This window comes from Vipera ursinii, assembly GCF_947247035.1.
Source record: "Vipera ursinii genome assembly, chromosome: 1".
NCBI classification, from domain to species: domain Eukaryota; kingdom Metazoa; phylum Chordata; class Lepidosauria; order Squamata; family Viperidae; genus Vipera; species Vipera ursinii.
In genome coordinates, this window is record NC_139512.1 from 161,928,183 (window position 1) to 162,056,006 (window position 127,824).

The 127,824-nt window shown below is 41.3% G+C and overlaps 1 protein-coding gene across 3 annotated transcripts; it reads left to right on the plus strand.

The window, feature by feature from the left end:
* The first annotated feature begins 37,524 nt into the window (after positions 1-37,524).
* On the plus strand, positions 37,525-110,527 carry AGPS (alkylglycerone phosphate synthase). Of its 3 annotated transcripts, XM_083357021.1 has the most exons (21): positions 37,525-37,743; positions 65,449-65,538; positions 67,668-67,758; positions 68,398-68,518; positions 68,612-68,686; positions 69,411-69,482; positions 69,853-69,932; positions 72,488-72,568; positions 74,879-75,004; positions 75,408-75,516; positions 77,188-77,315; positions 80,190-80,241; positions 82,834-82,910; positions 83,465-83,577; positions 88,593-88,662; positions 89,846-89,907; positions 91,098-91,187; positions 91,858-91,957; positions 92,915-92,972; positions 102,384-102,433; positions 106,523-106,647. In XM_083357021.1, the coding sequence occupies exons 1-20, from the start codon at positions 37,547-37,549 to the stop codon at positions 102,419-102,421; spliced, it is 1,830 nt and encodes a 609-aa protein (XP_083213147.1). In that variant the 5' UTR covers positions 37,525-37,546; the 3' UTR covers positions 102,422-102,433; positions 106,523-106,647. The 3 variants fall into 3 exon arrangements, with proteins under 3 accessions (XP_083213147.1, XP_083213146.1, XP_083213148.1); XM_083357020.1 differs by lacking the exon at positions 102,384-102,433 and having other exon boundaries at positions 106,523-110,527; XM_083357022.1 differs by lacking the exons at positions 102,384-102,433; positions 106,523-106,647 and adding an exon at positions 100,251-100,302.
* The last annotated feature ends 17,297 nt before the right edge of the window (positions 110,528-127,824 follow it).

The window sequence follows — 127,824 nt, forward strand, 5'->3', positions numbered from 1 at the left end:
CAAGGCAAGGCAAGGCAAGGCAAGGCAAGGCAAGGCAAGGCAAGGCAAGGCAAGGCAAGGCAAGGCAAGGCAAGGCAAGGCAAGGCAAGGCAAGGCAAGGCAAGGCAAGGCAAGGCAAGGCAAGGCAAGGCAAGGCAAGGCAAGGCAAGGCAAGGCAAGGCAAGGCAAGGCAAGGCAAGGCAAGGCAAGGCAAGGCAAGGCAAGGCAAGGCAAGGCAAGGCAAGGCAAGGCAAGGCAAGGCAAGGCAAGGCAAGGCAAGGCAAGGCAAGGCAAGGCAAGGCAAGGCAAGGCAAGGCAAGGCAAGGCAAGGCAAGGCAAGGCAAGGCAAGGCAAGGCAAGGCAAGGCAAGGCAAGGCAAGGCAAGGCAAGGCAAGGCAAGGCAAGGCAAGGCAAGGCAAGGCAAGGCAAGGCAAGGCAAGGCAAGGCAAGGCAAGGCAAGGCAAGGCAAGGCAAGGCAAGGCAAGGCAAGGCAAGGCAAGGCAAGGCAAGGCAAGGCAAGGCAAGGCAAGGCAAGGCAAGGCAAGGCAAGGCAAGGCAAGGCAAGGCAAGGCAAGGCAAGGCAAGGCAAGGCAAGGCAAGGCAAGGCAAGGCAAGGCAAGGCAAGGCAAGGCAAGGCAAGGCAAGGCAAGGCAAGGCAAGGCAAGGCAAGGCAAGGCAAGGCAAGGCAAGGCAAGGCAAGGCAAGGCAAGGCAAGGCAAGGCAAGGCAAGGCAAGGCAAGGCAAGGCAAGGCAAGGCAAGGCAAGGCAAGGCAAGGCAAGGCAAGGCAAGGCAAGGCAAGGCAAGGCAAGGCAAGGCAAGGCAAGGCAAGGCAAGGCAAGGCAAGGCAAGGCAAGGCAAGGCAAGGCAAGGCAAGGCAAGGCAAGGCAAGGCAAGGCAAGGCAAGGCAAGGCAAGGCAAGGCAAGGCAAGGCAAGGCAAGGCAAGGCAAGGCAAGGCAAGGCAAGGCAAGGCAAGGCAAGGCAAGGCAAGGCAAGGCAAGGCAAGGCAAGGCAAGGCAAGGCAAGGCAAGGCAAGGCAAGGCAAGGCAAGGCAAGGCAAGGCAAGGCAAGGCAAGGCAAGGCAAGGCAAGGCAAGGCAAGGCAAGGCAAGGCAAGGCAAGGCAAGGCAAGGCAAGGCAAGGCAAGGCAAGGCAAGGCAAGGCAAGGCAAGGCAAGGCAAGGCAAGGCAAGGCAAGGCAAGGCAAGGCAAGGCAAGGCAAGGCAAGGCAAGGCAAGGCAAGGCAAGGCAAGGCAAGGCAAGGCAAGGCAAGGCAAGGCAAGGCAAGGCAAGGCAAGGCAAGGCAAGGCAAGGCAAGGCAAGGCAAGGCAAGGCAAGGCAAGGCAAGGCAAGGCAAGGCAAGGCAAGGCAAGGCAAGGCAAGGCAAGGCAAGGCAAGGCAAGGCAAGGCAAGGCAAGGCAAGGCAAGGCAAGGCAAGGCAAGGCAAGGCAAGGCAAGGCAAGGCAAGGCAAGGCAAGGCAAGGCAAGGCAAGGCAAGGCAAGGCAAGGCAAGGCAAGGCAAGGCAAGGCAAGGCAAGGCAAGGCAAGGCAAGGCAAGGCAAGGCAAGGCAAGGCAAGGCAAGGCAAGGCAAGGCAAGGCAAGGCAAGGCAAGGCAAGGCAAGGCAAGGCAAGGCAAGGCAAGGCAAGGCAAGGCAAGGCAAGGCAAGGCAAGGCAAGGCAAGGCAAGGCAAGGCAAGGCAAGGCAAGGCAAGGCAAGGCAAGGCAAGGCAAGGCAAGGCAAGGCAAGGCAAGGCAAGGCAAGGCAAGGCAAGGCAAGGCAAGGCAAGGCAAGGCAAGGCAAGGCAAGGCAAGGCAAGGCAAGGCAAGGCAAGGCAAGGCAAGGCAAGGCAAGGCAAGGCAAGGCAAGGCAAGGCAAGGCAAGGCAAGGCAAGGCAAGGCAAGGCAAGGCAAGGCAAGGCAAGGCAAGGCAAGGCAAGGCAAGGCAAGGCAAGGCAAGGCAAGGCAAGGCAAGGCAAGGCAAGGCAAGGCAAGGCAAGGCAAGGCAAGGCAAGGCAAGGCAAGGCAAGGCAAGGCAAGGCAAGGCAAGGCAAGGCAAGGCAAGGCAAGGCAAGGCAAGGCAAGGCAAGGCAAGGCAAGGCAAGGCAAGGCAAGGCAAGGCAAGGCAAGGCAAGGCAAGGCAAGGCAAGGCAAGGCAAGGCAAGGCAAGGCAAGGCAAGGCAAGGCAAGGCAAGGCAAGGCAAGGCAAGGCAAGGCAAGGCAAGGCAAGGCAAGGCAAGGCAAGGCAAGGCAAGGCAAGGCAAGGCAAGGCAAGGCAAGGCAAGGCAAGGCAAGGCAAGGCAAGGCAAGGCAAGGCAAGGCAAGGCAAGGCAAGGCAAGGCAAGGCAAGGCAAGGCAAGGCAAGGCAAGGCAAGGCAAGGCAAGGCAAGGCAAGGCAAGGCAAGGCAAGGCAAGGCAAGGCAAGGCAAGGCAAGGCAAGGCAAGGCAAGGCAAGGCAAGGCAAGGCAAGGCAAGGCAAGGCAAGGCAAGGCAAGGCAAGGCAAGGCAAGGCAAGGCAAGGCAAGGCAAGGCAAGGCAAGGCAAGGCAAGGCAAGGCAAGGCAAGGCAAGGCAAGGCAAGGCAAGGCAAGGCAAGGCAAGGCAAGGCAAGGCAAGGCAAGGCAAGGCAAGGCAAGGCAAGGCAAGGCAAGGCAAGGCAAGGCAAGGCAAGGCAAGGCAAGGCAAGGCAAGGCAAGGCAAGGCAAGGCAAGGCAAGGCAAGGCAAGGCAAGGCAAGGCAAGGCAAGGCAAGGCAAGGCAAGGCAAGGCAAGGCAAGGCAAGGCAAGGCAAGGCAAGGCAAGGCAAGGCAAGGCAAGGCAAGGCAAGGCAAGGCAAGGCAAGGCAAGGCAAGGCAAGGCAAGGCAAGGCAAGGCAAGGCAAGGCAAGGCAAGGCAAGGCAAGGCAAGGCAAGGCAAGGCAAGGCAAGGCAAGGCAAGGCAAGGCAAGGCAAGGCAAGGCAAGGCAAGGCAAGGCAAGGCAAGGCAAGGCAAGGCAAGGCAAGGCAAGGCAAGGCAAGGCAAGGCAAGGCAAGGCAAGGCAAGGCAAGGCAAGGCAAGGCAAGGCAAGGCAAGGCAAGGCAAGGCAAGGCAAGGCAAGGCAAGGCAAGGCAAGGCAAGGCAAGGCAAGGCAAGGCAAGGCAAGGCAAGGCAAGGCAAGGCAAGGCAAGGCAAGGCAAGGCAAGGCAAGGCAAGGCAAGGCAAGGCAAGGCAAGGCAAGGCAAGGCAAGGCAAGGCAAGGCAAGGCAAGGCAAGGCAAGGCAAGGCAAGGCAAGGCAAGGCAAGGCAAGGCAAGGCAAGGCAAGGCAAGGCAAGGCAAGGCAAGGCAAGGCAAGGCAAGGCAAGGCAAGGCAAGGCAAGGCAAGGCAAGGCAAGGCAAGGCAAGGCAAGGCAAGGCAAGGCAAGGCAAGGCAAGGCAAGGCAAGGCAAGGCAAGGCAAGGCAAGGCAAGGCAAGGCAAGGCAAGGCAAGGCAAGGCAAGGCAAGGCAAGGCAAGGCAAGGCAAGGCAAGGCAAGGCAAGGCAAGGCAAGGCAAGGCAAGGCAAGGCAAGGCAAGGCAAGGCAAGGCAAGGCAAGGCAAGGCAAGGCAAGGCAAGGCAAGGCAAGGCAAGGCAAGGCAAGGCAAGGCAAGGCAAGGCAAGGCAAGGCAAGGCAAGGCAAGGCAAGGCAAGGCAAGGCAAGGCAAGGCAAGGCAAGGCAAGGCAAGGCAAGGCAAGGCAAGGCAAGGCAAGGCAAGGCAAGGCAAGGCAAGGCAAGGCAAGGCAAGGCAAGGCAAGGCAAGGCAAGGCAAGGCAAGGCAAGGCAAGGCAAGGCAAGGCAAGGCAAGGCAAGGCAAGGCAAGGCAAGGCAAGGCAAGGCAAGGCAAGGCAAGGCAAGGCAAGGCAAGGCAAGGCAAGGCAAGGCAAGGCAAGGCAAGGCAAGGCAAGGCAAGGCAAGGCAAGGCAAGGCAAGGCAAGGCAAGGCAAGGCAAGGCAAGGCAAGGCAAGGCAAGGCAAGGCAAGGCAAGGCAAGGCAAGGCAAGGCAAGGCAAGGCAAGGCAAGGCAAGGCAAGGCAAGGCAAGGCAAGGCAAGGCAAGGCAAGGCAAGGCAAGGCAAGGCAAGGCAAGGCAAGGCAAGGCAAGGCAAGGCAAGGCAAGGCAAGGCAAGGCAAGGCAAGGCAAGGCAAGGCAAGGCAAGGCAAGGCAAGGCAAGGCAAGGCAAGGCAAGGCAAGGCAAGGCAAGGCAAGGCAAGGCAAGGCAAGGCAAGGCAAGGCAAGGCAAGGCAAGGCAAGGCAAGGCAAGGCAAGGCAAGGCAAGGCAAGGCAAGGCAAGGCAAGGCAAGGCAAGGCAAGGCAAGGCAAGGCAAGGCAAGGCAAGGCAAGGCAAGGCAAGGCAAGGCAAGGCAAGGCAAGGCAAGGCAAGGCAAGGCAAGGCAAGGCAAGGCAAGGCAAGGCAAGGCAAGGCAAGGCAAGGCAAGGCAAGGCAAGGCAAGGCAAGGCAAGGCAAGGCAAGGCAAGGCAAGGCAAGGCAAGGCAAGGCAAGGCAAGGCAAGGCAAGGCAAGGCAAGGCAAGGCAAGGCAAGGCAAGGCAAGGCAAGGCAAGGCAAGGCAAGGCAAGGCAAGGCAAGGCAAGGCAAGGCAAGGCAAGGCAAGGCAAGGCAAGGCAAGGCAAGGCAAGGCAAGGCAAGGCAAGGCAAGGCAAGGCAAGGCAAGGCAAGGCAAGGCAAGGCAAGGCAAGGCAAGGCAAGGCAAGGCAAGGCAAGGCAAGGCAAGGCAAGGCAAGGCAAGGCAAGGCAAGGCAAGGCAAGGCAAGGCAAGGCAAGGCAAGGCAAGGCAAGGCAAGGCAAGGCAAGGCAAGGCAAGGCAAGGCAAGGCAAGGCAAGGCAAGGCAAGGCAAGGCAAGGCAAGGCAAGGCAAGGCAAGGCAAGGCAAGGCAAGGCAAGGCAAGGCAAGGCAAGGCAAGGCAAGGCAAGGCAAGGCAAGGCAAGGCAAGGCAAGGCAAGGCAAGGCAAGGCAAGGCAAGGCAAGGCAAGGCAAGGCAAGGCAAGGCAAGGCAAGGCAAGGCAAGGCAAGGCAAGGCAAGGCAAGGCAAGGCAAGGCAAGGCAAGGCAAGGCAAGGCAAGGCAAGGCAAGGCAAGGCAAGGCAAGGCAAGGCAAGGCAAGGCAAGGCAAGGCAAGGCAAGGCAAGGCAAGGCAAGGCAAGGCAAGGCAAGGCAAGGCAAGGCAAGGCAAGGCAAGGCAAGGCAAGGCAAGGCAAGGCAAGGCAAGGCAAGGCAAGGCAAGGCAAGGCAAGGCAAGGCAAGGCAAGGCAAGGCAAGGCAAGGCAAGGCAAGGCAAGGCAAGGCAAGGCAAGGCAAGGCAAGGCAAGGCAAGGCAAGGCAAGGCAAGGCAAGGCAAGGCAAGGCAAGGCAAGGCAAGGCAAGGCAAGGCAAGGCAAGGCAAGGCAAGGCAAGGCAAGGCAAGGCAAGGCAAGGCAAGGCAAGGCAAGGCAAGGCAAGGCAAGGCAAGGCAAGGCAAGGCAAGGCAAGGCAAGGCAAGGCAAGGCAAGGCAAGGCAAGGCAAGGCAAGGCAAGGCAAGGCAAGGCAAGGCAAGGCAAGGCAAGGCAAGGCAAGGCAAGGCAAGGCAAGGCAAGGCAAGGCAAGGCAAGGCAAGGCAAGGCAAGGCAAGGCAAGGCAAGGCAAGGCAAGGCAAGGCAAGGCAAGGCAAGGCAAGGCAAGGCAAGGCAAGGCAAGGCAAGGCAAGGCAAGGCAAGGCAAGGCAAGGCAAGGCAAGGCAAGGCAAGGCAAGGCAAGGCAAGGCAAGGCAAGGCAAGGCAAGGCAAGGCAAGGCAAGGCAAGGCAAGGCAAGGCAAGGCAAGGCAAGGCAAGGCAAGGCAAGGCAAGGCAAGGCAAGGCAAGGCAAGGCAAGGCAAGGCAAGGCAAGGCAAGGCAAGGCAAGGCAAGGCAAGGCAAGGCAAGGCAAGGCAAGGCAAGGCAAGGCAAGGCAAGGCAAGGCAAGGCAAGGCAAGGCAAGGCAAGGCAAGGCAAGGCAAGGCAAGGCAAGGCAAGGCAAGGCAAGGCAAGGCAAGGCAAGGCAAGGCAAGGCAAGGCAAGGCAAGGCAAGGCAAGGCAAGGCAAGGCAAGGCAAGGCAAGGCAAGGCAAGGCAAGGCAAGGCAAGGCAAGGCAAGGCAAGGCAAGGCAAGGCAAGGCAAGGCAAGGCAAGGCAAGGCAAGGCAAGGCAAGGCAAGGCAAGGCAAGGCAAGGCAAGGCAAGGCAAGGCAAGGCAAGGCAAGGCAAGGCAAGGCAAGGCAAGGCAAGGCAAGGCAAGGCAAGGCAAGGCAAGGCAAGGCAAGGCAAGGCAAGGCAAGGCAAGGCAAGGCAAGGCAAGGCAAGGCAAGGCAAGGCAAGGCAAGGCAAGGCAAGGCAAGGCAAGGCAAGGCAAGGCAAGGCAAGGCAAGGCAAGGCAAGGCAAGGCAAGGCAAGGCAAGGCAAGGCAAGGCAAGGCAAGGCAAGGCAAGGCAAGGCAAGGCAAGGCAAGGCAAGGCAAGGCAAGGCAAGGCAAGGCAAGGCAAGGCAAGGCAAGGCAAGGCAAGGCAAGGCAAGGCAAGGCAAGGCAAGGCAAGGCAAGGCAAGGCAAGGCAAGGCAAGGCAAGGCAAGGCAAGGCAAGGCAAGGCAAGGCAAGGCAAGGCAAGGCAAGGCAAGGCAAGGCAAGGCAAGGCAAGGCAAGGCAAGGCAAGGCAAGGCAAGGCAAGGCAAGGCAAGGCAAGGCAAGGCAAGGCAAGGCAAGGCAAGGCAAGGCAAGGCAAGGCAAGGCAAGGCAAGGCAAGGCAAGGCAAGGCAAGGCAAGGCAAGGCAAGGCAAGGCAAGGCAAGGCAAGGCAAGGCAAGGCAAGGCAAGGCAAGGCAAGGCAAGGCAAGGCAAGGCAAGGCAAGGCAAGGCAAGGCAAGGCAAGGCAAGGCAAGGCAAGGCAAGGCAAGGCAAGGCAAGGCAAGGCAAGGCAAGGCAAGGCAAGGCAAGGCAAGGCAAGGCAAGGCAAGGCAAGGCAAGGCAAGGCAAGGCAAGGCAAGGCAAGGCAAGGCAAGGCAAGGCAAGGCAAGGCAAGGCAAGGCAAGGCAAGGCAAGGCAAGGCAAGGCAAGGCAAGGCAAGGCAAGGCAAGGCAAGGCAAGGCAAGGCAAGGCAAGGCAAGGCAAGGCAAGGCAAGGCAAGGCAAGGCAAGGCAAGGCAAGGCAAGGCAAGGCAAGGCAAGGCAAGGCAAGGCAAGGCAAGGCAAGGCAAGGCAAGGCAAGGCAAGGCAAGGCAAGGCAAGGCAAGGCAAGGCAAGGCAAGGCAAGGCAAGGCAAGGCAAGGCAAGGCAAGGCAAGGCAAGGCAAGGCAAGGCAAGGCAAGGCAAGGCAAGGCAAGGCAAGGCAAGGCAAGGCAAGGCAAGGCAAGGCAAGGCAAGGCAAGGCAAGGCAAGGCAAGGCAAGGCAAGGCAAGGCAAGGCAAGGCAAGGCAAGGCAAGGCAAGGCAAGGCAAGGCAAGGCAAGGCAAGGCAAGGCAAGGCAAGGCAAGGCAAGGCAAGGCAAGGCAAGGCAAGGCAAGGCAAGGCAAGGCAAGGCAAGGCAAGGCAAGGCAAGGCAAGGCAAGGCAAGGCAAGGCAAGGCAAGGCAAGGCAAGGCAAGGCAAGGCAAGGCAAGGCAAGGCAAGGCAAGGCAAGGCAAGGCAAGGCAAGGCAAGGCAAGGCAAGGCAAGGCAAGGCAAGGCAAGGCAAGGCAAGGCAAGGCAAGGCAAGGCAAGGCAAGGCAAGGCAAGGCAAGGCAAGGCAAGGCAAGGCAAGGCAAGGCAAGGCAAGGCAAGGCAAGGCAAGGCAAGGCAAGGCAAGGCAAGGCAAGGCAAGGCAAGGCAAGGCAAGGCAAGGCAAGGCAAGGCAAGGCAAGGCAAGGCAAGGCAAGGCAAGGCAAGGCAAGGCAAGGCAAGGCAAGGCAAGGCAAGGCAAGGCAAGGCAAGGCAAGGCAAGGCAAGGCAAGGCAAGGCAAGGCAAGGCAAGGCAAGGCAAGGCAAGGCAAGGCAAGGCAAGGCAAGGCAAGGCAAGGCAAGGCAAGGCAAGGCAAGGCAAGGCAAGGCAAGGCAAGGCAAGGCAAGGCAAGGCAAGGCAAGGCAAGGCAAGGCAAGGCAAGGCAAGGCAAGGCAAGGCAAGGCAAGGCAAGGCAAGGCAAGGCAAGGCAAGGCAAGGCAAGGCAAGGCAAGGCAAGGCAAGGCAAGGCAAGGCAAGGCAAGGCAAGGCAAGGCAAGGCAAGGCAAGGCAAGGCAAGGCAAGGCAAGGCAAGGCAAGGCAAGGCAAGGCAAGGCAAGGCAAGGCAAGGCAAGGCAAGGCAAGGCAAGGCAAGGCAAGGCAAGGCAAGGCAAGGCAAGGCAAGGCAAGGCAAGGCAAGGCAAGGCAAGGCAAGGCAAGGCAAGGCAAGGCAAGGCAAGGCAAGGCAAGGCAAGGCAAGGCAAGGCAAGGCAAGGCAAGGCAAGGCAAGGCAAGGCAAGGCAAGGCAAGGCAAGGCAAGGCAAGGCAAGGCAAGGCAAGGCAAGGCAAGGCAAGGCAAGGCAAGGCAAGGCAAGGCAAGGCAAGGCAAGGCAAGGCAAGGCAAGGCAAGGCAAGGCAAGGCAAGGCAAGGCAAGGCAAGGCAAGGCAAGGCAAGGCAAGGCAAGGCAAGGCAAGGCAAGGCAAGGCAAGGCAAGGCAAGGCAAGGCAAGGCAAGGCAAGGCAAGGCAAGGCAAGGCAAGGCAAGGCAAGGCAAGGCAAGGCAAGGCAAGGCAAGGCAAGGCAAGGCAAGGCAAGGCAAGGCAAGGCAAGGCAAGGCAAGGCAAGGCAAGGCAAGGCAAGGCAAGGCAAGGCAAGGCAAGGCAAGGCAAGGCAAGGCAAGGCAAGGCAAGGCAAGGCAAGGCAAGGCAAGGCAAGGCAAGGCAAGGCAAGGCAAGGCAAGGCAAGGCAAGGCAAGGCAAGGCAAGGCAAGGCAAGGCAAGGCAAGGCAAGGCAAGGCAAGGCAAGGCAAGGCAAGGCAAGGCAAGGCAAGGCAAGGCAAGGCAAGGCAAGGCAAGGCAAGGCAAGGCAAGGCAAGGCAAGGCAAGGCAAGGCAAGGCAAGGCAAGGCAAGGCAAGGCAAGGCAAGGCAAGGCAAGGCAAGGCAAGGCAAGGCAAGGCAAGGCAAGGCAAGGCAAGGCAAGGCAAGGCAAGGCAAGGCAAGGCAAGGCAAGGCAAGGCAAGGCAAGGCAAGGCAAGGCAAGGCAAGGCAAGGCAAGGCAAGGCAAGGCAAGGCAAGGCAAGGCAAGGCAAGGCAAGGCAAGGCAAGGCAAGGCAAGGCAAGGCAAGGCAAGGCAAGGCAAGGCAAGGCAAGGCAAGGCAAGGCAAGGCAAGGCAAGGCAAGGCAAGGCAAGGCAAGGCAAGGCAAGGCAAGGCAAGGCAAGGCAAGGCAAGGCAAGGCAAGGCAAGGCAAGGCAAGGCAAGGCAAGGCAAGGCAAGGCAAGGCAAGGCAAGGCAAGGCAAGGCAAGGCAAGGCAAGGCAAGGCAAGGCAAGGCAAGGCAAGGCAAGGCAAGGCAAGGCAAGGCAAGGCAAGGCAAGGCAAGGCAAGGCAAGGCAAGGCAAGGCAAGGCAAGGCAAGGCAAGGCAAGGCAAGGCAAGGCAAGGCAAGGCAAGGCAAGGCAAGGCAAGGCAAGGCAAGGCAAGGCAAGGCAAGGCAAGGCAAGGCAAGGCAAGGCAAGGCAAGGCAAGGCAAGGCAAGGCAAGGCAAGGCAAGGCAAGGCAAGGCAAGGCAAGGCAAGGCAAGGCAAGGCAAGGCAAGGCAAGGCAAGGCAAGGCAAGGCAAGGCAAGGCAAGGCAAGGCAAGGCAAGGCAAGGCAAGGCAAGGCAAGGCAAGGCAAGGCAAGGCAAGGCAAGGCAAGGCAAGGCAAGGCAAGGCAAGGCAAGGCAAGGCAAGGCAAGGCAAGGCAAGGCAAGGCAAGGCAAGGCAAGGCAAGGCAAGGCAAGGCAAGGCAAGGCAAGGCAAGGCAAGGCAAGGCAAGGCAAGGCAAGGCAAGGCAAGGCAAGGCAAGGCAAGGCAAGGCAAGGCAAGGCAAGGCAAGGCAAGGCAAGGCAAGGCAAGGCAAGGCAAGGCAAGGCAAGGCAAGGCAAGGCAAGGCAAGGCAAGGCAAGGCAAGGCAAGGCAAGGCAAGGCAAGGCAAGGCAAGGCAAGGCAAGGCAAGGCAAGGCAAGGCAAGGCAAGGCAAGGCAAGGCAAGGCAAGGCAAGGCAAGGCAAGGCAAGGCAAGGCAAGGCAAGGCAAGGCAAGGCAAGGCAAGGCAAGGCAAGGCAAGGCAAGGCAAGGCAAGGCAAGGCAAGGCAAGGCAAGGCAAGGCAAGGCAAGGCAAGGCAAGGCAAGGCAAGGCAAGGCAAGGCAAGGCAAGGCAAGGCAAGGCAAGGCAAGGCAAGGCAAGGCAAGGCAAGGCAAGGCAAGGCAAGGCAAGGCAAGGCAAGGCAAGGCAAGGCAAGGCAAGGCAAGGCAAGGCAAGGCAAGGCAAGGCAAGGCAAGGCAAGGCAAGGCAAGGCAAGGCAAGGCAAGGCAAGGCAAGGCAAGGCAAGGCAAGGCAAGGCAAGGCAAGGCAAGGCAAGGCAAGGCAAGGCAAGGCAAGGCAAGGCAAGGCAAGGCAAGGCAAGGCAAGGCAAGGCAAGGCAAGGCAAGGCAAGGCAAGGCAAGGCAAGGCAAGGCAAGGCAAGGCAAGGCAAACCTGATTTTATAACAATTTTAATGGCATTAAGCAAATCAAGTGGTTGTTAAGCGAATCATGCAACCATTAAGCGAATCCAGCTTCCCCAATGGGTATCTTTGGCTGGAAGTCAGAAAAAAGGAAAGCAAATCACAAGTATGTAATCTCAGGGTGTTGCAACCAGTTGCCAAAACCCTTAACTGCAAATCATAATCATATTTGCATCCATAAAAGATAATTCTTATAAAGGCCACATAAAATTTCAGTCTATCTGCTGTGTGTGCATTATGTTGCAAAATATCAATTAGAATATGCAAAGACTGAGACATAGTGTGATGTTATAAATTGAACCAGCCTGTTCCACCTATGAGATTTCATAAAACTGCATACTATTCAGACAGGTTGTCTAGATAATCTAATAAGATTATTTGTTAGGTCTTTGTAGCTCTTAAAATTGATTCCTAAAAGACACTCTGGAATGTGATCCATAGAAAAACCACAGGTGATTTAAGAGGTGCGGACAAGCACACACCTTCACATATTCCAAAGCAGCTTAATTTTTATGGAATTAAATCTGAAGTAATACATGGCCCTATTACATATATAGTAGGGCTATGCACAGCAATTAAAACGATCACTGCAGGCTATCAAGATCAAAGTATAGCTGTGAAATTAAGTTCCTCAATGTTTTAATTAGCCTGTTGTTTCAAAGGAGGCAGAAGCTATATTAAACCATTTACTGTGAGGATACTATTGGTTCTTATACCTATAGCAGTTATACTGTTGTTGCTGCTCCCTGCTTTCTCACATTTCAAAAGATTCTTTGAACTGAACTTCATGTTTTTGAAGCTGAATATAGATTGTTGGCATGTTTATGACTGAGTTACAGAGCTTTGGTAGCACAATAGTTAGAATGCAGTATTGCAGGCTAACTCTGCTGACTGACAAGAGTTCGATTCTGATCAACTCAATATTGACTCAGCCTTCGATCCTTCTGAGGTCAGTAAAATGAAGACCCAGATTGTTGGGAGCAATATGCTGACATTGTAAACCTCTTAGAGCAGGGATCCCCAACCCCAGGTCCGTGGACGAGTATTGGGCCACAGCATGCCAGCAACCGATCCGCACAAACAAGCAAAGCCCCATCTGTGGGATGCAGGCAGCAGACAAAACCACTCACCCTCCAGTCCGTGGAAAAACCTCTCTCCACGGAACCGGTCCCTGGTGCCCAAAAGGTTGGGGACCTCTGTCTTAGAGAGCTGTAAAGCACAGTGAAGTGTTATATAAGTCAAAGTGCTATTGCTATTGCTATAGCATTAAGGCCTCCATTATCACTTTCTATGTGTTGGGAAAGACCAAAAATAATACCTTCTTCTCCTTGCCTCAAAGCAGTAGGAAGAGAAGTATTTCAACTCCTCCCTCCATCACCATGGATATTGAAGTCTCTTCTGACACTTCCCTATACTCATTGCCATTCATTTTTCTTCTGGAGCTAACAAAACCTGCACAATTTCAGAACCACCTCACCTATTCAGGCAGTGCCTCCTAGTGCAGGGGCGAAGGGACAAGATTATTTCCTTAGTGATGATGTCATCTTTTATTTCTTCACCTCTATCACAGTGATGCTATTTTTCATTCCTCCACTTCTATTGCCATGGTTCCAACAGATGAAACTCTTCAAAAGAACTTTGAGGCATCTTTTATTTATAGGATCTTTTATTCGAGTAGCATAATATCGGCACTTACTGTACATAATTGAAGCCAAAAACTGAAATCCCCTCCCCTGGGCACATAGTATCAAAGCACAATTCCCTCTTTCAATTAACAGTCATAAATCACATTCCCCAATTAACTTGAAGTGTGGGCTTTCTCTCCAGCTCTCCAGCCCGCCAATTCTTAATCAGCTCTGGCTTAATAACCTTGATTCCCACGCTAGGTTTAGTGTTGTTATGTCTGGCTGGACTCTCATTCACATCCCCCCTCCCAGCATCATCTAACTCTAGAAGTGAAATGGATAAATTGGCTATATTTCTATCTGTTGTCAATGCAAAAACATCCAACGTTAGCAGTGTTGACATCTATCACACTGCCGAATCTGTATTGTGTGGGAAAGCAGAAATATGCAATTAATCTGGATTGACTGGTTTTCTCAGAGTATGGCAAATGAAAACAGGAAAGGAAGTATTTGTGTATATGTATAAATCATCTGCTTCCTCTCAGGAGCATTCAATATCCATAGAGACTTTTCAGTGAACCACATATACTGAAATCTGCCCCTTTTGTGCCAGGAACACACTCCGCCAGTATTCCTCCTCCTCAGGATAAAAGTGTGTGTGGGGGGGTAAAACTAAGCGGCATCAAGGCAAGGAAGCTGTTATTTTACTAGTAGGAAACAGTGGAAAAGTTGTTAAATGAACAGGCAAAATATCTCAGTGTCAAAGGGAGGCATAATGAGGAATTAAATGAGTCATTGAAAAAAGATCAGCTACTGTCAAAATAGCAACAAGACCCTTAATACATGGTACATCCATTATAAAGTCCAAGGGATTGTATCACAGAGTTTTTGTGAGGGTGGGAGGTGATTGAGAAAGGACTACTGCACTTCCCGTTTTGAAACTGGGCATAGCAGCAGATGTACATAAAGAAATGCCATGACAGTATTGCAAAACCTTCCCCTTCAAGAAAGGAAGAATATATAACCAGCCATGCTGGTGCAATTCTCCATCTCTCAGGAAAAGGAGAAGGAAGGAGGTAAAGTGGTTCTGAGTGAGATCTATTCTGACTTCCATGTGGAGTCCTCCTCCTCCTCCTCCAAAGAAGGTATCAGAAGAAGGTCTTCAAAGTTTCTGGGCCCAGAACTGAAGCTGAGGAGTATTGTAAGGCAAGACATATGTAGGCTCATGTGATAAAGCATTGGCCAGGTTGTGAATAAAAGAGATTGAAATGTCAACATCGGGGAAAAATCTGCCCATTTTTGAGAAAATTTATGACAATTCTATAGTTGTCTATAGTTCTAGGGTTTTATGGTTCATTGTAATCCCTGCGATATAAGCAGTGGTGGGATTCAGCCAATTCGCACCACTTCGGCAGAACCAGTAGCTAATTTTTTGTTGCCCAAGCCCAGAATGGACTTCCGGAAGTGGCATCCACACAGAGAACCGGTTGTTCACATATTTGAATCCCACCAGTGGATATCAGGTATTTCTTCCAGAAGATGGCACCAGTTCTGGATGGCTTCTTTGATGGCCAAAACCATAATGTACAGGGAGAGGACACTGCTTGTAAATCTGTAGTGATATTAAAGGACATGAATGTGCACATAATTTTGATTACAAATTAGGCTTACAAATGCTTTTTGTATGTAAATTTGTTGGCCTAGCAACAGTATTTATAATAACAACAGATACTTTAAATTTTAAAATAACAACTATGGATCTGAAAAATGAGATATGAAGGATCAAGGGAAAATGGAGATGATTATTGCAAATTATACATAAATGGCAAAAAATAAAGTAAATGGTATATATTGTGATACTTCATACTAAAAAAGGGGAAGCACATATAGATATCTTAGGTCATAAAAATGCTGATAGAAACACAATTATATGATAAATGAATGATGAGTGAAGGAAGATTAAATGCAAGAAAAAGTAGGTTGAGGGTGTTTGTATATATATATATATATATATATATATATATATATATATATATATATATACCGTATATATATATATATATGTGTGTGTGTGTGTGTGTGTGTGTGTGTTAAGTATTTGTCAAGGCTTTTTGAATGCACCTTGCTAATTAACTCTTTCATTCCTGTTTTGGCCTGACTCAAGGCTTATCCACAGGATATAGTCAACTTATGACAGCTCATTATTTGTGTAAATTATTATTTGAATAATTTACATATATATATACATATACACACAAAATAAGGTTGCTACATATCTATTGTAGCAACCTTATTTTGTATTTTAAGAATGCCTCAGTGAGATTTAGAAGCTGAATTAAAAGGGAGAGGCATAGTGTTTAATAACCTAGGTGTGTAGAGTTGCACTTCTTAAGTCATCTAAGAGCAGCAGTAAAGTGTTATACATCTTTAATTTTCAACAGAATTTATTAAATAAGTTGTACCTTTCAACAAGCTGAGCAATGTACAGGTGAAACTCGAAAAATTAGAATATCGTGCAAAAGTTCATTTATTTCAGTAATGCAACTTAAAAGGGGAAACTAATATATGAGATAGACTCATTACATGCAAAGCAAGATAGTTCAAACCCTGATTTGTCATAATTGTGATAATTATGGCTTACAGCTCATGAAAACCCCAAATCCACAATCTCAGAAAATTAGCATATTGTGAAAAGATGCAATATTCTAGGCTCAAAGTGTCCCTCTCTAATCAGCTAATTAAGCCATAACACCTGTAAAGGGTTTCTGAGCCTTTAAATGGTCTCTCAGTCTGGTTCAGTAGGAATCACAATCATGGGGAAGACTGCTGACCTGACAGTTGTGCAGAAAACCATCATTGACACCCTCCATAAGGAGGGAAAGCCTCAAAAGGTAATCGCAAAAGAAGTTGGATGTTCCCAAAGTGCTGTATCAAAGCAGGCTCAAGGTTGACTCAGCCTTCCATCCTTCCGAGGTAGGTAAAATGAGGACCCAGATTGTTGGGGGCAATTAAGCTGACTTTGTAATAATGCCGCTTGGGGTGTGTGTGAAAGCCCTAACAAGCAGGCATATACATAGAATGAAGGCTACTGCTAAGCTTGTAAGCCGCCCTGAGTCTTCGGAGAAGGGTGGGATATAAATGGAATTAAAATAAAAATAAAATAAAATTAATAGAAAGTTATGTGGAAGGGAAAAGTGTGGATGAAAAAGGTGCACAAGCAGCAGGGATGACCGCAGCCTGGAGAGGATTGTCAGGAAAAGGCCATTCAAAAGTGTTGGGGACTTTCACAAGGAGTGGACTGAGGCTGGAGTCAGTGCATCAAGAGCCACCACACACAGACGGATCCTGGACATCGGCTTCAAATGTCGTATTCCTCTTGTCAAGCCGCTCCTGAACAACAAACATCAGAAGCGTCTTACCTCAGCTAAAGAAAAACAGACCTGGTCTGTTGCTCAGTGGTCCAAAGTCCAACTTTTGCATCTCATTTGGAAACCAAGAACCCAGAGTCTGGAGGAAGAATGGAGAGGCACACACTGCAAGATGCTTGAAGTCCAGTGTGAAGTTTCCACAGTCTGTGTTGATTTGGGGAGCCATGTCATCTGCTGGTGTTGGTCCACTGTGCTTCATTAAGTCCAGGGTCAACGCAGCCGTCTACCAGGAGATTTTGGAGCACTTCATGCTTCCTTCCGCAGACGAGATTTATGGGGATGCTGACTTCATTTTCCAGCAGGACTTGGCACCTGCCCACACTGCCAAAAGCACCAAAACCTGGTTCAATGACCGTGCGATTACTGTGCTTGATTGGCCAACAAACTTGCCTGACCTGAACCCCATAGAGAATCTATGGGGCATTGCCAAGAGAAAGATGAGAGACATGAGACCGAACAATGCAGAAGAGCTGAAGGCCGCTATTGAAGCATTCTGGTCTTCCATAACACCTCAGCAATGCCACAGGCTGATAGCTTCCATGCCACGCCGCATTGAGGCAGTAATTGCTGCAAAAGGGGCCCAAACCAAGTACTGAGTACATATGCATGCTTATACTTTTCAGAGGTCCGATATTGTTCTATGTACACTCCTTGTTTTATTGATTGCATGTAATATTCTAATTTTCTGAGATTGTGGATTTGGGGTTTTCATGAGCTGTACGCCATAATCATCACAATTATAACAAATCACGGCTTGAACTATCTTGCTTTGCATGTAATGAGTCTATCTCATATATTAGTTTCCCCTTTTAAGTTGCATTACTGAAATAAATGAACTTTTGCACGATATTCTAATTTTTCGAGTTTCACCTGTATGAAAACAGAGAAATCTTATACGCTTTTAATAGTTATACTAAAATACAGGGTATTTAAGTCAGTAAGCTTAATCGATATTCTATGTTTGAAATAGATACAATACATGATGTGCTTTGTGTTTTTTGATATCTCTGAGATTTGCAGGACAATATCCATTAATTTGTCGGGGTAAGCTGACAAATTACATCTCAAATTTTGGCGGATGCTGGTGACACACCAACTCAAGACCAAATTTGAAAGTAGTATCCTATATCAAGAAATATCTAGAAATCATTACTGTCGGCAGAAATAAAAACAGTAAACTGAATTGAATTTATGGATGGTAAGTAAAGATATGTGGGGCAGGATTCTTGCCTAATCATGATGGGATTACATTTCTCACAAAAATCAAATATAAAGGATCCAGTTATTTAAGCTTGCTTTGTTACTTGATCTGGGTAAACTGCTTATTACTGGTTTTAGCAAATGAACTGAGTACACCTTTAGCTTGGACAATTATCACAATTACAATAGCAATCTCTTATTTAAACTGTGGCAACATACTTCATATTTAGATGTGTGAACACGTTGTCCAACCTGATATTTTCCCTACATGCTGATTACATTTCATACAAACTATCCTCAGAAAGATAAGATGCGTTTGTTGTCCAATATATTTGTGGGGCATCAACACAAGAAAGATTGATACAACGTAGTTGTATTGTATTGCCTTTTTGGGGGGAATACCAATCATCCATACTGGAGCAGCTTCTATTGGCCATTTAAGAATGAAATTCTGGTTCTGTGTATTCAGATATAACTCACTTGATTCAGAGGAGTTTATTCCAGGGTTTGTTTGGTTTTCTCCATTCAAATGTGTCCAATTCTCATAGTTTGTCCGGACAAGTCCTTGCAATTTTCTTGGCAAGGTTTTTCAGAAGTAGTTTGCCATTGCCCCCTTCCTAGGGCTGAGAGTGACTGACTGGCCCAAGGTCATCCAGATAGCTTTGTATTCAGGTGAGACTAGAATTCAGTCTCCCTATTTCTAGCTTGATGTCATAACCACTACACCAAATTGGCTCTCTTATTCCAGGAGAAATGTGTTCAAGATTGCATGTTCATTTGCAAAAACAAAAAATAAAAAAACCTTTGACTGCCATTGTGAGCTACTCATTTTTGTTTTGTTTTGTTTTCCTACTGACAACTGTTTTTTTATTATCTATCTATCTATCTATCTATCTATCTGTCTGTCTGTCTGTCTGTCTGTCTGTCTATCAAAATTATTTCCCTCCCTCAAGACTCTCATAGTATTTCTGAATGACAAATATGTCTCTAACTTCCCAATATGCTGTATTTCATACTTAGAACAGCCCCCTGAAATGTGTTAGGATGAAAGAATGTGACTTTCTGAAACTTACCTAGTGTGCTTCAAACTAAGTGTAGTGTATGGTTAGTTTGTTAAGCTAGAATAGTAAAAGACTTAATTCAGTCTTTTACTATTCTAGCTTAACAAACTAACCATACACTACACACTATCATATTTATCATATCTATAACCTTAACTATAAAAATGTAAAAATAAATATTTTTAGAAACAAATCAAAGGATTGCCATAGAATTCAGTTATATTGCAAAGAAGACCATATTCTAGCACAGAAACCAAGCTCCACTTTTATGACCTGTTACAGATCAGAGCTACATGGTTAGATTTTCTATATAACTACACTTTGTCAGGAATATTGACATGGATGGCTGAATGGCTTTCAGATCAAATAATTGAAATGTCTCACTAATATTTCTGAGAACATGAGCCCAAGACTCATGGAAGGAAGAGTTTGGAAAAATCATTGTTGTATATATAAACAAAGATGTGATAGTAGAATATATATAAAACAGAAGATTCCCATTTATGGAATATTATGGGCATTTCCACAAAATGGCTGACCTGGAGCTGACAGCTAGTCAAAAACGAATTATTTATCAAAAGGCTGTCTGATGAGATTGGTTTCTCTTGTCAACTCTCAGCTGAATTGTATTAGTCATTTTGTCTTTCAATTTTCTCTATAAATAGGGAAATATTTTTGAGAGATTTGGGCATACAAACTGGTTGAATAAAATGCATCAAGGGAGGTATGATTTTCATTATTTCCCTTGATAACTTCATGTGCACTGTGGAAGATTGGTGAGGAAATAGTAGTGTCATCTTTTTTTCCCTTTACACATACAAGAAATACCTTTGCTAAGAGTGCAGAAGAGCTGAAGGGCGGAGTTGTATACTGTATATAGTTGGCTTAAAGCCGTTGCACTCTCACAAGGGTTCCTGGTGCAACCTCTCGTGAGTTGTTGAACTTCAGTTGACCAGTTTCTTGCGTATAGATTCTTGAATAAATCTTCTGTGCTGCAACCTAACCTAAATCTTCTATGCTGCAACCTTCAATTGTGCTTGACAGAAAGGGTTATTTAACCAGCTGAGCCAATTTCTATGTAATTGAGCAAGCTTTTTTTGAAAATTACTTCACACCTGTGCAAAACCAATTTGGCAATCTTTCAGGGTTGCATCATTTTATTGTTTATTACTCTTGCTTGTCTTTTATGTGGACTCTTACTTGTAGCAATTCAGATAAACAGCACAACACCAGTCCCCCCAATCTAGCACCTGCTAAGGGACCAAGAATAATTGCTACATACTAGAAACAATGTTCTCATAGCATATTCTAAGCAAAAGGTTACTTACCTGCATCCCCAACACATCGACCACGAAATATTATCATACTTTTCCCAAGTGCTATCTGCTAGATCTTGTTTTCCTTAAAAATATACTTGACAGAAATTCCACTGACTAAATCAGGTCCCTGATAAGATGTACTATAAAACCATGCCCAGATGTTGTTGCTTATACTTTCTGCCTCTTCTTAATATAATGAGGCAAAGGCTTCCAGTTTCAACCACTTGTAAGACCACCTGCTGCCAATGTCAACCTCCCATCGCCCGGTTTGCTCCCACAGAGTGCCGTCGGCCAGGCAAAGCCGGCTAGCGACCCCCAGGGGGAGAGCCTTCTCTGTGGGTGCGCCGACCCTCTGGAATGAACTGCCTCCGGAGCTGCAGACAGCCCCTGACCTTCGATCCTTCCGCCGTGACCTGAAGACCTGGTTATTCCAACAAGCGGGCCTGGACTGATCATGGTTTTTAAATTTGGTTTTTATCGGTTTAAATTGTCCTTTATTTCCTTATTTATTGTTTAATTCTTTTTTAATCTTTGTATTCTATGTTTTTTAATTTTTTATTGTTGTGAGCTGCCCTGAGTCCTTAGGGAGAAGGGCGACATATAAATTTAATAATAATAATAATAATAATAATAATAATAATAATAATAATAATAATAATAACAACAACAACAACCTCAGCTTGGGTTCCACCCTTAAAAGGGCTAAACAGGGATGATTGGAATGATAATATTGCTAAGGCTAATCTTTTTAATATACTTTTCTTAGTTCAGTTTTTGTTGATAGCAATGGTTGCACTCCTGCATTTGAAAATCACATTACAAATTTACAGTTTGTAATGCAAATGGCTAAGGAGCAAATTTACAGCTGATGATGTTCAAATGACCTTATGGAACTTAAAGCCATCCTTATCTATTGGTCCTGATGGTCTGTGTGCTTTTTTCCTTGAAAAAACTTTCTAATGCTCTAGCCCAGGGGTAGGCAACCTTGGCTCTTTTATGACTCATGGACTTCAACTCCCAGAATTCCTGAGCCAGCCATGCTGAGGGAAAAGAGAGAGGTTTCCAAGCTCAGCCGTGCTGGCTCAGGAATTCTGGGAGTTGAAGTCCACGAGTCATAAAAGAGCCAAGGTTGCCTACCCCTGTTCTAGCCGAACCTCCCCCACACACCCACTGAGATATCTCATGCTTCCTCCCCCGCATCCTGACCAGCTGGGTCTCCACAGGCACTGGGCCTGTGGAAACTCACCTTTCAAAGATCTCCATGATCAAGCAAGCTGTCTCCTCTTCAGTCTCTCCGCCGTGGTTTCTTTGCCTGCTCCCAGTCCTCCAGAAGCGGAGGGGTGAGAGCGGAGGCAGAATGGGATGAGCCTGCCCTGCTCAGCTTGGCTAACTCACCATGGCTGCCTGCACAGGACACCCAATCCGCCTTTGGAGCGCCAGGCAGCCTTGGTGAGTTTGAAGAAGCACAATCTTCTGCTCCTTCAGGCCTCTGTCTTCCGTGCCAAAAGCTTTTGCGAAGGGGGACGAAGGCCTGAAGGAGCACCAGATCACACCCCTGAAAGCTTCCGTCCCTTTTGCAAAAGCTTTTGGCATGGAGAACGGAAGCCTTTGGGGGTGTGATCTTGTGCTCCTTCAGAACTCCATTCTCCACACCAAAAGCCTTTTGCAAAGAGGACAGAAGTCTTGTGGGGGGGGCATGATCTTGTACTATTTCAGCCCTCCATCCCCTTTGCAAAAGTTTTTGACACAGAGAACAGAAGTCTTCAGGAGTACCAGATCGTACCCCTGAAGGCTGCCCAGCACTTCAAAACTGGATCGGGTGTCCTGTATACTGTAGGCAGCCTGCAGGTCTCCGTTCTCTGCCCCAAAAGCCTTTTGCAAAGAGGACAGAAGGGTGTTTAAGAAGACGGCTACTTTTCTGTCACATCGCCCTGACTCTGCAGAACTTTGAACGATAGGGTGATGGGATGGGGAGGAGCAGGGCCAGTGTGTTAGTTCCCTGTGGGGGGAGGAGAATGGTCAGGGAGAATGTTGCAGTGTCTCTGCAGTCAGTCATAAGGGTGAACAACTGCCGTGGTGCTGCAACATTCATAACTTTGGGACTGTGTCGTAAGTACTTTAGAGGGGATGGTGTCATAACTTTTAACCATTGTTAAGTGAACTGTCATAACTCGAAACTACCTGTATATATTAGGCTAATCCTAGGATGCTGTTTAATTGTCTGAAATCCTTACCACACGTCAGATATTCATACAAGAAAAGCCTTGCATTCTACTGTCTAGAATAGAATATTTTATGCTACTAGATTTGAAATTCTTGGTTTGAAGAGTTTAGAACTGCAACTCTTGCATTCAGACTTAGGTGTTGCAAACAAAATTGTACATAGTAATGCTTTACCTGTAAATTACTTTTTCAACTTTAATCATAAGTAACACATATAATGAACTGCTTTAAACTTAATGTAAACCGCTCTAAACTCAATTGTAAAAAATTCAGTTTTTGTAACAATTGTCAAAGTCTGAAATGTCTTACCTCATTCAGTTGTCTCAGCCGTTAACTTTCACAGTTTTAATTCTAACTTAACTTCTGTGGACCTCATTCCATATTGAAGAGGTCCCTAAGGGGGGCATACTTAAATGCACTGGGGGTGCCTAATTTTCCTTCCACATTTTGATATTTTCTTTGTTCGAATTTGTAACAAATGAAATAAATAAATAAACATACATACTACATACACTACATACATACATACCCAGGCTCTTAAAAGAGTGCTGCACAATTGATGGTTCCAGGAGTTTTGTCTGCTACTATTCTTGAGTTCCTGATAAACTGAAAGGATATTGATTGGTGTATCTTTCTTTCTCGACTTTTCTTAATATTCATTCAATAAAATCCTTCTTTGCATTTCACCCTGATTTGAGCCTTTCATTTTCAAATCCTAAAGAATTCTATGGACTCTTGACTGGCCACTGGTGGGAACACAATAACTAAACCCCATATTCTGTGAGTAGAAAATGAAAAAGAAACCACCATTTGGCCCAGGCATAGAGTAACTGCATCATTTGGCTGCCTGTTTACCTTCTTTGCTACCATCAGGGTCCATTCTTAGCTACAATGCTGCCCAAATGATAAAACATGCAATGGACACTAATACAAAATCTCCAGCATCTACATCCACATTATTCATCCCTAAGGTGGATAATCATCATCATTTTCTTCAGAGTCCAATTCAAGTTGCTGGTTTTGACCTTCAAAGGCCTTCATGGCATAGGGCCAGGTTATCTGAGGGACCACCTCTTCCCAATTATATCAGCCCAGCTCATTAGGTCCATCAAAAGAGGTATGTTGTGGGTCCCGTATGCCAGGAACTACATTGTGGGAGCAAGGAAACAAGCCTTTTCTGCCATGGCACCCACCCTGTAAAACATCATCCTCACCTCATCCTGAGGTAAAATTAGTCCCATCTTTGCCAACCTTCTATAAGTCCCTCAAAATCTAGTTGTGTTAACAGGCTTGGGGCTCTCAAGGGAATGATGAGCTGATGAGAGGAATCTATTGTATATAATATCCAATGCTCTCTTCTAGCAAGTGATATTGATGCTTTTAATTGTGGGATCAGAATCAATCTTTATTACGGACGAAGACTAGCACAAAAGTTAAACATTAAAATAAATAAGTTCTCTAAAAATTATTGGAAAATAACTAAGCAAAGTAGTAATGTGAGTAAGGATCTTTAGTTCTTTTGGTGTTTTTCCTTATTATTATTGCAGCAGCACAAAATTTTGCTACTGCACGAGCGGTAGCTGGATTTGAATCCTGAAGGAGATGGTTCGCATAGAAATTATCTGATCTCCCTAGAAATCTCTCTAATAGAGGGAGAATTATGTTGATCTGATGTCCTAATAGAACTTGCAGCGCAATAGGACATGGGAATTATCCTCAGGTTCCCCATTGCCACATGTACACCTTCTCTTAGCTATTGGTATTTTATCATATCTGCCCTGCAGGAGTGCTGAGGGAAGAATATTAAACTTGGCTGTTAATCTACTCTTAGGAAATCAGGTCTTTCAGATAACTTGCTGGTTCCAACACACTCCAGTTAATCCAATTTCTGCTGTGGAAAGATACAAGATATTACTTGTAGTGGTGACTGGCTATCGTTTTGCTCTTCCCCAAGAAATGAGGAAAGGTCTAGCTCTGTTTGGAGGTCCCATTGTAGTGCTTCAAATTTGTTAGAGATGGGGGAGAATTAGTTTTGCTTACAGTTCTCTTTCATGTCAATTGTTCTTCAATTCATGGCTATTTTGTAGAATTCAAAGGAGGGAGATGTCCCAGGCTAACAGCATGGCATTTCTTTCTTTTCCCCATTACTATCCATTCCAGGCAAACTCTGTTATCTGTATTTATCTTCACTATCATCTCATCCAAACAAAGTTATTTAAATACTAAAAAGGTAATTATATAATCAAATAAGAAAACTGAGTGGAGCTGCTGTAAATGTGTGTTGCTTGGCTGACAGCTCAGGTTCTTCCCTGTGGAATTAATTTTAGTCATTATTTTATGATTTTATGTTCTACACCACCCAGAGTCATGTCTTCTGAGGATGGCAGCCATATAAATATGATAAATAAACAGAGGTGCCCTTAAAGCCTCATAAATAAATGGAGCTGCATCTGGAAGCTTAAGTTGGTGTAGAATGTGGTAGTGCAGACATTTATGTGGGTCTTGAGGACAACATACAGGTGAAACTCGAAAAATTAGAATATCGTGCAAAAGTTCATTTATTTCAGTAATGCAACTTAAAAGGGGAAACTAATATATGAGATAGACTCATTACATGCAAATCAAGATAGTTCAAGCCGTGATTTGTCATAATTGTGATGATTATGGCTTACAGCTCATGAAAACCCCAAATCCACAATCTCAGAAAATTAGAATATTACATGCAATCAATAAAACAAGGAGTGTACATAGAACAATATTGGACCTCTGAAAAGTATAAGCATGCATATGTACTCAGTACTTGGTTTGGGCCCCTTTTGCAGCAATTACTGCCTCAATGAGCATGGCATGGAAGCTATCAGCCTGTGGCACTGCTGAGGTGTTATGGAAGACCAGGATGTTTCAATAGCGGCCTTCAGCTCTTCTGCATTGTTCGGTCTCATGTCTCTCATCTTTCTCTTGGCAATGCCCCATAGATTCTCTATGGGGTTCAGGTCAGGCGAGTTTGCTGGCCAATCAAGCACAGTAATTGCACGGTCATTGAACCAGGTTTTGGTGCTTTTGGCAGTGTGGGCAGGTGCCAAGTCCTGCTGGAAAATGAAGTCAGCATCCCATAAAGCTTGTCTGCGGAAGGAAGCATGAAGTGCTCCAAAATCTCCTGGTAGACGGTTGTGTTGACCCTGGACTTAATGAAGCACAGTGGACCAACACCAGCAGATGACATTGTAATGTATGTGAGTGACATACAGGATAACAACTACAGGAGGCGCTGTGCTGGACAGCTCTGGTAAGGAGCCGCGTTCGGTGAGAAAACCTCACAAGCCCATTGGTTGACAGCCTGGCGGGAAACCCAGGTTTGAATCCATTGGCTAGCGTTCACCTGGACAGGTACAAAAGGACTAAGAGTAACCTCCTTTCCCCAGTTCGCTTTGTTCCAGTCTGCCGTTCCAATAAAGACCAATTGTAACCTCCACGTGTGTTTGCGTTACTGCTCCAAACATAATAGTGGCGACGAAGGTGGGATCCTGTTTCGGTATCCACAACCAGCTGTGATCAACTGGGCTACCCAGCGTCGACCACCGAAGCAACCGTGCTCAACCGGTCTACCCAGCATCGACCGCCAAAGCAGCAGCGCTCAACCGGTCTACCCAACGTTGACCGCTGAAGAGCCGAGCTCCACCGGTCAACCAGGTGGATGCTCGAAGCAGGATCGGAACCCAGGAGCAGAGAAACAGCAAGACTTGACGTGATGGCACAATTTGGTCAGATACCTGCGTTCGACATCACGCATCCAGAACAATGGGAGTCACACGTGGGTCAAGTGGAGCTGTTCATGAAAATGAACCGCATCAAGGACGATGAGTTAAAGGTGGTAGCCCTACTCTGCACGAGTGGATCGGATGTGTATGATATAGCAGTAGGGTTGTGCGCTCCAGAATCCCCAGACAAAGCCGTGTACAGCAATCTCCGGTCCAAGTTGGACCAGCATTTTAACCTGCTGATGTCAGAGCTGGCCTGGAGATACCAGTTTGTGAAGTGAGATCAGCGGCCCGGTGAGTCGGCTGCTAACCTCATCGCTGGGGTCCAGCAAGCGGCCAGGTTGTGCAAGTTGAACAACCTGGAAGAACATATAAGAGACAGAATCATTTTCGGTCTCCAGGATCGAAAGATGCGGCAGAAAATTTTGCTCGACCCAAGATGACGCTGTAGGAGGTCCAAGACGAGATTCTGGCCTGAGAGATGGCCAAACAACCAGAACAATCAGAGTCCCAGTCCAGCAGTTCTGGGGGAGCCGTTCACCCCGCAAACGTATACGGGAAAAGCGGCGGCACCGTCAACCAGACCGGAGTGGACACAATTGCAGGTTCGCATCCCACCAGGCTCAAGGTTGACTCAGCCTTCCATCCTTCTGAGGTAGGTAAAATGAGGACCCAGATTGTTGGGGGCAATAAGCTGACTTTGTAATAATGCCGCTTGGGGTGTGTGTGAAAGCCCTAATAAGCAGGCATATACATAGAATGAAGGCTACTGCTAAGCTTGTAAGCCACCCTGAGTCTTCAGAAAAGGGCGGGATATAAATGGAATTAAAATAAAAAATAAATAAATAAATCCAGACGAAACGGGGCCAACCACCGGCGCGACAAGACAACCAGAGGGGACAATGGTCAACAACAGCCAACCCAGAAAAGAAATGCTCCAGATGCTCTTGCTGCAGCACCAAGCCGAAGTATGCAGGATGCGGAGGCAACCACCCCCAGTCTACCTGTAAATTCTGGACAGCCAAGTGTAGAGTATGCGGGAAGACCGGTCACATCGCGGCCGTCTGTCGCAACCGCACCTGCAACAGCCTACACGACATGGACGTGGAAGACCATCGATCGACAGGTACTGGGGCTCAACAGCAAATTACATCGGTTAACTGTTACGAAGGCAGGCGAGCTGTCTATAACATGGAGACCCGCCGGCTGTTAACTCCAAAGATCAGGCTGGATGTGCGGCTCCAGGGCATCCCATGTAACATGGAGCTTGACTCCGGCTCGGCAGTCTCAGTGATCTCACACGAGACATTTACCCGGATTTGCAGCCGGAGCAAGCAGAGGGCCACCTTGAAGCCATCTAGTCTCACCCTAACAGATTTTCAGCAAACGCCTATCAAAATTAAGGGGGAGGCAACACTTGCAGTGTGCTATGGGGGATTCCAGGGGTAATTGGATGTCCTAGTGGTCGAAGGGCAGAGGACTAGCCTCATAGGGTTAAACTGGTTCAAGCCCCTGGGCATCAAGATAACAGTAATACATCCCACCCGAGCTCACAACATCGAATCTGTTTGCAATGCTTTTGCAGACGTATTCAATGAGACTCTTGGGAAGTATACAGGGCCACCAATCACATTTAAATTAAACCCCAATGTTACCCCGATCAAAATCAAACCCCGGAGGGTACCGTTCACCCTCAAACACAAGATAGGGAGCTGCATAAATTAGTCGCGCAAGGGGTCCTAAAGCCAGTCGATGGAGCCGAGTGGGAGACTCCTATAGTCACCCCAGTCAAGGCAAACGGCGAGGTGAGGATCTGTGCAGACTAAATGTACGATCAATCGAGCCTTAAATCAGCATGCTTACCCGGTCCCAACAGTCAGTAGCATCCTTGCATCGCTTCAGGGTGGCGCAATTTTTGCTAAACTCGATCTGGCACAAGCGTATCAGAGGCTGCCAGTCAGCAAAGAGACTGCGGATGCACAGACGATTGTTACCCACAAGGGGGCGTTCCAGGTAGACCGGTTGCAATTTGGAGTTAGCATAGCTCCAGGCATTTTCCAGGATATCATGGAGCGAACGCTCAAGGGCATTCCAGGAGTATGCCCCTATTTTGATAACGTCCTGATGGCAGGTAAGAATGAGGAGGTATTGACTGAGCATTTACACGCTGTGCTTGAAAGGTTTAGGGCTGCAGGTCTCAAACTCAAAAGGGACAAATGCAGCACTGAGGTAACAGAGACTGAATTCCTGGGGTTCAGGATAGATGCTCAGGGTATCCACCCTGCAGCACCCAAGGTGGCAGCAATTAAAGGAGCTCCCACACCAAAGAATAAGGCAGAACTCCAAGCCTTCTTGGGCTATTAAATTTTTTTCATGCCTTCTTACCCCACAAAGCGTATATAGCAGAGCCCTTACATAGGCTTCTAGACAAGAACACTACATGGAAGTGGACAAACATGCATGACAAGAGTTTCAGGGCGTTAAAGGATCTCTTAGCAAGTGATGCCACAGTCACTCACTTCATGGAGTCCAAGCCAATCTGTATTGCTTGTGATGCATCCCCCTATGGGGTGGGGGCAGTCCTAAGGCATTTAGAAGACAATGGGAAGCAAGTACCCATTACATATTATTCCAGGATATTGTCAGCGGTGGAAAGGAATTACGCACAGATAGACAAAGAGGCCCTGGCAATAGTTGCAGGAGTGAAGAAGTTCCATGACTAACTGTATGGCAGAGAATTCACCATTTTCACTGACTATAAACCCCTATTAGGTCTCTTCACCACAGACAAGCAGACCCCACAGATCCTGTCTCCCAGGATGCTCAGGTGGTCCATATTCCTGTCAGTTTATGCTTGCAAGCTAGTACACAGGCCAGGCAAGGAGATGGGCCATGCTGAAGGATTAAGCAGACTACCCATAGCAAGCACTGAACCTGATCCAGCTCCCACACATCAAATATTGTTACTGCAGGATTTCCCTGAGTGTCCCATCAATGCAAAGGACATTGCAGCAGCAACGCTGACTGACAAACTGCTGAGCAGGGTACTCTCATGAGTAAGCACAGGGTGGCAAGATAAATCACCAGGACAGGAGTTTCAAGCATTCTTTAACAGGCGACACGAACTATCTGCCTACAAGGGTTGTTTGCTGTGGGGGTGCTGGGTCATCATCCCAGAGAAGTTGAGGAATACGGTCATACATTCACTCCATGAGGGGCACCCTGGAATTGTGTGAATGAAGGCCCTAGCCAGGAGCTACCTATGGTGACTGGGACTGGGTAAGGCCATAGAGGAACAGGTACCTGGTTGTTATACCTGCCAGAGGTCTCGGCCTGAACAGCCGCAGGCACCAGTCCACAAGTGGGAAGTTACACACACTCCTTGGTCCCAAGTCCATATTGACTTTGCGGGGCCATTTCAAAGACAGACATTCTTAGTAGTAGTGGACAGCCATTCTAAGTGGTTGGAGGTGGTGCCAGTAAGTAGTATGACCATGGGAAGGACAATCCAAGTGCTCAGGGAACTCTTTGTCACACATGGCCTCCCTGACATGTTAGTTTCAGATAATGGTCCTCAATTTACGTCTACAGAATTCCAGGTGTTTGCAAAGACCAACGGGATTAGACATGTCACGACTGCCCTGTTCCATCCATCGTCTAATGGGATGGCAGAGCACACAACCGAAGATGCTCTGAAATGCATCATCCATGGGGACTGGAGACAGAGGTTAGTACAATTCTTACTCAATCAACACACCACACGCTGCACATCTACAGGAAAGAGTCCAGTGGAGCTGCGTTGGGGCAGAAGACTCATCACAAAACTGGACAGACTTCACCCCGACAGGGTAGCAGCTGAAACAGAACAACCCAAACCTCCCAGAGAATTCAACATTGGAGAACAGGTCTGGGCAAGGAACTATGGGTCTGGACACGTGTGGGTGCCGGGGGAAGTGATTCAGAGAACGGGGCCATTATCATTCATAGTAAGGGTGGAGGGGGGCCATCAATGGAGGAGACATGTAGACCAAGTAAGGAGAAGAACTCCTGAGAACACACCAGACAGCATCACACAGCTGGAGGGCCCAGATTTCAAACACCCTGATCAATCAGATAACCCGGACCAATCAGATACAGAAGATAGCATTGGGGACACTGATCTGTGGACCATAGGGCCCACACAGACACAGCAACAGAAGGACCAGGGAATACCCAGGCACATAGACAACTCAGACGGGGAAACAACACTACACAGGACTCAGGGGGGACACTGAGGCAGTCAGGCCAGGAACAAAGACCCCCAAGCTACCTCTCAGATTATGTGCAGTCTTGAGAGGAACATATAGTAAGTAGTAGTTATACATTTAGCTTAGGGGGGGAAATACAAGTGGATGACATGTCTGTTCTTATGGGGGAAGGGGTGTAATGTATGTGAGTGACATACAGGATAACAACTACAGGAGGCGCTGTGCTGGACAGCTCTGGTAAGGAGCCGCGTTCGGCGGGAAAACCTCACAATGGGCTATTGGTTGACAGCCTGGCGGGAAACCCAGGTTTGAATCCATTGGCTAGCATTCACCTGGACAGGTACAAAAGGACTAAAAGTAAACTCCTTTCCCCAGTTCGCTTTGTTCCAGTCTGCCATTCCAATAAAGACCAACTGTAACCTTCACATGTGTTTGCGTTACTGCTCCAAACATAATAGACATGGCTCCCCAAATCAACACAGACTGTGGAAACTTCACACTGGACTTCAAGCATCTTGCAGTGTGTGCCTCTCCATTCTTCCTCCAGACTCTGGGTCCTTGGTTTCCAAATGAGATGCAAAAGTTGCTCTCATCAGAAAAGAGGACTTTGGACCACTAAGCAACAGACCAGGTCTGTTTTTCTTTAGCCCAGGTAAGACGCTTCTCACGTTGTTTGTTGTTCAGGAGCGGCTTGACAAGAGGAATACGACATTTGAAGCCCATGTCCAGGATCCGTTTGTGTGTGGTGGCTCTTGATGCACTGACTCCAGCCTCAGTCCACTCCTTGTGAAAGTCCCCAACACTTTTGAATGGCCTTTTCCTGACAATCCTCTCCAGGCTGCGGTCATCCCTGCTGCTTGTGCACCTTTTTCTTCCACGCTTTTCCCTTCCACATAACTTTCTATTAATGTGCTTTGATACAGCACTTTGGGAACATCCAACTTCTTTTGCAATTACCTTTTGAGGCTTTCCCTCCTTATGGAGGGTGTCAATGATGGTTTTCTGCACAACTGTCAGGTCAGCAGTCTTCCCCATGATTGTGATTCCTACTGAACCAGACTGAGAGACCATTTAAAGGCTCAGGAACCCTTTGCAGGTGTTATGGCTTAATTAGCTGATTAGAGTGGGACACTGTGAGCCTAGAATATTGCACCTTTTCACAATATTCTAATTTTCTGAGATTGTGTATTTGGGGTTTTCATGAGCTGTAAGCCATAATCATCACAATTATGACAAATCACGGCTTGAACTATCTTGCTTTGCATGTAATGAGTCTATCTCATATACTAGTTTCCCCTTTTAAGTTGCATTACTGAAATAAATGAACTTTTGCACGATATTCTAATTTTTCGGGTTTCACCTGCATAACAGGAAAGTAGAAGAGATTTTAAAATAAGGAAATGGGGAGAGAGGGAGATGAAGTGGGAGGAGGAAATGCATGCTTCACAACTGAGGTAATGTTTGAAAATCTGTAAAAGGCTGCTCTAAGAGCATTCTTAGCCATACCTGTTTAATATTTCTCAAATCCCAGTATGGAACATCCTATATTCATTTATGAAATCTATTCTCACATAAGGAGTTATAGCCAGTGGTGGGATTCAAATACGTGAACAACCGTTTTTCTGTGTGGATGCCACTTCCAGAAGTCCATTCTGGGCCTGGGCAACAAAAAATTAGTTACCGGTTCTGCCGAAGTGGTGCGAACCGGCTGAATCCCACCACTGGTTATAGCCCAGGAACAGTTCTGCATCTTATTGATTTCACATCATTTGTTTTGGGGAAGTAAACATTTGATTTTGCTCCACTTGACTGCTCTCTTTGTTTGAATTGCTGCAGTTCTGAAGATAATTTGGTAGCCTTTTCCCCGTTGGCCAGAATTTTTGCCTCCACCCATTTCTTGACTCTTGAGCTCAAACTAGCCATTGCTTATCTCTCCACAACTCTTCCTCAGCCCAATAGAGGTTCAGTGGCATCTTATTCACAGAGCTTTATACATACTATATCTTACCTCTCTTCCTTTATAGCTGCTGTTGTAATACACAATCAGTCACAAGCTTCGGGGGGGAAAAATGCCTGATTGTAAAATTGCCAGTTTATTTTCACAATATACAAGCTTATTTATTTGTTTGTTTTTTGCAGTGCAACAAAGGAATGTTGGCTTGGTGGTCAAGAAGGATTTGAAGGATTTCAGTATTTCATTTCATATTATCTATCTGTGTAAAGCTTCTCTTCAAAGAAACATTCCAGGGTTTTTGTTTGGTTTGTTTTACAAACCATCAGACACATAACACATAATCCATTTACTAAAAATGATTAATGAGGATTGGATTTGGGGAAATATTTTAATTTGTGAAATGCAGGTAAGGAGAATGCAGGGTTGTTTTTGTTTTTTTTTACTCCACAACCACACATACTGCACCCTACATACTCCACACATACTACAGAGGATAAGGTATGAATTGGATCACATTCTTTCCTCTTACATATTAGAATGAGAGCTGAGAGGGCCATTAGACTACTAAATCCAAATTCTTACTTCATATACCGTATTTTCCGGCGTATAAGACGACCCGGTGTATAAGACGACCCCATACTTTTTCTGTTAAATTATAGGGTTTGGGCTAATAACTCAATATTTCACTTCCTGGCACACAATCTGCATATTAACAACTCATTTAGCGTTACTACCCTTTTTGTATAAGTGCCACGATGTTGCTAACATAAAAGAGGTAAACTTCGTGACCGTCCCAGCCCGTGCATAAAACAGAAATGAAAAGTCTTAAGCCTTTCCGTTCCCAAATACCAAGGTTTCCCCCGAGTTTTGCGCGGTTAAACAAACGGCATTTGCGTATTAATGTTTCTCCATGGAGCACAAAATTCGCCCGAATTAAGGAAAGTGGGGAGCTAAAGAATCTGGGGCTACAGGGAATACCTCTGGCTCGACAGGCAACCCTGGGAAACACGAGGACTGTAGCGGCACCCTCAGTTCGCACAATCTGATCCAGAAAGCGCCCGGAGGCTCCTTCGTTACTTCTAACAGAACGTCTCCAGGCCCACGTCCCGCCCGCCTCGCCTTTTAAACCCTGCCCCCTTTTCCCCTGTAATGTTTCCCTGCTCCGCCTGCTCTGTGATTTGCCCAGCTTTGCTCCTTCCCTGCCAAAGGGGGGGCCTCACCTTCTTTCCTCTGAGCTCTCTCGCTTGGTGCGCTGCTGCTCTCAGTTCCGCACTCCGTGACCGGGCAAGCGATTCTTCTGGTCGGCGTGGGTCAGGCGGTGCCTCGGCGGGAGCAAAGGTGCTCCCTTTCTACTGTTGAGCGGCGTGCCTCTGGGGACCGCCTGCCCCTCCTCTCGTTGGGGACCTGACAGCCAGTATTGGAAGCGCCAGCATGGCCAGTCCTAGAGAGAGCAATGGCGGCGGCTGCAGCAGCCGCCCCATGATCTGACGAGAGTATGCCCTCCATCACCCGTTCGCTGTTGGCCGCTTAACCACGGGTCGCCATCGCCTACCTCTATTCACCCAGCAATCCCGCCATCCAGCAAAAAAGATCGGAGAGGTGAATAGTATTTTCCGGCGTATAAGACGACCCCCAACTTTTGAGAAGATTTTCATGGTTTAAAAAGTTGTCTTATATGCCGGAAAATACGGTAAGAATTTAAATTAAGGTATCGTAGAGAAATATACCAAGGGAAAGGGAGTTCACTCGCTTGCTGGGTAATTGGTTCTACTGATAAACACCTTGTGAAATATTTTGTGATATACAATTAGATTTTGTGTACTTCAAATGTACAGGTGATCCTCAATTTACAACTTTTAAGATAAGATAAGATAGCCTTTGTTGTTATTTTTTTTACAGTGGGCACAACGGCACACATCAAAAATGAAATTTAGTTCCCCACCCTCAAAGTGAAACACATACATGACACACACCTTAACATATTATATACAACATATGTATAGACCCCTACCCCTACATATACGTAACAAATAAATATTAAATACTGTCCATCTTGAATATATAACAGAAGGAGGAAGCTTGAGAGTTCACAAGGTTAATGCTGTATGGAATGAAACTATGGCTGAATCTGGATAGAATAGAGCTGGAAGGGAACTTGGAGGTCTTCTAGTCCAGCCCACTGCTCAAGCAGGAGAACCTATACCATCTCAGACAAGTGACTATTCTAGCCTCTTCTTGAAAATCTCCAGTGATGGAGCGCCCATGATTTCTGGAGGCAAGCTGTTCTATTGGTTAATTGTCCTCACTGTCAGGAAGTTTCTCCTTAATTATTATTTTAATAACTGTGGCAAAAAGTTTGTAAAATCAGGCATGACTCACTTAACAGCAGCCTTGCTTAGCAACATAAACTCTGGTCCCAACTGTAGTTGTAAATCAAGGACTACCAGTACAAAAGTCTATACTTTTTTGCATATTATATTCTCTGAAGTATTTGAAGAATGCTTCATTCCACCACCTCAGTTATCTTTTCTCAGGTTAAACATGCTCAACTCTTTTAACCCATTCATTGAACTAATTCTAGTCTTATCATTATCCTTGCTGCCTTCTGGTGAACCTATGATAGTTTGAGATGTAGTCTAGTTTCCCTGAATCCATCTTAAAGAGTGATGCCCAGAACTGGTCAGAATAATCAAGACAAAATCTGATCAAAGCAGAATAAAGTAAAATGGCTTATTCCTGTCATTTAGAAACTATACTTCTCTTTATGCTGTCTTCAATTACATTTTGCAGCCCCAACACGCTGCTGATCCATATTCAATTTATAATCACCTATTATAAACCTACAGTTTCACAAGCTAAGTCAGGTACCTCACGTCTCATAACATATTGCTTTTTTTAAAAAAAAATTCCTGAATGAAGAATTTTACATTTGTCTGAGTTAAATTTTACTGTGGTATTTTCAGCCCAATCAAGATTGTATTGCATTTTATATTTACATTCTAGAGCAGGGGTGCCAAATTCGCAACATCATGTGACGTGTCGTGCTGTATCATGACTTTTTTGCCATTGCCAGCAATGGGACAGGTGCGGTTTTGGTATGATGCGTCTGGCCCATGGGCCGGCAGTTTGACACCCCTGTTCTAGAGTTATGACTTGCCCCACAGAATTTTATGTCACATGTAAATTTCATAAGTGCTGAATTTACCTGTTCATTCATGTCCTTAATAAAAATGTTGCATTACGGTTACATCTACGTAAAGCTTGAGGCACAGTTTTAGTATCTTATTCCATTGGATAAGAAATCATTGATGATCCTCTGCGGATGTTTGCCCAGAAAGTACCAAGGATCCTACAAAAGATAGAGTTTTTTGTGTGTGCATGCAGTGTAGGACATATAATTCCTACTTGTAATATATAGATGATCTTATTAAATTGGGAAATTAATCTGGAAATTAATTTATTAAAAAAGTCCTATTTTCTGTGAAATGGGAGTTGTATTGGAAAATGGGTGGGCCATGTCACTGTTTTATACTCAGGTTTATTTTTATTTTTTTTATTTTTTTAATCCCATTTATATCCCGCCCTTCTCCAAAGACTCAGGGCGGCTTACAATCTAAAGCACAAATCAATGTGCTTAGCAATAGCCTTCATTCTATGTATATGCCTGCTTATTAGGGCTTCCACACACGCCCCAGCGGCATTCTTACAAAGTCAGCTTATTGCCCCCAACAATCTGGCTCCTCATTTTACCTACCTCGGAAGGATGGAAGGCTGAGTCAACCTTGAGCCTGGTGGGACTCGAAACCTGCACTAATTGCAGGCAGCTGGTGTTACTTAAAGAGGCATTAGCCTACTGCTCCACCAAGGTTTAGTTAGACTCATTATGTTAAGTCTTCTGAGAACCAATCATTTTATGATTGGTCATGAGTATCTCTTTCTTTCTAAATAGGTACCTTAATAGGGCAACTATCTGAGGCTTTTTGAATGAATTTTTCTAAAACATTCAAAATTTACCCAAGTTCCAAAATTAGAAAACTACATTCTCAAGTTCTTTTTTAAATTTGTCCTTAGTTTAAAGATCAGAGAGTACTTTAAAAAAAAAACTATGAAAATGCATCAGTGTTCTTAAAGCTATGTTCTCTTGAGTAATACTTAAACATCACTCAAAAGAGAAGTGCTTTGGTATCACCCAGTTACTCAATTTCTTTGGTTAATTTTTTTTAAGAAATTGGGAAGGTCGCCTTTTACAATGAGGCCTATTGTATTTTTTATTTGCTTGTTTGATGACCATAGATCAGAAAAAAAACAAACTTCCTAAATCAACATGTTTATCAAAATCTATTCTTGTCTGTGCATAGCTCAGATTCAAAGTCTTCTAATGGTGGCTGTCATAAGGTGAAATTTAACTTTCTGAGGTATTTTACTAGACTGTAATAAAAATATCCAAGGCTATTGTTAGTTTATATTTTCTAAGGCACGTAAACTGATGCTGTTTCACATATTTCTTCAACTGCTATTGTTAGTCTAAAATAGTGAAGAATTTAAATGCACTGTTAAGCAAGGCTATTTGAAGTGCCACGCGGTAATGCATATATTCATATATTTACATGTATGCATACTCCAAATACTTATTTTATTTGAACTTCTTCTGTAAGGGGGGGAGGGAGGGAGAGAGAGTGGGGCGAGAGGGAGATGTTTGCTTTTAACTTGGAAACAAAAAAGTTCATAAGGAGACCTAAAATAAACAAGAAACATATGGAAGATCAGACCATGACATACAGGATGCAATCCAGATTACTCTGGGAATTACAAGTATGTATTCCTGTATTCATCTATTAGTATACAGATTGATCACATTTTTGCATTGAAAAATAAATATATTAATAATACTGTAATTTATAATATAATTATAGTATAAGACTAAGTTTGGTCTAGTGGTTAAAGCTTCAGGTTAGAAACCAAAAGACTACTAGAACTCTCATAGGCATGAAAGCCAGATGGGTAATTTTGGGCCAGTCCCATTCTCTTGGTCTAACCCACTATTTTGAGTTATTTATAAAAAAAAAGGTGAGATATAAATAGGTTAAATTAAAAGGCCAAATTCACATAGACAAAACTGCAAAATAATGTTTTGTAATGGATACTGAATGAAAAATGCATGAAGAAATTGACAATAGTAAAGTCTATCAATGTCACTTTAATTGTCCAGTCAGGAAACATTTATCTTTATGAGGCATTGAATTTTAAAAGTTTGTCATGTATAAGCTTTTGGCAACTCTCCTTGCCGTCTTTGCAGGCAAGGAGCCTTCCCCAACCCACCAGAGGAAACAAGAGCCATATAATTGAGTTAAGCAATTTGGGTAAATCTTTATGTTATCAAGCCTTTTTGCAGCTCCTGGAAACAATGTATGAGCAAAATCCAATATATTCTTTCCATGGAAATTGGTTCAAGTCTTCACCTAATTTTTGTATGTAAAAAGATGACTTAAGTATCATCATCCTGGCAACATTTGCAGAAAGCCCTAACACTGGGCTAAAACTGGTTAATTAATCGGTGGCTGTGTGGGGGGGAAAATCCAGACAGTGGAATAAGCAGACAATCAGTGCATTGTGTATATGCGAACAATTGTACAATTAAGCACAGAATGCCATTGTTGCAAACTCTACTCTGCTAAATGCCAGCTTCCACAGCTCCGAAAGCAAAACCAAAACACCCTGAGAAGGGCAAGTTCAAAGGGTCACCGAGACCCTTTTGAAGGTTTCAGAACTTATTAAACTCGAGGCGGGCGGAACCATTCAGAAGAAGGCGGGAGCACCCGCTCGCCCTGCCAATAGGGGCGGAGCATCCCTTTTCCCCCTCCCCCTTTTTTTTTGTCAATGCTTATAAATGGGCAGAGGACCGAGGGGGGGGGGAGAGAGAGAGAGAGAGAGAGAGAGAGAGAGAGACACGCAGGCGCGGTGCACGACGGGATCATCTCTAACTGCTATTGGACACTGTGCGCACCTTTCTACCCCAGCGGCGCCTGACGGCGCAACGCGGAAGTGAAATGGCGGCGGCAGCAGCAGCAGCAGCGCCGGGAGATGCGGGAGGTGGCGGTTTCCAGTCTGCCGCTCAGCGGAGGTTGCGAATCCTTTCGGGTCACCTGCGCAGCGCTTCGGAGGCCCACCTGTCAGCTAGCCAGTGCCGAGGGCGAGCGGCCGCGACGCCAGCAGGATCTCAGGCAGGCACCTTCCCCAAGAGACGGTAAGCCAGGGGAAAGCTAGTCGAGGGCGGCAGTTGCGGATTCTCGTCGGTGCCTGCGGGCTTCCCGAGAGGCCAGGCCGTCCGCTCGCCCGCGTCCTGACACCTTTAATGGAGCGGTGCCGGAGAGAGGAAGGCAGCGCCCTGCCCTGCCCTGCCTGCCTGTTAGCTTGAAATGTGCCGCCAGTCAACTCCTCGCGCGTAATTCCTGCCTGATAGCCAGGTAGGTGGTAACCCTGCTCGCTTGAAGTATCTCGGGCCATTCGAAGGAAATACATATTAATATTATTTTTAAAAACAAAACAAAACCTCTTCTTTGTGGGTCTGGAAGGCGGGCAAATTTTATGACGTCCCAGTGAATCCTAGCGACCAAACCTGTTGGTATCTGTAGAGGAGTTTATACATTGAGAAGGTTGGTAATTTCCTTAGCTTTTGAAAGTGCTCTCGCAGACTTCAGTAATAAAGTTTGCTTAGTTCTCATACTTAATTCTTAGTTTTTGTTGTTGTTTTTTTAATCCCATTTATATCCCGCCCTTCTCTGAAGACTCAGGGCGGCTTACAATCTAAGAAGCACAACTCAATGTGCTTAGCAATAGCCTTCATTCTATGTCAGGGGTCTTCAAACTTGGCCTTTTTATGACTTGTGGACTTCAACTCCCAGAATTCCTCAGCCAGCATTGCTGACTGAGGAATTCTGGGAGTTGAAGTCCACAAGTGATAAAAGAGCCATGTTTGAAGACCTCTTTTCTATGTATAGGTAAAGGTAAAGTTTCCCCCGCACGTGCGTGCTAGTCGTTTCCAACTCTAGGGGCCGGTGCTCATCTCCGTTTCAAAGCCGAAGAGCCAGCGCTTGTCCGAGGACGTCTCCGTGGTCATGTGGCTGGCATGACTAGACGCCAAAGGCGCACGGAACGCTGTTACCTTCCCACCGTAGTGGTCCCTATTTTTCTACTTGCCTTTTTACGTGCTTTCGAACTGCTAGGTTGGCAGAAGCTGGGACGAGTAACAGGCGCTCACTCTGCTACGCGGCACTCGGGATTCGACCCGCCAAACTGCCGACCTTCTGATCGACAAGCTCAGCGTCCTAACCCACTGAGCCACCGCGTCCCTTGTTCTATGTATATGCCTGCTTATTAGGGCTTTCGCCCTCCCCCCCCAGAAGCGGCATTTTTACAAAGTCAGCTTATTGCCCCCAACAGTTTGGGTCCTCATTTTACCTACCTCGGAAGGATGGAAGGCTGAGTCAACCTTGAAGTTAAGCACCTACGCTTATACTTTCATACTTAATTCAGCAGTGAAGATGCAGATTTAAGTTTGCACCTCCTTACAGTTCTTGCTCACTATGGCATGACATTAATTTGAATGGTGTAAAGCAGGGGTTCCCAACTGGGGGTGCGAGACGAAAACTTGGGTTTTCAAAAATTATAGTGTATATGCGTACTTGGTTGCCGTTATTTCAAACTTTTGGAAGGAGAATATATCAGAAGCGTTCTAGGGGCGTGGGGTATAGAAAAGGTTGGGAACCGCTGGTGTAAAATCATGCGAATTTGGGACATTGCAGGATGATATAGCCATGAACATCTGACAAAAGACATATTCACAACATTTTGTTAGAAGCACAGTGGAAGTCACCTGGTTAGTACTCCTAAAATATCTCTACTTTCATCATGCTCTTGTTATTTTTTTGTGATGAAAACTTCTGGACAATTTGGACATCCTTCTATGCAATTTTGGGTAATCTTTACATATAAAGATTATAATCTTGGTAGAGATATGGCTGTATTATAGATATTGTGTTTTCTTTTTTTAATGTAGATTTTATTGGTGGGGAGGAAAATGAAGAAATAGGGTGTGGGGTTGGGATAGCAGGAAAGTTGGGGGAGGGGTTGGGTTTTCCCCCAATTACATTCTATATTTAGCAAATAGCATATTGTGTGGGTTTATATATATATATATATATATATATATATATATATATATATATATATATATATATATCAATAGAAGTAGTAAGAATAATGATGAGATATAGCAAATTATAGTAAACTGTTAAATTTTCAATCTATAATATTTTTCTTAATAGGTTAAGGTCAAAAATAAGTATCACATTCCTTTCTCTCTAATTTGTTTGTCTAGCCATTGATAAAATTTATTCCAGGTTCTATAGTAGACTAAATGCTCTTTTTCTTTAATCTTTAAAGATAATCAATCCATTTCTGCAGTCTAATATTTTCTTGATTAGCAATTCTTAAGTTGGTAAATCTCATTTTTCCAATATTGGGCATACATAATTCTCGCTGCTGTTAATACATGTAATATTAAATACCCAGTCTCTTTATCATAATTGGGATCTATCATTCCTAACAAGAACAATTCTGGTTTAAATTCTATTTGTTTTTTAACCACCATCTCCATCTGTAAATGTAATTTAAGCCAGAACCTTTTAGCTTTAGAACATGTCCACCAGAGATGATAATAGGTACCTGGTCTTTGGCTGCATTTCCAATGTAAGGTTTTACACTTAGCCTCACAATTGCTCCAGCATTACTTAGGAATTTAAAAGAGTCAAAAGAAACTCCTGAGCCGAGGTTTCAGCAAGCAAACAACTTTTATTTTGATCAAAATAGAGTTGGGTGGCCACATCTCTCTTCGTGGCTGGTAGAGAGATGAAGACAACAACTAGGAAAGATGTCTTCCACCTTTTATACCCCTTCAGAACAAAGACATCTGGTCTTGGTACTAGGAACCAAAAGGTACAGAAAAATAATTCCTAGATGATGACTCATACACAACAACCCAGATTCCACCATACAGTAACTCCTTTTCCCCCTCCCCTTACCATGCTCTTTTCATGTAAGCAATCACCTGTACCTAAAGCATGAAACGTTTGCTTTTATATAACTAATTTCCCAATATAAAGCACCTACAAAGCTGCTTGCACATAAACAAAGATATATATACAGTTGCAAGAAAAAGTATGTGAACCCTTTGGGATTATGTGGAGTTTTGCATGAATTGGCCATAAAATGCGCTCTAAACGTCATGTAAGTCACAACAATAGAAAAACACAGTCTGCTTAAAATAAACATTAGCTGTTGTCATGTTTTAATTGAACATAAGATGGAAACATTCACAGTGCAGGGTGGAAAAAGTATGTGAACCTTTGGACTTAATAACTGGTTGACCCTCCTTTGGCAGCAATAACCTCAACCAAACGTTTCCTGTAGTTGCAGATCAGACCTGCACAACGATCTGGAGTAATTTTGGACCACTCCTCTTCACAAAACTCTGTCAGTGTAGCAATATTCTTGGGATGTCTGGTGTGAATCACTCTCTTAAGGTCATGCCACAGCATTTCAATCGGGTTGAGGTCAGGACTCTGACTGGGCCACTCCAGAAGGCGTATTCTGTTCTGTTGAAGCCATTGTTTTGTTGAATTACTTGTATGCTTTGGGTCATTGTCCTGTTGCATCACCCATCCTCTGCGGAGCTTCAGTTGGAGGACAGATGATCGTACGTTTTCCTGCAAAATGTCCTGATAAACTCTGGAATTCATTTTCCCATCAATGACAACAATCCATCCAGGCCCTGAGGCAGCAAAGCAGCCCCAAACCATGATGCTCCCTCCGCCATGTTTTACAGTGGGGATGAGGTTTTGATGTTGGTGTGCTGTGCCTTTTTTTCTCCACACATAGTGTTGTGTGTTTTTCCCAAACAACTCGATTTTGGTTTCATCTGTCCACAGTATATTTTGCCAGTAGTGCTGTGGAACATCCAGGTGCTCTTTTGCAAACTTCAAACGTGCTGCAATTTTTTTTTGGACAGCAATGGCTTCCTCCGTGGTGTCCTCCCATGTACTCCATTGTTTTCCTTATTGTAGATGTGTCAACACAAATGTTAGCATGTGCCAGAGATTTCTGTAGGTCTTTAGCTGACACTCTAGGATTCTTCTTTACCTCATTAAGCATTATGCGCTGTGCTCTTGCAGTCATTTTTACAGGATGACCATGCCTAGGGAGAGTAGCAACAGTGCTAAACCTCCTCCATTTGTAGTCAGTCTGTCTTACCGTGGACACATGAACATCAAGGCTTTTGGAGATACTTTTGTAACCCTTTCCAGCTTCATGCAAGTCAACAATTCTTGCTCGTAGGTCTTCTGAGAGCTCTTTTCTGCGAGGCATGGTTCACATCAGACAGTGCTTCTTGAGACCAGTAAACCCAAAACAGTTGTGTGTTTTTAAAGGGCAGGACAGCTGTCAGCAACACATCCAATATCATCACACTGATTGGAGTCAAGGTTGGCTCACTCCTGGCTCCAATTAGCTCTTGGAGAAGTCATTAGGCTAGGGCACAGGTCTGCAACCTGTGGCTCCGGAGCTGCATGCGGCTCTTTCAGCCATCTCCAGCGGCTCCCAGTCTTCTGCCATGTGCAGTCCAAAAAAAAACAAAACCTGGGACTAAAAAAGTTCAACCAATCAATTCAAATATGCAGGGTAGGTGCATATCTCGCCTTGGCTCCACTCTTCAGTCAAATCCTGTTCTGCGCATGTGTGCATGTACGCGCATGCGCACACATTTTTTGCAGCTCCCAGTTTTTCCTTTTGTGAGGGAACCGGTTCCGAGTGGCTCTTTCACTGTTTCAGGTTGCTGACCCCTGGGCTAGGGGTTCACATACTTTTTCCACCCTGCACTGTGAATGTTTCCATCTTATGTTCAATTAAAACATGACAACAGCTAATGTTTGTGTAGTATTATTTTAAGCAGACTGTGTTTTTCTATTGTTGTGACTTACTTGATGTTTAGAGCGCATTTTATGGCCAATTCATGCAAAACTCCACGTGATCCCAAAGGGTTCACATTGTTGTGATTCAGGGTCAGCCTGTGGGTTCGGCAATTGGGTCGGACGATTCAGAGGAGGAGGGGGGGTGTTAGAGAGGTTGCTGAGGGTGTTGGAGAGCTTGCTGATGAAAGCCCTCAGCCAGGCCCCTCCCACCTGATTACGACGCAGACCCAGCTGTGTGAGCCTGTCAGTGTAGATGAAGATGACCCACAGCTGGCCCTGTTCAAGGACGCCCGACGCAGGAGGCAGTCAATCAGGAGTAAACAGAGGAAGGCAATGGGGCACCTCGGAAGGAGGCAGAGAGAAGCCACGCCCTGAACTGTTTAAAAGGGGAATGCGTGGGAGGGCTGGTTTGCTGAAGGCAACCATTTGAATAGCTCCTGTTTCATGGTTCGTGTCTTGTTTTTGCTCTGTTTGCTTTTGTGTCCATAAATTTGGCAGGGTTAGTTCCAGCCTCTTGCCTTCTTGTAAAGGGGTTGTCCCTGCCTTATCTGTAGGGCCGGTAGTAGGCTGGTACAGAACACACATACTTTTTCTTGCAACTGTGTGTGTGTATGTATGTATGTATGTATATACATACATACTTCGAATCTCAGAAGGGTATAGCTGACTGATGAAGACTAAAGAGTTAGAAATGCATCTCAGTTTCCCTTTAAATTCTTTGTTAGTAATTTACACACACACACATACATACATACATACATACATACATACATACATATATACATATACATATACATATACATATACATATACATATACATATACACATACATACACATACATACATACACACACACACACACACACACACACACACACACACACACACGATGTTTGTTAAGTATTTAGATTACCTTGCTAGGCCCCAAACATTGGACAAATCTTATTTTCTGTTTCAGCCTAACCCAAGGCCATCAACAAGCAGTAGTCACAGCAGTGACAGCTCATATTTGTGTAATTTTTTTTTTGGTTTTGCTAACAAAGAATTAAAGGGAGACTGATATGCATTTCAAACTTACTTGTTCTCATCAGTCAGCCATACCCTTCTGAGATTCGAACCTGGGCCGATTGCACCTTAGGCAATTGTTCTAACCTTTAGGCCACTGGCTAATATCAATATTACTAACATCAACCTTAAGCATAATAAAATCCCTTCACCAACAAACATTTGGAGTATTTTTAAACATTTTCGCTAGTCTCATTGGTGTCATGGGCCATCTATAAAACATTTTATACAAATTTTCTTTATATGATACAGCTTTAGTTAATCTAATATTTCTATCCCATAACTTTTCCCATTCTTCAAGTTCTATAGTGTGACCAGCATTTTTTGCCCAAATTATCATTGTTTCTTTAACTTGTTCTTCCTCCATCTTTAGATTAAGCAGAAACCTGTAAAGTTTTTTAAATCAGCTTCTCATCTTTTTTTAACAATATACGATTGAGTTCTGTCTGTTCATTGTAGAGCCCCGTTGTTTTCAAGTCTTTTTCATGTCTTGTTTGAATTTGTAAGTATGGCCACCATGCTAAATCAATACGTTGATATAGGTCTTGTCTAGATTTTAGTCTTCCTTCATTATCCACTAAGTCCTTATATGTTACAAGTTTATCATAATTAAGTTTGGGTAAGCAAAAGCTTCCATTGTTGAAAGCCATTCAGGTATCTTAATATAAGTTTTTTCCCATTCTAAGAGAAGTGCGTTTCTTATGGTATGGTTCTGAACATATCTATGGGCTTTATTCTTTCCATACCATAAGAAGGCATGCCAGCCGATCTGCAGGTCATGCCTCTCAAGATATAATAGTCTTTTATCTCTTAGCGTTATCCATTCTTTAATCCACATTAGAATAGCTGCTTGGTAATATAACTTCCAATTTGGGAGTCCCAGTCCTCCCCTTTCTAACGTCTTGTAACATTTTCACTTTAATTCGTGTTTTTTCCCCTTGCCAAATAAATTTCATTATTATGGTATTCAGTTCGTCCAAGAAAGCTTTTTCTAATTTTACGGGAATGGTTTGAAATAGAAAAAGTATTTTCGGTAAAATGTTCATTTTAATTGTAGCTATTCTCCCCAGCATTGAAAGTTGGAGGTTTTTCCAGTTTTTTAAGTCCAGTTTTATTTGTTTTAGTAATTTTACATAGTTATCCTCTTTTATTGCTGCACATCTTGCTGTTAAGTAAATTCCCAAATACTTAACTTTTTGACTATTTGAAGGTTTGTGTTTTTTTCAAGTTGCATTTTCTGTTTTTCTGTTAAGTTCTTTGTCAAAACTTTAGTTTTTTCTCTATTATCAAACCTGCCACATCACCATATTGTTCTATTGTATCCACCAATTCCGTGCTCGTTTCCAAAGTATAAAAAGTATTTCTTCCAGTATAAAAACCAAGTCATCTGCAAATGCTGGTAATTTATATTTTTTACCCTTTATCTCTAATCCTTTAATCTCAGAGTCTTGTCTAATGTTTCTGTTCAATACTTCTAAAGTTAGTATAAACAGTAGTGGGGATAAAGGACATCCCTGTCTTGTGCCCTTTTTAATATTAAAGTTTTCTGTATAGTCTCCATTTACAATTATTCTAGCAGTCTGTTTATCATAAATTGCATGGATTGCATTCATAAAGTTTTCCCCAAAGTCCATTTCGGCAAGTTGCTGGAACATTTTATATTATCAAATGCCTTTTGTGCATCAAGAAATATCAGAGCCATCTGTTTCCCTGGTTGGGCTTCATAGTACTCTAGGACATCCAGGATTGTTCTTAAATTATTTTTTATCTGTCTTTTAGGTAAAAAGCCGTTTTGATCAATATGTATAAATTCACTCAAGAATTTCTTAATTCTTTCTGCCATTATTGAAGCAAATATTTTATAGTCCACATTGAGTAATGAGATTGGTCTATAATTTTTTATATGTGTCAGGTTTGCATCTTCTTTAGGTATTAAAGTAATATTAGCTTCAGTCCATATCTTTGGTATTTTGCTTTCCAGGAGAATTTCATTGCAAAGTTCTTTCAAAGTTGGAGTTAAGATATCTTGTAAGGCAGTATAGAATTCTGCAGGTAGTCCGTCTGGCCCCGGGGTCTTATCTTTTTTTTTTTTGCCTTTTTATAGCTTCTCTAATTTCCATCATTGATATTAGTTCATTCAATATATTTTGAATGCTCTGGGAAACTTTTGGTAAGTGTGCTTTTTTAAAATATTGCTGTATTTTTTCCTTGGGGATTTCCTTTGCCTTGTAAAGTGTCTCATAATATTCTTTATCAATTTTTTTCATTGCGTCATTTTGAAACTCTATTTCTCCATTTGTATTTTGTTATTTCTTTATCATTTTCTTTTCTTTTTCTTTTTTCAATCTATATGCTAGCCATCTTCCTGGCTTATTTCCATTTTCAAAGAAATTCTGTTTAGCCCGTTTGATCTGTTGAGCCATTAGTTCCATCTCAGCTAAATTTAACCTATGCTTTATTATTTCCATTTGTTTCTTGAGTGATACTTTATCTGGATCTGTTTGTAGTTCTGCTTCTAGTCTTCTGAGTTCCTCCCTCAAGTTTAGTTGTAGTTGTTTTTCTTTGTTCTTCTTAGCCATGTTAGTTATGGCCAAGCCTCTAAAATATACTTTAGCAGTGTCCCAAATATTTTGGAGTGATGTTTCTTCCTTCTTCTTTATTTTGAAGAAAAATTCCATTTCCTTTGTAGCTAGTTGTAGAAATTCTTTTTCCTTCAGTATCAATTTATTTAGAGACCATCTAGGTTTCTTCTTAGTTCCTTTCCAGGTCATTTTTATTGGATTATGGTCTGCCCAGTTGTTGGCTTCAATTTCCACCTCTTGAATCATCGATTCAGAAATTGCACTCCGAAATGCTGATCAGGGCTTCTGCCTGGCTCGCTTGTGGAAAATAAGCTGCTTGCTAAGTGAGCTGGGCAGCAGCCCGGGAACAGCGTTCTGAGCGTGGCTTCCGAGCGTGACTCAGCTGATCCTGGGCTCACTTAGCAAGCAGCCTCTTTTTCGCAGGCAAGTGAGCCAGGCAGGAGCCCGCGATCATCTGAGTCATGCTTAGAAATCACACTCAGAAACGCTGATCCCGGGCTGCTGCCCAGGTCATTTAGCAAGCAGCCTCTTTTCCGCAAGCAAGTGAGCCGGGCAGGAGCCCGGGATCAGCTGAGTCGCACTTAGAAATCCCATTCAGAAACGCTGATCCCGGGCACCTGCCTGCTGAGACTCCGGATTTGAGCCGCGGACCAGAGGAGAACACCGCTGATCCGGTGGGAGGCTGGGAGTCCGGATCCTATGCTGCCGGCCAGCTGGAAGACCCGGCAGGTGGCCCCGCTGCCGCCGAACAGCTGGGAGCATCGGCAACCTTCTCTCGTGGCAGCCAGTCACCTGGGAGTGCTGGTGCTTTTGAGCAGGAGCGGCTGTCAAGCCTCGGGCTCCCAGCTGACTGGCAGCTCCTAGAGAAGGTTGCCGATGCTCCCGGCTGTTCGGCGGTTTCGGGGCCACCCGCTGGGACTTCCAGCTGCCTGGCGGCATAGGATCCAGACTCCCAGCCTCCCAGCTGATCCGTGGTGTTCTCCTCTGGTCCATGGCTCAAATCCGGTGTCTCAGCCTCCCAGCTGATCGGCAGAACGAGTGGCTGCCAGGCCAGGTAGCCGGGCTGCTGCACGGATCCCCCCCTTGGTTGATTGTTGAGCCCGGGGCTTGAAAGCCGCTCCTGCTTGAAAGGCAGGGTTCGGAGGCCGGCAAGGCGCTCACGCGGGGCCAAGCAGGCCAATTGCCTTACAGGTACCTGGGACTCCTACGTGCCTTCCCGGCCATGTGTGCCCCGAAGAAGCACCAATCAGAAGTCAATCCGGTTGCTGCACAAGAAGTCCCTGGGGAGGGCGGGGCCTCGCTCTGCGCCTGTGCGCGCCCTCTGTAGGGTTCCTGCAGGCTTCTGCCAAGCAGCGTGCTTTCGAGCAGCAAGTGAGCTGGGAAGGAGCGTGGGGGTGGGGAGGAGGCAGCGGGGGGGAAGGAAGGCGACGCCGCGTACCACCAGCCAGGTGCTCACGTACCACTAGTGGTACGCGTACCACCGGTTGAAAAGCCTTGTTCTAGTCGATCTTATCTGTCTCTGGTCTCTTGGTCTTGCACCTTCTTCTGAATAGGCATATGTGGTTTGGGTTTCTTTGGTCTCTTCCCTCTCTTTTTGGTTGGCCTCACCTTGAACTGGCAATTCCTCTTGTTTTTTGGGTTCCGGATTGTCTTTCTCCAAAAAGGCTCTGTGACTGTCAAAAAACTCCAATGCTTTAAGTGGTGTATCCAGTCTGTATCTTTTTGTATCCCAGTAGAGTAAAATCCCTTCTGGAATCAGCCATCTAAAATTCACTCCTTTTTCAACAAGTTTCTTAATTAAAAATTGGTAGTCTCTTTGAGCATCTCTTATCCTTCTAGGAATTTGCTTAAGAACCACAATTTCTTTTTCTTTGTATTTCAACGGCTCATCTCTTACTTTTCTCAGGATTTCATCTCGTATGGCTCTTTTTAAAAATCTGACCTGGACTTCCCTGGGCACCTTATTTCTTCTAGCATAATCTGAGCTGGTCATCAAAGAATCTTCCAGTTCTCCATTTATTTGGATGAGTTTTTGGTTTTCATCTTTCAGGTCTGCTATTTGATGGTCAACCTCCGTTGACTTATGTTCCATTTTTTGGATTCTTGGCTGGTTTTCTGCAATCATCTTTTTGAAGACTGCCAATTGAGAATGTATGTTGTTGAATTTTTGGTTCATTTTGTCTCTTCGTGGTTTTTAGTTGCTGTGGCGGACTGGGCAGCATTGGCATCAAAAATTGCTTGTAAGATAGCTTGGGTATCCTTCTGTTGGGTATCGGTCTTCTCCTGTTGTAACATTGTAGTTATTGATTTCAGGTAGAGTGGGCTTGCAGAAGTTGAGGCAGGAGCAGAATAGCTTTTTCCCCCCCAAATTTGGATAAATTAGAAATACTCATCTTTTCCTTCGAATCGTGTAGTATCTCCGCCCAATGGTTACGTTTTGTAATCCAGGGAGCACCTAATAGTTAGGAGAGACGAATTATCAAAAATAGTAGAGGTAGTAAAAAGTAAAGGGAACCAAAAACAAAATAGAAGTCCCAAAAAGGTAGCAAATGTGTTTTCTTTATAGCAGTTGGAAATAAAGGTTAAAGTGCTGCTGTTGTTGTTGTTGTTAGTTGCGAAGTCGTGTCCGACCCATCGCGACCCTATGGACAACGTTCCTCCAGGCCTTCCTGTCTTCTACCATCTTCTGGAGTCCATTTAAGTTCACGCCTACTGCTTCAGTGACTCCATCCAGCCACCTCATTCTCTGTCGTCCCCTTCTTCTCTTGCCCTCAACCTTTCCCAGCATTAGGCTCTTCTCCAGTGAGTTCTTCCTTCTCATTAGGTGGCCAAAGTATTTGAGTTTTAGCTTCAGGATCTGGCCTTCTAAAGAGCAGTCAGGGTTGATCTCCTCTAGGATTGACCGGTTTGATCGCCTTGCAGTCCAAGGGACTCGCAGGAGTCTTCTCCAGCACCAGAGTTCAAAGGCCTCAATTCTTTGGCGCTCAGCCTTTCTTACGTCCAACTTTCACTGCCATACATTGCAACTGGGAAGACCATACATAGCCTTGACTATACGGACTTTTGTTGACAGGGTGATGTCTCTGCTAGACGTGCTAGACATGCACAATTGCAGATATAAAACTTTGCAGAGTTCATAAACATTTGCTTTTAATTCTTTAACTTCTGTCTGTAGTAAGTTTTCATGTCTCAGTTATTTATAACTTTTCTATGCATGGCAGGTAATCTTAGACTTAATATTTCCTTTTTAAAATGTATAGAGATTTTATGAATAATTGTAAATAGATCTTGAATTGTTCTGAAAGGAGGACTATGAAATACATCAATCCGTTCATGTATGTAAAGCAGCAAAATTTAGCAGGTTTACAAAGAGCAATATAACTCTGAGCCCCAGTGTTTTTATTGGATTTATAACTCACCTTTAATTCAAGAGCTCAAAGCTCAATCTAATCTTAATTTAATGTTTTGTGAATTAATTTGCAGCACATAATGTTGAAAGAAGAATCAAAGCCTTGGATGAACAAACGATGGAATTGTAAACATCCCAATAGGCTCTTGAACTTTCCTCATGTTTGCCTTTTGCTAACATTTGAAGGGATCTCTAACTTGTTCTCTTCTTTGGCCTTGAGGAATTTTGTTACATTTAGCCAGGATGGCTTAGACTGCAGCTTGCTAAAATAGTAAGGATACATGTGGTGGTGGTGGTGGTGGTGGGGTTAGAGGAAACATGTCTTTTTGAAATAAATGTACATATTCTTTAAATAAAGGGCCGTTCTGGGCAGAGCATATTGGAAAAAACTAATGAGCTGTGGGCCTTTTAGAGTTCAGTGTGTGACAAAAGAATAATAAGGGAAAGTTTTGGAAAGGTGTGCAAAAAATGGCACATCATAAATGAGTGCGTGCTCAAAATAGAATATGTATGAACCATACTCTATGCATTCAGGAGCTTACTAATGAGCTTACCTGAAATAAAATATTCTTTGAGTCAAGCAAAACTCAGGTGACTTCATGGACATGTCTGCCTAGTGTTTTGGGCGCCAACATGGAAATAATTTGCCATTCTCTTCGAGGATGCTATTTTGCCTTCATAATCTAGTGTATAGCCCTGGGATTCCATGAGGATCTTCCATCCAAGTATTAAAGAGGGCCAACTTTGCTTAACGTCTGTGTCCAGATTGATGCTGCCACTAACTGATTTTCTTGATATAAATTTTTAATGGGAAAAGAATTCCAAGTTCATTTTGAAATAGGTAACTTAACTACATTCCACCAACAAGAAATGCATATTCTACAATACTTGTCAAGTAAGCTGTCCTTGTGCATATTGGAAGCCTCCCAGGAAAACCAGATAGGAAACTTGATTAAATGAATTAATTCTACTTTTTTGTAAGGCTTCATTAATAGAATCTTGCAAATCTGGAAGGCTCAGGTTTGGGAGGCACCAAGCTTGAAATGGCTTGCATTGGGATGAATACTTACTTAACAATCTTGGTTAAGAACAGCTACATCAATCACAGCTGACGCTAATTGGTGCTGTTACATGATGTCATGCTGTACAACCCACATTACTCAGGGACGGAACTTCCACTCCCAACTATGGTTGTAAACTAAGGACAACCTATGTATTGTGTAGTACCATGATACACAAAAGGCTTTACGATAACAGAAAACATCATTATGGCATATCTTGCACACTCCAAACTCTTAACATTTTTTCAAGATCTCTAGTACCCTCCGTGTTTTCCAAACATGCACAGATCTTTTCAGAGGACAACTGGAAGTCCCTACAGCTGACCAATAGGAGAGTGCAAAAATACAGATAGGTAGTCTTGCCTTATTTTATGGTGAGAAAAAGAAAAGTAGCTCAGTTTATAAGTGGTAAAATGGTGACAAGATATCCTATTTAGTCAGTGATGAACTGGAAATATTTCGTTGATTTGTGCTAAAATGCTAAAAAGAGGCAAGTTAGCTACAGAACTATAGTAAAACCATAAGAGGTTGTGAGGATAAATGGCATAAACAACTAATGCATATAATAGAGATAACCCTTCAATCTTTTTGTGTATGTGTAGACACTCCTGACAACTACTTGAACAAGTCCATGCAATGCAATTTACTCAGCTGCATTTTCAGAAGTGTCTTGCCATTGTCTTTTTCCTAGGATTGAGAAAGCATTCCTGGCCCAAAGTCACCTAGCTGGTTTTGGGCCTAAAGTGGGAGTAGAACTGATGGTTTACTGGTTTCTAACCCATTGCCTTTAACCTCACTAAAGTGTTTCTTAATCCTAAATTAGAGGAAGGGAAACAAATGAAGGTAGGTTACAATATGGGAAGAATGTTCAACAAAATCATGAACCAAAGGTACACCACCTGCATATTTTTATTTCTTATGTATTACTATAGCTTTTATGCTGCTTCATTGCTGGAGATTCTGACAATTATATTGTTAATATTAGAAGATTAAAAACAGAAAACCCAATACAACTAAAACCAATTAGTGTAGTGAGCCAGTCTTTAGCATACTGTGTACTTGTTCTCATATGCCTTTCTGATGAGCCATGCTTTTTCCACTTCACTGAAAACATAAGGAAAAAGTAGTTTAGATAGTCACTCAGTAAATTGACCAAAAAGAGAACTATATTACTAAGAAGAGCCCAGAGTCTTGAAAATGGCATTCCCTCAGTAGTGGGTCTCTGAGAAAGCTTTGTCTCCTAGTTCTTACTGGACAGGCGGTTCAACTCTGAGAAAGGAACTGAAGATATCCAGTACCTGATTAGTTTAGGGTTTTAAAGATGAGCACTATAAATTGCACCTGGAATATAATTGAGACGCAGTGCATCTTTTATAAAAGCACTGTTGCATAGAAAATCTCAATGCAGCGACAATTACAATAGGCTGTTGCATATGACACTACCTGATGCTTCACTGTGTTGAACTTTCCTTGTGTTCCTGTTTTTTATGCTCCATGTTCTTATTGTAATTCTCTTTGCAGCTTCAGGTTTTCTTTACCTATATGGCAACATCAGCAATTGATGTCCTGAAGGCTCTTCCTCAGGTCATCCTCAGTAGTTTGTTGAGCGCTGTCTAATTTGAAGGGCTCACCATCTGTCTCTCAACTCTACAACGAACCTGGCTGCAGCCATCTTGCTCGTTTTAGGTTGCGGAGGATTTTGGCTAGTCTAAACAATTCTGTGTCCCATGGGAACCAAGGTCATTCTGTCGGTTATGTTAGGGGTTTGGACGATTTGTTAGAAAGCTGGCTAAATATTTTATTGGAGAATGTAGCTGATTGCATAGCACTGGGGTGGGAAGTTTGACTTCGTGATGGTGTAACACTTTGGAGGGAATTTTAGCCTTGGTTTCAGTTTTGACCATGCCGATATTTTGTATCCAATAAACATGTTCTTTGAGGAAGCCTCTAGCCTCGGAGTTCTGATTTATTTAGCTCTATCTATTGGAACCATGACACTGGCACTATAAAGTTAATCATCTCATATTTTTTATCTTTGTGATTTTTCTTGGTAAAATGTAGGAAGTTTATTATTTCCTTCTTTTGTACAACATGAATTGATGCCTTTGTCTTTATCACTAAAATGATTATCTGCCTTCAGCATCTTATACTGCTGCTCCCTCTAGGTACCTATTTGCTTTAGCTAGTCAGCTGAGATGACCCTCATGCCTTGAGTGACCCTTCTGGGAATATATAAACTTGGCATATATATACTCCTGAACAGTCCCTGTGATGAGACAACATGGCAGTCTATGTGGGAGAACCTGTATATATAAGTTAATGGTTAACCTTAACTAATGATCACTCATTCAACAACTGTTCAAAGTTACAACAGCACTGAACGAACATGTAACAACCAGTGGTGGTTACAACCAGTCCTCGAAAGTTCCAGCCATTCCTGCACCCTCATGGTCATGTGATTTCAATCTGGGCTCTTGAAAACAGGGTTGCACTTATAATGGTTGCATTGTTCCAATGTACATGAATGCAATGTGTGACCTTCCCTGGCAGTTTCCCAGAAGCAAATTCAATGGAGAAGCCTACAGGCTAAGTTGCTTGGGTAAGTCTCTCCCACCCGCATACCTTCCCTGAACCTCATTGCATTGCACTGTGCCTCACCATCCAATCACACACCATCGCCAACCATTCACACACACACGCCACTTGTGTACCCTTGTGTTCCCTTTCCCATCCAGCAGCAGTATCCAAACCCCCTATGCTTGCCCTGTGCCTCCCTAGCTATCCGCACCCCTTTGCTCTCTCACCCAGCAGCAACTATTTACTTGCCTGCCAGCTAAGGTCTGCTTGGAACTTGCAACTTCTTGCCAATCTCTCCACTGCCTTTGGCTGTTGGAACTGGCACGAAGTTGCAAGGAGGAGTCTTAATAACCCATGATCCTGGCTTAATGATGTGTGGGGACTGCAAGGATTGCCATTGCCAAGCAATATGGTCAATTGACATTATGCTTTATGACTGCATCACTTAGTGGTGGAAATTCCGTCTTAATTGCCTTCATAAGAATACCTGTATTTGTATTACATGTAAAGGATATTGTTTTACTAATTGTACTATATAGTTTTCATCCTGACATGAATCTAGTCAAAAGTAATAAAACCATTAGCATTTATTGATTTCCCTTATTTCCAGGATTTCTAGTAAAGCGTTTGGATAGTGTTAAGATTTTTTTTTCTGTCTTCTTGAGATTAATTGCAAATGGACTCATTGCTTTGTGTCCTTTGGAAACAAAAGAAAATCATTCCCATATTACCATTGGTCAGATTTCACATTAACCACGGCAGTATCTTTACATACCAGAAACAACACTGCACATAGTAACATAACAACAATAGCTTCAGAAACTACATAGCTAAACATTCAAATACTGGAATTAAAGTCTGTATGTCAGCACTAGGATTTACATATTCCTCCTCTTTCTCTGAGTTAATGAATATTTATTCCATGTTTAAGTAATAATTATACCTTTATGCTTTACCAGCTTCAGCCCTTACACTGTCTTGTTTTACTACAGGGGTTGGGACGGTGTGTGTGTGTGTGTGTGTGTGTGTGTGAGAGAGAGAGAGAGAGAGAGAGAGAGAGAGAGAGAGGTTGCAGACTGCAACAAACAAAAATAAAATTATTTGTAATGGCAACCAACCAATCAATTAACAAAAACATAATTAAAATTACTCAAAAATTGTAAAATCAATATAAACTGTGACAGTGTTTCTTAAAATATGACTCTTGGGGGTCCACACCATCAAAATTATTTGCCAGATATTAAAGATACTTACCAAAATTTGAATGGTGTGTCTTTATATTTAACGTGAATTTATTTTGTTGGGAAAACTTACCTGATTAAAAGAGAATTTGGCTGTCATTCAATTACAGGGAAATAATGCCGCCTTGTGGATGCTGTGTGTGATTCAACTTTTTGTAACTTTTTTTCCTGGCTTGCATTACGGAGACCTGGTTGGGCCTAGAGGGTGGTGTCCCTCTGACTGAACTTTGCCCTCCAGGTTTCCGGGTGCTCCACTGGCCTCAGGCTCAGTGTGGGGTGTGGCGGTGGTGGTGAGGGAGACCTTATGTCCGTGGGAGGCCACCGTTGTCCAGATATCTGGATGTGAGTCACTCCTCCTGAGATGTGGCCCTAGGGCTCAGTTGGGCTTGCTGCTGGTGTACCTTTCGCCTAGTCGTGTAGCAGCAGCCCTGCCTGAACTTCTCAATATCCTCTCGGGTTTGGTGATTGAGTTCCCCAAACTTATGATTTTGGGGGACTTTAATCTACCATCCCTGGGGGGATCATCAGAGTTGGCTCGGGAGTTCATGGCTTCCATGACGGCCATGGACCTGACGCAAATAATTCAGGGCCCGACTCATGGGGGGGGTCACATGCTTGATTTTGTTTTTATATCTGGATGGTGGTTAGATGATCTGGGTGGGGGTTCTCCAATTATTATACCCCTGTCATGGACCGATCATCATCTCCTGCGGCTGGCCTTCCGTTTCGCCACCCCCCGTCACTGGGCCACGGAACCGACAAGATGGTTCCGCCCCAGGCGCCTAATGGACCCTGAGTGGTTTCAGGTGGCGCTTGGATCCCCGCCTGCCACCTTCACTCACAGCCCGGCCGATGCCTTGGTGGAAGCCTGGGAAAGGGCAGCCATGGAGGCACTCGACTGTGTTGTACCCATGCGGCCCCTGACCCGGTGCAGATCCCAGTGGGCTCCATGGTTTTCCGTTGAGCTCCGGGAGATGAAGTGTTGGAGACGGGGCCTAGAGAGCTGTTGGAGATCCAGCCGGTCTGAATCCGACCGATTGCGACTAAGGTCCTCTACGAGGTCTTATCTCGCTGCGATGAGGGCGGCAAAGTCTAATTACTTTGCTGCCCTCATTGCGTCCGCAGAAAATCGCCCGGCTGCCCTGTTCAGGGTGACCTGCTCCCTCCTTAATCAGGAGATGAGGGAGGAGCCCTTGCAGGGTTGTGCCGAGGAGTTTAGCCAACATCTGTCGGACAAAATCGCTCGGATTCGGGCCGGTCTGGACTCCGACTGGGCAGAGTCTGACGGAGATGACATGAGCGATCTTGGTGATGTTATCTGGGAAGAGTTCGACCCTGTGACTCCGGAAGATGTGGACAGGATCATGGGGAAGCTGAGCTCCACCACGTGTTTATTGGACCCGTGCCCCTCCTGGCTGGTCTATGCGGCTCGGGAGGGGACACGAGGCTGGCTCCAAGCAGTGATAACTGCTTCTTTGAGCGAGGGTAGCTTTCCTGCTGCCTTGAAGGAGGCGGTGGTGAGGCCTCTCCTCAAGAAGCCTGCCCTGGACCCGGCTATTTTGAATAACTATCATCCGGTCTCCAACCTTCGCTTTCTTGCGAAGTTGTTGAGAGCGTGGTGGCGCATCAGCTCCCTCTGTTCCTGGAGGAAGCGGATTATCTGGACTTGTACCAATCGGGCTTTAGGCCCGGGTATAGCAGAGAGATGGCATTGGTCGCGCTGGTGAATGATCTCTGGCGGGCTCAGGACAGGGGTTGCTCCTCTGTCCTAGTTCTATTAGATCTCTCAGCGGCTTTCGATACCATCGATCATGGTATCTTACTGCGGCGCCTCAGGGTTGGGAGTGGGGGGCACTGTTCTTCAGTGGTTCTCCTTCTACCTCCTGGGACGTTCGCAGTCGGTGTTGACAGGAGGGCAGAGGTCAGCCTCGAGGCCTCTCGTTTGTGGAGTTCCTCACGGGTCGGTCCTCTCGCCTCTCCTGTTCAACATCTATATGAAGCCGCTGGGCGAGATCATTCGTGGTTTTGGAGTGGGGTATCATCAATACGCCGATGATACCCAGCTTTTCATCTCCACCCCAAACCACCCCAGTGATGCCCTCGATGTGATGTCCCGTTGCCTAGAGGCGGTTTGGGTCTGGATGGGGAGGAACAGGCTTCGGCTCAATCCCGACAAGACCGAGTGGTTGTACGTTTTGGCATCCCGGGAAATTCAGTTTACTCCATCTTTAACCATGGGTGAGGTGTTACCCCCCGTTGATAGGGCTCGCAACTTGGGTGTCCTCCTGGATTCACAGCTCAGTTTGGATGACCATGTAGGAGCTGTGACCAGGGGGGCTTTTGTCCAGGTTCGCCTGGTGCGCCAGTTGCGACCCTATCTGGACCGGGATGCCTTGCGTACAGTCACGCACTCGTGACCTCTCGTATAGACTACTGCAATGCTCTGTACATGGGGCTGCCCTTGAGGACCACTCGGAGGCTTCAGCTGGTGCAAAATGCGGCCGCGCGAGTTGTGATGGGGGTCTGCCGATACTCCCATGTAACACCTCTTCTCCGCGAGCTGCATTGGCTTCCAGTTGCCCTCCGGGTGAGATTTAAGGTGCTGGTGATTACCTATAAAGCCCTAAATGGCATGGGTCCGGACTACTTATGGGATCACCTGCTGCCGGCGTCATCTTCCCTTTGTCCTGTGCGCTCCCACAGAGAGGGCCTCCTCAGGGTGCCGTTGGCCAGAGAGTGTCGGCTTGCAGCCCCCAGGGGGAGAGCATTCTTTGTGGGCGTGCCAGCCCTCTGGAATCAATTACCGGTTGACCTCCGGATGGCTCCCGACTTTCGCTCTTTCCACCAGGATCTGAAAACCTATTTATTTGAACAGGCCAGCCTGGTTTAAGGGTTTGGGGTATTTTTAATTATTTATTGTTAAGGCTTAATTAATTTAATTTAATTTTAACTTTTGTATGTAAAGCTTTTACTGCCCTGTACACCGCCCTGAGTCCTTCGGGAGAAGGGCGGTATAGAAATTCATTCATTCATTCATTCATTCATTCATTCATTCATTCATTCATTGAGAAGGGCGGTATAGAAATTCATTCATTCATTCATTCATTCATTTATTAATAAATTTATTTATTTATTTATTTATTTATTTATTTATTTATTTATTTATTTATTTTAATTTTTAATTCTTTTTAAACTTGAAAGGTTTTTTTCCCCTCTCGCTCCTTCTATTGTATTTTCCCTGCAAAGGGTGGGACTGGATAATCCCATCTAGTGGTGAAACTTGAAAATTTCACCTACCCTTCTTGAACGGCTTTATCTCACACTGGAATTTGGCTATTCACCCAGATACCGCCCTGAAGGTTTTTGGCATCTCTGTTTTTGAAAGAAAAAAGGACTCCCTTTGGTCTTTTCGGCCTGTTCGCTTTTGAGGATTATTGCTTAAATAAGTTTGTCCTTGAAGCTATTTGATTCCCCTGGACTGTAAGTACACAGAGATTTGGAATTGTTACTACCTACTTCTGAATATAATAGGGACGCGGTGGCTCAGTGGGTTAGGACGCTGAGCTTGTCGATCGGAAGGTCGGCAGTTTGGCGGGTCGAATCCCGAGTGCCGCGTAACAGAGTGAGCGCCTGTTACTCGTCCCAGCTTCTGCCAACCTAGCAGTTCGAAAGCACGTAAAAATGCAAGTAGAAAAATAGGGACCACTCCGGTGGGAAGGTAACAGCGTTCCGTGCGCCTTTGGCATCTAGTCATGCCGGCCACATGACCACGGAGATGTCCTCAGACAAGCGCTGGCTCTTCGGCTTTGAAACGGAGATGAGCACCGGCCCCTAGAGTCGGAAACGACTAGCACACATGTGCGGGGGAACCTTTACCTTTACCTTTACTTCTGAATATAACTTTTTGGATTGTAACTTGGAAGCTTCTACCTATTTTTATTGCATTTGACCAATTTATATCACTCATATAACTAATTTACTTTTACTATATTTCTTATTGAAAATTTTTGTTTTTTTATTTTTATCTCTTTTTTATTAGCCTTTTGTGGGCTCTTTTCCTTATTTTTATTTTTGGGGCATCTCCTCTTTTTCCTCCACTATTTTTCAACTTTTTGGCTCCCTCTATTCTCATTTTTTATTATCATCACTATCTTTATCTTTGCTTTTTTATTATTATTATTTTCTTTTTTCCCTTTTGCTCATGTGCTACCTTTTTGGAACTTCTATTTTTTTTTGTTCCTTTTATTTTTTACTACCTCTACTATTTTTGATAATTCATCTCTCCTAACTATTAGGAGCTCCCTGGATTACAAAACCATTGGGCGGAGATACCACACGATTTGAAGGAAAAGATCAGTATTTCTAATTTATCCAAACTTGGAAAAAAAGGCTCTTCTGCTCCTGCCTCTACTTCTGCAAGCCCAGTCTACCAGAAATCAATAACTACAATGTTACAACAGGAGAAGACCGATACCCAACAGAAGGATACCCAAGCTATCTTACAAGCAATTTTTGATGCCAATGCTGCCCAGTCCGCCACAGCAACTAAAAACCACGAAGAGTTGAAAAGTGACAAAATGAACCAAAAAATCAACAACATAGATTCTCAATTGGCAGTCTTCAAAAAGATGATTGCAGAAAACCAGCCAAGAATCCAAAAAATGGAAAATAAGTCAACGGAGGTTGACCATCAAATAGCAGACCTGAAAGATGAAAACCAAAAACTCATCCAAATAAATGGAGAACTGGAAGATTCTTTGATGGCCATAGAAATGGAGCGGGCGTCGTATTTCCTAAGATTCCAAAACATGCAAGAAGACAAGAGGATCTTCTAGAATTGATGACAGAGTTGCTGGCAGACGTTCTAGGCTCGGGGAAGTCACAAATACAAGGAGAGGTCAATCAGGTCTGTCGTGTCAGCTCAGATTATGCTAGAAGAAATAAGGTGCCCAGGGAAGTCCATGTCAGATTTTTAAAAAGAGCCATAAGAGATGAAATCCTGAGAAAAGTAAGAGATGAGCCATTGAAATACAAAGAAAAAGAAATTGTGATTCTAAAGCGAATTCCTAGAAGGATAAGAGATGCTCAAAGAGACTACCAATTTTTAATTAAGAAACTTGTTGAAAAAGGAGTGAATTTTAGATGGCTGATTCCAGAAGGGATTTTACTCTACTGGGATACAAAAAGATACAGACTGGATACACCACTTAAAGCATTGGAGTTTTTTGACAGTCACAGAGCCTTTTTGGAGAAAGACAATCCGGAACCCCAAAAACAAGAGGAATTGCCAGTTCAAGGTGAGGCCAACCAAAAAGAGAGGGAAGAGACCAAAGAAACCCAAACCACATATGCCTATTCAGAAGAAGGTGCAAGACCAAGAGACCAGAGACAGATAAGATTGACTAGAAGATTAAGACCCAGCTATAACTGAAAAGGATGGAAGAGATGGAGATACTATCAGTAAATATTAACGGCCTAAATTATCCCTCAAAAAGAAGAAAAACTTTCACACGCTTACAAAAATTAAATATGGATATGATTTGTCTCCAAGAAACGCACATTAAGAGACAACATACCAAAATTCTAGAGCAACCAAAAATAGGCAAACTTTTCTTTGCATCATCATCCCAAAAGAAAAGAGGAATAGCCCTTTATATCAAAGAAAAGTTGAGCCCCAAACAATTTGAAGGGTTTTTTTTAATCCATCCGTACGTTAATGAATGTATAGGAAAAAAATGTTATTCTGATAATAGGTGGTTGTTGTTAGTTGCGAAGTTGTGTCTGACCCATCGCGACCCTATGGACAATGTTCCTCCAGGCCTTCCTGTCCTCTACCATCTTCTGGAGTCCATCTAAGCTCACGCCTACTGCTTCAGTGACTCCATCCAGCCACCTCATTCTCTGTCGTCCCCTTCTTCTCTTGCCCTCAACCTTTCCCAGCATTAGGCTCTTCTCCAGTGAGTCCTTCCTTCTCATTTGGTGGCCAAAGTATTTGAGTTTCAACTTCAGGATCTAATAATAGGATTACCCCGATAATGGTAATTGTTAACTAAGCCACAATTTCCAGTATTTTTTATAGAATTTGGGGAATAGTGAGAGTTTGTCAGAATTATATTGAGGAACATTTGAAACATCAGAGATTCCCTATTCTTGCATAAGGCAGTCATGGAGAATCTTGTTAAGATATTTAAGAGTTTATCAGATATTGGGGAAACAGTTACAGTTATTTTTCAACACATTTGAATTTTTTTCCAACTTTTCTCCAAATATTATGAAATATTGCCCAATATTTCCAATTCAAGTTGCAGAATAGTTAATATATGAAATTAATTGTTTTATGATTGGAAACAGTTACAGCTTCTGTTTTCAGAAGTCCATGAAACAGGTTTTTTAAAAAGGAAGGATCAGAAACAGCAGTAGAATTTGGTGTTAAATATAATATTTCAGTTTCAGAAAATGATGCTGATTTCATTCCACTAAATGTTCCGAGTGAACTGCCTCTTTTCTCCTTTTTCATTTTTCCCCCTTGAAAAACAGTACTTTCTATATAACAGTCCTTCATCGTTTCCTCCAAATTTCAGATAATTTTTATGGAGTGCTTTCCCCCCCCCCCCTTGTTGCTTTCCATTTCTGGAAACTTGACATTTTTAATCTAGCAGAAGGATTTGGGATTGCAAAAAAAAAAAACACCGAAATAAAAGCAGGGGGGGGAGGAGAGGAATTGAATCTAGAAATGAAATCCAAAAATAATCTGAAATATTTGTTAGCTACACAGTCACTAAAGAAAGCAATGAATAGGATGAAAAAAAATGCATGTTTTGACGTCTGATGTAATATACTTTTTATGCATTAGCAAATGAATGGTGTGTCTTTATATTTAACATGAATTTATTTTGTTGGGAAAACTTACCTGATTAAAAGAGAATTTGGCTGTCATTCAGTTACAGGGAAATAATGCCGCCTTGTGGATGCTGTGTGTGATTCAACTTTTTGTAACTTTTTTCCCTATTTATTAAATTTTAAAGGACAGGTAGTCCTAGACCAAGGGTCGGCAACCTCGGCTCTTTTATGACTCGTGGACTTCAACTCCCAGAATTCCTGAGCCAGCTTGGCTGGCTCAGGAATTCTGGGAGTTGAAGTCCACGAGTCATAAAAGAGCCGAGGTTGCCGACCCCTGTCCTAGACTTACAACAGTTCATTTAGTGACTGTTCAAAGTTACAACGGGACAGAAAAAAGTGATTTATGACCACTTTTCACACTACTGTTGTAGGACCCCTATGGTCATGTGATCAAAATTCAGACACTTGGCAACTGACTCATTTATAATAGTTGCATGTCTCAGAGGCATGTGATCACCTTTTGCGAACTTCTGACAAGCAAAATCAATGGGGAAGTCAGATTCACTTAACAGTTGTGTTACTAATTTTAACAACTGCAGTGATTCACTTTACAACTGTGGTGAGAAAGGTCGTAAATTGGGGCAAGTTCACCGAACAACTGTCTCACTTAGCAACAGAAATTTTGGGCTTAATTATGCTTGTAAGTCCAGGATTACCTGTAATGCTACATTATGAATATTAATATTCCTACAATCTTTTGTTTAAGTAGGTCTTTGGGAAATGGGGAATTGTGTCTATTGCAATTTCTGTTATACTCTGATGTATGGAAATGCTATCAGTTCTGCTTTAAGCATCAGAAATTGCCAGTAAAAATTTTAAATTGCTTGCTTAACATCTTGTTTAATTCACCTCTGCCTCCAATGAAGTTTCTTGTCAGATTTCTGTATTACCTTCTGTGAATGAACATGAGTGAGTTTGAGAAGAGCCTGACAATCCAGGAATAAATGCAATTAGCAAACAAGGTGAATTGGTGCAAATACCCTCTTGGCTACAGCTACCATTTGCTCTTCAATTAGGAGTTGAGTGTCCAAAGGACCTCCAAATTGCACGCAATTTTTGTCTGGACAAGTGCTAGCCTATCCAGAACTACTATGGAAAAATTTGGAATATCTTCAGAAACTTGTGTGCCCATAATCTTGCTAGAATTCGCCCTAGCAAATGTGTTCCTAAATGACTCCAAGTGTTACAATAGAACTTTGACAGCATCAATTGGTTGACCTGGATGTTATCTGCCTCTGTGTCATCAAATTACTTCATCCAGTGGTTTCGTGTGAATGTTAAATATTATAGAAGCAGCAAGGGCATCAATCCTGAATAACTAACCACATTTTAGAAGATTTTGATGCTTCATCATTATTGCCAGTGTTTCCGTGTTGCTTTGATGAAACAAATTTAGATAGCTTACAAACATAGTAAGAAATTGTACTATGCGTGTATCATTAAAAATAATAATTACAATGATGATAACATGAAAGGTGCTAACATACAGTACTTCCTAGGTAAATCTCCCAAGAGAAGGAAGATATCTGTAACTCAGGGTTGAATTTTGGAGTCCTTGGTGTTCTCTGAGCTTGGTTGTTTGCTTATAGATGTTTCACTACCCAAGTAGTAGTGTCTGAGTGAGTGAGTGTGGGGTCTCCTGCTGGTTTATTTGCAGTAGCAAATTTGGTAGGAGTGTATTTTCATCCTTGGTGGTTTCTTAGCATGGTTAGGGTTTTTAGGATATTACGGTATTTGCATTCTACCTGGAGTCAACAGATCTGCACATGATCATATATTAGTAGAATATTATATCAAGTCTTTATTTTTATTTTATTACAAACTAAATTTGTTACCTTCATAACTACAATTCACATTAAATCTAATCACTGATTGGATTGGACTGAATCGTGGCTGCTTAGCATATTGCTAATGAACACCTTTCGCATATATATGCACATCCCTTTTGAAAAACTTTGTGAGTAAATTCCAGTTATTTTATCATACCTAGATGAGTGTGATTAATGTCACTCCTCAAGAAGATTTGCTTTTAATGTGTAAACCACTGTCAGGAATATTCTACAGTATTTAACGAACGTTTTTATTTTTAAAATGTGCACGTTTGTTTAATAAGGTCTCCTTGAGCTTGACTTCACAGGCATCTCCATGTTATTTTCTTGGCTACAGCGTGAAAAATTGTTCAACCTCTCTAGTCTTCTGGGGCATTTCCCTCTCTTCCCCTTAACTTTTCTACTCTGGCCTGCAGTCTTAAGCTTTTCTGATCGTTTCCCATCTAGCAGCCCTACTTCACTTTTCAAAATCGGTAAACCTTGGGAAAGTGCTGCTATCTAGCACAGGGGTGTCAAACTCAATTTCATTGAGGGCCGCATCAGCATTGGGGTTGCCCTCAGGGGGCCGTGTGGGTGTGGCCTGGGAGGGCGTGGCCTACTGGGTGGGCATGGCTAGAGTGCATATAACCTACTGGGTGGGCGTGGCCAGCTCTACATCGTTCGCATCAAGGGTGCCTATGGGGGCCTGGGCAGGAGTGGGACAGATCTGAGGGTCTCTGGCAGAAGGAGGGTCTCTGGGCCAGGGCCAAGGCAGTGGGGGCCGTTCCCTCACTGTTTCCAGGATGGCTTCGCGGGCCGCATGAAACCACTTTGCGGGCCGGATCTGGCCCCCGGGCCTTGTGTTTGACATGTCTGATCTAGCAGATCTTTGCTGTATATCTGTAAGGCCTATTCATCAATTCTCAGTGTAATTTTATTTTGTAGAAATACAGTTGACGCTTGTATCACACCAGGTGGCAGCACCTAGTCAATGTTGTCTGATCTTGAGAAATAAAAGCAGAGAGCTGATTCAAAGAGAGCACATATTACAGAGTAATTATTGGTTTTAAAAATTGTTTTCAAAATTGAATAATGATTTACACTTTTTATTAATATTAAAGCAGATACTTGTGAAAATTATTTTTAAAAATTGTTTTCGACATTGAATAATGATTTATAATTTTCATTAATATTAAAGCAGATACATACTTGGGGAATCACTCTGAAGAGAACTAGCTCCTTTTCAATTAATCATGTTTGGAGGATTTTATTTTTTTTCAAGATGTGCTATAACATTATACCGTACAGGCTTTTAAAAACTGTATTTATATATTCACAGAACAGTTCAGCAACAGGCACATTCATTTCTGCATTGTAAACTAAATGTAACACATTTTAAAAATTAAATTGAAATTTCAATGAAGTCAGAATATGGAGATTGGTAAAACAAACATTTTCTTTGTGTTCCTCTTGGCTTATAGTCAGGAAAAGAAGAAAATGTTTTTCTGCTTTTTTTCCTGCCTAAATTATTTCTCAGGTTAGAATAAAGTCCAAAAAAAAGTGATGGAGAGAAATCCTACTTACTGGAAAAGCTAAAACAGAAGCCAGTTTACCACTTTGGTGGTCTTCAAACTGAAATATTTAAGGAAAAGGAACGTTACTATTTTCAGATAAAGTTTCTGGTACTTTATCCAGTGAGAGACACTCAGATTTTCTCAGGATTGTTTGGATATCTCTTACTTTTTACTTTTCCATTTTGAGTCCTTTTGGCTGTCACATTTAACCCGATTCTTCCTGCTGAGATATATTTCATATTCACAAACCTCTGCTCATTGATTTGTTTTTGTTTCTGCCTATAAATATAATATTATATATATGGTAGTAGTTGTTGCTATTAATAGTTTACTAGAGAATATACCTTTTAGACTATATAGCTGAGACAATAAAGAATTTGGAAGCACTTGACAAGGTCTGCAAATTTATTATTGCCTATGCTTCTCAGCTCAGCAGTCTTCTTTATCAGGTGAATATCTGTTGGCATTAAATTGTTCTAACAGAATTAGGAAGAAGGAAGATTATTTATTTTCATAGGATGGAAAACCTATTAGATGCCTTCCCCTAGTGACATGTCTTCAGGAGCGTTGAATAACAACTGCCATTTCTGCCAGAGAGCAAAATAAAGATTGAAGAAAAAAAATGTCTTAGTGCTATTTAATTTATCGAACAAGTTGAAAATATTGAATTAACAGCACATTTTTTTTAATCCTCAATTCCCTTTAAGGCAAGAAGTTTTAAAGTGGAATGGATGGGGATACAATGACTCAAAATTCATTTTCAATAAGAAGGGTCAAGGAGAATTCACCGGAAAAAGGTAACGGCTATGGATACAGTAAGATATATAATTTCTTTTCTTTTCGGAAAGATGACTACACTGAAGTCATGACATATTGTAAGAAATGAGTACTAACATTGAAAGCCAAGAAATATAACATTGTTATGCATCCATGTTGTATTCTCTGTGACACAAACAACTCTCCTCTTTTCCAGTGTGAATGAGCAATAGCAATTCTGTCATATTCTGCTTTTATCAAACATTTCAGCTGCAAACTGCCATATACATAATCACAGACAAATATGGTTGATTTGCTGAAGCATATAGGTAATTAACTTTGGAGTAGCCTTTCTTTGTTAGGAAGTAATTATATCTAGAGTTTATTTATTGTTGGACTTGTTTGGGCATATGCTGTTTACCTTCCACACATTAATCTAAATGCGACTTAAAGTTGTCAGTTGAGTCCTTAGTTGTTTTCTTGCAAATGTTTCATTATCCGACTACGTAACTTTATCAGTATAGAACAGGGGTCGGCAACCTCGGCTCTTTTATGACTCGTGGACTTCAACTCCCATAATTCCTGAGCCAGCATAGCTGGCTCAGGAATTCTGGGAGTTGAAGTCCACGAGTCATAAAAGAGCCGAGGTTGCTGACCCCTGGTATAGATGAATGTGGATTTTGCTCCTGTTTATAGTTCCACGGTTGAAATCTGAGTCCACAATTCAACACCGACCTACATATATTTGCTATTAAATTCATCTAAACCATCTTTATCAAATTCTGCGGTAATAAATTATCTAAAAGTACCAACACAATTATGCATTCTACAAAGAAATACTTTTTATTTATGTCTCCTGAATTTTCTAGCTATTGTTGTCATTGAGTGAACCAGAAATATCTTGATTATATTGTTTCTGAATTAAGATTTTAACCCTTATCCATTTGTTAACTTTGTCATCTCTTTTTAGAAAATAGATAACAAAAATAATTTATACTTTTGGCTGTTCTAAAGACATAAATAATTTTTGAAAAGATTCAGATGTTCATGTTTTCAGAAAATAAAGGTGCCCTTTCTTGTGAACTTCTAACCAGTTATTTTAATAATCTGTAGTTTTCTAAAGGAATAAAGTAGTAGATAAATTTGTAACCCTAAACAATGCTTCCAAAAAGCATGTATTCTTGATTTTTTTTGCAGTATTTTAAATGTATTTTAATTTAGTAATATTTTATTTCAGTCCCATTCCTAAGATTACCTCTTGTCAGTTATAACATGCAAGTATGTGGAAGCCCAAGGACCTTTTCTACATATACAAGTGGACCTCATTTAATAATTACCTTGTTTAGCAACTGTTCACAGTTATGAAGTTGATGAAAAAGTAACTGTGACTTATTGCATTATGACGTCTGTAAAGCAAAGAAAAGCTGAAGAAATATAAGCACAGTTACGGTTTCACTTCACATCCATTTTGCTTAATGACTGAATTTGCCATCCCAATTGTGGCCACTAAATGAGGATTACCTGTAACTGGTTTTGTCCCAGTATGCATCAGTTTGCATATTTGGGCAATGATTTTAGGCACAAGATACATTAGGCAGCAACATTAATTTTGTTTGCAAGCTCAGTGCAAAAATCTCCTGACTACATTCAGTCTTTAATTTCTTGAATAATTTGTCATTGGAAAACAAGTGACATTAATAATGAAACAATACTTATGCCAATACTAAATTCTATTACTGTTCCCCTCCATTGCAAAAGCTATTCATAATCTGCTTCTATGTTTGATTTGCTGTAATCAGCACAGGGATTTGTCCTATAGCTTGCTTAACATACAGTGGAATGCTTTATCTGAACTTAAAAATTATGTGGCTCTTATTTCTGTATTTGACCATGACAGAATTCTAAAAAGTTTTTGAGTTGATGTTTTTGTTACAAAAATCAGAGCAATATTTCTTGGCAAGGTTACTTCATACTTAAAGTTTCAGATCTTAAATTTCTACATAGTTTGTTATGACTGATATTTTAAGATCCACATCTTACCAGACTCTCGGACTTTTATTTCTAGAAATTATATGTCTGCTGCTTGTATATATCTGAATAAAGAAATTAGCACAAGGTTTGTACTAGTTTTCACTCTGGAATGAACTGATGAAAATTCTTTTGGATTCAGGTACCAAATAGGTGGACTGGTATTCCCACTTTTGAAAGATTGGTTAGAGAAAAATCTTGGTGGAAATTTGGAACATAAAACCACCCCTAAAGTAAGTGAATACATGGGCTGTGTGTGTTTTTTAATCATTATCCTGTAATAAATTCTTTATATATCACTCAGTTAAAACATACAACTGCTTATTTTGTCCACTGTCCTTCTGCAACTCTGACATAAAGATTTTTGCTGGATGCTAGCTTGTCAATGAGGATCTGTAGTTGAAAATATAATCGGTTAATTCAAAAAATTTTAAGCAGAGATTGCTTGCTTTAAAACTTCTACTTTCGTACATTGATAGATTACCGATTTTAATTTGTTGCAGTATTTCAACATGTCTACCTTAGAGAAAAGTTCATTCTTCTGTCTCTGGAGGTCTCTGAATAGAAGTGTGGTATAAAAAGTATTAAGAACCGTACCACACATACATTTCTCTTTGTTTAGCAATAAACTTCAGTTGTTCATTATTTCTGTGCATCCACCTAAAATCTCCTCCAGAGACGACTCCAAAGGATTTTTGTGTGAGTGTGATGAGCTGGTAAAATAAGGGAAAAGGTAATTGGTTTGCTAAAAGAGAGATGCTGGCAAGATGGTCAGAATTGCTTTTCCTGCAGCATATTTGAAAATGATGCTCTTCTGAGGTGACTTCTTTGTTTCTGAATAAATACACTGGAATTTTTTTTTAACTTTGAAGACATCCATAAATATCAGTGATATACCTCCCTCTGTTGCAAGTGAAGAATTTCTCCAAGACCTCCAAAATGCTAAAATTTCATATACACAGGAAGCGGAATCTAGACTTTTTAGAGCCCATGGTAAGCAAAATCAACACGCACAAAATAATTTCTTAATTGCTTGCTTTCAACATTTGATGTCTTTGTGAGACTTATTTTTACCTTGTATTTCAGGTCATTGCTTATTTGAGGTTTTTTTGCTCAGGGAAGGAATGTTTAAGCGGGTTCCTGATGTAGTGGTATGGCCAGGTAAGCTATTCAGAATATTTTGCTCATTCTTGCACTTCCCTGTTGCATTTCTTACTGAACTTACGTAACAGTATTTTCAATTTTGAAAAAAAAGGGAATTGAGAAACAATTTACAGAAGTCTCAGAATACGAAGTATGTATTAGAGAAGTAGTCCAGAAAAGCAGCCTGGAAATCTGCCAATAATGTTTATGTTGCATGTTGGTTAAACTGTTATAAAAATACAGCCTCTATTTGCACTTTCCTAGAAGACTTATCAAATTATTAATTTAAATATTAAGAATCAAGCTTCTTTCAAGACTCTTGGACTAGACTGCTTTTTATTTTGTTTGAGCTTTTTTTTTTTTTGAAATTCTGTTGAATCTGCAACTCGATATTTGAACTGTAACAATTCTGTATTGTGATTGGTTAATCCAAACTACTTTGATGTCATGAATTTTTTAAACAACATATACATTTTAAAATGTTTATAGTTTGGGCTCAAAGCTGTTTTTAAAAGGAGGCTAACATCTTATTTTCTCCCATAGTTAATGCTTATTTTGTATTACGATTCTTTTCAGTCTAAAGGCTGTCAGAAATATTGGTAGACTTTATTCTTTTAATACAATTAAGTATTTTAATAAATAGAAAACTGACTTCTAAATGTTTTGGGATTAGCTGTATTATTCAGTAATTTATGTTAAAATGTAATATTTTAAACGCTTCATATTTTGTTCATTTTTATAGAATGCCATGATGATGTAGTTAAAATTGTGGAAATAGCCTGCAAGCATAATATTTGTATTATACCTTATGGTGGTAAGTAATAAAGCTATTAACATTTTAAAAAATAATTGTTTTTTAAGCCAGGCTCTAGTCTAAAGCACTATTAGGGCATAGTATCTTAAGATATGTCAAATAGAATTTTTTAATTTTAATAGCAAATACCTTTGGCCATATGCTATTTTGTTTATGGAAATCTTTATATGTATCCTTTATCTAAATCCCATAAATATTTGGGACTTGGGATTGTTCTCCTTGGTCTCATCCCCACTTCATCTTTTGCTCACATCGAAATTTGATTCATAGCATTCTCTATTCTGTCAGTGGATGTTGTAAAATATAATCTAAGGCACTAATAGTGAGGTAAGAAATGAAATATAAATTGGTCTGTTTCTCATATCTGTAGGAGGCACAAGCGTTTCCAGTGCACTTCAGTGTCCTCCTGATGAAAAAAGAACTATTGTTTCACTAGACACTTCACAAATGGTATGTGTACAAAACAATTTCAAGTGAACTTCACAGAATGTCAGATCATCATCACTCTGGGATCTTTATGCTGAGTAGTTATGAAACAGTAGTTTACATAACTAAACACTTTAATCTATTTTTTTTTAAGTTTCAAGCCCATTATTGCTCACGAGTTATTTGATAAGAATTCTTTAAATTGCATCTCCTGCACCAATAACATGATGATTTTGTAAAATATTTTCAGTAAGTGATCAGTAGTTTTCCAATAGGAGCATTCACAATATTGGTCTTGAGAATCAGGATAACTTAAACAATGAATATTAATCTTGCTAATTGCATTTCATCCATTTAACCTAAAACTTGAAAATTAACTTTGATGTTGTATATATTGATATAGATGTGATGAGAGAAAGTTCCCTCTGGAACAATGACATCTTCATCAGTTAATTTCAGTAGATTCTGAAATAGCAAAAAGCCTTTATTTAATATATGTGAAGAAGCTGTTAAGCACTCTGCTTACAAGGATCACACAAGGGAACCAATTGATTGGATGTTAAGGAAAAAATGTGATTAAAATATGGCTGCATATTTTTTGTGAGATCAGATCTATAAGTTGAAACATCATTGCTAGTTGATAGCAGTATGAAATAGGAAATTAGGAGACAGCTTTATCACCTCATTTTACATACCATCAAATACATTGGATTTTGTAGCACTTGTGATTTGAAAAAGTAGGATCCAGATTGTGGAAAACCCCGCTGAATCTGATTCATGATCCTGACCATCCAGATTCTTTAATAGTAATCAATGAAAATAAGGCTACAATTTAGACTGGCACTTTGTCAGTGGCAATAAATAATAGAGTAAGCAATTAAATATTTTTATAGTTTATATTCCCAGGCTCACTTTGTTGCTGTTTACTGCATAAAGTTCACTTTAAAAAAAACCTTTAGGGTTCAAAACTGATGCAGTAGTTAAAGACATAAAATTCAATCAAGAAAATTGTGAATGTTTTGTCAGAACAAATTAATGTGCTGCCAAGACTGGTTTTTTTAGACTGAGATGTGATTTCACGCATTACTGAAATATTAGTTTATCACTTTTCTTTGGATGAAACCCAACATCATGGTAGTGGATTTACACTGACAAGCAGGATTTTCTCATCCCTCCTGACGCTACAAATACATTCAGATGTAGTCTAGACAGATGAGGAGAAGGAGAAGAAAACTGATTTTACCAATTCCATTCTTCTTTGTAAAATCTCCTAGTAGGATTGTTCTCTTTCCCCACACATGAGCCTTGGTGGAGCAGTGGGCTAATGCCTCCTTACGTAACACCAGCTGTCTGCAATTAGTGCAGGTTCGAGTCCCACCAGGCTCAAGGTTGACTCAGCCTTCCATCCTTCCGAGGTAGGTAAAATGAGGACCCAGATTGTTGGGGGCAATTAAGCTGACTTTGTAATAATGCCGCTTGCGGGGGTGTGTGAAAGCCCTAATAAGCAGGCATATACATAGAATGAAGGCTACTGCTAAGCTTGTAAGCCGCCCTGAGTCTTCGGAGAAGGGCGGGATATAAATGGAATTAAAATAAAAATAAAATAAATAAATAAACATCCTTGAGTTGGTAGAAAACAATATTAGCATGAAATGTGCAGTCCATATCCCTCATGCCTCTCCTTCACCATTGCCTGTGTTTTAAGTAATTGCTAGCTGTCTGGTTTCCCTCCCAGGTTATGAGTGACAAAGCCTAAATGATTTTGCATACCTTGAAGCTGTTTGGGGATAGCTGTATGAATAAATGGAAAATATAACTTTAAGGCTGATCCTGCTAAATACTGCAAATTTTATCCACACAGAGAGACGGTGGATAAAATGAAGACCATGTTGTGTAAGAGCTTGGTAAAAATTCTTTTATCAAGGAATTATTGTGCGGGATTAAGCTCTAGTGGAGGAACAGTTTGAGAAACCTACATTCAATAAAAGCAGGTTAGGTCTGGCCCCAGTTCAGTATTCATAATATTACTTTCATAGATGGATATCAGAGTATAATATAAGGGATAAACTTACACAAAAGAGTTTCAGATTGGTCCGAGTCTACCATTTTCTTCTTGAAAATCATGTCTTGAACAAGACTGAATGTAAGAAATAAAATAATTTCTGCTACTGCAACTTTTTCACTATTCTGAAGGCCTTGTCTTTGGTATATTGTCACTTTAGAATTATTTTGACATCTGCAGTTAATTGAAATAAGGTGAAATTTGATTTCAACCTCATCTCATTAATTCCTTAATTCTTCAAAGAATGTATGGATTCTAATTTCTGACTAATGTTTTTCTCCTCATATGTGCAATTTCAGCAATGCAAATAGACAGGATGCATTCATCTTCTTGTCTCTATTGATTTATTGTCTTTATAGCTATGCAAAACTCTGCGTTTAGAAATGGAACATTCCATTCCTGGAATGGTGGGGTTTTCACACAATTAATGCCTACTGTTGTACTAATCATTGATTTTAACTGTGTTTTGTTAAATAATTAAATGTATTTTTTCACAAGTCTTTTTTTTTTGTAATAGAACAGGATTCACTGGATAGATGAGAAAAATTTAACTGCGCACATTGATGCTGGCATTGTTGGCCAAGAATTGGAAAGACAGGTATCATCAACCTATACCTTTGAGAATGCTGGTATTTTTATAGCCCCAAATATACTGCCATATATTGGCTCATAAAGTAAATATATTTGAACAGTTATGCGTATTATAGTCAGGCTAATGGCAGTTGCTATGTTATTAATTCTTCTGTTTATTTTAATCTTAGCAGATGTAACATGTATGTTAAAAATTGCCTTTTTCTGTCACTGACCAGAAACAACATTGTTATTATCTTTGGGAACGTTTCTATCATCTTCCATTTAGCTCCAGAATAAGCTATCATCTTGAAGAAAGTTATGCAGTCAAATAATGAAATACGGGTACTAAGTAGAATGGCTTATTAAAAGAACAAAAGGCTCTTATTAAAATAAAATGTTTGACACTTTTGTAGTAGTAATGAATTCTGGTTTAAATAACATGTACTTTGGGAATCTACAACCTAATTGTGAATTCATGGTACATTTAGTGGTACCTTTGCCCAGACTCTCTTCAAAGGATATTAAATGTTTGAAGTTTTTTTTAAAAAAAAATTTGGGATGAATTATGTAATGGTAGTTATGTGGATCCCCTGATTTAAAATTCTGATACCATACAGCAGGCCTTTCTTACTTGCTAAATAGATGAAGAAACAGAAAGCTAGGACAATTTCTTAGATGACATGTCTTGTTGATAGGTAGATATGTTCATATCAAAGTAGATAGTCCCTAGATAATCAGGTCCAAGGATCAAATCAAATCAACCTTTATCATCAAAGTACAACATGTGTACAATGAGATTGTCTGAGCCTCCCTTCGTGCACTCCCCCAACATGATTCACAGTGAATTGTGTCTCCCATTTTTACACAAAAGGTCGAGTATTTCAGTATACCTCGTTTAGCAATCACAATTGGTACTGGCAATTCAGTTGTTAAGCAGCATGGTCACTAAGTGAAACTATGACTGTCCTTATGATCTTAGTTCAGTTTTCCTTTGCTTTAGAGACCTGCAAAGATTGTAAAGGGATGCGGTGGCTCAGTGGGTTAGGACGCTGAGCTTGTCGATCAGAAGGTGGGCAGTTTGGCGGGTCGAATCCCGAGTACCGTGTAACAGGGTGAGCACCTGTTACTCGTCCCAGCTTCTGCCAACCTAGCAGTTCGAAAGCACATAAAATGCAAGTAGAAAAATAGGGACCACTGCGGTGGGAAGGTAACAGCGTTCCGTGCGCCTTTGGCATCTAGTCATGCCGGCCACATGACCACGGAGACATCCTCGGGCAAGCGCTGGCTCTTCGGCTTTGAATCAGAGATGAACACTGGCTCCTAGAGTTGGAAACGACTAGCACGCATGTGCGGGGGAACCTTTACCTTTACCTAAAGATTGTAAGTGCAAGAACTGGTTGCACAGTTATTTTTCCATGATTGCGTTTACTGTGAATGGTCACTAAGCAAGGACTACCCTTAGGCATATTTTACCTCTAGAATTCCCTACCTGCAATATTTTACTCTTTGGGGGAACTTTCAAATACTACATTCCAGTAGTCTACCTAGGTAATAATTAAGATATGAATAAGATATGGTTCAGGAAAAGTATAAAATTGGATATCCAGATGCCATCACCATCTGGATATCCATAGAGTTAAGTATCATTACTAGACTACACATTTACTATTCCATGTGGAGTACAACCACCAGGACAAGTTGAATGCATTTTGTTTCTTCTGACTGACAGTACCACCACTTATTCAATATAATGTCATGTTCACTATCATCCAGCTGTTATTGTTTCAGCATTGGAAGCAAGAAGAAGTTGATAGTAGTTCAAATATATTCCCCAGCATTGTCTGAACATAATTCAATAGGAAAAAGTAGAATACAGGTACTCTTCAACTTATGACCAGTAATGTGATCATTAAGTGAATCTGGCTTCCCCCATTATCACTTTGTCATAAGCTGGCTGAGTTGCTTACAAATGGTGATCATATGACCCTAGGACAGTACAGCTGTCGTATATACGTGCCAGTTGCCAAGCTCTTGAGTTTTGATCATGTGACTTTGCTTGTCAGGGTATAAAAGGTGACCACATGACTCCGAGACACTGCAACCATCATAAATATGAACCAGTTGCCAAGTGTCCAAATTTTGATCACATGAACACGGGGATGCTGTGGTGGTTGTAAGTGTGTAAAACGGTCATAAGTCGCTTTTCAGTTTCGTTGTAACTTCAAATGGTCACTAAGTGAAGTAACTTTTAAAGCTTTTACAAAACTGAACTTTGCAGTGGAAGTTAATGCAGCAGCTAAAAATGGTTAAAATAATGTTGTTTTTTTAATTTTAGCTTGGTGAAAGTGGTTATTGTACAGGCCATGAACCAGATTCGATGGAATTTAGTACTCTCGGAGGGTGGGTAGCCACCCGAGCATCAGGCATGAAGAAAAATGTTTATGGAAATATTGAAGATCTGGTAAACACATTCTATAATTCTTTTTTTTTTTTCAAAAATTAACTTCTGCATTTGTATTTTTCTGTTACTAATGAATATTAGCTGATACACAGAAAAAAAATCATTAATGTAGTTTAGTGGTTAACAAATGCTGGATTTATTTGACACATATGAAAAGAAAATAATGTATATACTGATCTGTGTTTTGGGGTTAGGGAGGAAAAGAATTAAGGAGGCATCAACATTTTTTTTACTAGATATGTTCTTTAGTGTTATACTAACTTCTCTGTGATCAGTTTCTCCTTTGTTATCTACAGTGGCAAAATAGGATGTCGATTAGTTTTTCCTCAGAATTTAATATACATGCATATTTTATATACTCTCATTTATATGTAGTACTAAGCAGACTCTCTATTTTATACAGGTGGTTCATATAAAAATGGTAACACCGAAAGGCGTAATCCAAAAAAATTGTCAAGGACCACGCATGTCAACAGGACCTGACATTCATCATTTCATTTTAGGATCTGAAGGTATAATTTTTAAAAATCTGCAATACTTTCTTGCTTTTCACATATTTCTATAACAAGATATTTAACTAATACTTCTGATTGAAGGAACAGGAATTTTACTAAACTATGCAATCGTGGACATTTGCAAAGTTTTTCAACAAAATATGGAGTGCAGCAATACACTGTTACACCACAAGCTCTGCTCTTTTTTGTACTGACATATAAAAGGAAACAGGGCCTGTGTCACAATAGGTCAGCGTTGCTGCGGTCATTCTGCCCACATGTCTCTCACTTCCTGCGAGTGCCACTGTGGTCATCTGACTCACACAATTCAACACAAAACAGCATAGCTCTGTTTTGTGAGCCTATATATTAGGAAAGAGCTTGGTACATTTCCATGAGATAGCATTCTGCTCAATAGTTTAACACTGATACTTGGAGATATCAAGTTGCAGTCTCAATTGTAAAGCCTTAATATGTTTGATGCCTGAACCAAATAAACATATTGAGGAATAATTAGCACAAATTAATGACTAGTCAGATTTTAGTAACTCTCGGTTGGAGGAGTCCCTGCGGATTATATTTTGCTAGTTGTTGCCGACTATAGCGGGCGGTGCTCATCTCCATTTCAAGGCCATTGAACCAGCACTGTCCAAAGACATTTCCACAGTCATGTGGCCAGTATGATGTCATGGAGCATTGTTACCTTCCCACATGCTTATTTGTCTACTTATATTTGCATGCTTTCTAACTGCTAGGTTGGCAGAAGCTGGGGTGAGGATGAGAGCTCATCCTGTCACATGGAACTCGGGTCTCAAACCTAGGCTGCTGGCTTTCCAGCCAACAAGCTGAATGTTTTAACCACTAAGACACCATGCCACCCTCTCAGTTGAAGTGATTTGAATAAATAGCATGGTTCAGACATTGTGCAAAACCATGCTTTATTTAATCATGGTTTCAGCAAGTTGTATGATCAGAATTACAGTTAGCCATAAAGTAACATTTACAAATCACAATTGCAGAATTCACTTACTGGATTAAGCCAGAATAAAATCATATATATGCATCACCACACAGCCACTGTATTCATGTGGCTTCTAATGTTGATTGGATTTTGAAACAGGCATTAATTTATTGGGCATCAACATACTTTTGTGAGCTCATTTGCGTAGACCTGCAAATGTTTCTTTCTGAAATACGACTATTTTTTCTTTGTAGTCAGAAGTCATTTCCATTTTAAATAACTGATATTTGCCATTAAAAATACTAGAAAACATATTTAGATATTTTGCTTATACAAAACTGTAATATTCTCATTTTAATGAGTGCTAGAGCAGTACTTTGTGCTGGATCCTTTGACAAATCTATTTCACATGTCGAGTTTAAGTTACATTTCAGAGGATTAAATAACAACTGCAATATTATATAAAACATTTAGTTTTATATATGCTATAGGAAATAAATACTTTTCTATTTAGAAGGCTAATCCTCACAATTCCCTGTACATTTTCATTTAGAGCTTTGAGGATGAGAAATATTTAAAGAAATAAACTACACTTTTGTGTGGTTTCCATTTTTTAATGATTTTAAATAATATGTAGAATAGGATTTTGGATATAGGTATGAAATCATAAACTTCTGTATGTCTTTCAGCTGCAATAGCAAAATGATTATTTTCCTCTTTTTATAAAGGAATCCTTGGAGTGATAACAGAAGTTACAATAAGAATTCGACCAGTCCCTGAATACCAAAAGTACGGCTCTGTAGTATTTCCAAACTTTGAGAAAGGGGTGGCCTGTTTAAGAGAAATAGCAAAGCAGGTAAAGTAATCTTCTCTTCAAATCGTATTTAATTGCACTTTAAAAACTGCAGTATCAAATACTTTCACTAGATGGCATGCTTGTGCCCTACTCTACTTGCCTCTCAGGCTGAGGAATATGTTTAAAACTGCAGTTCAATAATGTAATCAGTTCCAACAGAGGGCTAGGTAAAATGTTTAAATTTACGTTTTTGAGAATTGATCTCTTGATGCCACAAATAATAAATATAGAATTATTTCTTCTGTCAATATGGTTTGAATATTTAAACAATTTATTTCCTTTTTTATAAAAAATAAAACCAATTCTGCCTTATCATTTAAAACAACCTTAAAGTGGAAGAGAGATAATGCAGATTCAGTCAGTGAGCAAATTTTATCAAAATCAGCAGGTCTTGAATTAGTCCTGAGTATTTTAAATCCAATTTATATCAAATCAAACTATACTTCAGTATGATTAAACCTGGAAGTACAAAACTGTTACTGTTTGCATGTTATGTTTGGAGTAGAGTTACGCTACTTAAAATATAAAGTGTCCTCTTCTAGGAATAACATATTATTGTAGCATCAGTTATTTTATTGTGTTTTTTTTAAAAAAATATTAAACTTATTATGCAGTACTGAGTGAATTGGGTAAAAGGGTAAAACTGCAGTGCTTTCTATTAGTGTTATAAAAGGATTTATATGGTGCTTCTATGGCTGAACAATTTGTAGTTGAGTGTATTAAATTATTTTAATGTATTTAATTATATCCCTTTGAACTCTCTTATTCTGATAAATCCAAGGAATTAAGACACAAGAAGGAAAGGGATAAGCAGACAAATTTTCAGAAGTAGAAAAGGCTTTCCTTTTATTTCCATTATTACATTAAAATCAGTATTTTTTATAAAAGCATAGTTAATATAACTGAAATAGAGACCAGTGGGATGCATGAAAATAAATCTATAATATGAGGATAAAGGCAAAGCACTTTTGAAGATAAATTATTTTCTTCAGTTCAAAAAAATGTTACTGACAATTTGGCGTTTCATGCTTACACTTTTGGGGGGAAAAGGCATTAGTCAAATTTCTTGACATGGATACAGAGTATTAATAAAGAGCAGAAAACCAAAATAATAGTAGGATATAAGATTGTCCCCTGTCTTCTTGTTTATTTTGTTATTAGCATTACAGTAGAACTATTGGCAATCAGTAGAGCAGGCAAAAAAAAAATGCCAGGAGTAAAATTAGCAATGTAAGTACCTAAATTGTAATTATTTGCTGATTATGTTGTATTTACAATTACTTAACACAGCCTCTGTTTTAATAATGTTAATGAATATATACAGCAATATGATTTGGTACAAGGTTACTAGAATAATTTTTTTAAAAAAAACCTCAAATGCTGACCACGAAACTTAGCAGCAGAAGAAAAGTAAGACACTAAGATTTTATTTATTTATTTATTTATTTATTTATTTATTAAAAAATCTACTATGTTAGAAAAGTATAATAGCAGATATTTCTAGATGGAAAAACTAAATCTATCTTGGTTAGGCAGAATTGCACCTATTAAAATGAATATTCTACCAAGAATCAATTTTCTTTTTCAATCAATTCTAACATATATATAAAATAAAGTTTTAAGTGACTAATATAAACGGACAATGAATCACGAAGACCAACAATTTAAATTCAAGATTTTGCAAGATTCAAGTGAGCAAAGTAGATTAGAAACTTCAAATTGCAAGCAGCATCCTTATTTTAAAATTTAATAAACGATACTTACTTTGTTAAAGTATTATAATATATTCTATAATAGATAAGTAATTAATGATATATTTTAAAGCTGAAATCTCCCAGGCATTGTAGATCTTTTGTTAACTCCTTTGTATTTTATTCACTTTTTCTTGTCTTTTGTTTCTTTTAATTTATATTCCTTTTAGATACCTAATGAAACAAAGGTGTATGCCTTCTCTCCTTCCCCATTTCTAATTTTTCCATAATACCAGATCTTATACTACTCTTGTCTCCCAAACCTCAGGGACATTTTTGGGGAAGACGGAATACAGTACATGGAAATATACGTTTTATCCTTTCTCCTCTCTACTCTTGGAACAGCTGTGTATTCTTTAAATGCTCAAATCTTCCACTGTCTTTTCATTACTTTTACATCACTTTTATTCTTTATCGCTCTGGTCACCTTTTGACTTTTTTTTAAATCATAATACCCTTTTTTTTACAAGTATTACTTCTTTGAGTGAAACTTAACATTAGCCAACCATATTTCCCCTTCCCTGCCTGCAGTTGCGATTCCAGGCATCCTACCTAAAATCTGCTGGAGGGAGCCATCTGATTCTCCAGGGCAGATTATTTAAAGGGATGGATGGCAGATTGCAGAGGGAGAGCAAATTACGGAAATATATCTTTTACTGTTTGACCAAGGTTGAATTCATCCTTCAGAATTAAGCAATGGTTTTTCTTTGCTGTCAAATTTCTGAAATGTTTTTGGACCTGTTAAAATTAATTTTTATTTACGGGAGGGCATTATGTTTTAGAAAGTGTTCTCCTCAAACAGTTATGGCTGACTGTGGTTCAATACAGTATTAAAAATCTTTTATAATACTGAATCTCAGATATATTTGAATTATCTGCAATTTATTTGAAAGGCCAAATATAACGATATTATTAATGGTTCAAATTTTAAAAAACCTGACTCCCGGTGTTGAGGTATTATTGAATAACTTTTTACTGAATGATGAAACCGCTTTGCAGAAGTTCGGTGTTTTAACAGTTGGTTGGACAGTAGTACTTTTTTCCATCCCAGCTTTTTTTTCTGGCACATTGATACAATTTCATTTGTATTTTTCATCACTACTCTTTTATTCTTTCCCCATAGCGATGTGCTCCTGCATCCATTCGGCTGATGGACAATGTACAGTTTCAGTTTGGTAGGTTTTTTTACTAAATATTTAGGAATCGTTTTTGTAGAAGTACTAAGTGCTCTCTAACCAGACCTTCCTTAATTGTAAGTGGTGAATTAAAAACCGCATCCTAGAATTTATAGTCTATTCTTCCTGTACTTATTTCCTGTGCTGCAACTTTCTACTGTCTTTCCATCTGATGTCAATTGTCATAGCTCATTTTTGCAGTCAAGATTCAAAGAACTACCCAGCCTATCACAAAATGACAACATTAGGCGTGTATTCTTGTCACTGCAAAAGCTAGTGATATCTACCAAATTATTTGTATAAGTATTTTTTTTTTGCTTTTAAAAAATGTCAAAAATCACACAGAATTTGCTCAAGTACTTAAGACACATCCTAAATAATTCCGTTAATGTCAGACTTGGTAAATCTGGGGGCATTTGCCCAGATTCGCCTGGTTCACCAGTTGCACCCCTTTCTGGACCGAGACGCCCTACGTACAGTCACCCATGCACTCGTTACCTCCCGTATAGACTACTGCAATGCTCTCTACATGGGGCTGCCCTTGAAGACCACCCGGAAGCTTCAACTGGTGCAGAGTGCAGCTGCACGGGTAGTGATGGGAGCACCCCGATACTCCCATATTACACCCCTCCTGCGTGAGCTGCATTGGTTACCGGTTGTCCTCCGGGTGAGATTTAAGGTGCTGGTACTTACCTTTAAAGTCCTACATGGCTTAGGCCCGGGATACTTGCAGGACCATCTGCTGCCGGGAATGAATTCCCATCGCCCAGTATGCTCACACAGAGAAGGCCTCCTCAGGGTACCGTCGGCTAGACAATGTCGGCTTGCGACCCCCAGTGGGAGGGCCTTCTCTGTGGGAGCACCAGCCCTGTGGAACCAGCTCCCCCCTGAGCTTCGGATGGCCCCAGATCTCCGGTCCTTTCGCCGCGGCCTCAAAACACTCCTTTTCCACCTGGCTGACCTGGACTGACAGGGATTTTAATTATGTTTACAATTTTAACTCTAATCTTTAATTTATTTCAATTTTAAATTTTAATTTACTGTGCAGAGACCTTTAATTTTTGTTGTTGTTAGTCGCCCTGAGTCCCTCGGGAGATAGGGCGGGATATAAATCCCATTAATAAATAAATAAATAAATAAATTGGAACCCAGCATAGGAATCAGGAAACTAAGACACGATGTGTAAGTCATTCTCAGTAACTTACTACAGTAAAGAGGTAGCTATCACTACATTTGTTCCAGCATTTACTGTTTTCTCATCTGTTAATAACTAGTAAGTGGTTTGCTGAAATTCAAATATTGCTAAAACATGCCAGGACTGTAATATTAATTTGTTAGTTCGATTAATCAGGTTATAATCTCTTGAACAGCTAATTGGAACAAGTACTTGATCATGCAACAAACTTTTTTTTAAAAAAAAATTAAATGTGCAATCCCAGATTTAGTCACAGATCTACTTCCAGGCTTTAGAAAGGAAAATAAGTACTATTCCGCTTGGAGTAGATGATCTATGGGAAACATACATGCCGCTGGATAATCCTCTACTTTTAAAAAGCTCTGTTAGCATCAGTATTTTACTGACAGGGTTGCAGTTGTATGGCACTTGCAATATTCTAATCCCTCTTTGTGTTTTGATATACTATAGGCGAGGCCTATAGTGATTATAAAATTGGAAGAGTAAAAAGGGTGTGATAGAAAAAGCTCCCCTCCTCACTTCTTACCTGGTTATGAAAAATGGCAAGAGAGCAAACAAACAAAAGTCCCCAAAGTGAAGTCTCTTAGTGTAGGAGCAGCAATAATGGTAAAAGTCTGTTCATTAAAAGCTTAAGAAAGTAATTGAACTTAGCTGAAGTATATCCCTTCAGTGAGTAAGCACAGATTGCAATAAAACCTTTTACCTTATCCTCAGTGCTAGTTGTAATTCACCCCCCCCTCAAAACCCTGGGAATGTGGAGGATAATTAAGTTCCACATTTTCTGCTTGCTTGAGTCTTTATAAGGCTACCATACAATGATACGAGAGAATGCAAATCCAGGAAGTAGGCTAGTGTGATGTATAATTTACATATCATGAAACCCTAGATCAAGAAGTTGAAGTTCAGACAAAAATGCTTTGTTTCACCCTACATCTCAAAATTTCCTTGGTTTGAAGTACATCTGTACATATTGCATTGTATACCGTGGAAATATATTGCAGACATTTCCATTATTATTATTATTATTATTATTATTATTATTATTATTATTATTATTATTATTATTATTATTATTATTAATCATTGTACAGTCAGCCAGATGTTCAGACTGGATTTTCATTTTTGTCTACCTGGGATAGGCAGATGTGGATGTTTGATGGTATTATAGATATCGTCTCAGGATGGAAGCACTTTCTAGTAAGGCCACCTTTTGCAATTGACTAATGGCGAATTTGTCAATGCCAATGGTGTTCAAGTGGTGCTCCAGTTGTTTTGAGATTGCACCCAAGGCGCCTATTACTATTGGTGGAGGTGTTATTATTATTATTACTATTACTATTATTATTATCTTTATTCATCTTTCTTTTGTCTTACATTTTTTTTTCTTTCTTGGCTAGGTCTTGCTCTTAAACCACAGGTTGCTTCTATTTTTACATCATTACTGGATGGACTGAAAAAATTTTATATCACAAAGGTATCTAATTTTAATCTTGGCAATAAAGAGATGCAAATTTTAAATAGTTTTGTATAATTCAAAGAAAGTAGTTCCAGTATGGATCTGCTTGACAGTTTAATAATGAACAGTGTCAGGTGATTTGCAGATGAACCAAAACATGTGTTTTGCAATCCAAAATGCAGTTATTTTTTTAAAGAGATTTTTAAAAATGAGACAATGATTGATCCCTCTTCTGTATTTCCATGCTGATAGAAATGAAACATCAGCATTGCTGTTCCTCTTATTTTCTCCAGCTACCCGGCCTCTTGTTCTTTCTGGATTTTACTTGAAGAAATATGATATTTGTTGATATTTGGTAGTTGAAACTGTACTGTATTTTAATTGTGCCTGGAAAAAGTAAAAAACTGAACTCTCAATTTCATCTTTTTAAAAAAAAAAAGTCATGTCATGCTTCTTCATTTAGAAATTGATCTTCTTACCAAAAGTAATATGAAAATGAATTTAGTGCCAATAATATGGAGATCTTGCTGTGTATGTTGCGATAATACAATGCAGGTGCTTTCTTTCCACAGTTCAAAGGATTTGATCCCAATGTATTATGTGTTGCTACATTGGTCTTTGAGGGTGCCAGAGAGAAAGTCCTCCAGCACGAAAAGCAAGTTTATGATATTGCTGCAAAATTTGGGTATGATTTTTAAAGTTTTATAACTGCTACTTTTTATTTATTTTCCTAAAACCTTTGCAGAGTTAGGTAGAACTGGATGGAGCCTTGTCATGCATTTTTCAGTTATAGAAAATGGAAAAGTGAGAACAAGCTAACATTGTTGGTCTCTTTTTAACCGCACTTCTACGTATTCAATAATTATGTTCTTATAATAAATATGGCAAATATTGCTATTAGTTTGCCTAAGCATGCATTTTGGCAAAGCCTTAACTATTACAACAAAATGTAAAGATTTATCTCATTCAGCTGAAGTCATGTCTATTTATAATAGTTTCTTTTTTCTAATTTTTTAAAAGTAACTTCTGATAATAAATGAATTGATGCAGGGAAGGAGAGTAATGTTTAGAGATTAAGGTATAATAATGTCCATTGTTGACTTAACAGCTGGAATGAACAAGTCTGTTTTAAAAAGGAAATTGTCTGTCTTTAATCAACAGAACTTGATTAATTATATATATCCCACCTCCTGTCACCTATTGCTCTGTGCTGTTACAAGGAAGCAGGAAACATTTCACTTTTATAAGCTGAGTAATGGAAGGGTAATTTGTGTCCAGCTGGTTTGATTGATTATGGGTCTGATAATGAAACTACGGTGAAGATATTTATTCAGATTACAACAACTTTATTTTCCATTTAAGAAAAAAAAAATAACAGCGTTGCTATTGCTAAGCAGATCTTTTGTTAACTTTAGTATACACACATATACATATATATATATATATATAATTTCATAATTAATTTGCAAATAAAAAAAGAGCTAACCTACCAATTTCTTGCTCCATATCCTATCTATACTTTTCTGGTCAATTGTACTTCACTTTTGGCCTGAAAGCTACAAAACGAGGAATGAGATCGAACGTCTAGCTACTGAATCTGAACTGAAGTCCCGTGTTGGTTTTTCTTGTGCACTGTCCTTTGCACACTGTGTTCTTTGTCACAATGCCAGAGAAAAGGGGGGGGGGAGGAATTGCAACCAGCTATTAAAAGACATTGTTATACTCCCCACCAGGCAGCTGTTATTCCTGTCAGGCTATCACTTTATCAAGCTGAAAACCCAGTTGGCTGTTAGGTTCTGCTCCTTTCAACCTCCAGTAATAGTAGAAAGAAGATAGCTCCATGGCAGCAACTGTTCCCAAGCTTGTTTAAACTGCCTTTCTTGCTGCATGAAATCAAAGATGTAACTAGCAACCTCCCCACCTGCCTTCCTTGCTCACAGCTCGGCAGATACCTTAGTGGAAGCCTGGGAAAGGGCAGCCACTGAGGCTCTTGACCGAGTTGTACCCCTGCGGCCCCTGACCCAGTGCAGATCCCGTCGAGCCCCATGGTTTTCCGTGGAGCTCCGGGAGATGAAGCGTCGGAGACGGGGCCTAGAGAGCGGTTGGAGATCCAGCCGATCCGAATCCGATCGATTGCGACTAAGAACCTATACTAGGTCTTATCTCGCTGCGATAAGGGAGGCGAGGTCTAACCACTTCGCCACCCTTATCGCGTCCGCAGATAACCGCCCGGCCGCCCTGTTTAGGGTGACTCGCTCCCTCCTGAATCAGGAGGTGAGGGAGGATCCCTTGCAGGGTCGTGCCGAGGAGTTTAACCAGCATCTGTCGGACAAAATCGCTCGGATTCGGACCGGTCTGGACTCTGACTGGGCAGAGTCTGTCGAGCAGGACACGGGTGGTCTTGTCGATATCATCTGGGAGGAGTTTGATTCTGTGACTCCGGAGGAAGTGGACAGGATCATGGGGAGGCTGAGTACCACCACATGTTTATTGGACCCGTGCCCTTCCTGGCTGGTGTATGCAGCCCGGGAGAGGACACGTAGCTGGTTCCAGGCAGTTATATCAGCCTCTTTGAGTGAGGGTAGCTTCCCCGCCGTCTTGAAAGAGGCGGTGGTGAGGCCTCTCCTCAAGAAGCCTGCCTTGGACCCAGCTATATTGAACAACTTTCGTCCTGTCTCCAACCTTCGCTTTCTTGCGAAGGTTGTTGAGAGTGTGGTGGCACATCAGCTCCCTCTGGTCCTGGATGAAGCGGATTATCTAGACCCGTGCCAATCGGGTTTCAGGCCCGGGTACAGCACGGAGACGGCATTGGTCGCGCTGGTGAATGATCTCTGGAGGGCTCGGGACAGGGGGCATTCCTCTGTCCTGGTCCTATTAGACCTCTCAGCGGCTTTCGATACCATCGACCATGGTATCTTGCTGCGGCGTCTTAGGGGATTGGGAGTGGGAGGCACGGTTTTGCAGTGGTTCTCCTCCTATCTCCAGGGACACTCGCAGTCGGTGTTGGCAGGAGGGCAGAGGTCGACCTCGAGGTCTCTCATTTGTGGAGTTCCTCAGGGGTCGGTCCTCTCGCCTCTCCTGTTCAACATCTATATGAAACCGTTGGGTGAGATCATTCGTGGTTTTGGAGTTGGGTATCATCAGTATGCTGATGATACCCAGCTTTTCTTTTCGACCCCAAACCACCCCAGTGATGCCCTCACCGTGATGTCCCGTTGCCTGGAGGCGGTTCGGGTCTGGATGGGGAGGAACAGACTTCAACTCAACCCCGACAAGACCGAGTGGCTTTGCATACCTTCATCCCGGGTTTATTCGGACATTCCACCTCTTGTGATGGGGGGCGAATTGTTACCCCCCCGTAGATAGGGCTCGCAACTTGGGAGTCCTCCTAGATTCACGGCTCACCCTGGAAGACCATATAGGAGCTGTGACTAGGGGGGCTTTCGCCCAGGTTCGCCTGGTGCGCCAGTTGCGGCCCTATCTAAGCCGGGATGATCTATGCACGGTCACTCACGCGCTCGTGACCTCACGACTAGACTACTGCAACGCTCTCTACATGGGGCTGCCCTTGAGGACCACCCGAAAGCTCCAACTGGCACAGAATGCAGCCGCGAGAGTTGTGTTGGGAGTTTCCCGATACTCCCATGTCACACCTCTGCTCCGTGAGCTGCATTGGTTGCCAGTTGTCTTCCGGGTGAGATTCAAGGTACTAGTCATAGTATTTAAAGCCCTACATGGCAGGGGGCCGGAGTACCTTAGGGAACACCTGCTGCCGGCGTCAACTTCCCTTCGCCCTGTCCGTTCCCACAGAGAGGGACTCCTCAGGGTGCCACCGGTCAGAGAATGTAGATTGGTGGCCCCCAGGGGGAGATCTTTCTCTGTGGGCGCCCCGGAGCTATGGAACCAGTTACCGGTTGAGCTCCGGACGGCGCCCGATCTTCGCTCCTTTCGCCGCGATCTGAAAACATACCTGTTCGAACAAGCCGGCCTGGCCTGAGGGTGGGATTGCTGGGGTTTTTATTACTACTTTATCGGGGGTTTTATTAATGTATTTATTGTTTTCATTTATGGGCATGTATTTAATAACTTTTTAATTTTTGTAATTTCATGTTTTATTCTTGTCCTGTACACCGCCCTGAGTCCCTCGGGAGAAGGGCGGTATAGAAATATTAATAAATTAAATTAAATTAAACCTGCTCCCCACCCCCGACTCTTCCATAGAACAGTGCTCATTAGCACCAACAAGTGGAGTTGAAGCATTGTCCTTTTTAAAAACAAACCACAGGGTTCCAACTCTGAGGAATTTGACTAACGAATATAAACTTAATGCAGAGAATTGACAGAATACAGCAGCAGTCAGGAGCAGTGCATTTGCAAGTACCAAAATATCGATGAGATAAATCCCCCTAGATAAATATTTTATTTGCCCAAATCTTACCATACTTCAGTAGCTGACAATGGGCTTGTCAGTATGTGGACACCCAATACCATCATTTGAGGGCCAGAAAAGTCTGCTTTATTACATAAATATCCTGCCTTTCCTCTCCATACATTAAGGTAGCATATGGGAGAAGAGGTGGGTGGGTTGACGTGTTATCCTCACAAAAAACCCTCTTGAGTAGTTAGAGAGAGAGACCGATTGACAGAAAGCGACTGGTCCAACATCTCTGGGATCTGGTGCAGACTTGACTTCAAGTTTCCTAGTCCAACTTCATCACTACTGTGTTGGCAATCTTTTAAAATCTTTTTTCTCTAAACCCTGCATAATAGAAATAGCACTTAGACTTATATACCGCTTCACAGTGGTTTACAGCCTTCTCTAAGTGGTTTACAGAGTCAGCATATTGCACCCAAGAATCTGGGTCCTCATTTTACTAATCTCAGAAGGATGAAAGGCTGAGTCAACCTTGAGCCGATGAGAATAGAACTCCTTGCAGTCAGCAGAATTACCCTGCAATACTGTATTCTAACCACTGCGCCACCACAGCTCCTAATATTTTTGCCAAATAGCGAAAGCCTTTGTCTTTTTATCTTTTTGGTACTGTGTGGATATATCTAAACAGTGCAAAACTTTAGGGTTCCCATACCAACATATACTATAATGATGGACTTTGTGTCACTTGAAAATCCTGTGTGTATATGCAGATGCATATAATTTCTTGTGTCAATTATTATATCTAGAACTAAGTTTAATCTATATACATTCTAGCAACTAAAGTACAGGTAATTCTCAATTTACAACCATTCCTTTAGTGATCATTTGAAGTTACAGCAGCACTGAAAAAAGTGACTTATGACCAGTTTTCCCACATATGACCGTTGCAGTATCCCCATGGTCACATAATCAAAATCCGGGTGCTTGGCAACTGGCATGTATTTATGACAGCTGTACTGTCCCACTGTGATCACCGTTTATAAGCTTCCCAACCAGCTTCCAACAAGCAACGTCAATGGGGGAAACTGGATTTACCACACATGTGATTCACTTAACAATTGCAGTGATTCACTTAACGACCGTGGCAAAAGGTTATAAAATGGAGCAAAACGTATTTGACAACTGCCTTGCTTAGCAATAGAAATTTTGGGCTCAATTGTAATCGTAAGTGGAGGACTACCTATACTCTTATTATATCCTCAGAATGGCTAGTGTTGACATTTTAGAGCCAGAATGTATAATATTTTATTATTTTCAAATTGCAGTGGTCTTGCAGCTGGAGAAGACAATGGACAGAGAGGCTATATGATGACATTTGTCATTGCTTATATTAGGGTAAGTTTATTTTACTTTTTCAACAGTGTATAGATTTATAATTTTCTACTCTGCATTACTTTGGCAGCTTATTGAAATAAAGCAAGAAAAAGGCATGAACTGATTCTGTTGAGAAATGTGCCCATATTTCAGTGGTTCAGAATTCTTGGAGGTACATCTGAACATATACTATTAAAATGTTCCTTGTACATTGAGTGGTGATTGAAAGTGGCTAACAACTTTAATTGCCATTGTGACCAAGAAGCCATTACCCTTCTTTTGAGGGACCACTTTTCAGAAACCTCTAAGAAGGCTGATTTATTTTTTTTTTTTGAACATCAGTAGTAGCTATTAAAGGGATGCGGTGGCTCAGTGGGTTAGGATGCTGAGTTTGTCGATTGGAAGGTCGGCAGTTTAGCGGGTCGAATCCCGAGTGCCGTGTAGCAGAGTGAGCGTCTGTTACTCGTCCCAGCTTCTGCCAACCTAGCAGTTCAAAAGCACGTAAAAATGCAAGTAGAAAAATAGGGACCACTGCGGTGGGAAGGTAACAGCGTTCCGTGCGCCTTTGGCGTCTAGTCATGCCATCCACATGACCACGGAGACGTCCTCGGACAAGTGCTGGCTCTTCGGCTTTGAAACGGAGATGAGCACCGGCCCCTAGAGTCGGAAACGACTAGCATGCATGTGTGGGGGAACCTTTACCTTTACCTTTAGTAGCTATTAGAAGCCATCTGGTTCCTCCCTCATGGTATGGTATGGTTAGCTGTTAATTTTCTCAAGATTTTCTTGCAATTTTTATCCTTTTACTTTAGTTATTGGGTTTTTTTTCTTGTGTTTGGTTTTAGATAGTAAATACATAGACTTTGAACTTTTGAGATACAATATTCATGGAAATGGAATTGTTTTGCTTCTTTTTTGTCTTTGTGCTTTATAAAAATTATATAGTTTTACAGTTTTGCTTATGAGGTATAGATTGAGTCCAAGATACATGTTACACATAGTTTAATTTCAGGAAATCGAAACTAAGTTTCAGATACATTTTCCATACTTTACTCCTAGACTGAGCCTAGTCATTTAATTTAAATAAATGCAGGTCTGTTGCCTCAATAATACCTTAACTATTTTCAGTTGCATATTTATTCCTAGTAAATATATGAGTCTAAAATAGAATACTAATCTAAGCCTTTTCTGGTTTCTTGAATAGGACCTTGGCATGGATTATTATGTAATTGGAGAATCATTTGAAACATCCGTTCCTTGGGATAGGTAAAATCAAAACATTTTCCATTCAGTGAAAATAAATATTTTTATGACTTTTTTCCTGAAAATTTGTTAGAAAGTGATGGATTTAGGTTTTAATGATCTAAGTATTTGATAGAATATAAAGATAGCAGATTGTTTCTGAAATAATAGAAAAAATATATTATTTGACAGTCCATGTGAAACGTATTTTAGTAATAATACTTCATAGATTTTTGATGAAGTAAGAAAACCTAATCAGTTGGCTCCTAGCTTCCCTGTCCTCCAACAGAGGAACAACTTCCAGCCGCAGGCACTTTTTGAGCCAATGGAAGATCCTGTTGTTTGAAAAAGAGGATAACCATTATCTCTCTGGTGATTTCCTAATGAGCATAAGCAAAGTTTAATATGCATGTAAACTTAATATCTATGTATGTAATTTAAGAATAAATTACAAAAATATAACACAGTACCCCAAACCTCACACTTAGAACTGCTTAATTAAATGGCTTTACTGATACCATCCTCAAAAGACTATCTGAATTTAGTCCAGTGCTTGTGCTTGTGGTCTTGTGCTTCTGAGGGTGTGTGTGTGTGTGTGTGTGTGTGTGTGTGTACGTACATTTGGCTTTTACAATTAGTGTGATCAAGTTTATAACCTTTACTAGGTCATCTGGTTCTCCTTATCACATTCAGAGGAATCTGTAGAGCCAATATAATGTGCCTTTAGTACGTTTTGTGCAGAATGGGAAGGTGCCTGTTTTGATTTATTGAATAAACAAAAGTGGTATTTTTGGAGGTAAAAGCCCTGATAAGGAGAATTATCCATCTAGATCTTAAATTTAAAGCCCTAACAAGCAGGCATATACATAGAATGAAGGCTACTGCTGAGCTTGTAAGCCGCCCTGAGTCTTTGGAGAAGGGCGGGATATAAATGTAATTTAAAAATTTTTTTTAAGAAGCTTTAATCAAGATAAAAAATGCAACATATTTAAATATAATCCGTTTCTATTAAATGTTGTTTAATAATTATTTTATGGTAATATGTACCTTTGAGAACCAAGCAGAATGTGTAGGCACATTTTTACTTTTAATGACCCAGAATTAATCATTATCTTGGGTTACAATAAATCTATTCTTATATCGGTTATAAAATGTTGCCAATGGATATGTTAAATAGTTTAGCTTTTTTAACTTTTGTGCTATTTTATCTTTAGGGTTCTCGATCTGTGCAAAAATGTAAAAGAAAGAATGACAAGAGAATGCAAAGAAAAAGGTGTTCAGTTTCCACCATTTGTTACCTGTCGGTAAAGCATCTTCATATCAATTAAGTTCTAAAATGGGTTGGGCATCCCACAGGTGATATGTAGGCCTACAGTGTGATTTTTTATTGCTCCCAGAAACCTCTTAAAATTATGTCACTATAATTTTGCACCAAAGCCCTAATACTATGTAGCTTTATTTATTTGGTGACTAGTTTTTGTAAAATAGCTTAATATGCCTACTTGCATCAGCTGAATTGCCTAATTGCTACAATGAAAGTTAAATTACAACAGGCCTTCATCTCATTTAGAATCGCCACAATTTATCACACAAAATGTAGTGTGCACTAAATCATCACTAGTTGAAACAAGTCAGGCTTGTAAGATGCAGTGTGACTTTTACTTTTCTCAGTTGGTCAGACTGAAAATTCAGCCATAGTTCAGCTTCAGCAGCATTGTTATCCCTAAAATGCAGTGTTTTGTAACCTTAGCCACTTTACGATGTGTGAATTTCCTGGAATATCCCGAAGCTGGCTGAGTACTTCGCTATTTTGAGGCTTTGGGCTGTAAATAAAACTTAATAATCCAAACTTAGGAGAGATGGGAATACTTGTGTTTAACATCCAGTGTCGCCATATCGTTTATTTTTAAACTGGACTGTTTGTTCAGGAATTTTGTTATTTGATCAGACATTTTTCTTTTTTTAATAAACCAGGGTGACACAGTTGTATGATGCTGGTGCATGTGTCTACTTCTATTTGGGCTTTAACTACAGAGGAATTAGTGACCCTACTCGGGTTATTGATGAAATAGAGGTAATTCTACATATTTAATAACTTAAATGTTCTAGATAAAGTTTATGTTTCATTGTTACCTGAACCAAAGTTGAATGTGAAACTGGCTGTTTGATAGCTTTTAGGAGATTTTCACATTATTTTTGATGAGCTGTTGGTCATCTGTTTCATCGACCCTGAATTTCCAGGTGGTTTTCCCATCCAAGTTCTTATCAAGTTGAACCCTCCCAATTTTTTTCTCCCAAGTTCTAACCTCATTTTTCTTCTTTTTTTTCTGGTCTCTATTCCCCCATTCCCCAATTCAGACCATAATTTTTGATTGCAAACACTCTTCTGTTTTCTTCCTTTTTAAAAACAACATAGGATATTTGTAGTTTTACTTATCAGCAGAATGGGGTAGAATAAGAGTGAGGATGAATATGTGCTAACATTTGCTATGTAAATACAGTTTAGGTACATATTGCAACTAAAATTATGTTTATGTAGAACTTCAGAATGAAAATGCTCTGAAAGGAGTTGTTTTCATTTTTATCAGGGACTTTTTTAAAACAATTGGAAATATGTCTCTCAAAAGGTAAATTGCAAGTAAAAGAACTGCTGCCTGCAATTAGTGCAGGTTCGAGTCCCACCAGGCTCAAGGTTGACTCAGCCTTCCGAGGAAGGTAAAATGAGGACCCAGATTGTTGGGGGCAATAAGCTGACTTTGTAATAATGCTGCTTGGGGGGCCCTAATAAGCCCTAATAAGCAGGCATATACATAGAATGAAGGCTATTGCTAAGCACATTGATTTGTGCTTAGATTGTAAGCCGCCCTGAGTCTTCGGAGAAGGGCGGGATATAAATGGGATTAAAAAAAAGTGTAAATAATGTAACATCCCCTTCCTTTATATTATATATTTGCTGGTGACTGAATGAAACATACTATCTTCCCTGCTTCAACAGCTGAATAAATAATTTAAATTACTTTATTCCTTTTAGATAGCAGCTAGAGATGAAATCCTTGCTAATGGAGGAAGTTTGTCACATCATCATGGAGGTATTGTTACCGATCATATTTTTAGTCACTCACTTTGTAGTGTGTGTGTGTGTGTGTGTGTGTGTGTGCCAAAACAATTTACACAAATATGAGCTGCCACTGCTGTGGCTACTGCCTGTAGATGGCCTTGGGTTAGGCTGAAACAGGAAATAAGATTTGTCCCGTGTTGGGACTTAAGCAAGTGCATTCTAAATACTTAACAAACGTTTAACATATATGTGTGTGTGTGTGTGTGTGTGTGTGTGTTTTAAGTATTTGTCAAGTCTTTTTGAATACCTTGCTAGTTAAATCTTCTTTCCTGTTTCAGCCTAGCCCAAGGCTATCCGCAGGCTATAGTCACTACTTACGACAGTTCATTATTTGTGTAAATTATTCAAATTGCTAATAAAGAATTTGGGAGGCTATATATATATATGGGACGCGGTGGCTCAGTGGGTTAGGACGCTGAGCTTGTCGATCTGAAGGTTGGCAGTTTGGCAGGTCGAATCCTGAGTGTCGTATAACAGAGTGAGCGCCTGTTACTTGTCCCAGCTTCTGCCAACCTAGCAGTTCGAAAGCATGTAAAAATGCAAGTAGAAAAATAGGGACCACTACGGTGGGAAGGTAACAGCGTTCCGTGCACCTTTGGCATCTAGTCATACCGGCCACATGACCACAGAGACGTCCTCGGACAAGCGCTCTTGAGGAACGTCCAACTAATAACTGTCTTTTAACAGGAATGGGAGATGATTAGGAGTAAGATTAAAATAAATACCGCACAAGAATTTAATATTTTCGGCTACTTTATATATGTTCAGCCACCTATAGAATGGAGGATACATCCCCAAGCTTTTTTCTGTGATATATTTATAAAATGTTATGATTTCTGGCCAAATGACTGGTGACAAAAGTTTATAAACTGATCCATGTCACTTCTCAATATTTTCAGCCATAACTTCATTATGTGCAGGTTCTGCATGTCTTTTGAAAAGTGGAGAATATTTTCTTTCACTCTCTAAAATGTTATCTTTTGAGCAAAGAACTACATTATAAAATAGGAAAAAGTGAACATGCTGAAAGATAATTGTGAGCTGTTTTATATTTTAATTAGTCCAGTCAGTCTGACTTATTTGATTAAAAATATCAATAATACAAAATGCTTCCTATTACTGTTTTGAAGAATTCCTGTTTTTAGATAGTGTTAATCATTCTTATTACCACTAGCCTGTCTGCCTACCTACCTGCCTATCTCCAACTGCAATCCAGATACTTTTGGTGGCTATCTTACACTGTGATAACGGAGAATGTTTTACAAAGCACTTATATTTATCCAATAGGAAGACTAATTTTTCATTGGGGATAGTCATATTTGCTGACAATAGATGCCAGTATTGAAAACTGAGCAGAATTTCTAATAATTAATGCAAGTGGGAGCAGATATTGAGCTGAAAGCTTGAATGCCTTTGAAAATTAGACTAGCCAGCACAGCTAGGGAAAGCTGGGGGAAATCAAGAGGATTTTTAATATCCATAAACTGCTACGGAGGTTCTTCACTGTAGACACTCAATTTTTGTATGAAGGGAAGCTCAAGAGGAGAAACAAACAGCTCAATGCCTAAAGAACTGCTTCCCAATTTTAGCCCCAACTTGTATGGAGGTGATTGGTCTAAACAGATGAATTCCTGGCATAGCAAGTTTATGTATCTGGAAGTTAAAGTTGCTGAATTCAGTGGGGCTGATTATAAAGTAATGTATCAGTTTTATTCCTGCTGAGTACAGATGTCTAAATTTTCTTTCTCTGTTTATGTTTGTTTGAAAAGAGAAATTGTGTGTTCAGATGAAAAAGTAATTTATTTTACAAATGCAGAACTTTGTTTCACGTTGTTTCTTTATTTTTTTCCTCCTGACCTGAACATTTTTTTGAAAAAAAAAATGGCTTATGACATCTACAGATATGTAAGATGGTTGCATGTGCACATTTTGGGGGAAAAGAATAAGCCAGGATTGGTTTCAGTGGAAATTAGCAATCCCGACTGACAAAAAATGAAAGCTGGGACTTTAGAGGGATTTTATGTATGGTTATAACCTTTTAAAAAAGTTTCTCATTATTTTATTTTGGTAGGCTCATCTTAAATTCAGAATCATCAGAGTCAAATGTTGCCAAGCATAGTTATTCCACAAAACTCTTAATTTATCTTGTAAATAGTTCTTATTAAGAGGATAGAAAAAGGATTAAGAAGATTAGTTAAGGAAGTGGAAGTAGCTGGAACGTTGGTGGGGAAGGTGATCATATAATGCTGAAATTCTTGATTGTAAGGAAAAGTAAAACTTAGAATTTATGTGGTCATTAAGTGTTGATACCAATTTCAAATATTTAATCAAAGTCTTGGACTTTAAAAAAAAGATTTTTTTATAGAACAATAATAAATTGGGTCCTATGACAGGAGAATTTAATGGCAAAAGAAAATCACTAAAGAGGCAAAATACCAACAGGTAACAAGGAAAAGACAGGGCATCTCAACTTCTATTTTGCTGTAGTCAGTCCATAAACACAAAAAAAAAAATAGAAAAAGTAGGACATTAAGAAGGGGCATGATTAAAGATTGAAATTTCTAAAAAAATGTGCATAGTTTGAATGACTTTAAATCTCTAGAGCTTCTTGGCACTGCATTATAGTGAACTGAATGATCTAGCTAATTTTCTGGCTTATGTATTATCTTTGAACAATCCTGAAAAAATGTGAAGTGCCAAAAGATTGAAAGAGAGCAACCAAAACATAAGAATCACATTAAAGACAAGTTAGTGCCATTAACAACTTGGAAGATTGTAGCACAAAGGATAAAAGTTTGTTAACACTTTAAAATAATGCAATAGTTACTAAAAGTCAGTACAAATTCGTCAAGAACAAATTTTACCAGATAAATCTTACCATATTTTTAAATGGGTATTTTTTTAATAGCATGAATGCTGTAATGTGATTATGTTGACAGAATGCTCCCTGACAGCAAGCTAGTTAAATGTAGATGGTATGGCATTTATGTGGATACATCACTGTCTCAAAAGTCATATTTAGAAAGAAGTATTGAGTTGGTGCCACAATAATCTTTCATGGATCTTCCAATCTTCAGTACTTTCATTAATGGTTTGGAAAAGAGAAATATGCTTATTGAATATGCAGGTGGTACAAAATTGTGTGGGATAGCTAATATTTTGTACTAAAAAAATGGGTACAAGAGACCATAAAAATAAATAAATGAAGATATTGACTATATAGTTCCAAATACTAGAGCAAGATGCAGTTGCCATTTTAAAACAGCTTTTACTATTTCCAGTTTTGGCAAACTCAGTATAGCCAATCAAAGCACTTCCTATGCCCCATTGTTACTTATCTTTCCTTAATATCCATGTTGGACATGATATGGTGTTCCTTAGATCATGATTCCTATGCATAGATCATTGAGTCTAAAATGAAAAGAAAGACTGACCTGGTGATAACATGAAAGTCTTTCCAATTATCTTAGGAAAAGTTATTTATAAGCCATTCCTTTTCCAAGTGTTTTATTCACAAGTCCAATGTTACAGGCAGAATTATCAGCAACTGATACTGCTTTTAACCCAACACAGCCCAACTGCTTGTACTCTCCCTTCAACTGCTTGAGTCAAATATTGTTCTTGCACTGTTACTGACAATGGAATGCTCTCTTTTTTGCTTAGGAGGTGACCATAACAAATTCATAACTAATATTGGACTTGAAACATTAGGATTCGTTCTCCCAATGTTAAGAAATGGGATATTCAACCATATTGTTTTGAAAAAAGGTGCCGTTTTGGTTTTGGAGCTGATTAATCATGTGGTCCACCAACTTCTATCCTAATTGAAGATTCAGATTTTATTTTTATTTTTTTATATACAAATTTTATTGATTTTCTAATATTACATTCACATATTTGAAAAGCAACGTGGTGGCTGGATAGTAGTAATTCAATTACATACAGATATCATTAGTACAGATTTCAGATTGCTACCATAAACATTTCCTCTCTTTTTCCCTTCATATATACTGTCTATTTGTAAATTAAAAGACAAATTTTATCTTATCAATCACATAGAAGATAGCTTTCTTACATATATCCAAAGTTTTTAGTTTACACATATTCTAGTTGTTTTAACATACAATCTTTTAGACAATCAATGACCTAATAGATTTTTCAGTTTTAATTACCACTAACATTTAGATTTAACGTTTGATATTTATCATTCCCAAAATTTTTAATATACTCCCAATTCATCTATCATTATTCCTCACAAAGTCTAATGTTCAAAGTACACATCCCGTCTACTTAACTTCTGACCCTCTATGTCAACAGGTTAAGGATACAATATGATATCCTTCCTTTTTGCTAGTTTTCAGGTTTTTTTAATCAAAATTTCTTTTTATTTCAGTATTTAATACTTCCTCTCTCTTCTTTGTATCTGCTCTCTTGCTTAAACTAATAATTTTTGTTTTTAACATTCCATATAGACCTATTTATTACTTTCAAGAATAAGTTTTTAGCTTATCTACATTGTTCACCCTTACATGACCTTTATACACAAATCAATCCTCAAATTAGCTATTAGTATTTATACTGCTAAATTTTAACGACCAAAGTTTTTTCTTTATCTCAGTTCATAACAATGTCTTGTGTTCAACATGCACATCTTATCTATTTAAGTACGTTCTGTTTCAGATTTTGATAAGACAGTCGAAACTCCATTCTTCTTGAGTCTTATTCTGGCTTTTTTCTTTTGCCAAATCATCTTCCATGTCCTTGTTTTTGGGTCATCGAACCTGTCTCCTTCTAATATCATGTATATTAATTGATATTGACAAAACCATCCGGTCACTATTTTTTTGAGAGGACTTGTAGCTCTTAGTGGGTCTTCTCTTTATTCTTCCATATCGATGTGGTTGTTCTGAATTATTTATCTTCTCATCCAACTGTTCTTTTTCTAAATCCTCTGGTTCCTTCTGAGTTGTATAAGAAACCTTTTCCTTTTTCCAAATTGTCGATGTCTTTTCTGAATTTTCAAATGTAAATATTTGTTGAATAGTAGATTCGTCTGTCATAGTATTTGAATGTTTCATTTTTTCTGTTGTATTTTGTATAGATGATTCTTTAGTTGTAGTCAAAGTTTGGGCTTTCACATCTGGACTGTCTTCTTTTTCCTTCACATAGCCTCTTAGTATTTCATTGGTTGTGGTAATAATTTGGATTAATGTTTTCAACCTAGCGAGAGTTTGTTGATCTTCATCTATAAGGAAATTTTGTTCCTGGCCTTCTTCCATATTGGTATTTTAAACTAAAGGCTTTACACTTAGAAAATCCAAAAGAGAGGTTTTTTTTTCTAGGTAGGGAACACAAAGCCTTTCACAGCTGTTATTTCAAAGTTCTCAAGATTATGTATCTTATCTATTTCCCTGGGCAGTCAGCCAGGCCCCTTTTAAAGTTTCCCTTTGAGTCCCAAAGTTGTCTTAATCTTTTCAGTTTTTCTTTCTTTTTTTCATAAGAAAGAATCCAGATTTCCAACCGAAGCAGACAATGAACAATAGGAAATAAAAAAATATTTCAATCCACATGCTTTGAGAAATAAAGTTCCAATTGGGATTCAGTAACTTTTTCAACGTTTAAAACGCCCCTGGGTATTTAGTCGCCGTTCTTTCTGGAGGGAGGGGAAAAGTCCCCCTTCTCTCACTACAGGGGGGAAAATGCTTAGCAGCTTAAGGACGTACAGAAAGTAATTAGGGTGTAAAAGAAGTAGATCTCACCCAGTCTCTTCCGCGCTGCTTTAGGAGCTGCCTGGTGGAAAATGTGACTTTGGCTGTTCACAGCCTACGGACGAGCCATAATGGCCAGTCCTTTCGGCCCTTTTCAGGGCCCCCCAGCGATGCAAAACTGGACAGGGGGGGGGAGAGCAAGTCTCCCAGCTGTCCATAGCGGCTGCATGGCAAACTGGAAGCCCTAAAGATTCAGATTTTAATTTTCCCAGTTCCAATTCTTCTATCCTGTGGGTTATACTGATATTTGAATCTCTTTTACAGTACACTGTATGGCTCATGGTTTGTGTACTAATAATTCATGCCATATTTAATGGATTTCATTCAGAAATTTAACAGCCTGTTGTGGGTGGAACTCATTTTTCATGTATAAGATGGGTTTTTATTTTCTCTAAAATCCAGAAGATTCACCATTTATCACAATATATCTGACAGAAGTGTTTTATTCCTGTTGGCAATTCCTCAGCATTTTCCCCCTTATATGTCACTGACCAAAGAAATCTCCTTAAACTCACCACGTCACCCCAAGTCGCTTGGCCTATATCTTTCTAGTGCTTTTTCTGTGATTCTGAAAGAATCTTTCAAACCACTTGTACCTGTTCCCATAAACTGCTAATCTGAACAATCTGTATTTCTAATGGCTGCCATTGGATGGTGGGCTTTGAGCCCATGTCTTCCAATGCATAGAAATAAAATGATTATCTGCCAAGTGTATCAGTAATTTAACTTACCTGATTTCTTGTCAAAGCTGTTGTTGCTCCTGACAGTATTTCATCATTTACTTAATGGGTGCAAACCCCTTGTCTTCAACCTGGATTACAATGATAGATTTTCAAGGCTAACAGCTCTTTAATGGCCAAATGAACATTGTTTCCTGAATGCATATTAAAATGGTGTCTTCAGTCCACATATGTTATTTTGCTCTCAAAGGGAATAATTGGTCACGAGATCTTTGTGCTCCAAATCCCATCATGGTACATTCTACCAGGTGTGCTGCTGCCTCTCTCAGAGCGATCTGTGGTGTAGACTGACACCTGGATCTGGGCTGTGCGTGATATCCATGCAAAGGGCAACCCATGCTTTTTTATGTAGTTCCCAATCACTAATATTGCTCATCCAAGCAAACATATCTAAAGTTTGTACCATGACAAAGGGGATAGATTGTCAGCCTCTTACTGCATACTGTATTTCTTGCTCTGGTTGCTGTTTCCTTTTGTTTTGCATATTCTGCTTTGTATTGCTTGTGAACTGGACAAGAAAAGCAGGAACCATGGCCTGAACTTAAGAGCTCAGTTCTAGGATATTCTACTTGTTCAGGTATAAAATAAATGTGAAAACATGGATCCCCATCTAAAGATGAGCAATTAAAGATGAACAAAATGTCCTTATAAAGATACAAGTCAAGAGTACTCAGAAGCAATGCTCTGAGATTGCATTGTTTCTGTAAGGTTTCTGAGCAGATGTCTCACGATTTCTTACAGACTGGCTATTGAAAATCTCATGAATCTGAAATGTCTTCCTGAGCAGAATGAAATGAGAAGTGAGCTACTGGGACCAATGATTTGTGGCTACCATGTTGAAGTTGCTTCTATCTTAAAAATGTATTGTAAAACTTTTCAATTAAAAAAAAGAAGTTGGCATTCGTGGGAATGCCTGCATCAGCCTTGGAAGCACACATTGAGAATCAAAGGAGGCTTCCAGTTTTGTGCAGTAGCGCAGCAACTGAGGGATCACAGGACTCCTCAACCTATGGCCAATTTTTTTTCTTTTAGGGGACCCTAAATGGGCCTCAAGTTGCCCCAGAGAGGCAACAAAGGAGGAAAGCCTCACCAACCACAGAGAGATGGTGGTCGATCCGGTTGTTCAGGGAAAGCCCTCCAGAAGAAAGGCTAGTTTCATTCCAGAGTCTAGCCCAAGGTACAAGCAGCCAAAGCCAAAAAGCACTAATTTAAGCTTAATTGTAAACAGCGTGTTTGGAACTGGGTAAGAATATCAATTCTCTCTCTTCTACTTGATAACTGATTTCTTGGAGAGAGAAAAAAACAAGAAGCAAAAATCCTCTGAAAGTGAGAAGGAGTGGGACCCTTGCCCCACTCTCCCACAGAAGGAAGCAGCGAATTAAACTTTTAAGGGGGACAGAAATATATTGAAATGAAATGAATATAAGACTTAAATCTGGATAAGTTTGAAATTGGTAGAATTTGTTAAGATTTTCTTTTCAAAAGCTTACTGATGAAAACAGAAGAAAGTAATTGCTTGTTTTGAAAACTGGAAAATGAACTGTTGCTGACATCTAGTGGTGGATGAAAATATACAACTGTAGTCGCTCTGATACAGGAATTGGCAGAAAGCCCAGAAAAAGATAACTTGTTTTTATGACCTGCAATGTCTTAACTAAACAGAGAACAGCTATAACAAAAAGAAAACATTTTGGGTTACCCACAAGGCGAGAACTATAAACCCTAGAAATTTTTTTGACCTTCCTGGATTACAAATACTTATTGAACTGTGACTCTAAAGCTGTTTGCAGAAAAAGGCATACTTGGATTTTTGGCTATCATGGAACATCAGAGACCTGCAGAAAGAACATATCAAGAAAAAAACAAATACTTTCCAGGAGGAAATGTACGCTATGTTGCAACTAATTCAAACAACAATGATTTCAAACCACAAGGAAATTAAAAACAACTTTGAAAATATAAATGAACACATCTTCAATTTAACCTTACAACAAAAAAAGTCCAGAAAATAAAAATAGAGAGTGATCAGATAAAGCAGACAACTGACTATAAACCAGAGGAAAGAGATTTAAAGATGGAACCCAACAATGAAAGGAATTATGATTTAACCCAGGTGGAGAAAAACTTGCAGGAAATATCAGACATAGAAAAGATAACCTACAATTCAAGATTGCAAAATAATGAGGACAAGAAAAAAGATTCAGCAAAATGGATTATAGAGCTGTCAGGAGAACTACGAGAACTTGAGAGACAATGATAAGAGAAATTAAGAGAGAAAGAAAGAAAAAGATTTTCAATGAATGCGAAGGGGCGAAACCCTCCCACAAAAACATCTTACTGGATTTGTCTCTTGTACTTACATCAATATCTACAAGACTATGGGAAGATGGAGCATACAGATTAGGAAAGATGTTTGGCAAAAAAAAAGGTTAAAGTTAGAATTAAGAAATTAGATGATAGGATTTATCAGATAGAATATCTAAAGATTAAACACTTGTTTGAATATGGTTAAAAAATAAAAAGAAATCTGGATATAAATGTATTTTAGTTTAAGAGGGATGGGCCCCTCAAGTAACAGTATTTGTTTTTATGATATGAGAAATAAAAATGTTAGGATGGTTTATATGAGGGAAATGTTTTACATACTTAAGTGCAATTGATCTTGAGAAAATCTTAATTGATAAAAAAAGTTCTGAATAGATTTAAAAGATTAGATGATTGGATTTATTAGATGGAATATTTAAAGATTAAACATTTGTTTGAATATGGTTAAAAAGAATAGAAAATTTTTGGATATAAATGTATCTTAGCTTAAGAAGGACATGTTTCTCAAGTAGTATACTATTTCCTTCCTTTTTTCTTCTTTTTTTTAAGATATGAGAAATGTAAAATTGTTGGGAAGGCTTGTGTGAGGACAAAAATATGTAAGTGTAATTAACTGGTAAGAATGTTTTGAACATTGCCGGGAAAACAAATCTAAATAAGAACTTTGAAAACAGGATCTATGACGAGGTAATTAAGATGATCAATTAGAAAAGAAGCTTTATATTGATGTGGTTGTTAAATACTAGAAAAATGTTTATATTCAATTGTTGGCTATCAAAATACTAAGAAATGTACTAATTCAGTGCTGGTAAAAGAATATTATTAGAAGAAGAGAAAATCAAAAAAGCTACTATGTGGATTATGGAATTATAGATTTTATTTGTTATTGATTGTTTTTAGATATAAACCCAGACAACACGCCGTTTACCAAATATTAAGGTGACTATGTTAAAAAAAATCAATAAAATATATTTTAAAAAAGAGAGAGAAAGGAAGTGTCTGGAATTGATCTGGAGAACAGTTAAGCAAAGTAGGCAGCCTGTTATCCTACAAATTGTTTGGGCTTTCATTTCTCTTTCCCTGACCAGTTGAAAGAGATTATAGCATCAGATCTCCATAGTACTAAGTTGCCTGTCCATGAGTTAAACTAAATGAATTCGTTATTTAAGCAAAAATTTAGCAGCTAACAAAGGCTGTAGTATTTCTGTAACTCATGTTCTATTTATGCTTATTGCCTATTCTAAAACTAAGGATATAGTTGGAGACAAGTTTAACAAAAGAATGTTATATGCAGTAGATATAGAAGCTAAGCCTTAAAATTTTGGCCAAAGAATTATGGCTTCTTCATATTTTCTTTGAGTCTGTGATTAATACATGGCTCACTGGCAGAACATACAAATAAACTTTGATATTTTTTTTTCAATTTTGCAAACAGGCATTTCTGTAGTAGTTCTATCAATTACCATGTGTTAAATTCCCACAGTGACTTCTAATACTTATTCTGAGCTGCAATTTATGATTTGGGATTAAACTGATAGTATCCTTGTTTATTATTATTTACTGACCTTCAGGCCTTAACCATGACATTCTTAGTGTTTCTTTTTGTTCCTGCATGTGGAAGGGAGAATTTCTCTTCAGAGTTTGCCCTATAATTGTGATTAATAACAGTTGCTTTCACTATCCTGAAACAGACAGCCTGGTTTGTCTGCCTACCACAATCATCTTGTGATAAATGGAGCTATTTTAACTCTGGTTTTGTGTATCAAAGAAAACAGATGTAGTCTGGGACTTGAGGCTGTAAGGAATATATAGCATATTTAACTTGATCTTCGTAGCACTTACTGTTTTTGTAGAAAGAACCGGTCACTTTATACCAGAAAGTGTTTACTCGTAACAGTCCCTTTTCTGGGGAAAAAATCGAAAAATAAAATCTTAAGAAATTTGACTCCTGAGAAATAGTTGCTCTTTGCAAATACCTTTGTTGCTTTCTTCTCAGTATTTATTTTTTGTATAAATATATCATTTAATGTTAGCTAAGAATAATTTGAAACCAGGAAAAAAAACATTTCCATTCTGCAGGAAAGCATTGTATTTTGAAGACAAAATTTGCTGAGAGATTAGAAGAGATTTCCAACTTCTCTTGAATTCCCTTCCATTATGTTTACCTCCCAATTGCCAGTAGTATTGGAAATGCAGAGGAGGAATCGTGAGAAGTGGAGAATTTGCACTTGATAAGTCTATTCGGTATTGATGGGCTGGTCACTGTTGTCATTTGCTTCCATGTGTGTGTCTGTGTATTATAGTGTGGTAGTTAACACTCAGATTAGGTCTGTCCATGATATTTAAAATTAACAGTCCACTATAATATGCCAAATGTGTTAGAATAAGCATCTTGAGATACAGTAGCATCTTTTAGCCTAGATTAATAAAACAATCACTTGAAATAAAAATAAGTAATTAAAAGGCTTTCAAAACAAGTTCCGATACGCCGCGCAACGTCACATGACGTCGCAAATTTGACATGTCTGGTATACGGTTTTCTGCCTGAGCAGGGGGTTGGACTAGATGACCTCCAAGGTCCCTTCCAACTTTATTATTATTATTACTATGATGATGATGATGTAGTCAGGTGGTGCACCTGTTATTTTATCTGACAAATGCTTCTATGTTTTCCAAGCAAAGTAAAATTATCTTTTTTTTTTTAAGTGACACCTTGACTTGTCACACTTGCAAAAAAGCAACTCTGGTGCTTCTAACACAGTGAAATTGACATTCAGGGTTTGCAACTTTGTGCTACAAATGGGTTAATTTCTTTACCAAATATGTTCATAAAAGACCACCGGTGTGCGCTGCGCAGTTTTTGTTTTGTTTTGTTTTTTTTACTTTCCAGTTCGCTAATCAAATGTACGTTAGATTTATTATTGTAAAAGTGTAAAGCATAGAAAATGTGACAAGATAGATGTGTAAATTATCCTAGTGACAGAACTAATGATGCAGTCCAAGCACCTTCTGTTTTCCAGCACTACGGTGAGCAACTCCATTAAATATGCAGTGGCTGTTTGGTAGCTGCTCAGACATCAGTTCAGTCCCTCGTGGAGTCACATTATTGTGGAGGTGGGGAAAAGACAGGCCTGCTCGCTGTTGGACATCCTGCTGTGGCTTTAATGTGCTCCAGCTTGTTGGACCAGTTGTTTTCACTCTTTTTTTTTGGACAATTACATCTATATCCACAGGATACATTCACTTAAACAATATTACAGATAATGGAGTATAGTGGCTTAGACTATCCATTGTCTCTTTAGCTCTGATTGGCACATAGGTGGCTGAGAACGCGCTCCTGGTCAGCCTTGCTTCCCCCCCCCCCCCCAAGAGCTTGGTGACAGGCTGATCATTGGCAGGGAAAAGAAACAATAATACTGTGTTCTCAGTTGGTGTTCGTATCGTTCATTATCCCTGAGGCAATTTAACCAGCTACCTCAAGCATGGACATCCTAGGTTTAGTTGGGGGGGGGGGAGGGAGGCACCTAATGTAGCCAAGACAAGAGGCATTGGTTGTGAGTTGTTTTTTTTCATGCAAATACATCAAACGTTTGGTTTAAACTCATGCTTGTATTCAGCACCTGCTTCAATGTATTCAATGAAGGATTAGCTGATGTTATAACCCTTGCTTGACGACAAAGTGGATTTCATTGAAAAGAACTGTAGTTTTTATGACTGTGTGTTGTAAGCTCTCATTAAGTTTATATTCATATTTATAATTTTCTAACTTGTGCAAGGAAACCAGCTTGGGGTAGTAGTTAAAGGCACAAGGCCAGCTGGGTGACTTTGGGCCATTCAACTTTTAAGAAGAAAGCAAGGGCAAGCCATTTCCAAAAATGTTGCCAAAAAAATTACAGGGACTTGTCACTAGGAGTAAAGACTGGCTTGAAGCTCCTCCCTCTCTTTCCCCCCCCCCAAGTTATGTAAAGATAGTAACAGCTGTCAATTGTCTTGGATGCATATGTAGTACTTAAATGTAGGTTAAACAATGCCTAATGTCTATTAACCATGTAGTGTGGCTGTAGTATTATTATTTATCATTATTTTCTTTACTCCCCATTTTGGTATTATGATTCTATTGCTTTGCATGTACACTTAAGAATTTCTGTACTGGACACAAATTCCTTGTGTATCTATTCATACTTGGTTAAATAAAGTATTTGACTGGGTTCAGAGGAAGTTTACTCCTAAATATAGATACAGATATAACTACAGCCAAAATCTGTCATCCTACTTTTGAGAATTGTGTTTTCTTGTTTATTTGATAACCTGAGTGTTTTTCATAAAATAACTTTGTCTAGTAGTTCATTATAGCCTGGGCATTGTTTGTTTAAAACAGAGTACGGAATCTCTACTCACATGTAAATATATGCTGCTTCAGTTTAATTATATTAAATGCAAGACATCATCTTTGCCTAAACTTGATCATACTTTGTAAAGAGAAAAGGCAGTCTGGAATCCAGGTTTCCTTTGGGAATACATTGAACTTAATGAGCTTGATAGTCTGGTGGGCTCAATAAATCAAATAAAGCAAAACATTTCTCATTTTTGAATAAAAGCATTTATCACCCAGTGTTTGTTCATTCATGGCCATAAGATTAATTATGGTGAATATTAAAGACACTTTTTGTTGTTTTTTTTCCTTCTAGTGGGCAAGTTACGAAAACACTGGCTGAAAGAATGTGTATCTGACGTTGGCTTCGGGATGCTGAAATCCATCAAACAATTTGTGGATCCCAATAACATATTTGGGAATGGAAACCTTTTATAACCTTGTTACTCTCCACACCGAAGTACCGGAAAGAATAATGTTTGACTCTCATAGTTTTCCCAGTATCCCAAAATAGCATGGAATTAGTTTCAGAAGCTTTTCCTTCCCTGCAAATTTTATAGCTTCTTTCAACTGCAGAGAGAAGACTGTTCACACGCAAGCAGTTCAGACTATAGTTAGATCCATTCAGTTGACAACCCATTTGGATGGCTTTCCTGGTGTAGGTGCTGAAATGTTCAAGAGTGTCCCCGATGTGATTGGAGACTTTCTTGATAGAAAAGCACTTTGGGAAGCCGATGAAAAATAGGAATATATTTAACTGAAATAAAATTTTCTATTGACTTAGTTAAAGCAGATAAAAGCAATGCCCAGCTGCAATTGGGGGGGGGGAGGTTGTTTTTTTTTTTTTGGATAGGAGACAAACATGCTTTCCTCTCTGATACTATTTTAAGAAATTAAATGTTTTTAAATCCTCTATCAACCTTACAGAATCAGAAAAGCAAACCTTTCTTTCTTAATAATGGAATTCATTGTTACATAAAATGTCAAGCTTCACAGTCAGTCTTCATTTGTTTTAGAGAGCAACTTTTCCTAAGAATAAAAATAGTGCTATTCTAATCCTCCCATAGGGGGAAAAAATGAAATTTCAAAGCAATGTTTAAATGGTTTTACCTACAAACACAAAATACCAACCTTCTAAAAGTATCCGTGAGCATTTAAATTAAATATATAATGCAATATTTCACAGGATAGTTAATGCAATGGGTCTACAATTTTATTCTGTCAATGATAGAATAGAATCTCCTGAGGAAACATTTTTTTTTTGGCAGAAAAGTTGAGGGAAGGGATATTATTTTACGGTAATCCAAGAGCCACTACCTAGAGTTTGTTGTTCTTATTAAGAATGCCTAAATCAAGCTGACTTAGTTGGAACTAAGCTGTTCACCTGTTACAAATCCATTGTAAAATAAGGAGATTTAATCAGTTTCATTATAAAGAGGCTTATATGAACAAAAGTACTTGAAACATTTTTTTAGGTTTTATTCTGCTTTGATAACAAAATTGAAGTTTAACATACAAATTTAGCAAACTATGTAGCTAAACTCAGAAACAGGAGTGTTATCTGCTCCAAGACAAAAATCAACACATGTTCAAAACTTAAAAGATTGCTTTACTGTAGCAAATACTTCTAAAATAGGCATCTATACATTAGTATACTGTAATACTGATGGCTCCTGACCATGGTTACAAAATAGGTAGCCATTCCTAAATTTAATCCACAGAAATAAAATTGTATTCAGCAGAGATTGACTGTTTGGATCATTCAATCTAGTTGCCCGTTGGTATCAGTAAGATTTTGTCAGCCAAAGAGAGAGGTGCTCAAATACTCTGTGACTCCATCTCATTAAAGTCCCAATTCTTTAGAATAGACTCTAATGAAGACGCACAGGGGGCTATACAGAAGGGAAGTACAAAACTGTTCATCAGCAGGTGGAATCTTAGGTGGATTCCAGTTAAAGACTGTCACATATGTGCATTAATTTTTACTTCTGAGTTAGGTTAAGATATCCTTACCATTACTAGTTTAGTTTCTTACTCGAACAGGGATACACTAAGGATTTGGATTTTGGTTTTATAGAGTACCAAGTATAAACCAAATGTGTGTTACAGTGAACACAGTTGCTTTTTTAATAGAATTAAAGCAGAAGCTTAATTTCCTGGTTGTCTTCTCTTGTGACCAAATTTATCCCCCAAAATTTCTAGTCTCATTAAAGGTGCTCAATTAGTTTATTTTACTGGTAGGACTTTCTTAATCTTCTCTTTCCTTAGGTTGCACAGAATTAAATACTTTGCAGATATGTTCCATATCATTATAGATAAAAAGGAGTGTTCAAATCATGAAGTATAATCTTGTGTCATGTGGGTACAGTCCTATCAAAGTAATTGTGAAGTCACAAAGGTGGACAGGCTTTTGGACAAAGACACGATGCAGATAACTGAACAATGTAAATTGCTTTACTTATGCCTATTTTGCTAAAGCTTTTTTAATTGTTAAATCGTTTGGAGTATTAGCAAGAGTTACTTGTAAAATACGCACTAGCTGAATGCTAATTTTGAAAAGTGACGTCCATTAAAAAATCAGAAATACACCAAATTAAAAAAAAGCTGTTGCTTATCTTTTCATGGCATACTAACAGACCTGTGAAAGCATATGGCATATTTAATTTTTCTCTACTGCTGCATTGTAACACCTTGCTGCCCTTTCATGAGAATCCAATACTCATAGACTCAAAATTATTTATTGATGAAGTTGCAGTACTTTTCACCAGACATCCAAATGTACACGACCGTACAGAAGCCAAGGGGGTCGGAAAGCTTAGAAACCTCTTCCACCATGGAGCAAAACTGCTGGAGATGAAACAGAAGCATGTATGTTGCCTGTGCTTTTAAGGGTCTGGTCCAGGGGTAGGCAACTTTGGCTCTTTTATGACTCGTGGACTTCAACTCCCAGAATTCCTGAGCCAGCCAACTATGGCAGAGCATGGCTGGCTCAGGAATTCTGGGAGTTGAAGTCCACGAGTCATAAAAGAGCCAAGGTTGCCTACCCCTGGTCTAGTCATAACATGAGCTCTTCCCAGCAGGTGCCCTTACAAAATAATGAACATGTTTTAAATAAGACTAGATGCTGGACAAACTTTTTACAATACGATAACTACTCAGGACTGCTCATGGAGAGGATGAGTGAGCTTGGAAAAGTGCCTTGTTGCTTTCAGACTGGTCCTAGCCTATTATTTGTAAAATAATAAAAAAAGTTTTTTTTCCAGACACTCTCAGTGAGGACTCTATGTAGGCCCTGTGGTAGGCTGCACAGCATGTCTCTGGTAGGTTTCAGCATAAATGAAGTTATGAAAATTGCAAGGAAAAACCCAATTTGATACGCCCTAAGCAATTTTTGAGGGATTCTGCCTTTAACATCAGTTTTACAGGATCAGCTTTATATTAGTTAAAATGTTTGCAGTGCCACCCTGATAGAATAAGTTTTAAGTCACAGTTGACCTCAGTTTAGTGTGCTTCCAGTTCATGGTGAGTAATGAAACGCAAAGGATTAGGCAACCACGTCCCACACAGATGAAGGACCTTGGATCAAACTGATTCCCCCATATAATGAGGCAAATGGAGAGGCCTTTTAAAAGTAGATTGTGAAGAACGAGTAACAAAAGATGGAGAAGAGGGAATCAACCTTTTGTGCCTGGAATATAATTGGTGAGACCTGGTTTTCTTAAGATGTGCAGGAGAGGGCTTGAAATTCAACTTTGTAAAATGGAGTATTGGCGTTTACATCTTTCAGTGGAACATGTTTGTGTACCATTTCAGAAAGTTACGTTGAATCTAAGAAGAATGGAGTTTTGTGGTTTTCAGTTTAGAAAGACTTATTTAGCAGTCATTTTACACTAAGAGTGCCTGTTGTTTTGGGGACTAAATTGTTACGTTAAATGTATCTGTATTTGCCTTGTGTGGTTTTTTATGTAGCAGTAGGGTGATTAATTTGGGTCTGGATCATGGCATAAATGGGAGAAGAGCAGTGGGGGTGGTTTCAGCCAACATTTTTGATTCAGATTGAAGCCTCCAATGGGATTCCAATGAAAAAAAGTAAAAGCACATCCATAGGTATATTTAACCTAACATTTTGGGACTGCATATCAAATAAAGTTAATCCACTATACTACTAGCTAATGAAACTGAGTTTTCTGCTAATTATGTAGAACATGTTGATCATATATTGATAAGTTAATTGCACAACTACTGTTATAATGTTGACATTATAGTTGCTTATTAATAAAATGGTCCTAAATGTTCTCCATAAGTTGATTAAATTAATACATTTTCAAATGGCTTGTTGTTTCTCTTTTATTGAAATATTTTAACTAAATGTCAAGCAGTGATAGAAGCTATTGGCATTTTACGAGGTTAGCCTTTAAAACAAAAGGCCAGTCTTTTAGAATATAAAACTTGTCTGTTTTAACTGAATTCTCCATTGTTTTCCAGATAACATTTTCTGAAGCCAGACCTAATAAATTGAGTTTACTGATTAAGCTAAGCATCAGTGCGATCTATCTGGTTTGGGTAGCCTATCGTGTCAACCCAGAGACTGTGGTTTATAAATAACTAATTGTGGTTCAGCATGTGGTATGAGCCAAGCCACTTAGATTGTTCTGTAAACTATGGCAGAGCATGCTGCGTGTCTCCGCAGCTGCCTTTCATGTGGCCAGATATCTCCCATTTTCTGGAATACTTTGGTTTCTTATCTTTGTTACAACTCTCTTACTATTTAAATGCTAAAGAGTAATATCTGATCTATGTACAGTTTGCTCGATTTCAGGGAGGCTTAAAAGTCCATTCATGTGGAATTCTGTTGAGTGAAAACCTAGCAAACTGCTCAAGCTGAGACTGGAACCTGATTCAGTTTTCAATTTTCCACTGGTTCTTGTCCAACTCAGAACTGCCTTTCCCAAAACGTTTATTGTGAAAGGAAGTACACGCAGCCTTTGTTTACTGATTGCCTCTGACAGCAACTGTGAATAGTTACAGCAGTGATGAAAGAAAGCTACCAGTGCTCCCATTTACAATCTTCACAGCCTGTCTCTCTCTGAATCACATGTTTGTCATTATGATCAGTTAGTACATGTGTCTATGCCTGACTTTTTTTATTTATTTATTTTCCCCCCCTCAAAAGAGCAGAAAGATTGCTTGAACAAGCTGTCTATTGCTGAGCTTTTCTCTGCAGCGCAGCCAGTCTCTAAAAAGTGCTAACAGGAAGTTAATAAACTCAGGTCTGAATTAGTTGATTAGAACCCTCCGGTACTCATATGGGTGACATTGAAATGTCCCAGTTTCATGCTAAAAGCTTTTGTTTGCCTCTTATGCAGCTGGGAGCCTTGAGCATGCTAGGCAAATGGTGGGTGCCAGCGCAGAACTTTTCTTGTATTTATTCTCCATTGGTTACTCTCTTGTAATCCCTTCTCCAATAAATGTAAAAACAAAACTTTAATTTCCTTCTTGCTAATTATCCCATTGCCAGGGTTAGCATTCCCAAGCATGGCGGGGAAAAAGGGTTATCAGATTTTTTTCCCCTTTTCCCTGCTTCCTTGTGAGTCAGGTTCCAGAAACTCCCTGCTGTTTGGATTGACTTAGCTGTTTGGGGATTATATTCTTCTGAAGCTGTGAAGGAAAGGAAATCTGAACTAAAACTGTAAGCATAGTTGTTGTGGTCACATGATTTCCATTTGAGGACCACTTCGCTTAACAACCAAGTTGTCAGAACACACTGTGGTCATTAAACAAAGACCACCTGTATCTAAGCTTCTGTTCTGATATGATTTAGGGTAGGGGCAGCTTAATGAAGGAATGTTTGTGAGTGTTGAAGAACCGTGAGAATTGTTAATCAGATCATTCTTTAGTCCTGTACAAAAGTAGCCTCTTGTTACTTTATTGCTTTAAAAAAACCTGGAATTAGAAGTCTCTTTTACAGTTGGTGGTTTCAGTATAAAGGTAAAGGTTCCCCTGCACATGCGTGCTAGTCGTTTCCAACTCTAGGGGCCGGTGCTCATCTCCGTTTCAAAGCCGAAGAGCCAGCGCTTGTCCGAGGACGTCTCCGTGGTCATGTGGCTGGCATGACTAGAAGCCAAAGGCGCACGGAACGCTGTTACCTTCCTACCATAGTGGTCCCTATTTTTCTACTTGCATTTTTACGTGCTTTCGAACTGCTAGGTTGGCAGAAGCTGGGACAAGTAACAGGTGCTCACCCTGTTACGCGGCACTTGGGATTTGACCCGCCAAACTGCCCACCTTCTGATCGACAAGCTCAGCGTCCTAACCCACTGAGCCACCACGTCCCTTGGTTTCACTATAAGTAGGATTAATTGTTGCATCTATATGTTCATAGTGTTATCTCTTTGTATTTGGTACAGTACACTACCAAAAGAGGATACACTGAAGGAAGAGTCAGTGGTAGGCATAGAAGGTTGATAATTTGCCCTAGAGTTGGAACCTGGAAATAATACATGTGCAAGACTATCACATGACAAGATATTTCAAGGGATATTTAAGACTATTTATCTGATATAATTCTTGGAATCCCTATTGCCATTGAACAATCAAGGCCAGGTATACTTTTATCAGATAGATATTGTTAGACACAACAATAGTCACAAATTGAAATCCACTCTCTGAGTTGCAAATAAAAGAAGTTTATTAGACTTCACAACAAAGTCTAAAAACTAACGGTTTGCAAAGCGTGATGGATTCAGGAAGGCAACAATGCAATGTAGCCAAGCACTGAACCACACCCCAAATTCCAAAATCACATATTATTATACATCCCATTCCCTCCCCCATGGCCCCATTGTCTTAGGCTTTGGAGGTTACAATCTATCAGAAGTGCCTAAACAGAATAGATTATCTCTGCCCCTGTTTGCTTACATTATACTAATAAGGTCCCTCCCCTACTATCCTGTTTACTCAGACCATATATGTACATGCTTATCAATTCTAAAGGAGAGATGTCTCCCATCTTCTACACCTCTTGGATCAAGTAGGGGTACCAGGCACCAGAAGGTACTTAAAAACAATTCCTAGATGGTGACTCACACTGGGCCCCATGGTAACTCCTGTTCTCCCCCTCCCTCCACTTGAGGCTTGTATTTTCCCCCATATATTCAAAGCATCTACTCAGGCAATTGATTACAAAATGATAATTATAAAATATGATTACATTTTTTAAATTTTTTTTATTTTAATTCCATTTATATCCCGCCCTTCTCCGAAGACTCAAGGCGGCTTACAAGTTCAGCAGTAGCCTTCATTCTATGTACCGTATATACTTGAGTATAAGCCGACTCGAGTATAAGCCGAGACCCCCAATTTCACCCCCAAAAACTGGAAAAAGTTGGTGACTTGAGTATAAGCCGATCCGCCGTTCTGCAAGCCTCCGCCGCCGGCTGCTTCGTTCCGCAGCGGAAAGAAGCAGGCAGGCTGCTTCGTTCCGCAGCGGAAAGAAGCAGGCAGGCTGCTTCTTTCCGCTGCGGAAAGAAGGCTGCTTCTTTCCGCAGTGGAAAGAAGCAGCCTGCTTCGTTCAGGCTGCTTCGTTCCGCAGCGGAAAGAAGCAGGCAGGCTGCTTCGTTCCGCAGCGGAAAGAAGCAGGCAGGCTGCTTCGTTCCGCAGCGGAAAGAAGCAGGCAGGCTGCTTCTTTCCACTGCGGAAAGAAGGCTGCTTCTTTCCGCAGTGGAAAGAAGCAGCCTGCTTCGTTCAGGCTGCTTCGTTCCGCAGCGGAAAGAAGCAGGCAGGCTGCTTCGTTCCGCAGCGGAAAGAAGCAGGCAGGCTGCTTCTTTCCGCTGCGGAAAGAAGGCTGCTTCTTTCCGCAGTGGAAAGAAGCAGCCTGCTTCGTTCAGGCTGCTTCGTTCCGCAGCGGAAAGAAGCAGGCAGGCTGCTTCGTTCCGCAGCGGAAAGAAGCAGGCAGGCTGCTTCTTTCCGCTGTGGAAAGAAGGCTGCTTCTTTCCGCAGTGGAAAGAAGCAGCCTGCTTCGTTCAGGCTGCTTCGTTCCGCAGCGGAAAGAAGCAGGCAGGCTGCTTCTTTCCGCTGCGGAAAGAAGGCTGCTTCTTTCCGCAGTGGAAAGAAGCAGCCTGCTTCGTTCAGGCTGCTTCGTTCCGCAGCGGAAAGAAGCAGGCAGGCTGCTTCTTTCCGCTGCGGAAAGAAGGCTGCTTCTTTCCGCAGTGGAAAGAAGCAGCCTGCTTCGTTCAGGCTGCTTCGTTCCGCAGCGGAAAGAAGCAGGCAGGCTGCTTCTTTCCGCTGCGGAAAGAAGGCTGCTTCTTTCCGCAGTGGAAAGAAGCAGCCTGCTTCGTTCAGGCTGCTTCGTTCCGTAGCGGAAAGAAGCAGGCAGGCTGCTTCGTTCCGCAGCGGAAAGAAGCAGGCAGGCTGCTTCTTTCCGCTGCGGAAAGAAGGCTGCTTCTTTCCGCAGTGGAAAGAAGCAGCCTGCTTCGTTCAGGCTGCTTCGTTCCGCAGCGGAAAGAAGCAGGCAGGCTGCTTCGTTCCGCAGCGGAAAGAAGCAGGCAGGCTGCTTCTTTCCGCTGCGGAAAGAAGGCTGCTTCTTTCCGCAGCGGAAAGAAGCAGCCTGCTTCGTTCAGGCTGCTTTGTTCCGCAGCGGAAAGAAGCAGGCAGGCAAGGCACGGAGATCCGGAGACCTGCCGACGTTTGGGGAGGTTTGGGGAGGAGATCCGGAGACCTGCTGACGTTTGGGGAGGTTTGGGCACCTCCCCAAACTTCCCCAAACGTCGGCAGGTCTCCGGATCTCCGTGCCTTGCCTGCCTGCTTCTTTCCGCTGCGGAAAGAAGCAGGCAGGCAGGTCACGGAGATCCGGAGACCTGCTGACGTTTGGGGAGGTTTGGGCACCTCCCCAAACCTCCCCAAACGTCAGCAGGTCTCCGGATCTCCGTGACCTGCCTGCCTGCTTCTTTCCGCAGCGGAAAGAAGCAGGCAGGCAAGGCACGGAGATCCGGAGACCTGCCGACGTTTGGGGAGGTTTGGGGAGGTGCGCGCGCACCTCCCCAAACCTCCCCAAACTTCGGCAGGTCTCCGGACGGCGGCTGCTTGGGAGAGGTGCGCGCAATCCCGGAAGCACCAAAGCCTCGGCCGCGCACAAGTCCTCGGTAAGTTTTTTTTGTTGACTGGAGTATAAGCCGAAGTGGAATTTTTCAGCCCAAAAAGTGGGCTGAAAAATTCGGCTTATACTCAAGTATATACGGTATATGCCTGCTTATTAGGGCTTTCCCCCCCCAAGCGGCATTATTACAAAGTCAGCTTATTGCCCCCAACAATCTGGGTCCTCATTTTACCTACCTCGGAAGGATGGAAGGCTGAGTCAACCTTGAGCCTGGTGGGATGCGAACCTGCACTAATTGCAGGCAGCTGGTCTTACTTAAGGAGGCATTAGCCCACTGCTCCACCAAGGCTCTTACATGATAATACTAAAAGCATATATATTTTTATTTTTAAATTTCCTCTCTACTTCCAGTTATTTTCCACAATATCACTCTTAACCTTAATCTGCAATACTGCAGTGATCCAGTAATCAAGCTGAAATAATCTGTCATTGCTTATAAAAGAACTGGAAGGAAGGGAAATCTGAAGGCCATCTCCAATTCCATCATGGTTCACCTCAGTGCTTTCCAGAATCTTCCCTATCTTGCTTGTCGCCTGGCCAGCAACAAGAAAGAGTGTTGGTTATGTATGATGAGAGTTGTAGTTCACACATCTGAAACCAAATGGGCTATAGAAGGCTGCTCTAATTTGACTCAGGAATACATTGGATTTGTGTGTACTTTAACTGGATGTGTATGAACCTACATGCTTACCAAAATTTTAGGACTTTTAGTGTGCTGAAGAATTTGAGATCAGAGGTAAGAAACTTGGTGCCATTTGAACATTCTGGCTTCAATTTCCATCAACCTCGGCTAATTTTGCCAGAAGGAAGAGTTTGTGAAGGGCAAAAGCTGCCCTGAGTCCCTCGGGAGATAGGGCGGGATATAAGTCCCATTAATAAATAAATAAAATAAATAGGGTTTCAGTTACTTTTGTGCTCTTTCAACCCAAGAAGCACATGTTCCCAAGTAGTTTTGGGAACAATATAAATTTTATCTGAGAGGTTGGTTGCTGTCAGCATGTTTAGCCTTGCAAAATACTGTGATGATGGATTCAGAAAAGACATTGAAGGATTGTGATATGTGATTATTTGGTAGCAGTTGGTAAAATAAAACAGGGACCCGGTCTTGACAGAAGGCAATAAAAAGGTTATTCTTCAATCTTGAATAGGGTGGAGCTCTGAAAGAGCTGAAGTTAATGGCAAGTCAAATATAGCATTAACTCTTGTTTTGGTCTCCAGGAAGAACAAGGTGAATGCCATAGTGCAAAACCTCAGTTAAACGTGGGAAATCTGAACTATCTAGCCACAATGTATTTCAAGATAGGATTATATTTTATTCTCAATCATTTTGTTTCATTTTTAAATGAAGAAAAAAACTTGAAAATGGAGCAAAATGCTAACTATTCAGTAATATCTCTAGCAAATTGAAAGTCTATTAGCAAATAAAAATCAGAGCCTATTTAAATCACTTAAGATTTGCAGATGATGTTGTTCTCTTCTCAAAAGACCCAGAACAGCTACAAAGACATATACAAGAGTGCACAAAGCAGGAGAAACATTTGGCTTAAAAATAAACCTGAAATATAGCCAGGTTATGTTTAATAAATTCACCAAAGAAAAGTTTATATCTGGTAAAGAACTAGACACAGTAGACCACTACAATATACCTTGGCGAACAGATCTCAGTGGAAGGTGACACAATAAAGGAAATTGAACGGCATGTTAAATGTGGTTGGTAGGCATTCAGCAAGCTAAGCATAATTTTCAAGAACAATCTCCCCTTATGCCTGGAGAGAAAAGTTTTCTATCAGTGTGTGCTGCCTGCTCTAACATATACCAGTGAAACATGGACCTCACAATACAAAGCTAAGAGTGGTGCAGAGAGCCATGGAAAGATACATGCTCGGCATTACAAGACAAGATAGAAAGACCTGCACCTGGATTAGAGAACAAACGAAAGTATACAATATCATTGAGAGAGTAAAAGAATTGAAATGGAAATGGGCCGGTCACATAGCAAGAAGAACTGATGGCAGGCAGACCAAGGCAGTCATAGAATGGGTTCCACTTAATAAAAAGCGTCCATGAAAGAGACCTAAAACTTCAATATCAGCAAGCATTGTGGGCCCAATTGGCAAAAGAAAGCTCAGGACTGTATTGATTGGAAACATGGGGAAGAGGCCTTTATCCTGCAGTGGAGAGACAATGGCTATGATGATGACGATTTAACTCACATAAACAGTGTGGTGGGAACACAAAGAAGCAAAAGTGTGGGGTGCTCTTGACTCAATAGATTCTTGCAGCTATATCAAAAGGAGCGGAGATGGACAAAAGATAGTCTATTTGAGTGGTATAATGCTCTTTATATGGGGCAGCCCGAAAAGACCCCTTGGAGCTTCAGCTGATCCAGAGTGCAATGGCGCAAGCAGTGGCAGCTCTGTCTTGATATGTTAATATGATATCCCTGTTTTCGTGAGCTGCACTGGCTACCAGTATGTTTCCAGGTACAATCAAGGTGCCGGTTATCGCTTATAAAACCCTACGCAGGACAGAGTCCCATTATCTGAGGGAGCCCTTCTCTCCTGTAGTTTCTGCCTGGCCAGCAGGAGCTGACAGAGTAGACATGCTCTGGGTCTCCTCAATTTAACAGTAGCATCTTTTGATCATTTAACTTTTACCAAACAAATGGTACCCCTTCATGCACATTCTTTCACCTTGTTGTGAAAAATATGGAAATTGTATTGTCTTTTAAAAACAAATTTTACATATACTGTTTGGTTTTAGATTTAAAAAAAAAACCACACGTGGATTTTGGTAAAGTTTTTTTTCCTTGGTTTTGCTCTTGAATTTTCCTTTGCAAAGATAAACATAAACAAAATGTTTATGAACCTCTTTCAAACTTGTCTCTTTTTCAATGTTGTCCTTTATTTTTTTTCCAACAAAATACGCTCACTATACTGAGCATAGTGAGCACCCTTCTCAAGTGTATACTTCTGTCTCATTAACTGATTAATTCAGCACATCTTGTGAGGTCATTGGATTAAAGATTCTGTCAGCAAAACAGTCCGTGAATCTTTCTTATTTTTCAGATGTTCTGAGCTGCCAATGACTGAAACTTTTTCCAACCTGAAGACAGAAATACGTATCTGTTTAAGCAAACCGATAAGACTGATTTATATTTCTTCTGTTTATTTAGTCTCTAGTAATGGAGTTCTATCCTTCCATGATAATTCCAGAACAGATGTAGAGTTCATCATTTTTTAAAGGATTGATGCTGTTGTCTTCTGATCTGTATTTCACCTTCACCTGCTTTTTTAACAGCAATAATTCTTTTTAGATAGATTTTTTTTTGTTCTGTTTTCAGAAAATGGAAACAACTGTTGGGTTTATTTCTGCCCAGTTTGTTCACATCTGTTAGATCGAATACTGACAATAAACATGTCCATCTGTAACTTTTGAACTCATCTGTTCAGTTCGAGAGGCAGGATATAGAATAAATTAAGAAGAACAAACCAAGATACTTGTTAATACAAGTAAAGTGCATGCCATTGTATTGGCACCCACAAGTCTATTCTCAGGCCTAAAATTGAATTTCCAATAATGCCTTTCCATTGCCAGAGACATTGTTAGAAAAAGAGTGGATGGTGCAACATAATATACTCAAATATGCCAAAGCCAAAATTGGCTTCTTTGTTAAAGTGTGCTTGTTCACTGGCAGTGGCCACAAGGCAACCCTTTTGTGAGAATGTCCATCTTCAGAATTCCAGCTCTGTTCACTGGACAAAAGAGTTATTTGATCTCCTCCATTCATAATAAAGTTTCCAATTTCTGTAAGAGTGTTTTCTTACTACCCTCAGTGGCATCCACAGGACTTGGTTACTTTTCTCAACATAAGGAAAGGAGCTACAAGCTCCACCTTCTTTTGGTATGCTTGCAATGTTGTGATGATGTTATGAGAAAATAGGCAGTTCAGTTTGCCTCAAGGCGTTTACAAATGGTAGCTCAGGCCAGGTGTGGAAATATCTGGGAAAAAGCATTTCAAAGAAACTCCAACTAAATTAACTTGCTATAAAGGAGGCTAGGAAAATCCTATTGGAGTTTCTGAGATTCTGTATTTACTTCATTAAATAAAGATATCTTAATCAAATCATGCAGTTCTTGTTTCCTTGATCTCTCATAATACTTTCTTAATTGTGCCTTTCCTGGTCCATTTAAGAAAGACTTTTCAATATTAGGTTATAAGCTCTGTAGTAGCCAGACCTTAAAAAGTCAGACTTATAAATGCAAACTTGCTGGATTATCATTACAGAGCAGGGGTGTCAAACTGCCGGCCCGTGTGTGGTTGCATCATATGGCAGCTGCGCCACCCCAGCTCCAGCAATGCAAAAACAGTCGTGATACATCGCGACATGTCATGTGATGTGGCAAGTTTGACACCTGTGCTATAGTTACCAATTTCAGAGATATTTGTTTCCACACTTTATACCAGAGCTAACAAATTGTTATTACTCACTATTGCATCTGTTGTTCAACAGTAATGGGAGGGGGAACTGTTAGATGAATGTAGAAAAATACAAGTAGTGAAATCCACACTGTTTTTGCTGAGCATGTTTAACCTTCTGTTTCTTGGCAGAGGACTTAAGGGCTTTTTATTAATTAACAAAGTTAGTGTTTTTGAAGGGCACTTGTGAATGGTCTCAAAGTTGGCCAAGTTGAAGGTAAGGAAGGCCAATCTAATTCAACTGATGCTCTCAAAGTATCTGGCTCATTACATAGATAAGACCGTGATTATACTCTGCCAGCAAAGCTTACCACCCCCCAAAACCCTAAAATCAATTCAGAAGTATTCCAATCTTATTTAAGCAAGCATTATTAAAGTTGGGAAAATGGATGTGTTGGCAGTATGGAAAGCTTCATAATGCTAGTAGCATATTAAACTGTGTAAACTGTGAATATTTATATCTGCCTACATTTTCCCTTCCATGTTCATTCCTACACTATTTTAGAAACAACTGTCTCCAGTTTAACTCCTAAAGCAGACTAATCATGTTGATAGGAAATGACTGCAGCAGAGAGGAAAATTAAACAGAGCTGCTGAAAGAAGACAGGGAAGAAAGAGTATGTATGGAACAGAACTCATAACGTAGCGGACCACATGAGAACACAGTTGGTTTGCATCTGTGATGGTCTATTGTAGACTTCGAGGAATGTTTATTCTGAACTCAACACTTTACCAAGCTTTGATTTAGAGGAATGTGATTTCAGCTTTTCCCTCAGCTATGAAGCAAAGAATCAAAGAGTTTCCATTATTCAAATATCTGTTTCTTAACTTAAGGACAAAATGGATCTGGAACAGTGTTTCTAAAAGCACAAGAGACGAAAGGTTAATAGCAGTAGGAAGACTCAAAAGAGCAGACAAGTGGAAAGAACTTTATTTTGGTCATTGGTCAATTTTTTTTAAAAATACAATCAATAAATTGAACAACACAAAACCATCTCCTGACAACCATTTGTGGGTTGTGGCTTACACATAATTAGCAAAATTTTGCTACTTTTAGGGAAATTTATCTTGATTAGCAAGCAGATAGTGCAGATAAAGGCTATCAGAGTGCCTTAGAAATTTAAATAAATGGGATAATCAAGTGGTGGTGATTGTCCCCGTGAAACTGGCAATACAGAAGAATGAGGGCTGTGTTTCTCTGACACCCATGTCACAGGGCAATGTCGGGTTTCATATGGGGTTTTCCTAAATTTCCCTTCCAAGACAACTGTAGGAAGAACATTAAATTGAGCTAAGAATAAAACTTTCCTAAATTTGGGGACTGTGTTATAAGTATGAGGCTGCTTTAGACACTAATATTTGGTTATTGTTATAATATTGGTTATTGGGAGAAAAGCAGCAATTTTTATTTGAGCTTCTAAGAGGTTTTTTTGCCTTAATATTGATCTAGTTTGATCTGACTCAAAAATTAAGGGGAAACCATAGAGGTTCACATTCTTTTGGATTGCTATTATGCAGGGAAATTTGTAGTTGTCTGAAAATATCAAATGGGTCAGCCCATTACGGTTGTGAACATTGGAAAAGTGTAAAAACCAGAACATCCATTTTAAAATAAAATTGCTATCAAAACCCTCATTAGAGATAAGTGAAAATATTTAAGAAGTGAATCAAATCAATTTAATCTACACGTAACTAGAGGAACAAATTCAGTGAACTCCATTTTTTTCCCTATAGGATCCCTATCTGCTCCAGTTTCCTTCATCCAGTTCTGCCCAAATCCAGTCACTGCAGGGCTCATAATGATGACTTGCTTCCTGTCCATCTTGACTTTGATGTACACTTCACCCTTTCACCTGAGCTGCCTTTTCTGATTCTTCACTTTATAATCATTGTCACTTGATAAATATGTATGTAAGCTGCTGGATATAGGAAACCCTATACCATTTCAGACAAATGGCTGTCCAGTCTCTTCTTAACTTCCAGTGTTTGAGCATTCACAACTTCTGGAGGCAGGTTGTTCCACTGATAATTGTTCTAACTCTCAGGAAAATTCTCTTTGGTTCTAGATTGCCTCTCCCTTTGATTAGTTTCCATCCGTTGCTTCTTGTCCTACCTTCGGGCGCTTTGGAGAATAGCTTGACTCCCTCTTCTTTGTGGCAACCCCTGAGAGATTGGAACACTGTTATCATGTCCTCCCTCGTCCTTCTCTTCATTAAACTGGTGAAGAGTGCCTCAATTATAAGCTTAATTATTAACCCTAGTCAGCACAGACAATACTACACAAGATGCTGATAATTGCCATATAGAAATATGCGGGTGAATGACAGCTCCCCCATATCTCTTGTAGGATCATTCAAAGGAAGGTCCTTTCATTCATTCTCCATGAACTGGTACAGCAAGAAGAGTGTCTTTGGGATCTCTGGACCAACAGATGGTTTCATGCCAACTATATCACTCCTTGGAAGAGCCATGCCCAAAAGCAAGTGAGATGAGCAGAATCTTCACTGAGGCTTTTTAATTGGAGAACATTGACTATAAGTGTTTTCCCATGTCACAGTCTGGCAGAAAGGTTTAAGAAATGCATTAGTCTCCCCATAAGAACAATCCTGCTACCTAGGTCACAGGGAAGTGCACTTTGCAATGAATACTCTCAAAAATCATGAATGACAGCTGTTGCCAGGCCCTTGAGGAAGCAGCTTATTTGCTTCACATGAGATCAAACCCATTAGGATCTGCTTTGCTGAATCTAGACTCTGGATGGGTTGTAACTGGACCATCCAGCCATTGCTGGTTTCTCCTCCCCCTCCCCCCCTCTTCTTGCTTCTCCATCCTTTTCACATGGCCCTTCATTCCCCTGCTAGACAGCTTGCATTTCTTTCTATAAATTAGCTTCTTATCTGAAAGAAAGTAAAGCAGCAATTTCCAGAAATAAGACAATCTACCTGTCCTTCCCCATTTCTTTATTTTAGGGATTTTTTTATGTGTAAGGAAGAGACATTTTGCAGCATAGTTTATCAAGCCCTATGATTCCTAAGCTATAAATCAAAGATGCAAAAGAAAACAGGCTTGCATTTTAAACCTACACTTTTAACTGCTGCACACAAATCACAGGTATACCAAAAGTCTCTGGAATTTTAGGGGCTGTTTCCCCACCCCCACCCCCCATTAAAAAAGCCCTTTAAATAAAGTGTTAGGTTTGCAGGAATGCCTCAGCCATTGCCAGTACCTGGCCAATATTGGTTAAGTTCAACAGCAAAATATTAGAAAAAAAAATTATACTGGCCTTTATCTGTGTAAATTGCTCAGATACTCCAAACTTTCAGAAAATCTCAGATGCTGATATAATGCTCACTATCAGCAGAATTGTTTTCAGGCTGCCTGAGAGAGAAAACAATCCAGTGCCTGTCTTTTTCTAGCTTTTCACTTACAAGTATGAGCACACAGTGGGTGGCACAGCTTTGAGCTGAAAAGCCAGAGGCCCTGGCTTTTGATCTAGAAAGAATTTGTATCTCTAAATGCTATGCAGTGATCCAAATTCAATGGGGGTGGGGGGGATGTATTCAGAGGACCCTTGGGTACACACAAGTAGTTTCTTGCTTATCTATTTATTTAAACTTGGACTCCAACCTACTCTAGGCAGCTCACATCATAAAAAGAAACAAATATACCCGTGCCTATAACAATAGCAATAACCAGATGGCAGAACGGATAAAGAAAAAAAATATTTCCTACCACCAGAATGGGCTCCAACGTTCCTAACCAAAGCTTGGTAGAAGAGCCAGGTTTTCAAGGCCCTCAGGAAGGCCATCAAAGTGATAGCCACCCAACTCTCAGGGGCAGCCTCATTTCAGAGGGCAGACACCATGACTTTTTGGCCGCTCCTTAAATCAAGCTCCTTAAAGACGCAGTTTTGGCAAGCCTGGCCTTGCTCCATCTCACTATTTCCTCTCAGTGTAGAACAGGTCTGATGACTACACTAGACATGCCTGTTAATATTTCTTGGTCCTTAACTTTAATGGTGAACAGGCCTGATCCATAACAGCAGTTGCTTCAGCCAAAGGTTTGACTGCAAACTTCCTGTTTCCTTCCTAAACTATACAATACAGAGGACTAAACTTATAGTAGATGGCTTTGTTAATTAATCTGCATAATCAGTAGTGATCTTTGTGCAAATAACACAGTTTACATAATTTGGGTCACTTGTGTGATGATGCCAAGCTTCCCTCATCCTTTTTCATCTCCAGTTACGCACAGTTCAATAATTAGAAAAAAAAGAGGTGCTGCTTCTAAACTAGAATAGTGAGATATACTTGCCAAAATATGGTTCCCTTTTATTATGAACATGTAACTTTGGTTAATCCAGTTATATTTTTGGGGCATAACAGGCTCGAACTAAGGTAAAGAAAGAGATAGGAGAGGCATCCTATATTTTTCATGGTGATGTTTCCTGCAGATATGAAAGCATGCACATACAATGAAAGTATTCGCATGTAAGATATGGGTCCTCAGAATTGGCTTTAACTGAGTGTAATTACTGTGCTTGGGATCAGGTGGCTACCCTCTTACTATTACATTGAATTACAAAAATGTTTGCAAAATAAAATAATTTTAAAATGCTATTATGCCACACATTGATGTCTAGCCATAAAATGTATTAAAACATATAGTACTCTATATCTATTCATTTGTCCCCATAAAGTCACTATTTAGAAAAAATAAATGCCTCAAAAATACTGTAGATTTTGGCCACTAGATTCATGCTGCTAAATACCTAAAATATAAGATCTATTTCTTAGTTCAATTATCTCAAGTACTTGTAATCTAATTTTATTTTCCTTACCAAATCCATTTCTGAACCTTTATTGCAAAAAGCGGCCTGTTTGGCTTTGTGTTCAGCAGCTGAGCCCAAAACAAAATTTTGAATGACATTAAACAAAAAACATTCTCTCTCCCCACACCCCGCATCCAGTATTGAAAAGACATCACTGTCAAGGATTCCTGCTGCATCGCAGGCATGAATAAACCCCGTTCGATATATTTCACACTGCTGCAAAGCTGTTTTGCTAAATCTTCTAATTGAAGCCAGTCGCTCATTTCCTCCGAGACAGAATGGAGGAGGAAAAGCAATCCCTCTAGAAAAATAACCCAGCAGACTTCCTGTAATTCAGGGAACAGGACTCATCTGTGTTTGTCAGACAGTTGTATTTTATGAAAGAGTTGCCATGTTTATTCTATTAAGAAATGTGCCTGTCACATTTCTCTTTATTTTGGCTCTGGATTCCAGCTGCAGAGCTGATGGCGGAGGTTTTCATTAGAAGAGAGATTATTATAAAACTCTTTTAAGATGCCATGAGAAGAAGCTCTTTCACACCTTCCTGACTTTTTTTTAATATCCAAAGAAGAACCAGTGATACAACCTGGAGTCCCACTTTTAAGTTCCCTCTAGCCAGAGACCCAGATGACCCAGACAGGAGTCAAGATACCAAAAATAGGTCTATTGTCCTCCTCTGGGCCACCTAGAGCCCAGCCTTGCTGGTGCTGATCACCTCAACCAGTAGCCTTTTGTCTAATTTAATTTATTTTTCTTTCTGTCTGTTTCTTGGAGACTGTCTGGACAAGTTCCTGCAGTTTTCTTGGCAAGGTTTTCACAAGGGGTTTGCCATTGCCTCCTTCTTAGGGGTAAGAGAAAGTGACTGGCCCAAGGTCACCCAGCAGGTTTTATGCTAAGATGGGACTAGCACTCACAGTCTCCTGGTTTCTAGCTTAATGTCTTAACCATTACACCAAGCTGGGTCTGATTTTAGTTTAATAATTTAATTTAGTTAATTTAATTTAAGGGAACAACCAACTAAATATATACATGATTCCCAATGCTTACAGATTTTTTGGTTTTAAAGCAAATTGTCCTTTTCTAGAACAAAAGGATGCATATTTCCAAATGTGTTTGGCACAGAGGCTTTCTTTTGTTTCTGCAGATATGATTTAAATGAGTTTAAAATAAAAAACACATAACCTTAAGTATTACCTTATTTTTTAAAAAATGTTACGATTTGGAACTGGTTAAGAGACCAGTTTGAGGTGGTTTTTGTTGCTGTTGTTATGTATCAGGAGCATAGCTGCAATTTAAACATGGGATGGCAGTGTGGTGCAACTAATGTTGGGATGGGGTTGGGTTTTTATTACTTTTAATGTGTTTTAACCTATTGTAAGAGTTGTGGGCATTTTGTTTAATCTCTTTTAATTTTTGTATTTTGTCTTTTAACATGTACTGCCCTGTTCACCGCCCTGAGTCCTTCGGGAGAAGGGCGGTATACAAATAAAATTAATAATAATAATAATAATAATAATAATAATAATAATAATAATAATAATAATAATAATGTAAGTTGTATCCATTCCAGCTATTTGGCATAAAATTACCCAGCCTGGACTACGGACATGAACCAGGCAAGAATCCCACAAATATTTGTTCTCGTAATAGCTATAGTGCAAATAAAAGCTGTAGAGTATAAACCACACTAAGGAACTGCTTCACCAGCCTCTCCTGGTATTCAATTCCATATAAAGACCATCTAAGGTTGTGTGTGTGTGTGTGTGTGTGTGTGCGCGCATGCACGCACGCACGCCTTTGAATCAGTGTTGACTCCTGGTAACTGCCTGGACATGTTTATGCAGTTTTAGTGGCAATATTTTTTGCAAATAGTTTGCCATTGCTGCCTTCTTCCTAGGGCTGAGAGAGAGGGACTGGTCCAAATTCACCTAGCTGGCTTTGTGCCCAAGGCAGGAGTAGAATTCATGGTTCTCCTTTCTAGTCCAATGTCTTCAACCTTTACATGAAACTATTTCTCATAAAGACACTACTTGAGCTAAATTTCTACCTGTTATGTACCCCTTTTGAGATAAGAGATGATAACTACATAAAAATAACCCTACTGAGCTCAGAGATAAGCCTCCCATCTTAATAGACTGGAGACAGATCATTTAATATAATGTAAAGTTTGTAGGCCTTGGGACAAAATTGTATCCCAAATTTGCTTCCTCTTCTGTCTTGTAAAGAGAGGAATTTCTGCAGCATGTTCCTCACCATGACTAGCAGTCCCCAACCCCCAGCAGCAGAATTTTGAAAGTGCAAAGACCCTTTGAGGACCAAGGTGGAAAATAAGACAGGGCTTTCGCTACTGTCACACATCTAAAAGCCAAGCGGAAGAGGGCAGGTGAATCCTACTTTAATGCTTTCGACAGGGCACTTGAGGGCTAGGAGGGGCAGTCCCACTGTTCAAGTCTTGCTTCCCTCCCTGCCTTCCAGCATCTGCCCTCAACAGCGTCTGCTTCACGGCACTGTGGCTACAGCAGTGGAAAACCTCCCGTCTTCTTCACAGAACGCGCCATTGTCTACCTCTGTTCTTCCTGGTGAATGGGCAACTGGAGTAAGCACGCAAGATTAGCAATAGCACTGTAGCAATAGCACTTAAGTTATACACTGCCCCATAGTGCTTCACTGAGCAATTTACAGTGTCAGCATATTGCCCCCAACAATCTGGGTCCTCATTTTACTCAGAAGGATGGAAGGCTGAGTCAACCTTAAGCTGGTCAGGATTGAACGCTAAGCTGTGGGCAGAGTTTGCCTGCAGTACCGCACTCTAACCACTCTGCTACCACAGCTCCTGGTTGCACCAAGAGTTGGCCCTCCTGAGGCCATCATGTGTGGCCAACTGCAGAATCTGTCTCCTTGCAAGATGAGGAAGCCAAGGGATTTTAGCTCTTACCCCAAGCCACTCCGTCCTTCTCCAGACAAGAGTGTGGTTTCTCCTTCCTGCTTACTTCAGGGGACCTGACAGCCGGTTAATTATGTTGTCAAGTAAGGATCTTTTCTTCTTTTAGCAGACCAGCTCTGTCTTTACTTTAAGGTTGTGCTTCATACTGCCTTTTAAAATCACCTTTGGGGAGATCATGGGGGAGGAAGTCTGCTACATGAGCTTGCTTT

Bases quoted from the DNA above. Each gene is read 5' to 3' on its own strand.
- AGPS (XM_083357020.1), top strand. From the start codon at position 37,547: ATGGCGGCGGCAGCAGCAGCAGCAGCGCCGGGAGATGCGGGAGGTGGC. The intron at 75,005-75,407 runs GTAAACACATTC...TATTTTATACAG, and splicing joins ATGGAAATATTGAAGATCTG to GTGGTTCATATAAAAATGGT. The intron at 75,517-77,187 runs GTATAATTTTTA...CTTTTTATAAAG, and splicing joins TTTCATTTTAGGATCTGAAG to GAATCCTTGGAGTGATAACA.